The sequence below is a fragment of the Coregonus clupeaformis genome, chromosome 3 (genome assembly GCF_020615455.1).
Source record: "Coregonus clupeaformis isolate EN_2021a chromosome 3, ASM2061545v1, whole genome shotgun sequence".
Classification (NCBI taxonomy): domain Eukaryota; kingdom Metazoa; phylum Chordata; class Actinopteri; order Salmoniformes; family Salmonidae; genus Coregonus; species Coregonus clupeaformis.
Genome location: NC_059194.1, coordinates 29,726,928 through 29,871,106, shown reverse-complemented (window position 1 = coordinate 29,871,106; position 144,179 = coordinate 29,726,928). Strand labels below are relative to the sequence as shown.

The window sequence follows — 144,179 nt, the reverse complement described above, 5'->3', positions numbered from 1 at the left end:
TGGTGCTAAACCGTGTTGTTGGAGTCCGGCATGCTAGCTGGCTGTGTCGTCTTATGACTAGGTGCCCTGGACGATTTTCACGGAACAATACTGTACCTAGTTAGCTAGCTGAATAAACTAAGTTAGTATATTCCTAGAAAACATTGAACCGATGTAGTTTAAAACAATTATAGTTTCTGAGGTGGAAGTTGGGAGAGTTATATTTGTGTGTTGTGGTGAGGGAGGCCCCGCTCTCTCCTTTCCCAGATGTTTAGTTCATTTCATTCCGATCTCCTTTGCATTATTGTAGCCATTTTCTCCAGCCTGTCAACTATGCCTCTGTCTATCCCTGTTCTCTCCTCTCCGCACAGGCTATACAAACGCCTCACACCGCATGGCTGCTGCCTCTCTAACCTGGTGGTCCCTGCACGCACCACCCACGTGGAGTTCCAGGTCTCAGGCAGCCTCTGGAACTGCCGTTCTGCTGCCAACAAGGCAGAGTTCATCTCAGCCTATGCTACCCTCCAGTCCCTCGACTTCTTGGCGCTGACGGAAACATGGATTACCACTGAAAACACTGCTACTCCTACTGCTCTCTCCTCGTCTGACCATGTGTTCTCGCATACCCTGAGAGCATCTGGTCAGCAGGGGGGTGGCACAGGAATCCTCATCTCTCCCAAGTGGACATTCTCTATTTTTCCCCTGACCCATCTGTCTATCTCCTCATTTGAATTCCATGCTGTCACAGTCACTAGCCCATTTAAGCTTAATATCCTTGTCATTTATCGCCCTCCAGGTTCCCTTGGAGAGTTCATCAATGAGCTTGACGCCTTGATAAATTCCTTTCCTGAGGATGGCTCACCCCTCACAGTTCTGGGGGACTTCAACCTCCCTACGTCTACCTTTGACTAATTTCTCTCTGCCTCCTTCTTTCCACTCCTTTCCTCTTTTGACCTCACCCTCTCACCGTCCCCCCCTACTCACAAGGCAGGCAATACGCTTGACCTCATCTTTACTGGATGCTGTTCTTCTACTAATCTCACTGTAACTCCCCTCCATGTCTCCGACCACTACTTTGTATCCTTTTCTCTCTCGCTCTCCTCCAACACTACTCACTCTGCCCCTACTCAGATGGTAATGCGCCGTCGCAACCTTCGCTCTCTCTCTCCCGCTACTCTCTCCTCTTCCATCCTATCATCTCTTCCCTCTGCTCAATCCTTCTCCCTCCAATCTCCTGATTCTGCCTCCTCAACCCTCCTCTCCTCCCTTTCTGCATCCTTTGACTCTCTATGTCCCCTATCCTCTCGGCCTGCTCGGTCCTCCCCTCCAGCTCCGTGGCTTGATGACTCATTGCGAGCTCACAGAACAGGGCTCCGGGCAGCCGAGCGGAAATGGAGGAAAACTAGACTCCCTGCGGACCTGGCATCTTTTCACTCCCTCCTCTCTACATTTTCTTCATCTGTTCTGCTGCTAAGGCCACTTTCTACCACTCTAAATTCCAAGCATCTGCCTCTAACCCTAGGAAGCTCTTTGCCACCTTCTCCTCCCTGCTGAATCCTCCTCCCCCTCCCCCCCCTCCTCCCTCTCTGTGGATGACTTCGTCAACCATTTTGAAAAGAAGGTTGACGACATCCGATCCTCGTTTGTTAAGTCAAATGACACTGCTGGTCCTGCTCACACTGCCCTACCCTATACTTTGACTTCTTTCTCCCCTCTCTCTCCAGATAAAATATTGCGAGTTGTGATGGCCGGCCGCCCAACAACCTGCCCGCTTGACCCTATCCCCTCCTCTCTTCTCCAGACCATCTCCGGTGACCTTCTCCCTTACCTCACCTCGCTGATCAACTCATCCTTGACCGCTGGCTATGTCCCTTCCGTCTTCAAGAGAGCGAGAGTTGCACCCCTTCTCAAAAAACCAACACTCGATCCCTCTGATGTCAACAACTACAGACCAGTATCCCTTCTTTCTTTTCTCTCCAAAACTATTGAGCGTGCCGTCTTTAGCCAACTCTCTTCCTATCTCTCTCAGAATGACCTTCTTGATCCAAACCAGTCAGGTTTCAAGACTGGTCATTCAACTGAGACTGCTCTTCTCTGTGTCACGGAGGCTCTCCGCACTGCTAAAGCTAACTCTCTCTCCTCTGCTCTTGTCCTTCTAGACCTGTCTGCTGCCTTTGATACTGTGAACTATCAGATTCTCCTCTCCACCTTCTCCGAGCTGGGCATCTCCGGCGCGGCTCACTCTTGGATTGCGTCCTACCTGACCGGTCGCTCCTACCAAGTGGCGTGGCGAGAAGCTGTCTCCGCACCACGTGCTCTCACCACTGGTGTCCCCCAGGGCTCAGTTCTAGGCCCTCTCCTATTCTCGCTATACACCAAGTCACTTGGCTCTGTCATATCCTCACATGGCCTCTCCTATCATTGCTACGCAGACGACACACAACTAATCTTCTCCTTTCCCCCTTCTGATAACCAGGTGGCGAATCGCATCTCTGCATGTCTGGCAGACATATCAGTATGGATGACGGATCACCACCTCAAACTGAACCTTGGTAAGACGGAGCTGCTCTTCCTCCCGGGGAAGGACTGCCCGTTCCATGATCTCGCCATCACGGTTGACAACTCCGTTGTGTCCTCCTCCCAGAGTGCGAAGAGCCTTGGCGTGACCCTGGACAACACCCTGTCGTTCTCCGCTAACATCAAGGCGGTGACCCGATCCTGTAGGTTCATGCTCTACAACATTTGGAGAGTACGACCCTGCCTTACACAGGAAGCGGCACAGGTCCTAATCCAGGCACTTGTCATCTCCCGTCTGGATTACTGCACCTCGCTGTTGGCTGGGCTCCCTGCCTGTGCCATTAAACCCCTACAACTCATCCAGAATGCTGCAGCCCGTCTGGTGTTCAACCTTCCCAAGTTATCTCACGTCACCCCGCTCCTCCACACACTCCACTGGCTTCCAGTTGAAGCTCGCATCTGCTACAAGACCATGGTGCTTGCCTACGGAGCTGTGAGGGGAACGGCACCTCCGTACCTTCAGGCTCTGATCAGTCCCTACACCCAAACGAGGGCATTGCGTTCATCCACCTCTGGCCTGCTGGCTCCCTACCTCTGCGGAAGCACAGTTCCCGCTCAGCCCAGTCAAAACTGTTCGCTGCTCTGGCACCCCAATGGTGGAACAAGCTCCCTCACGACGCCAGGACAGCGGAGTCACTCACCACCTTCCGGAGACATTTGAAACCCACCTCTTTAAGGAATACCTGGGATAGGATAAAGTAATCCTTCTACCCCACCCCACCCCCAAAAAAAAAAAAAAAAAAAACATTGTAAAGTGGTTATCCCACTGGCTATAAGGTGAATGTACCAATTTGTAAGTCGCTCTGGATAAGAGCGTCTGCTAAATGACGTAAATGGAAATGGAAATGTAAGAAAAGCCACAGTATGTTGGTTTTAGCCAATCAGTCTGTCCATCACCTCTGGCTGAGGGGATTCTCGACTGGAAATCATGTGACTGAAACAGGAAATGCATCAGCAACTTTAACCCCCTAAAACCAGAGATGTGGAAAGGTTCAGGGGAAGATGAATATATTCTGATGGTGTGAAAAGATATGGCCATGTATCTCAGAAACAATGTTACAACATTAGCTTATTATTGCACTAGCTCAAAAAATAAATAACAATCGCAAAAAATAAAATATTCTGTTATTTGCTGTACAGGTACTGTGTGCTGTATAAAGATTATCATGAACTATCTAAGATATCAGAAATGAATGTACATACTGTATGTGTGTGGATGCCAGGATGATTTTCCTCGTAGACAAACAGCAAATAAGATCATATTATATTTTTTGCAATATCTCAAGATGTGCCGATGAGGAGATGGACTGCAAGCTTTAAATTATTTATTTAAGGTATTGGAAATTAGTAAGTAAGAACAATATAATATCTGAAAAATTTATGTTATACAATTATCAAAATCAAAAATTCTTTAAACATTATTTAAAATAGCTATATAATTACTTCTAACATGCAGCAAATACTTGCAAAGTTTTGTGACATATTACACAACTGAAACAAGGAATATTTGAACACCACACAACCATGTGGTAAAACAGTTTTCCAAAGGAAAGAAAAACAGAAATGATGTATCCAATTCTTGGAAACAGACAGTATGTACTAACTCTAAAGTATGAACATGCAAAAACAAAGCTGTAACTGTAACTAAGACAACATGATTCAACATGGCTGTCGTCTGTATCAACTCTGGGCCACTCAGGGGTTGCATCCCAATAATCTCTCCTTCCTGAAGTGTGCAATCGTTCACTACCCCCCACAAAATGTGTCTGTGATATGTGCAGTCAACTAGTATAGTTAGTGTTTGTAAAGTAAATATGGTGATTATTATTAAGGTTCTGGTCTTCTGAGATACAAACAAGTATACAACAAACCAGATAACTATACTATTGTGCCTTCAGAAAGTATTCATACCCCTTGACTTATTCCACAGTTTGTTGTGTGTAGATTGTCTCTCACCAATCTACACACAATAATACCTCATAATGACAAAGTGAAAACATGTTTTTAAAAATTGTTGCAAATTTCTTGAAAATGAAATACAGAAATATCGAATGTATTATTCACACCCCTGTATTCACACCCCTGAGTCAATTCATGTTAGAATAACTAGGCCACTCAGGAACATTCAATGTCGTCTTGGTAAGAAACACCAGTGTATATTTGGCCTAGTGTTTTAGCTTATTGTCCTGCTGAAAGGTGAATTTCCTCCAGGTTTTCCTCTAGGATTTTGCCTGTGCTTAGCTCTATTACATTTATTTTTATCATTAAAAAAACTCTGTAGTCCTTGCAGATGACAAACATACCCATAACACGATGCAGCCACTACCATGCTTGAAAATATAAAGAGCGGTACTAAGTGATGTGTTGTGTTGGATTTGCCCCAAACATAACGCTTTGTATTCAGGATATAAAGTTAATTTTTTTGCCACTTTTCCTGCTGTTTTTCTTTAGTGCCTTTTTGAAAACAGGATTAATGTTTTTATTCTGTACAGGCTTCTTTCTTTTCACTGCTATTTACAGTACCAGTCAAAAGTTTGGACAAACCTACTAATTCAAGTATTATTATTTTTTTACTATTTTCTACATTGTAGAATAATAGTGAAGACATCAAAACTATGAAATAACACATATGGAATCATGTATTAACCAAAAAAGTGTTAAACAAATCAAAATATATTTTATATTTGAGATTCTTCAAATAGCCACCCTTTGCCTTGATGACAGCTTTGCACACTCTTGGCATTCTCTCAACCAGCTTCATGAGGTAGTCACCTGAAATGCATTTCATTTAACAGGTATGCCTTCTTAAAAGTTATTTGTGGAATTTATTTCCTTCTTAATGCGTTTGAGCCAATCAGTTGTATTGTGACAAGGTAGGGGTGGTATACAGAAGACAGCCCTATTTGGTTAAAGACCAAGTCCATATTATGGCAAGAACAGCTCAAATAAGCAAAGAGAAACGATTAGTTACCGGAGTGTAACTCCAGTTCTATGAGTGGAGCGGAGCCCCATAGGGGAGCTCTGCTCCTAGTGGTTTACCCTCTGCCCTAAGGCAGCATCAGCCTGAGACAAAATTATGCACACACCTGCAGCCAATAGGAGTACAGGTGTCCCTATAAGAGGGGATGCCTCCCCTCAATCAGCCTCCCGAGATATTTATCTTCAGCGAGACTAGAGAGGGTCGGCAGGGCCTTAAGTCCTATGGGGCTCCGCTCCACTCATAGAACTGGAGTTACACTCCGGTAACTAATCGTTCTATATCGTGGAGCTCCGCCCCATAGGGGAGCTCTGCTCCTAGTGGTTTAAGGCGGAGCGTAGCGCTCCAAAATGTACTCCCTGCCGAGCCTAACACTTCCCATTAAAAAATGAAAAGGTCAAGCCTAGCAATGGCTGCAACCAATTCCCGCAGTACTGCAACTAAGAACCCATACGGGCGTCACAATATACCGCGTCATCGGTTAAAGACCCGCCCCACCTAGTTTAATGGCAATGCCAATGACTAGTGGGCAGATCACCAGAATAGAAGCCTTACTAATCTGTACTAGCAGATAGATGTGCCTCAATATCCTGTGAAAACACTACCGACCACTAATGGAATGACACCAAGTGTCACTCTACATTGTGTACACGGTAGACCGCCTCACTCACTCAATGGAATCCCGGAGATTAGTGGGCAGGAACAAAACATGGGTCATACTAAACTGAACAATCAGATAGATGACCTCACATTCTGTCAAATCAATACATGCCTCTACTGTACTGAACCTGTCAGTCAGGAGTCATGCCACAAGATATGCTTTCCTATCCAAAGCGGACCTGATGGAAACCCGTGTCCATCGTCCTGCTTTTTCCCTCTCCTTCTAGCTCAAGATTACCCTTCAGCTAAGCTGAGTACAAATCGAGCCAAAGAGATAGAAAGCCTATCTATCAAAAAACATGTTTTCCTAACCAAAGCGGACCTGATGGAAACCTGTGTCCACAGTCCTGCTTTTTTCTCTTTTCCTGGCTCAAAATCTCCTTTCAGCTTTGCTGAGTACAGACCGAGCCAAAGAGTTAGAAAACATATCTATCAAAAACACGTCTTCCTAACCAAAGCGGACCTGATGGAAACCTACGTCCACAGCCCTGCTTTTCTCTCTTTCTTGCTCAAGATCTCCCTTCAGCCACACTGAGTACAGATCGAGCCAAAGAGTTAGAAGACATATCTAAGAGATAGAAACGGATAAATGGAGACGGTGTCGACCATGACGCTGCTCTACAAATATCCTCTACCCCTGTTCCTCTGAAAAGGGCAGTAGAAGCTGCTACTCCACGAGTGGAGTGAGCTCTGATACCCTGAGGCAATTGTCGCCCCGCTGCCTCGTAAGCTGTCTCAATGCCTTCACAAAGCCAATGAGACAATCGCTGTTTTGAAAGTGGTCTACCTAATGCAGCCACACCGTGACACACAAACAACTGAGGCGATGACCTAATCGCTGCTGTGCGCTCAACGTAACACGCCAAAGCGCGCACTGGGCACAGACAATGAAGCTTTTCCTCACTCCTCTCCCCATGAGGAGGGGGAGAAAAAGCCCACAACTCCACGGTCTGTGATCTATATGCACTGCTAATAACCTTCGGCACAAACGCCGGGTTAGGACGTAACACCGCTCTGCTCAGATCGCCATTAATGGCAAGGCAGTCGGGTCTCGTCGACAGAGCACACAAATCACTGACACGCTTAGCGGTAGTCAAAGCGAGCAACAGTGCCGTCTTGATAGACAGCATCTTGAGGGGTATTTGATTCAATGGCTCGAACGGCGACTTACATAGCGCTTCGAGTACCAAAGCCAAATCCCACTGGGGCAGCGTGGCTCTAGGCATTGGCCTAAGCCGCCTCGTTCCCAATAAGAAACGTTTCACTAGAGGGTGGCTGAACACATTCGTTCCGCCAAACCCCTCATGACCAGCTGAAATCGCCGCTGCAAACACTCTAATGGTGGAGGGCGATTTCTGCTTATCAAACATAAGCTGTAGGAAAGAGAGAATACTCTCAACCTGACAGCTCATGGGGTCTACACCTTGTGTGACACACCATTGTGAAAACACGTTCCATCTACTGTATACATCTTAGAAGTGGAACTGGCACGTGAACCCTGTATGGTCCTGATCACCGTATCAGATAACCCACGGCGCTCTAGCCTGTCCCTCTCAGCAGCCGGGCCTTCAGTGGTTGGCCGATTATGGGCAACTGCCCTATCGTGCCCCCGCCTGAGACAACGCGTCCCCGTCGATGTGGAATTGGCCAAGGTGGCGCAATCAACATCTGACTCGCATGTGCAGGAGTCCCAGCGGAACCACAGAGTGGGCTGACGACATGAGACCCAAGAGTGACATGATCGACAGCGCCGTCACCGTGTGATTCGGACGACACTTCCTCAGGGCTAGCAACAAGGCTACCCTTCGGGGGTCCGAAATTCGAGCCCTCATCATTACAGTGTCTAGCTGTATCCCCAGGTAGACAATCTGATGACTGGGCCAGGGCGCGCTCTTTTTCCAATTCACAGCGAACCCCAGACGTGTGAGATGAATCACTGTCTGTGTTGTGTGAGTGATCGCCAGCTCTGCTGACGGGCGAGAACCAGTAGGTCGTCTAGGTAGGCTAGTAGCCGTATTCCCTGACGACGCAACGGTTCCAATGCCGCCTCCACACACTTGGAAAACGTGCGAGGTGCCAGGGCGTACCCAATGGCATCCTCGTGTATTCGTACGCCACCCCTTGAAAGGTGAATCGCAGAAACTTCCTGTGACGCGGCTGTACCGGCACATGAAAGTACGCGTCCTTTAGGTCTATGCTCGTACAAAAGTCTCCTTTCTGGACACATTCCAGCAGACGTTTTGCCGTTAGCAATCGAAAGGGCCGTTTGGTTACGCTCTCGTTGAGAATGCGTAAATCCAATATTGGCCTCATTCCCCCGTCTTTTTGGGCACCAGGAAGTAGGGCAAATATAGCCCCTTGTTCCTTTGCTCCTAGGGAACCACTGTGACCGCCTCCTTCGCCAAAAGTTCCGTAATCTCTGAAACCAGAGCGGCCACTTTTTCTGGCGTTTTCATCACCGTCTCCACCACTCCCCTGAATGGGGGTGGGGTCCGATGGAATTGGAGAGCATAACCCTTCTGTAACATCTGTTCTAGCCAGCGTGAGAGGGTGCAGCTTCGCTGCCACTGCCAGCAATACAGAGAAAGCGGCCGAGCGCGAAGCTGTGGTACATTCAGTAGGAAGGACCTGTATTCCTCTATGGCCCTTGCCGCCGCTGTTCCCCAACACTGAGGTGATGGAACAGCCCAAGGCGGGCCTCCCATGAAAGGGAGAGGAAACATTAGTGCGTTCTGAACCAGAAGGAGGGGCAGAGACGTCAGTTAAACCCGTAACCGTCGTATTCCTGCCCTCCGTGAACGCAGCGCGGGTCTGAATTGCACTGACCGAGGCACAGCCTGCGACAGGGCACCATCCCCAGCAAGCGATTGCGTCATCGTAGATGACTGCAATTCGCTATTAGAGCCCCTCACTCCAATACTCCTAGGAGTCTGTAATATGAGGTCTCTATGAGGTAACACAAGGCGGCGCCTTGATACCTTCTTAACCTTCACCTTCTGTGTGTGTTCAACTCTGCACCTCTGGTGGGTTGAGTCACGCTCAATGTGGTGAGTATTAGCACGTTCTGTGAGAGGTGGGGGCGCCGATACGTTGGTTATTCCCGTAACCTTAGTAATCCGGCCCTCCGTGAACGCAGCATGGGTCTGAATCGCACTAACCGAGACCTTAGTCTGCGATAGTGCGCCATCCCCAAATAGCGGCTGCGTCATCATGTCTCCTGACTGAGACTGCAGCCTGCTATGAGAGGCACTCACTACAGTACTCCTTGGAGTCTGTAATGTGAGGTCTCTTTGAGATAAACCAAGACGGCGTCTTGGTATCTTTCCTCCTTTCACCTCCTGTGTGCGTTCAGCTCTGCACCTCTGGTGGGCTGATCTACACTCAGTGTGGTGAGCATTGGCGCGTTCAGAAAGAAGTGGGGGCGCCGATACACTGGGCACCTTCGTGACCGTGGTAATCGGGCCCTCCATGAACGCAGCATGGGTCTGAATCGCACTAACCGAGAACTTAGTCTGCGATAGTGCGCCATCCCCAAATAGCGGCTGCGTCATCATGTCTCCTGACTGAGACTGCAGCCTGCTATGAGAGGCACTCACTACAGTACTCCTTGGAGTCTGTAATGTGAGGTCTCTTTGAGATAACCTAAGACGGTGCCTTGGTATCTTTTTTCCCTTTCACCTCCTGTGTGTGCTCAGCTCTGCACCTTGGTGGGCTGAATTACACTCAGTGTGGTGAGCATTGGCGCGTTCTAAGAGAGGTGGGGGCGCCGATATGTTGGTTACTTTCGTGACCGTGGTAATCGGGCCCTCCGTGAACGCAGCATGGGTCTGAATCGCACTAACAGAGACCTTAGTCTGCGATAGTGCGCCATCCCCAATAGCGGCTGTGTCATCATGTCAGTGTCTGACCGAGACTGCAGCCTGCTATGTGAGACACTCACTACAGCACTCCTAGGAGTCTGTAATGTGAGGTTTCTATGAGGTAACACAAGGCGACGCCTTGATACCTTCTTAACATTCACCTCCTGTGTGTGTTCAGCTCTGCACCCCTGGTGGGCTGAGCTACACTCAGTGTGGTGAACATCAGCGCATTCTGAGAGAAAACGGGGCCGCTGATATGTTGGTTAAACCCGTAACCGTAGTATTCCGGCCCTCCTTGAATGCAGCACGGGGTCTGAACTGCACTGACAGAGGCCTTAGCCTGAGACAGTGCGCCATCCCCGATTAGCGGTTGCATCATCCTGTCACTATCTGACTGAGACTGCAGCCTGCTATGTGAGACACTCACTACAGCACTCCTAGGAGTCTGTAATGTGAGGTCTCTATGAGGTAACACAAGGCGGCGCCTTGATACCCTATTTAACATTCACCTCCTGTGTGTGCTCAGCTCTGCACCCCTGGTGGACTGAGCTACACTCAGTGTGGTGAGCATCAGCGCGTTCTGAGAGAAACGGGGGCACCGATACGTTGGTTAACTCGTAACCATCGTATTCCGGCCCTCCGTGAACGCAGCGCGGGTCTGAATTGCACTGACCGAGGCCACAGCCTGCGACAGGGCACCATCCCCAGCAAGCGATTGCGTCATCGTAGATGACTGCAATTCGCTATTAGAGCCCCTCACTCCAACACTCCAATATGAGGTCTCTATGAGGTAACACAAGGCGGCGTCTTGATACCTTCTTAACCTTCACCTTCTGTGTGTGTTCAACTCTGCACCTCTAGTGGGTTGAGTCACGCTCAGTGTGGTGAGTATTAGCACGTTCTGTGAGAGGTGGGGGCGCCGATACGTTGGTTATTCCCGTAACCTTAGTAATCCGGCCCTCCGTGAACGCAGCATGGGTCTGAATCGCACTAACCGAGACCTTAGTCTGCGATAGTGCGCCATCCCCAAATAGCGGCTGCGTCATCATGTCTCCTGACTGAGACTGCAGCCTGCTATGAGAGGCACTCACTACAGTACTCCTTGGAGTCTGTAATGTGAGGTCTCTTTGAGATAAACCAAGACGGCGTCTTGGTATCTTTCCTCCTTTCACCTCCTGTGTGCGTTCAGCTCTGCACCTCTGGTGGGCTGATCTACACTCAGTGTGGTGAGCATTGGCGCGTTCAGAAAGAAGTGGGGGCGCCGATACACTGGGCACCTTCGTGACCGTGGTAATCGGGCCCTCCGTGAACGCAGCATGGGTCTGAATCGCACTAACCAAGAACTTAGTCTGCGATAGTGCGCCATCCCCAAATAGCGGCTGCGTCATCATGTCTCCTGACTGAGACTGCAGCCTGCTATGAGAGGCACTCACTACAGTACTCCTTGGAGTCTGTAATGTGAGGTCTCTTTGAGATAACCTAAGACGGTGCCTTGGTATCTTTTTTCCCTTTCACCTCCTGTGTGTGCTCAGCTCTGCACCTTGGTGGGCTGAATTACACTCAGTGTGGTGAGCATTGGCGCGTTCTAAGAGAGGTGGGGGCGCCGATACGTTGGTTACTTTCGTGACCGTGGTAATCGGGCCCTCCGTGAACGCAGCATGGGTCTGAATCGCACTAACAGAGACCTTAGTCTGCGATAGTGCGCCATCCCCAATAGCGGCTGTGTCATCATGTCAGTGTCTGACCGAGACTGCAGCCTGCTATGTGAGACACTCACTACAGCACTCCTATGAGTCTGTAATGTGAGGTTTCTATGAGGTAACACAAGGCGACGCCTTGATACCTTCTTAACATTCACCTCCTGTGTGTGTTCAGCTCTGCACCCCTGGTGGGCTGAGCTACACTCAGTGTGGTGAACATCAGCGCATTCTGAGAGAAAACGGGGCCGCTGATATGTTGGTTAAACCCGTAACCGTAGTATTCCGGCCCTCCTTGAATGCAGCACGGGTCTGAACTGCACTGACAGAGGCCTTAGCCTGAGACAGTGCGCCATCCCCGATTAGCGGTTGCATCATCCTGTCACTATCTGACTGAGACTGCAGCCTGCTATGTGAGACACTCACTACAGCACTCCTAGGAGTCTGTAATGTGAGGTCTCTATGAGGTAACACAAGGCGGCGCCTTGATACCCTATTTAACATTCACCTCCTGTGTGTGCTCAGCTCTGCACCCCTGGTGGACTGAGCTACACTCAGTGTGGTGAGCATCAGCGCGTTCTGAGAGAAACGGGGGCGCCGATACGTTGGTTAACTCGTAACCATCGTATTCCGGCCCTCCGTGAACGCAGCATGGGTCTGAACTGCACTGACTGAGGCGTTAGCCTGAGACAGAGCGCTGTCCCGAATAGCGGTCGCGTCATCATGCCATTATCTGGCTGAGACTGCAGCCTGCTATGTAAGACACTCACTACAGCACTCCTAGGAGTCTGTAAAGTGAGGTCTTTATAAGGTAACACCTTAAACTTATTACCTTTTATATACCTACCTTTTGTGTGCGCTCAGCAACGCACCATGGTGGGCTGAGCTGCACTCGAGTGGTAAGAGAGAGAGCAAGAGTGAGGAAGGTCGAACGCTCTCGGATGTATTATGGAAAAGGGGCTCTTTTTTTGACAAAGTCAGGTAGAGCCAACTCTTTATTACACACATCAACAAAAAACATTCTCCTCCATACCCTCAACGGTAGGGTGGGGGGGGGCAGTGGGCTCGGTCACAGCAGGCGCTGCGCCGTCTTCTGTTCTCTCCCCCTCGCCGTGTCATAAACGGGATCTCTTCTGGCCGCCCTTCGGGTGATGCCAGGATGACGCTTTAATGACCTCTCTCGCCGGCACCTCTGGCGCTGCAGGGGGGAGGGGCGAGGCCCGCTCCCTTGCTGCTGGAGGCCGCCGTCTGACGCCAAGCTGTAGCGAGAGTAACGGCCGCCCTCCATCATATCCACTTCCGGGTTGGAGGGAATGGGGGGCAGCTTAATCTCCCGCTGTTTAGCAGCCCACTCAATGAGACCTGAAAATTCAGAGCACAGAGAGGCTGTGGCGTCATCATCCAGGGATGTAAATGACCTCACACTTTCCTGAGGGAAAAGGGGTGTTAAACATCTGGGTCAGTGTAATGAATTGTTCCAATAGAATATTCATTTCTTCCCCAATAGCCCTGTCATCTCCTGAGTCAGCGCCTTCAGATGATGCCTCAGAAGCTGAGGCTAACACTGATAGCACATCCTCAAGAGGAATATCCTCCCTAAAAATGCCCAACGCTGCTTCCTCTCCTTCAAAAAAGGAGGGCGCAGCTGGCGCATAGTGGGGGATTAATGAGGCTGTCCCTGGCGTGCTGTGTCCCTCAACCCACGAGACATATGTCGGGGGGGGTGACAGCCGCCAAGGGGAACAGCGACATTGAGCTCTGAAAATAGCTTTTGTTAAAATACTTACCCTATGGATAAGCTTGATGTGCTCATTGTAGGACGACGTCGATGAACTGGAAAATCGACGGCGTTTTCTTCGTCCTGAGTCTTCTCTTCGTCTCTTCTTGGCTTCTTCAGTCTAGTCCAGTCGCTGAAGATAAAGGGAGGCTGATTGAGGGGAGGCATCCCCTCTTATAGGGACACCTGTACTCATATTGGCTGCAGGTGTGTGCATAATTTTGTCTCAGGCTGATGCTGCCTTAGGGCAGAGGGTAAACCACTAGGAGCAGAGCTCCCCTATGGGGCGGAGCTCCACGATATAGAACGACAGTCCATCATTACTTTAAGACATGAAGGTCAGTCAATACGGAACATTTCAAGAATATTGAACATTTCTTCAAGTGCAGTCGCGAAAACCATCAAGTGCTATGAAGAAACTGGCTCTCATGAGGACCGCCACAGGAAAGGAAGACCAAGAGTTACCCCAGCTGCAGAGGATAAGTTCATTAGAGTTCACCATACCTCAGATTGCAGCCAAAATAAATGCTTCACATAGTTGAAGTAACAGACACATCTTAACATCAACTGGTCAGAGTAGACTGCGTGAATCAGGCCTTCATGGTCGAATTGCTGCAAAGAAACCAACACTAAAGTACACCAATAAGAAGAAGAGACTTGCTTGGGCCAAGAAGAAAAAGCAATGGAACGGTGGAAATCTTTCCTTTGGTCTGATGAGTCCAAATTTGAGATTTTTGGTTCCAAACGCTGTCTTTGTGAGACGCAGAGTAGGTGAACGGATGATCTCCGCATGTGTGGTTCCCACCATCAAGCATGGAGGAGGAGGTGTGATGGTGTGGGGGTGCTTTTCTGGTGACACTATCTGTGATTTATTTAGAATTCAAGGCACACTTAACCATCATGGCTACCACAGCATTCTGCAGCGAAACGCCATCCCATTTGGTTTGTGCTTAGTGGGACTATCATTTGTTTTTCAATAGGACAATGACCCAAAACACACCTCCAGGCCATGTAAGGGCTATTTGACCAAGGAGAGTGATGGAGTGCTGCATCAGATGAACTGGCCTCCACAATCCCCCGATTGGAATGAGTTGGACCGCAGAGGGATGGAAAAGCAGCCAACAAGTGCCAGCATATGTGGGAACTCCTTCAAGACTGTTGGAAAAGCATTCGTCATGAAGCTGGTTGAGAGAATGCCAAAAGTGTGCAAAGCTGTCATCAAGGCAAAGGGTGGCTACTTTAAACATTCTCCATAGACAAACATTGGCAGTAGAATGGCCTTATTGTAGAGCTCAGTGACTTTCAACGTGGCACTGTCGTAGGAGGCCACCTTTCCAACAACTCAGTTCATCAAATTTCTGCCCTGTTAGAGCTGCCCCGGTAAACTGTAAGTGCTGTTATTGTGAAGTGGAAACGTCTAGGAACACCAACTGCTCAGACACGAAGTGGTAGGCCACACAAGCTCACAGAACGGAACCGCCCAGTGCTGAAGCGCGTAGCGCGAAAAAACTGTCTGTCCTTGTCACGGATTCTGCCGAGGCTGCTCCTCCTAGTTCGGGCAGGCTTCGGCGTTCGTCGTCCCCGGAGTACTAGCTGCCACCGTTGAATGTTTCTATGTGTGATTGCTTTTGTCTGTCTGTCACACCTGTGTCCGTTTGTGTCTGATTACGTGTTCTATAAGTTGCCTGTGTTGTATTGGTTAGGTTGTGTGTTGTTTTTCGCCTGTCCGTAGTGCTGCGTGTTTTTCTCTGTTTTGTTGTTTTACGCATAGTTGCGTAATTGCTCGCCTCTGTCGTTTTGAGGCCGTTCTTTGTATCTTTGCCTTGTGGTTCACAAGTAAACTTTGTTGGACTAAGCTTCGGTGTCCTGCGCCTGACTCCCACACCACATACACCTCAGCCTTGACAGTCCTCGGTTGCAACACTCACTATCAAGTTCCAAACTGCCTCTGGAAGCAACGTCAGCACAATAACTTTTCGTCGGCAGCTTCATGAAATGGGTTTCCATTGCTGGATTGGTGTAAAGCTTGCCACCATTGGAATCAGGAGCAGCGGAAAGGCATTTTCTAGAGTGAAGAATCATGCGTCACCAGTCTGATCGACGAGTATTGGTTTGGCAGATTCCAGGGAAACGCTACCTGCCCCAATGCATAGTGACAAATGTAAAGTTTGGTGGAGGAGGAATAATGGTCTGGGGCTGTTTGTCATGGTTTGGATTAGGCCCCTTACTTCCAGAGAAGGGAACTCTTAATGCTAAAGCATACAATGAAATTCTAGACAATTCTGTGCTTCCAACTTTGTGGCAACAGTTTGGGGAAGGCCCGTTCCTGTTTCAGCATTACAATGCCCCTCTGCACAAAGTGAGGTGCATAGAGAAATTGTTACTCTACATAGGCATGGAAGAACTTGACTGGCCTGCAAACAGCCCTGACCTCAACCCCATCTAACTCCTTTGGGATGAATTGGATAGCCGACTGCGAGCCAGGCCTAATCGCCCAGCATCAGTGCCCGACATCACTAATGCTCTTGTCGCTGAATGAAAGCAAGTCCCCGAAGCGATTTTAGATTTTAAAAGCAGAGAAGTAGATTAAGATTTCATAGGTTTTAAATGTTTGTCTAAGTTGTTGTGAAAGTGGTCAAAATGTCAGTTGTTTGTAAAAGTTCACACGAAAAGTAGTTGATGCGGTTAATAAAACAGATGTCACTTTTGATTGGCAGAAGACCATTCTGTTCTAATTTCAGATTTGAATAGCAGAGAAATAGACCAAGATGTCATACCTTCTAAGTTATTGGCTAACTTGTCGGTAAAGTGGTCAACATGTATTTTGTTGGCAAAAGTTGACAGAAAATGTAGTTGATGCGATTACAAAAACAGCTCTGTCGTTGAACGGTAGAAGATAATTCTGTTCTGATTTCAGATTTCAGATTTGAATAGCAGAGAAGGAGACGGAGATGTCATATGCTCTACGTTTTTGTCTAACTTGATGGAAAAGTTGTCAAAATGTAAGTTGTTTGTAAAAGCTGAGAGGAAATGTAGTTGATGCAGTTACTAAAACAGCTGTGTTGATTCATCGGTTGAAGGTAATTCTGTTCTGATTTCAGATTTGAATAGCAGAGAAGCAAACTTAGATTTCGTATGCTGTCTAAGTTGTCTAAGTTGTTGGGAAAGTGGTCAAAGTAGCTGATTTACATCAAAAGTTACATTGTTTAGAGTGAATAGAATAGAATTTTAGAAGTCATGATATCACAATGGGCCCTTTAGAATGTTGAGGAAATCCCATTAAAGTGGCTGGAGGACAATAAGAAGGACAAAAAGTTTCAAAAGTATAACATACAATATATATATATATATATAGTAAGGGGACCCGTTCTTCCTGTCTCCCAACAGGAGTGTGTGAATGGTACTTTGGCTCCTTATGAAGGGCACTAGGTCTCTGTGAAGGGCACTAGGTCTCTGTGAAGGGCACTAGGCTTCTATGAAGTGTACTGGGCTTTGGTCAGAAGGGAATAGGATGCTATTTGGGATGCAGTAGAGGACTGCTCCTCAGTCCCCAAGTCCCCCGATGCTTTTTAAAAGTTAATATATGAAGAAAATAGGTTTCAGAGAAGAGTTGGGTTTGTTTCTGGCAACTCTGCTCCCAGCACTGCAGGAGAAAGATGCACTCTTAATACAACGGGGAAGAAACTGATGCATGACTTCTTGCACACATACTCATCTTAGTCATTTGTTGTTGATGCAATCATCAAAGGTTTGTCCGCCCACATGGGAATGATTTGTCAGCCAGATGTTAGACATGATTATTAGTGCGGGCTTTTTTCCTTATGACTAAAATGAGTCTGCATCCCCTTTCTAAATAATCACACTAAAAGTACCTAGAAGACGTGTAGAGACAGAGAGAGAGCCATGGCCTCTGTGTGTGCCTGGCATATTAAACACTAAACAGGTTTCGGTAGAGTCAGCTAGGAAGTTCCCCAAGGCGCAGTCACCTTGCCCTTTAGGCAAAAGGTGTACACAGCGACAGTGCCTTCAGAAAGTATTCACACCCCTTGACTTATTCCACATTTTGTTCTGTTACAGCCTGAATTAAAAAATTATTAAATTGATGTTTTTCTCTCACCCATCTACACACAATATCCCATAATGACAGTGAAAATATGTTTTTAGAAATTCTTGCAAATGTATTGAAAATGAAATACGTAACCCCTGAGTCAATACATGTCAGAATCACCTTTGGCAGTGATTACAGCTGTGAATTCTGGGTAAGTCTCTAAGAGCTTTCCACACCTGGATTGTACAATATTTGCCCATTATTATTTTCAAAATTCTTCAAGCTCTGTCAAATTCGATCATTGCTAGACAACCATTTTCAGGTCTTGCCATAGATTTTCAAGTAGATTTAAGTCAAAACATTTACATTTACATTACATTTTAGTCATTTAGCAGACGCTCTTATCCAGAGCGACTTACAGGAGCAATTAGGGTTGAGTGCCTTGCTCAAGGGCACATTTACGTCATTTAGCAGACGCTCTTATCCAGAGCGACTCACAAATTGGTGCATTCACCCTATAGCCAGTGGGATAACCACTTTACAATTTTTTTTTTTTTGGGGGGTTAGAAGGATTACTTTATCCTATCCCAGGTATTCCTTAAAGAGGTGGGGTTTCAAATGTCTCCGGAAGGTGGTGAGTGACTCCGCTGTCCTGGCGTCGTGAGGGAGCTTGTTCCACCATTGGGGTGCCAGAGCAGCGAACAGTTTTGACTGGGCTGAGCGGGAACTATGCTTCCGCAGAGGAAGGGAGCCAGCAGGCCAGAGGTGGATGAACGCAATGCCCTCGTTTGGGTGTAGGGACTGATCAGAGCCCGAAGGTACAGAGGTGCCGTTCCCCTCACTGCTCCATAGGCAAGCACCATGGTCTTGTAACGGATGCGAGCTTCAACTGGAAGACAGTGGAGTGTGCGGAGGAGGGGGGTGACGTGAGAGAACTTGGGAAGGTTGAACACCAGACGGGCTGCGGCGTTCTGGATGAGTTGTAGGGGTTTAATGGCACAGGCAGGGAGGCCAGCCAACAGCGAGTTGCAGTTATCCAGACGGGAGATGACAAGTGCCTGGATTAGGACCTGTGCCGCTTCCTGTGTAAGGCAGGGTCGTACTCTCCGAATGTTGTAGAGCATGAACCTGCAGGAGCGGGTCACCGCCTTGATGTTAGCGGAGAACGACAGGGTGTTGTCCAGGGTCACGCCAAGGCTCTTCGCACTCTGGGAGGAGGACACAACGGAGTTGTCAACCGTGATGGCGAGATCATGGAACGGGCAGTCCTTCCCCGGGAGGAAGAGCAGCTCCGTCTTGCCAGGGTTCAGCTTGAGGTGGTGATCCGTCATCCATACTGATATGTCTGCCAGACATGCAGAGATGCGATTCGCCACCTGGTTATCAGAAGGGGGAAAGGAGAAGATTAGTTGTGTATCGTCAGCGTAGCAATGATAGGAGAGGCCATGTGAGGATATGACAGAGCCAAGTGACTTGGTGTATAGGGAGAAAAGGAGAGGGCCTAGAACTGAGCCCTGGGGACACCGGTGGTGAGAGCACGTGGTGCGGAGACAGCTTCTCGCCACGCCACTTGGTAGGAGCGACCGGTCAGGTAGGACGCAATCCAGGAGTGAGCCGCGCCGGAGATGCCCAGCTCGGAGAGGGTGGAGAGGGAGGATCTGATGGTTCACAGTATCAAAGGCAGCAGACAGGTCTAGAAGGACAAGAGCAGAGGAGAGAGAGTTAGCTTTAGCAGTGCGGAGAGCCTCCGTGACACAGAGAAGAGCAGTCTCAGTTGAATGACCAGTCCTGAAACCTGACTGGTTTGGATCAAGAAGGTCATTCTGAGAGAGATAGCAAGAGAGTTGGCTAAAGACGGCACGCTCAATAGTTTTGGAAAGAAAAGAAAGAAGGGATACTGGTCTGTAGTTGTTGACATCAGTGGGATCGAGTGTTGGTTTTTTGAGAAGGGGAGCAACTCTCGCTCTCTTGAAGACGGAAGGGAAAACTGTAACTCGGCCACTCAGGAACATTAACTGTCTTCTTGGTAAGCAACTCCAGTGTAGGTTTGCCCTTGTGTTTTAGGTTATTGTCCTGCTGAAAGGGGAATTAATTTCCCAGTGTCTGGTGGAAAGCAGACAACCAGGTTTTTGTCTAGGATTTTGCTAGTGCTTAGCTCCATTCCGTTTCTTTTTTATCCTGAAAAACTCCCCAAAACCTTAATGATTACAAGCGTAACAATTACCATAACATGATGTAGCCACCACTTTGCCTGAAAATATGGAGAGTGCTACTCAGTAATATGTTGAAATGTTTGGGGCAAATCCAAAACACGTTGTGTTCAGGACAAAAAGTGAATTGCTTTGCCACATTTTTGGCAGTATTATTTTACTGCGTTGTTGCAAACAGGATGCATGTTTTGGAATATTTTTTATTCTGTACAGGCTTTCTTTTCACTCTGTCAAATAGGTTAGTATTGTGGAGTCAAATAGGTTAATGTTGATCCATCCTCAGTTTTCTCCTATCACAGCCATTAAACTCGAACTGTTTTAAAGTCACCATTGGCCTCATGTTGAAATCCCTGAGCAGTTTCCTTCCTCTCCGGCAACTGAGTTAGGAAGGACGCCTGTATCTTTGTAGTGACTGGGTTTATTCATACACCATCCAAAGTGTAACTCATAACTTCACTATGCTCAAAGGAATATTCATTGTCTGCTTCGTTTATTTTAACCCATCTACCAATAGGTGCCCTTCTTTGCGAGGCATTGGAAACCTCCCTGGTCTTTGTGGTTGAATCTGTGTTTGGAATTCATTGCTCGACTGAGCGACCTTACAGATAATTGCATGTGTGGGCTACAGAGATGAGGTAGTCATTCAAAAATCATGTTAAACACTATTATTACACACATAGTCCATGCAACTTAGTTTAGGCTTGCCATAACAAAGGGGTTGAATACTTATTGACTCAAGACATTTCAGCTTTTCATTTTTAATTCATTTGTAAACATTTAGAAAAACATAATTCCACTTTGACATTATGGGGTATTGTATGTAGGTCAGTGACAACAAGATCTAAATTTAGACCACTTAAAATTCGGTCTGTAACACAACAAAATGTGGAAAAAGTCAAGGGGTATGAATACTTCCTGAAGGCACTGTTCGCGTCAGAATGATCGTTCACACACAATCCTCAAAGTATGACTGTATTTATTGGGACCTCCTGATACTCTGTAATACACTGCTATAATAGTATAGCTAGTGCCTTGACAGTTTTTCTTGGTCATGTGACCTGATCAGGAAAAACTCTGGGCCCTGTGTATAACCTTGTAGCCTTGGTGCTCTTTAAATTAGATGTTGGATTCTAATGGTGATGCACTGTACATTATTGTGTGTGTGTGTGTGTGTGTGTGTTAGGGCTTGGCGATATGGCCTAAAAATCATATTTAAAAAAAAAAGTATTATTATTATTATTATGTGCGGTTCACGATATACACTGAGGACACCCGCTCTTTCCATGAAATAGACTGACCAGGTGAATCCAGGTGAAAGCTATGATCCCTTATTGATGTCACTTGTTAAATACATTTCAATCAGTGTAGATAAAGGGGAGGAGACAGGTTAAAGAAAGATGTTAAAGCCTTGAGACAATTGAGACATAGATTTTGTATGTTGTCATTCAGAGGGTGAATGGGCAAGACAAAAGATTGAGTGCCTTTGAACAAGGTATGGTAGTAGGTGCCAGGCGCACCGGTTTAAGAACTGCAACGCTGCTGTGTTTTTCATGTTCAACAGTTTCCTGTGTGTCTCAAGGATGGTCCACCACCCAAAGGACATCCAGCCAACTTGACACAACTGTGGGAAGCATTGGAGTCAACATGGGCCAGCATCCCTGTGGATCGCTTTCGACACCTTGTAGAGAGTCCATGCCCCGATGAATTGTTGCTGTCCTGAGGGTGGTGCTACTCAATATTAGGAAGGTGTTCTTAATGTTTTTTACACTCAGTGTAGTTTAACCTGCTTTTTTCCAATAATCACTGTCCTGGCTTGTCTGTCTATGAAAATGCCCTTTTGGTTACATATCTGGGTGCAGTTTGAGGAGTTGAAAGGTTAACTTCTCCTCTATTACAGTAAAATAATGTCTCAATGCGTTTTCGGTGTCCATATGACCGGTTCTGTTGGACCAACCCTAAAATGCAAATAGCGAGTTGAAACTGCTTGTTGTCAGATAGGAGGAAGTGATCTCTAGTCTTTGTTGTTGTGAGTGGGAGGGGCTTGGTGCACAGTGCACACAGCACTGAAGGAGACAAGACCATAAAGCAGTGCAGTTTGAGGAGTTGAAAGGTTAGCTTCTCCATTACAGTAAAATAATGTCTCAATGCCAAACTGGAGATGTAGTTTTTTTTTTTACCTCGATTCTTGCCATACAGGCATTTGGAACATCGCACTAAAACATACCTTTAAATGAGTTTGATATATCGCCCATCCCTAGTGTGTGTGTGTGTGTGTGTGTGTGTGTGTGTACCTGTGTGTGTGTGTGTGTGTGCGTGCGTGCGTCCACTGTCCATGTGCTGCTTAATGTAGCTGGTTATATCAAGCGCTTAGGATTGGCTTGTGGGCTGGTTGCTCTCCAGGTTTGTTGCTCTTTCTCTATGACCCCATCCACCCCATCTCGCTCTCTCTGTGGTCGGCGTGTCCCTGGAGCCTCTCTCTCTTTCTCCTCTCTCCGTATCTTGTCACTCCCTCCCTCTCCCCATCCTTCCATCAGCCCCCCTGTCCTCTCGCCATCTCTGTCTGTGTTTGACGTGTCCCTGTTGAGTGTCTACTCTACTCTGTGTTGCAGGCAGTAGCTCCAGTAGCTCAGACTGCTCTGTAGCAGCACAGACCACTGAGGAGAAACCCAAGGCTCAGACTAGTGAGTGGGAGCAGCTTTCTGTCTGCACTACCAACCCTACCACCCCTACCACCAAATGCTAGTTAATATGGTCCAGGGACCGTATTCACAAAGCATCTCAGAGTTGGGAGTGCTGATTATAGGATCTGTTTTGCCTTTTAGGCCTATCATAATGATGTTATGGACAAGGGGACCTGATCCTAGGTCAGCACTCTTACTCTAAGAAGTTTGATAGGCCCAAGCCTACATACTGGCTCTGATCTGTAGGTGCTTTGGCTAACTCCTCAGAATATTGTTGACAGGTGTTGTCTAAAGCATGTATACCTCAGGACCAGGCTAACCAACCATCCCCTCCTAATGTTAACCTGCCCTGCCTGCCTGCCCTGCCTGCCTGCCAGTCCTATAGATATAAGGTACACAGTCTCCCCCTGCCAGTCCTATAGATATAAGGTACACAGTCTCCCCCTGCCAGTCCTATAGATATAAGGTACACAGTCTCCCCCTGCCAGTCCTATAGATATAAGGTACACAGTCTCCCCCTGCCAGTCCTATAGATATAAGGTACACAGTCTCCCCCTGCCAGTCCTATAGATATAAGGTACACAGTCTCCCCCTGCCAGTCCTATAGATATAAGGTACACAGCCTTCCCCTGCCAGTCCTATAGATATAAGGTACACAGTCTCCCCCTGCCAGTCATGTAGATATAAGGTACACAGTCCAAATGCCCCTATAAACAGCAATACAAACTGCTTTCTACAATCTTCATTGTGGGGGATAGAGTTGAACCCAAGAAGGATGATGTCTCAGCTGACTGGGGGGATAGAGTTGAACCCAAGGATGATGTCTCAGCTGACTGGAGGGATAGAGTTGAACCCAAGAAGGATGATGTTTCAGCGTACTGGGGGGATAGAGTTGAACCCAAGGATGATGTCTCAGCTGACTGGAGGGATAGAGTTGAACCCAAGAAGGATGATGTCTCAGCGTACTGGGGGGATAGAGTTGAACCCAAGAAGGATGATGTCTCAGCTGACTGGGGGGATAGAGTTGAACCCAAGAAGGATGATGTCTCAGCTGACTGGGGGGATAGAGTTGAACCCAAGAAGGATGATGTCTCAGCGTACTGGGGGGATAGAGTTGAACCCAAGAAGGATGATGTCTCAGCTGACTGGAGGGATAGAGTTGAACCCAAGAAGGATGATGTCTCAGCGTACTGGGGGGATAGAGTTGAACCCAAGAAGGATGATGTCTCAGCTGACTGGGGGGATAGAGTTGAACCCAAGGATGATGTCTCAGCTGACTGGAGGGATAGAGTTGAACCCAAGAAGGATGATGTCTCAGCGTACTGGGGGGATAGAGTTGAACCCAAGAAGGATGATGTCTCAGCATACTGGGGGGATAGAGTTGAACCCAAGAAGGATGATGTCTCAGCTGACTGGGGGGATAGAGTTGAACCCAAGAAGGATGATGTCTCAACGTACTGGGGGGATAGAGTTGAACCCAAGAAGGATGATGTCTCAGCGTACTGGGGGGATAGAGTTGAACCCAAGAAGGATGATGTCTCAGCTGACTGGGGGGATAGAGTTGAACCCAAGAAGTATGATGTCTCAGCGTACTGGGGGGATAGAGTTGAACCCAAGAAGGATGATGTCTCAGCTGACTGGGGGGATAGAGTTGAACCCAAGAAGGATGATGTCTCAGCTGACTGGGGGGATAGAGTTGAACCCAAGAAGGATGATGTCTCAGCTGACTGGGGGGATAGAGTTGAACCCAAGAAGGATGATGTCTCAGCGTACTGGGGGGATAGAGTTGAACCCAAGAAGGATGATGTCTCAGCTGACTGGGGGGATAGAGTTGAACCCAAGAAGGATGATGTCTCAGCTGACTGGGGGGATAGAGTTGAAGCCAAGAAGGATGATGTCTCAGTTGACTGGGGGGATAGAGTTGAACCCAAGAAGGATGATGTCTCAGTTGACTGGGGGGATAGAGTTGAACCCAAGAAGGATGATGTCTCAGCTGACTGGGGGGATAGAGTTGAACCCAAGAAGGATGATGTCTCAGCTGACTGGGGGGATAGAGTTGAACCCAAGAAGGATGATGTCTCAGCGTACTGGGGGGATAGAGTTGAACCCAAGAAGGATGATGTCTCAGCTGACTGGGGGGATAGAGTTGAACCCAAGAAGGATGATGTCTCAACGTACTGGGGGGATAGAGTTGAACCCAAGAAGGATGATGTCTCAGCGTACTGGGGGGATAGAGTTGAAGCCAAGAAGGATGATGTCTCAGTTGACTGGGGGGATAGAGTTGAACCCAAGAAGGATGATGTCTCAGTTGACTGGGGGGATAGAGTTGAACCCAAGAAGGATGATGTCTCAGCGTACTGGGGGGATAGAGTTGAACCCAAGAAGGATGATGCCTCAGCGTACTAGGGGGATAGAGTTGAACCCAAGAAGGATGATGTCTCAGCTGACTGGGGGGATAGGGTTGAACCCAAGAAGGATGATGTCTCAGCGTACTGGGGGGACAGAGTTGAACCCAAGAAGGATGATGTCTCAGCTGACTGGGGGGATAGAGTTGAACCCAAGAAGGATGATGTCTCAGCTGTGAAGGGAATTCCTAAACTATACTGAACGAAAATGTAAACGCAACATGTAAAGTGTTGGTCCCATGTTTCATGAGCTGCGATGGAATATCCCATAAATACACACAAAAAAGCTTATTTCTCTCAAATCTTGTGCACAAATTTGTTTATATCCCTGTAAGTGTGCATTTAACCTTTGCTTTATGACAGGTGTGGCATATCAAGAAGCAGATTAAACAGCATGATCATTACACAGGTGCACCTTTTGCTGGGGACAATAAAAGGCCACTCTAAAATGATTCAGAAATGCCACAGAAGTCTCAAGTTTTGTCTCAAGTTTTGAGGGAGCGTGCAATTGGCATGCTGACTGCAGGAATGTCCACCAGATAATTGAATGTTAATTTCTCTACCATAAGCCTCCTCCAACGTCGTTTTAGAGAATTTGGCAGTACGTCCAACTGGCCACTTAACCGCAGACCACGTGTATGGTGTCGTGTGGGCGAGTGGTTTGCTGATGTCAATGTTGTGAACAGAGTGCCCCATGGTGACGGTGGGGTTATGGTATGGGCAGGCATAAACTACGGACAACAAACACAATTGCATTTTATCAATGGCAATTTCAATGCACAGAGATACCATGACAAGATCCTGAAGCCCATTGTCGTGCCATTCATCCGCCGCCATCACCACATGTTTCAGCATAATAATGCATGGCCCAATGTAGCAAGGATCTGTACAATGGCCGGCAGGGATGTAGCTCAGTTGATAGAGAATGGCGTTTGCAACGCCAGGGTTGTGGGTTCGATTCCCACGGGGGGCCAGTATAAAAATAAAAAAATAAAATAAAATGTATTCACTAAACTGTAAGTCGCTCTGGAAAAGAGCGTCTGCTAAATGACTAAAATGTAAATGTAAATATATATATAAAGGTTGTATACAAGCACACTATTCCAGACTGATCTGTACGTTTTAAAGTTTGAATGGCATTTCTAGCTTGAACAGTGTACGAAAAATAGTATTCCAAAGAATTATAATAAGTCAGAAGTATGACAAAGATTTAGAGTGGGACGATTTAGAGTGGAGGTCACTAGGGTTTCAAACCCCTTACATGTGGTTGCCTCTGTTTGACTGGTGGAGGCCTTTATCACAGTTGTGGGTGCCACTGCTGTAGGCTCAATTCACAAGGTGTTACCAACGGCAATCACCCACTCTGATATCTTTGTCCCGTTGGAAGTGTAGTTAACATGCATAAGCCCTCCAAAATAAACAGGAATCATATATGTATCTGAATTTAATACTGGCAAGTGGGTAGTGCTTTCTAAACAGGTCCATTGATAAAGATTGACCATCATTATAATCATCATCATTATGTTTAACAAAATTCATTAAGCAGTAGCTTACCCTCACAGGGGGAGATTATTTTGCTCACAGTAACACTGCTGATGTTGTTTTTCACGGTACAAGTGAGATCTCCAGACAGGCCTTTCTTCAGTGTGATGGTGTTTGTCTCGTCACCAGGAGAGGCCTCAGTGTCTCTCAGTGGGTGTTCGTCCAGAGTCCATCTGTACTGAGGACCGTCCCCCTCAGAGGAGCAGGTCACCCTCATCTCTCCATGGGTCAGACACTGAGAGGACAGCTGAAGAGAGGACACTGGGGCTGAGGAGGAAGAAGAATAGACATTGTCGTATCGAGTGAGTGGTGGCAATTATTGCTGATGAACAAAGGAGTCCGCTCATACTGAACGTTGATCATAAGGTTTATTCAGATCACAAGCTTCAGCATAAGTGACAGGTGACATGACACCCGGAGAACGGCGCCTCAGATTGGAATGGCCGTTCTGCCCTTTCTGTAGTCTAGCCCCTATTTATAAACAATACAAAAAGATGGGTGGCTCCCTCTTCTGGCCAATCACCAGTCTCCCCTGGGACGTCACCCTCCAAACGGCTACATTTGACCTAACATAAACAACATTCCATTTCTTCAAGAAAAACATTTAACAAAGGCATAATCCCAATACACGACAACATCTGTAGACATTTGCAGACATTCACAACAACACATTAGAAAACAACACTTCTTCTAGAATTAGAAGGCCACAGAGGCTTCTGTAGTCAAGTTATGGTTAGTAATAAGGATTTGTCAAGATGAGAATTTTAAAGGGTTAGCTAATTACTGTACCTTCAATAAACAGCTGCAGTCCTCTGGTCCCTAATGTTTCCCCATCTGAATTAAATGTTTCTAGTCTATATTCAGCAGAATCACTTCTTTCTGTGTTATCTATCCTAAATGTCCCGTTGTTGATAAAGAAGTGTGCTCTGGTTTCAATGGATTTGTGGATTTTCATTTTTTTCATTTTGTTTGTAATTTGGAGTATAATTTTTGCAGCATCAGTGGAGTTGGTTTTTAATAATATGTCAGGGACTTTACTGTCAATGATCATCAGCTGTAGAGAGACAGTTCCTCCCAGAGCTCCATAACACTGAGCTCCATCCAGTGTAGCATCACATGGGGTCTCCATTCCTGAAAATCAAGAGGAATATAGATACTGTAGTGACTATCACTGTCCTAGTTTTGAGGTATAATTGTATGGATGAGAATACAAGCAAGCAACAGTATAACCAAACCAAACCAATGACATCAGGATATTAGGCAACATAACAGTACCTCAGGCAGTTATAATTATCACAAGACTATGAATAACGAGACAACTGTCTTTTTCAGTCATTTGAATATTGTCGCTGTATCTATCATTAGTCATTATGAGAGGTATTAATTTGACAAAAGTGATTCTGGGTAGCCTATAGTATACCACAAAGAGCTTTGATCAGGTGGTTCACTTTCTATATGATATAAACTAGGCTCCTTACTGTATATCATGCGTAAAACAAGAGGGGAAATCGACACATAAAGAAACTTTAACTCTACCCACATGTGCCCCCGCACATTGACTCTGCACCGGTACCCCCCTGCATATAGCCTCCCTACTGTTATTTTATTTTACTGCTGCTCTTTAGTTATTTGCTTTTATTTTTTTACTCAACACTTTTTTTATTTAACTTTAAATACAATTAAATAAAATATTTAAAAAATTGCTTTGTTTTTTCGAAAAGTGATGTCAGCATATTCCAGTTCTGGACTCTCATCAGCATCTGTGTGGAGATGTTGACATGAGTGTTTGGGGAAAAAATGGTAGGCTACTGCACACACCATTTATTGACATTTAACATTTGAAGTATGTAAGCAGCCTACATAAGCTCTAATTATTATTATTATTATTATTATTATTATTATTATTATTATTATGTTGATTTTCAGAGTTAGAAATAGCATCCATTCACCTCCTTCACGTGCACTTGGCCAAACTGTAGATCTGGAAATAGGCCTATCGAAATGTATCTAGGCCTACACTAATGCAAAGTCAAAACCACAACATAAAAAACATCTAAAGTGAGCTACAACACTGAAGCAACAGTCACATGAGCTGACTGAGTGTTGTTACCATCGGTGTTGATAGCCATCTTTGACATTTTTAGACATATGTTAGATTGTTAGACTGTCACATTACTGACCTGGTGACTGTGGAGGTGTCCTTCTCTTGTGAATACAGTAAACTCCCACCACCACTGCAAGGACCAGGACCACAGCTACTAGTGAGCCTATGAAAGACCCATAGGATCCTCCTGCATGATATGGTGAGGATTACTGTATGTAAGCCTTCAAAGGTGCGTTTAACCCCTGTTGTGTCGAGTAAATGTTGCTAGTCATTGCTGATAAACAAAGGAGTCCGCTCATACTGAACCTTTGATCATAAGTTTTATTCATATCACAAGATTTCAGCATAAGTGACGGATGTCATGACCACCCGGAGAGCAGTGTCCTCGAATTGTAATGGCTGCTCTAACCTCTTCTTCGTTTTTCCCCAGTATATATAATCTCCCCAAGATATGGGTGGCTCCCTCTACTGTCCAATCCCCTGTCTACAACACACACTTCCTGTCTGTTGTATGTGGCGTTACACTAAAACATTCCCTCTTGACACTAAAATAAACATCCTCAAAGGTTCCACTTAAAACCATTAAGAAAGTCATAATCTTAATACACTACATATCCCCCCTTCGAGACTAACTAAAAGTCTCGAAAACAAACAGAATAGGATTATGACAAGTAACAATTTATCTTATTGAGTATCTTTAACATTAAACCAAAACCATTTCCCTCTAGAGTGTAAATACCTTTCTATGAAATATGAACAAATCTTTATGAAGTGTGAATACATTACTATGAAATATGAACAAATCTTTATGGAGTGTGAGAGCGAAAAACTGTCTGGCAGCCTTCGTTCCAAATATGCATCCATCAATCAAGACAGTAAAATTCTCTCACGGTCCCTCTGCCCCAGGCAACCACCTAGGTACTCCCGATGAATTCATAAATCTTTATCAATGCATTTGAAACTATGATGCAATTAAATACACATGAAAGCCCCAGCAAACAAAATACTATCCAAAAAATATCCACACCAAGGCTGGTCGACCCATCGGACCCTACCGTGGACCTCTATCCCTGCCTAGACTCCCTGTCCCTAAGCATTCACGAAATAAACAAAAACATCTAAGATCCCCACATGTATCCAATAACATCAAATATCATTCTACAAAAATTAATACCTAAGAATATGACACATTATGTATTACACATGCAAATATATCTATATTTCATTGCAGACACTGGAATGTAGTCCACTACACTTCATCTCCTCCGTAGTCTCCTCTTCCAATGCATTGTTGATGATGGAATCGGAACCTTTCCACCCCTTCCTTGTTCCATCTCCTCCAGTCATTGTCCTTTCATATTGTCCTTGTTTGCGTTTTTCAATCTCTACATATTCCCCCATATGCTTCTGGAAGAAAAGAAAAGACCAAACAGTATCTCTTGCAAAACAACACTTTCAAATTAAACATCAATATCAACTAAGAATATAAAAATTATATATAAATGATGTATGAATCAATATAAATGATAGAATAATGAAATAGGATAGTGTGATTCATTCATACACTTCCCCCCTTTGATTCATAACATCATACTAAAATCACACTAATATTGAAAAAAAAATTGAAAAATGATCAAATAATCAAAAAGGATATTTATCATCAATAATACTCCATCCAGTCCCCCTTGTCCATCTTCATCCAGATCAGGAACAGTCAACAACGGCATCTGAGCGTTGTCTCCAGGCATCACAACTCCAACCCATCTTAATATCATAGCTTTCGCAAAGGTCAGTAACAAATTACAAACATCACACACAGTGCTATCAAAACTGCCATTAAATCTAATCCATCACTGCTCCCACTGGCCTAACTGATCTTGCAACCAAGTCTTTGCTGACCATCCAGCTCCTTCAGATCTACCAAACGCATCCCTTATATATTTCAATGCATTTATAACTATCTGGAATCAAAGTATAGGTAATATTATCAATATGATCTGCCAAAAATGTTACACCATACCATGGAAAAAGTCCCCCCTTCTCTCTTAGACTTATCCTCCAATGATAGGCTTCAAAACTATGAAATGTCGCCATGTCTCTTTTCACCCTATTTCCAAACCTAGATTCAGATTTATCTGTGTCCGGTGCTACCCCTCTTTTAATGGTAAAAACCTCATATGGAAGCTTCAACGTTGACATGTAACAACATCCTGTCCATCCATAGGGTAAGAATATATACGCTTTATCACCACAAACCCTCTTTCCCTTCATATTGTTGTACAAAATATACTTCCTTTGACTAGGTTCAACAGCTTCTACATCTGGTCCTGATAACAATACTTCTTCTCCATAATTATCTCTCCATGTGGGAGGAACGTCCCCATCCTAACCCTAATAACAGTCTTTTTCTCCCTAAAATTGGTGCTGGAGCTATTGGTTCCCTTATAATCAAATGCGATATATTTATGGCTTTAATAACTATCAATGTTGAAAGAGTTAAATTGCTTCTCACTGTTGTTTTAATATGCTGAAGTGTTAATGTCATTGTTGTTACTTCATCTATTTTCCCTAAGACTTTTAACTCCTTACTTGTATTTCCCTCTATCACCACTAGTGTCACTTTTTTTTTTACTCTCAGTCCTACCTCTAATCCCTGACTTTCAAACTTGATTATAAAAAATACACCTACAATTACCTTGATCTTCCTGCTGGGAATTGTAAATATAGATACTCGATCACCCTCAATCTTCTCTTATCATTCTGCAACGCATACTTTCTCAATGCATCTGCTCCTAACAGATCTAAACTCCTACCATATCTATCTTCCCACTAAACTCTAAAATGTCCTTCACCACTGTTCTCTCTCTCTTACTACTAACTTTGAAACTTAGCTTACTGTCTTAGAGTTCCTTCAACCCTAGTTCTCCTAACTTTTTTTAATCTAATCTTTTCTCCTAACTTTTAAACCTTTTCCACTGATTTATTCACAAAATCCCTTTACCACCAATTTTTAGAATATGTGATTGGGAATTCCCCACCTGCTTCTGACTTCTTTACACACAGACTTGGCAAACGACTAAACATCTTTTAGCCTAGTTTGAAATCCCTTGGTGTAGGAATGTAACCAAGAATAACAGTCACCCCTTTTAACTTCATTTTTCAGACAGATTGTCTAATAGGCAGTCTAATAGATTCCCAAAAACCCTATTCTTTTAAAATCTTCTACCAGACAGTCGTCTAGTGTACATCTTATTGTACAGTTCAATTTACACAATGCATCTCTTCCCAACAATGCAATAGGTACAGTGGGGAAAAAAAGTATTTAGTCAGCCACCAATTGAGCAAGTTCTCCCACTTAAAAAGATGAGAGAGGCCTGTAATTTTCATCATAGGTACACGTCAACTATGACAGACAAATTGAGAAAAAAAATCCAGAAAATCACATTGTAGGATTTTTTATGAATTTATTTGCAAATTATGGTGGAAAATAAGTATTTGGTCACCTACAAACAAGCAAGATTTCTGGCTCTCACAGACCTGTAACTTCTTCTTTAAGAGGCTCCTCTGTCCTCCACTCGTTACCTGTATTAATGGAAGCCATGTTTGAACTTGTTATCAGTATAAAAGACACCTCTCCACAACCTCAAACAGTCACACTCCAAACTCCACTATGGCCAAGACCAAAGAGCTGTCAAAGGACACCAGAAACAAAATTGTAGACCTGCACCAGGCTGGGAAGACTGAATCTGCAATAGGTAAGCAGCTTGGTTTGAAGAAATCAACTGTGGGAGCAATTATTAGGAAACGGAAGACATACAAGACCACTGATAATCTCCCTCGATCTGGGGCTCCACGCAAGATCTCACCCCGTGGGGTCAAAATGATCACAAGAACGGTGAGCAAAAATCCCAGAACCACACGGGGGGGCCTAGTGAATGACCTGCAGAGAGCTGGGACCAAAGTAACAAAGCCTACCATTAGTAACACACTACGCCGCCAGGGACTCAAATCCTGCAGTGCCAGACGTGTCCCCCTGCTTAAGCCAGTACATGTCCAGGCCCGTCTGAAGTTTGCTAGAGTGCATTTGGATGATCCAGAAGAGGATTGGGAGAATGTCATATGGTCAGATGAAACCAAAATATAACTTTTTGGTAAAAACTCAACTCGTCGTGTTTGGAGGACAAAGAATGCTGAGTTGCATCCAAAGAACACCATACCTACTGTGAAGCATGGGGGTGGAAACATCATGCTTTGGGGCTGTTTTTCTGCAAAGGGAACAGGACGGCTGATCCGTGTAAAGGAAAGAATGAATGGGGCCATGTTTCGTGAGATTTTGAGTGAAAACCTCCTTCCATCAGCAAGGGCATTGAAGATGAAACATGGCTGGGTCTTTCAGCATGACAATGATCCCAAACACACCGCCCGGGCAACGAAGGAGTGGCTTCGTAAGAAGCATTTCAAGGTCCTGGAGTGGCCTAGCCAGTCTCCAGATCTCATCCCCATAGAAAATCTTTGGAGGGAGTTGAAAGTCCGTGTTGCCCAGCGACAGCCCCAAAACATCACTGCTCTAGAGGAGATCTGCATGGAGGAATGGGCCAAAATACCAGCAACAGTGTGTGAAAACCTTGTGAAGACTTACAGAAAACGTTTGACCTGTGTCATTGCCAACAAAGGGTATATAACAAAGTATTGAGAAACTTTAGTTATTGACCAAATACTTATTTTCCACCATAATTTGCAAATAAATTCATTAAAAATCCTACAATGTGATTTTCTGGATTTTTTTTTCTCATTTTGTCTGTCATAGTTGACGTGTACCTATGATGAAAATTACAGGCCTCTCTTATCTTTTTAAGTGGGAGAACTTGCACAATTGGTGGCTGACTAAATACTTTTTTTCCCCACTGTATATGTTCTAATATTAGTATGTCTATTTTAATTTCTCTTTGATTTTTTATAGAAGAACTCAATTGGTTCCTTAAGAGTGATCAACTGTTTTACTACCTCAAATCCCTATCCTAATTAGTTAATTTTACATAGTGAGATGTTTAACCTCTTTAGGCTCAACACAGATAAAAGCTATTCCACTATTCACCATCACTTCTCATAGTCCTTTGTTCACTTCAATTGTTAGATACTTTTCTTCTTCTCCCTAATCAGTGCTATCAGCTGACATCCCCCTTCGTATCTTCTAGGCACTCTAGAATCCTTTAAGGGCTCACCTAGAGAACAGGTGATCTTCACTTGCTCCTTTATCTTCCTCAGAAATTTCCTCTGTTGTTTCTTCCTGGCGCATTTCACTCACAGGTAAAGTGACCAATCTATCCACAATTATAACACACATCTTAAAGTTGCTGGAAGTGTGGCTGAAATCTTCCTCCTCCTTCTAAGCCTTCTCGTCCTCTTCCTCTCCAATTCTGTGTCTGTCCAGAAACTGGCTGTGGATATGAAACAACTGGTACCGCCCTTGGTGGCTTGTACAATTGCAGTTGGAACTGGTCCTGTTGAAGCTGTGGCAGTGATTGTTGATTTGGTGCACTCTGATTCTTCATAACCAAAGCTTCTCTTCTCCTTCTTCTTCTCCACCAGTTGTAAGTTGTATTTGATTGAGTTTTCTGAGAGTTTCTTGATCCTGTTCTTTCTTGTTGTTGACATATCAGGATTCTTCAACAGCTTATATTCTAAGTTCTGTCCCCGAAATATCATCTTCCATCATCTTCTTACTAGTGGCCTTTTTCCTTGGCCTCAATGTATTCTTCGGATTCTTTTCTCAGCAGTTTTTCTTCTCTTCTGTATCTTCATCTTTCCGAACCTCATTCTTCTCTTAGTTTCCAGACATCTCGTTTTTTTCTTACTTCTGGAGTTTTGGATTCATTTTTATTGTCGTTTCTGCTTGTCCTCTATTATTCAATCATCTTCATCTCTGATGCAATAATCACCCTCCTGGATGATCACTGGAAGCTGAGGATAAACATCCCTAAGCTCTACTTCCTTCTCATAAGGTGGGGGTCTTTTTGCTGAATCCGTATGTGAGAAAGGTGTACTAACTTCTGCCATTAGTTTTTCTGTCGCCTTTCCTTGTTTCACAATTTTCTCTATACCTTTGTTTATCTTATCGCTGGAATCTTTTATCAGTTTTTGTTTGAGAATGAAGGACAACTTAAGAACACCCAGCTCTCTGTCTCTTTTCTTTACGTAGTTCCCTTTTTTCGATCTGCTTTATGAATTGACAGAAGCACTTCCATTATGTTGATGACGTCAGGGTTAAGATTCCCTCTACTAGCTATGGTTTGTTCAATGTCAGGCCAACTTTGGTTTCATTTGCCGGATAACCTAGCAATACTTTAGTTAAAGGATTACTATTTTGTACTATATCAACAGGTGTAATTACCTTCATAGTCCTGATATCTTTTTCCCATTGTACCAACTCTTTTATATTCCTTTATTGTGAATTATTTTATTTCAGACTATATAGCCTATGGCTTCCCCCCTTTAATTATTAATATAAACTAAACAAATCAATCAATCAACAAAAATATGAATATAAAAAAATTCTATTAAAAAAATTTATTCGAAAAAATATCTTTAATTAAAATTTAAAAAATCAATAAAAAACCACAACCCATCCGGAAAGTAAATGCAAGTAGTCAACTTCAGAGCAATCCCAAAAACCAAAGACTTCTAATCCTACAACACTACAATTCCCATAAACCCCCTTGTTTTATTAGCACCCAATTATCTTAATTTTACAGAATAATGTCAGTACTCGATTTCCAACAGAACTCTAATCAACCCAAATGATGCACAGAAACTCAAAAATGCAAATTTTTAATGAATCAGTATTTGCCAAGCCTCTGTGAAATTGTCATAACATCAAATATCCTGTAGGGGAAGATTCTGTAAACAGAACAGCACCAAAGAAACCTTTTGACTCGATCCTCTGTCGCGTCACGTGATGTATACGTCAGCACTTCCTGTATCTCTTCCTCTTACCGTCTCTCATATGACAGAATAACAAAAGACAAACAAAAATTTAGTATTTTATGCACACACCGAGTTTATGTCAAACATTCAATACTCCTCCGTTCACATTTGCGCTAAGAAATAAGCAAAAACTTACTTCAGGAATATTATAAGTAACTCAATAACATTTTATTTTATTTATTTTAATCCGTCAACATATATCTAATTTATCAATTCAATAGGTCTCAAAAAACAGTTTCATCTTCAAACAGACAACGTAACAACTAGAATACACCATTAGACTCTAAATGTCTAATTCTTTGTTCCTCCATCTGTGTCTGTGTCTGTTTCTCCCTGCAGCACAGTCTAACAGAAGTATGACCCATTTACCCAAAATCCCCCGTTTTGTAGTTTTAGTAAACAACGTGTTGTAGTCTAGTGCCGTAAAACAAACGTGTCGTAATCTAGTGCAGTAAAATCAAACGTGTTGTAGTTTAGTAAAATCACACGCATGCGCATTACATTTAACCATACGATTTCACCATGGAAGCAGCTCCAGACAACAGAACGTTAGCATTCCGCTATAGCTCCTCTCTTTTACCCCTTATAGACAAACAATAACACTTAACAGTTCACAAGACACCAGGCACCAAGCCCAAGCTAACTAAACACATTTCTGATGGCTCGTCCCATTCCTATGGACCACCAAGGAAGAAATATTAATCATAACCCGCATCAAAAATTGGCATGTAGCATGATTAGCATTAGCATTTAGCATTACCATGTAGCATGAAGCATAATTAGCAGGCCACGTTAGCATTTCTCCCTCCGCCGTGCCGTAAAATACCATTTGTTAGCTAAATTTATGCTACCACGAGATCTGTGGAATCGACACGAGAGATTGCATCAAACAAGCCGTTCGTCAACCGCCAGCTGAGGGGCAATATACATCATCAATATACCACGGTCTCCAGCCCATAGGGCTAACCTAAAACACATCTAACACGTTATCAGGATTTTCTGGCCCACCCTTAATAGGTCGCCTGTCTACCAGGGCTTTTCCGTTGATTCACAGCGGCTCTAAGTTACATACACATCTGCCTAGGCATTCCTTATTCCACTTAATCGATTGTTCTTGAACTATTATTCAAGCAAATATCTCTATAGACCCTTTATAGGCTCTCTCCCCCCTTTTGTTCTGGTTACCAGTGCAAAGAAATTTAGAATGTTTAGTCCAGACCCCTTATAGTCAACAGCAAGACAAGCAACAGAAAGCACACATAAGTTCTCCAACGGTACGTCTCCCCAGCGAACATACCCAGAAGCAGACGAAGTAAACACACACACAAGACCGTGAGAAATCTCACCTTATGCCGGCGCCTTGAGCGAGAGTCACGTCGTTGCTCATGAATATAACACTGAAGAGACGCAGACCGTCCCTTTTCGTGACGCCATTCTGTTGTGTCGAGTAAATGTTGCTAGTCATTGCTGATAAACAAAGGAGTCCGCTCATACTGAACCTTTGATCATAAGTTTTATTCATATCACAAGATTTCAGCATAAGTGACGGATGTCATGACCACCCGGAGAGCAGTGTCCTCGAATTGTAATGGCTGCTCTAACTTCTTCGTTTTTCCCCAGTATATATAATCTCCCCAAGATATGGGTGGCTCCCTCTACTGTCCAATCCCCTGTCTACAACACACACATCCTGTCTGTTGTATGTGGCGTTACACTAAAACATTCCCTCTTGACACTAAAATAAACATCCTCAAAGGTTCCACTTAAAACCATTAAGAAAGTCATAATCTTAATACACTACACCCCCAATTTAAAAAATAATAACATTCATAATTAATCCATGTTTGACACAGTCCATCACAAGTCATGCATGACAACATTCAAGCTTTCAAGATAAATTGCCTTTGGCTTCTTTGGAATAATCTTATTTGGCAAATAGATAGATGTGATTTTTTTAGCTCCTCACCTCCAATGATCAGTTGTACTCCTCTGGTCTCCAAGTACATTCCATCTGAATTCAAGGTTTCTAAATAATATTTAGCAGAATCACTCCTCTCTGTGTTATTTATTTTAAATGTCCCATTATTGATAAAGAACTCTGATCTGGCTTTAATTAATTTATGGTTCGACTTTGTTGTTTATTATTTTGTATATCTCTGTATTAGCACCAGTGGGGTCTTTTTTTAATTTGAGTTTGGATCCTGTGCATCAGTCATCAGCTGGACATAGACCGTTCCTCCCAGAGCTCTGTAACACGACATGTTCTATCTAGCATCACAGGAGGTCTCCATGCCTGAGGATAGAAAAAAATTGCTGTTTTGTTGATAGTGATAATAAGTGTAAATCCTTTGCTAAAACATTTTTAATGCCATTTCACTTTGTGAAATTACGATTGCCCAAACTGATCTTTTGACAAGTAAATCATTTTCAATTAGCTTGTTTTTTAAAGTAATTAAGCCCTCAAACTACTGAACAACATGCAAACATTTAAAAGATTGTACTGAGTTACAGTTCATATAAGGAAATCAGTCAATTGAAATAAATTCATAAGGCCCTAATCTATGGATTTCACATGACTGGGCAGGGGCGCAGCCATGGGTGGGCCTGGAAGGGCATAGGGCCACTCACTTGGGAGCCAGGTCTACCCACTGGGAAGCCAGGCCCAGCCAATCAGCATACGCTATCCCCACAAAAGGGCTTTATTACAGACAGATATACTCCTGAGCACCCCCTCATCATTACACACCATTTATAACACTGGGTTGTTGTTATCTCCATAGACCAGTGGTGGAAAAAGTACTCAATTGTCATACTTGAGTAAAAGTAAAGATACCTTAATAGAAAATGACTCAAGTAAAAGTGAAATTCACCCAGTAAAATACTGCTTGAGTAAAAGTCTAAAAGTATTTGGATTTAATATACTTAAATATCAAAAGTAAATGGAATTGCTCAAATGTACTTAAGTATCAAAAGTACAAGTAAAAGTATAAATAATTTCAAATTCCTTATAATAAGTAGACCAGACTGCACAATTTTCTCTTTTTTTATTTTTATTGACGGATAGCAGGGGCACACTCCAATACTCAGACATAATTTACAAACAAAGCATTTGTGTTTTGTAAGGCGCCGCCAGATCAGAGGCAGTAGGAATGACCAGGGATGTTCTCTTGATAAGTATGTGAATTGGACCATTTCCTGTCAAAATGTGACGAGTACTTTTGGTTGTCATGGAAAATGAATGGAGTAAAAAGTACATTATTTTCTTTAGAAATATAGTGAAGTAAAAGTAAAAGTTGGCAAAAATATAAATAATAAAGTAAAATATAGATACCCCAAAAAACGACTTAAGTAGTACTTTAAAGTATTTTTACACCACTGTACACCACTGCCATAGACAAACAGATATGTATATCAGTATAGAAAAAACTGTAGCCTCTTACCATTAGACGGTCCTACTGACATCACCAGATGTCCAAACATCTGGCCACCCCTCAGAGCCTGGTTCCTCTTGTCACGACTTCAGCCGAGGCTGCCTCCCCTCCTTGTTCGGGCAGGTTTCGGCGTTCGGCGTCACCGGCTTACTAGCTACTGCCGATCCATTTTTCATCACTCTATTTGTCTTGTCTTCAATCACACACACCTGGTCCTTATTCCATTTACATTTTAGTCATTTAGCAGACGCTCTTATCCAGAGCGACTTACAGTTAGTGAGTGCATACATATTTTTTGTTTAATTTTTTTCATACTGGTCCCCCGCGGGAATCGAACCCACAACCCTGGCGTTGCAAACGCCATGCTCTACCAACATCCCTGCCGGCCATTCCCTCCCCTACCCTGGACGACGCTGGGCCAATTGTGCGCCGCCCCATGGGTCTCCTGGTCACGGCCGGCTACGACAGAGCCTGGATTCAAACCAGGATCTCTAGTGGCACAGCGATGCAGTGCCTTAGACCACTGCGCCACTCGGGAGACTCATTGTATAAGTGTTCCCTCTGCTTCCTTGTCTGTGTGGGTGATTGTTTATTGTGGAGGTTAGTGAAGCTCGGTGGAGCTTGTGTATTTTGTATCGACGGGAATATTTTCCCGTGTGCCTTGTATTTTCCAGTGCGCCTGTTTTGTGCCCTGGAGTGTGTTTTGCGGATTAAAGCCTGTTATTCTGTGATTTACCCTCCTGCGCCTGACTCCTTCAACACCACCTCATCACACCTCTCTAGGTTTCTTCCTAGGTTCCTGCTTTTCTAGGGATAGTTTCCAACCACCGTGCTTCTACATCTGCATTGCTTGCTGTTTGGGGTTTTAGGCTGGGTTTCTGTATAGTACTTTGTGACATCTGCTGACGTAAAAAGAGCTTTATAAATACATTTGATTGATTGATTGTTAAACATGTTTCCTTTACAATGTCCATCTACTGATATGTCTTGGCAACTGTAGTCCCAAACTCGGATTACAAAGAAAAATCTACCTGCCACAATATAAGTCGGAATGTCACTAGGCTATTTGATTAAAACACGCAAATGATTGTGTTATTTCAGAGATGTGAAAGGAAGTGTTTGAACACACTCTTGATCTCACTTCTTCATTTCACAGACCAATGCATACAAATTGTCGTATAGGATAAGGCATTATATAAGATATAATATATACAGTATGTGACGCACACAGATATCTATGGTCATATGTATGTATTTTTGTTTTGTTTGTTATTTTATGGAGCCATATCATTTTCTAGGCCTCTCACGTATTTGCATTTAAAGTAATATATATGATTACTGCCACTAGGGGGAGCTGTGACCTCAATGGAGAGCGTTAGTGGGATCGTGAGGTCTTGGAAGGTTCTTCTTCAATCTTGGAGAATGCTTACTACTGAACATTACTAAAGTTTCGGCGTCTCATCATTTTACCCTGTTAATTCAGGTATTTAATGTGCAAAAGTACAATATGACTCTTAAAATATTGAGATAACATGGTTTACTATGTAGTCCATGAGTTTGATGAGGTTTGAAGGCAATTTAAGGACGTTTTAACCGAGTGAAATACTGGTTGGTATTTTCCCCATTGTAAGTAATGGAGTTTGGCTACGTTGCTAATGGTTTACATTAAGAGAGGGATTAAGATGGCTTCTGAACCTTTTGTACTTTTTTTTCAACAATATTTTACATCCTATTTGTTTTATTTTCTATGAACGAAGGCACAGTTTAGTTCAAGTAATATATAAATATGTGTTGGCATGATAAAATGTGTTAAAGTGTTAATATTTGTACGAAAATAGTGTTTTACAGTTCGCTAGCTTCATGCTAACCAAATGTAGCTTTGCTAAGCGCTAGATAGCTCTAGGCTAATGGGTTTCAGCTATTGTTAGCTTACGTGTTAATGGTTTAGAAGATAATGGTTGTAGAATTGTTGAGCACAGGCCTCCAGTAATTTATAGCTTTTTCAAAATAGACACTGATAGTACAGTGAGTTATATACATATAATGTGAATGTGTAGATATATTGTCGTAGTTTTTTGAAAGTGAGACCTATTTATATTTGATACAGTAATATGGAATGTGAAGATTTAATACTACAATAAAGTTGTAATGTATATTGATTTTGACAACAAAAAAGATGAACAAAAGAGAACAATATTTTAATAAATCAAGGAGAATGCCTACTGCTGAACACTACTAACGTTTCTCCGTCTCATCATTTTACCCTATTAATTCAGGTTTATTATCTGCTAACCACGTCTCAGTCCGAGGAGTGTAACACAAACAGTGCTTTCGGAAAGTACTCAGACCCCTTGACTTTTTACACATTTTGTTACGTTACAGCCTTATTCTAAAAAATGATTTAATTGTTTTTTTTACTCATCAATCTACAAACAATACGCCATAATGACAAAAAAATTAAATAAGGAAATATCACATTTACATAAGTATTCAGACCCTTTTTCAATACTTTGTTGAAGCACCTTTGGCAGCAATTACAACCTTGAGTCGTCTTGGGTATGACGCTACAAGCTTGGCACACCTCTATTTGGGAAGTTTCTCCCATTAATCTCTGCAGATCCTCTCAATCAATCAATCAAACGTATGTATAAAGCCCTTTTTACATTAGCAGATGTCACAAAGTGCTAAACAGAAACCCAACCTAAAACCCCAAATATCAAGCAATGGAGATGTAGTAGCACAGTGGCTAGGAAAAACTCCCTAGAAAATCAGGAACCTGGGAAGAAACCTAGAAAGGAACCAGGCTCTGAGGGGTAGCCAGTCCTCTTCTGGCTGTGCCGGGTGGAGATTGTAACATTAATGCCAGATTGTTCTCCAAGATGTTCAAACTTTCATAGATGACCAACAGGGTCAAATAATAATCACAGTGGTTGTAAAGGGTGCAACAGGTCAGAACATCAGGAGTAAATGTAATTTGGCTTTTCATACCCGGGCATTCAGGGGTCGAAACAGCAGGTGCGGTAGAGAGAGAGTTGAAAACAGCAGGTCTGGGACATGATAGCACATCCGGTGAACAGGTCAGGTTTCCATAGCCGCAATCAGAACAGCTGAAACTGGAGCAGCAGCATGACCAGGTGGACTGGGGACAGCAAGGAGTCATCAGGCCAGGTAGTCCTTTGGCATGGTCCTCGGGCTCAGGTCCTCCGGGAGGGGGGAACAGAGGGAGAAAGAGAGAATTAGAGGGACCATACTTAAATTCACACAGGACACCGGATAAGATTAGACAGTAGATTTACACCAGATATAACAGACTGACCCTAGCCCCCTGGCACATAGACTATTGCAGCATAAATACTGGAGGCTGAGACAGGGGGGGGGGGGGTCGGGAGACACTGTGGCCCCGTCCGACAATACCCCCGGATAAGGCCAACCAGGCAGGATATAACCCCACCCACTTTGCCAAAGCACAGCCCCCACACCACTAGAGGTATTTCAACAGACCACCAACTTACTACCCTGACAAGGCTGAGTATAGTCCACGAAGATCTCCTCCACCGCACGAGCCCGAGGGGGCGCCAAACCCGACAGGAAGATCACGTCAGTGACTCAACCCACTCAAGTGACGCACCCCTCCTAGGGACGGCATGGAAGAGCACTAGTAAGCCAGTGACTAAGCCCCCATAATAGGATCAGAGGCAGAGAATCCCAATGGAGAGAGTGGAACCGGCCAGGCAGAGACAGCAAGGGCGGTTCGTCGCTCCAGTGCCTTTCCATTCACCTTCGCACCCCTGGGCCAGACCACACTTGAAATCAGCCCTAGCCTTAACAGGAAGCCAGAGGCTAGCACAGGAGTAATACGATCACATTTTTTGGTTCTAGTCAAGATTCTAGCAGCTGTGTTTAGCACTAACTGAATAATTGCAATGTTACGAAAATGGAAAAAAGCTGTCCTTGCTATGTTCGTCAAAAGACAGATCAGGGTCCAGAGTAACGCCGATGTCCTTATTTGAGATGACTGTACAACCTCTCAAGCTCTGTCAGTTTGGATGGGGAGAGTCGCTGCACAGCTTTTTTCAGGTCTCTCCAGAGATGTTCAATCGGGTTCAAGTCCGGGCTCTGGCTGGGCGCCTCACGGACATTCAGAGACTTGTCCCGAAGCCACTCCTGCGTAGTCTTGGCTGTGTGCTTAGGGTTTTTGTCCTGTTGGAAGGTGAACCTTCGCCCCAGTCTGAGATCCTGAGCGCTGCCACCACCATGCTTCACCATAGGGATGATGCAATGTTTCCTCTAGAAGTGATGCTTGGCATTCAGGCCAAAGAGTTCAATCTTGGTTTCATCAGACCAGGGAATCTTGTTTCTCATGGTCTGAGAGTCTTTAGGTGCCTTTTGGCAAACTCCAATAGGCTGTCATGTGCTTTTTACTGAGGAGTGGCTTCAGTCTCGCCACTCTACCATAAAGGCCTGATTGGTGGAGCGCTGCAGAGATGGTACATACCATTTATAACACTGGGTTGTTATCTCCATATATGTATCTTAGTATAGAAAAAAACATTAGCCTCTTACCATTAGATGGTTCTGCTGACATCATCAGAAGTCCAAACATCATAAACATGTTCCTTTAAAATGACCATCTACTGATGTGGCAACTGTAGATTCACTATTGAAGTCCCAAACTTGGATTACAAACAACAATCTACCTGCCACAATATTTTAGAAAGTCACTAGACTGTTTGATTAAACCATGCAAATGATAGTGTCATTTCAGGGATGGGAAATCAAGTGTTTGAACACACCCATGATTTCACTTCTTCCTTTCACAGACCAATGCATAAACATTTTAATATACTATAAGGCATTACATAAGATACGATATACTCTGTACCTAAGCGAACAAGAGATCTTGAGCTGCCCAGTGACACAAGCCTACCAGACGAGCTAAACCACTTCTATGCTCGCTTCGAGGCAAGCAACACTGAAGCATGCATGAGAGCACCAGCTGTTCCGGATGACTATGTGATCACGCTCTCCATAGCCGATGTGAGTAAGACTTTTAAGCAGGTCAACATTCACAAGGCCGCAGGGCCAGACGGATTACCAGGACGTGTACTCCGAGCATGTGCTGACCAACTGGCAAGTGTCTTCACTGACATTTTCAACATGTCCCTGACTGAGTCTGTAATACCAACATGTTTCAAGCAGACCACTATAGTCCCCATGCCCAAGGACTCTAAGATAACCTGCCTAAATGACTACCGACCCGTCGCACTGACGTCTGTAGCCATGAAGTGCTTTGAAAGGCTGGTCATGGCTCACATCAACACCATTATCCCAGAAACCCTAGACCCACTCCAATTTGCATACCGCCCCAACAGATCCACAGATTATGCAATCTCTATTGCACTCCGCACTGCCCTTTCCCACCTGGACAAGAGGAACACCTACGTGAGAATGCTATTCATTGACTACAGCTCAGCATTCAACACCATAGTGCCCTCTAAGCTCATCACTAAGCTAAGGATCCTGGGACTAAACACCTCCCTCTGCAACTGGATCCTGGACTTCCTGACGGGCCGCCCCCAGGTGGTAAGGGTAGGTAACAACACATCTGCCACACTGATCCTCAACACGGGGGCCCCTCAGGGGTGCGTGCTCAGTCCCCTCCTGTACTCTCTGTTCACCCATGACTGCATGGCCAGGCACGACTCCAACACCATCATTAAGTTTGCCGATGACACAACAGTGGTAGGCCTGATCACCGACAACGATGAGACAGCCTATAGGGAGGAGGTCAGAGACCTGGCCATGTGGTGCCAGGACAACAACCTCTCCCTCAACGTGACCAAGACAAAGGAGATGATTGTGGACTACAGGAAAAAAAAGAGGACTGAGCACGCCCCCATTCTAATCGACGGGGCTGTAGTGGAACAGGTTGAGAGCTTCAAGTTCCTTGGTGTCCACATCACCAACGAACTATCATGGTCCAAACACACCAAGACAGTCGTGAAGAGGGCACGACAAAGCCTATTCCCCCTCAGGAGACTGAACAGATTTGGCATGGGTCCTCAGATCCTCAAAAAATTATACAGCTGCACCATCGAGAGCATCCTGACTGGTTGCATCACCGCCTGGTATGGCAACTGCTTGGCCTCCGACCGCAAGGCACTACAGAGGGTAGTGCGTACGGCCCAGTACATCACTGGGGCCAAGCTTCCTGCCATCCAGGACCTCTATACCAGGCGGTGTCAGAGGAAGGCCCTCAAAATTGTCAAAGACTCCAGCCACCCTAGTCATAGACTGTTCTCTCTGCTACCGCACGGCAAGCGGTACCGGAGTGCCAAGTCTAGGTCCAAAAGACTTCTCAACAGCTTCTACCCCCAAGCCATAAGACTCCTGAACAGCTAATCATGGCTACCCGGACTATTTGCACTGCCCCCCCACCCCATCCTTTTTACGCTGCTGCTACTCTGTTAATTATTTATGCATAGTCACTTTAACTCTACCCACATGTACATATTACCTCAACTACCTCAACTAGCCGGTGCCCCCGCACATTGACTCTGCAACGGTACCCCCCTGTATATATAGCCTCCCTACTGTCACTTTATTTTACTTCTGCTCTTTTTTCTCTCAACACTTTTTTTGTTGTTGTTTTATTTTTACTTTTTTTGTAAATAATAAATGCACTGTTGGTTAAGGGCTGTAAGTAAGCATTTCACTGTAATGTCTGCACCTGTTGTATTCGGCGCATGTGACCAATAACATTTGATTTGATTTGATTTGAGACTGGATTTGCATTAGGGCTATAAGAGGAAATGTGATACAAAATAAATTGTCACTCCAGATTTACACTGTGAGAATGTTGTATCAGACAGGGTGATCAACCTTATACTGGATGGTCAACTTTATACTTTACTTTCTCTGACACAAACTCAGTCAGTTGTCAAGTGCTAGTTTTAATATAGGCACTCCTCCCAGAAGGAAGGACCATCCCTGGTGCAAGAAAGGTTGAGAAACACTGCTACCCCACACAGGCCGTGTGGGGAGTGAATGTTTTACATTGAAAATCAAGGTGAGTGTATTGTAATAGACCTTTTGTTTATGAAATGTTGTGAAGCGTTTCATTCCAAAACACTATATATTCATTTTCAGAAATGTTGGTAAATTAGCTTTTATTGTTTAAAGAACTTATGAGAGAGATTAGTGTGTTTTTTCACTATCTAATCATGGCATGCATGTGGTTTTTCAATGACAGACATTTCAGAGAGACAAATAATCATGTTATATTGCAAAATGTTAAATATCCACTCTCAGATAAATAAGTGGTACTGCTATGTTTTACACAGTCAAATGCAACAAAAACTAATTTTATTTGATTTGAATAAATACATTTTTAATAAAGAACTGTACAAATTATACATTTGTGACATCAAAAAAAAATATCCAGAGTGACTTACAGTAATCCAGTGCAATTTACAGTAAGTGCATTCATCTTATGATAGCTAGGTGAGACAACCACATATCACAGTCAAATATATAGGATACGAAGATTCCATTCCAGCAAAACAAAGGATACAGTATATAAAGTAAAAAATAAAATAAAAACATTTTATGAAATCTATGAATAAAAAAATCTGAGAAGAGTAATATTTTACACGCACTTGAAGGTACCCATAAGAAATCATTTCTGATGAAAAAACACACGTGACAATTTGGTGGATATATCATTTTTGAAGAAAGAAATTTTTTTCAATTAATGATAACGGCCACAGAAAATGTTGGTGGCAGGTCAGATATGTTCCTCTAGATGCTATTGCTAAAGGAGGGATTATGCCTCTACATCAGGGGTGTCAAACTCATTGTAGCTCAGGGGCCACATGGAGGAAAATCTATTCCCAAGTGGGCCGGACCGGTAAAATCATGGTATATATAACTTAAAAACAACAACTTCAGATTGTTTTCTTTGTTTTAATCCGATCAACATAAAACATAAAGCTGGAGCCTGAGGACAGTGTGTCCAAAATAGTACAAGCACAACATCACTATTAATCATAAAACACCTCAAGTTTATTTGAAAATTCTGAAGAAAAAGAACACACAAACATACAATGCCTCAGTGATTCACAGAACTGTTTCACAGATCACAGAACTATATCAGGGTGTCATTTCTCAGGCAGAAATGTAGATAAAAATAATGAAATCCTGTTCCCCAAACAAGTGCAAGAACCACAGAGTCAAGAATAGGTTAAATATACAAATAAAATAAAATCAATTAAAAACAATAGCACATCAACATAAAAACATATAAACATAAAGCTGGAGCCTGAGGACAGTGTGTCCAAAAGCACAACATCACTTTTAATCATAAAACACCTCAAGTTAATTGAAAATTCTGAGGACAAAGAACACACAAACACACAATGCCTCAGTGATTCACAGAAGTATATCACAGATCACAGAACTATATCAGGGTGTCTCATAACAGCACTTTAAGTGGGGTTGCATAGTTTATTTGACTCCTGATACCTGGCATCTTTTAGCTTTCACCAGCTCATCAATATCAGGCGTCACATCCTGAGTGGCAGCCAACTTCAGGATGTGATTCAAGTGCTTGTGCGTGAGCCTTGAGCGCAGCTTTGTTTTATTTATGCTCATTACAGAGAAAACTTGCTCACAAAGATATGTGGTTCCAAACATGCACAACAGTTTTGCAGCGAGGGCTGTCAAGTTGGGGTAACCTGGCAAGAGATTCTGATAAAATGTGTCCAAGCCAGCTGCAGCAAATTTGCCCTTCAAATCCGAGTCACACTGCAAATCTTTTATTTCAAGTTGGATGCTGACGGGCAGATCAGAGGGATTCACGGTGAATGGCGAGCAAAAAACTTTGAAGTCTTTCTCTAGTTCACCAAACATCTGAAAGTGTTGCTCAAACTCCGGTAACAGTCCCGTTATTTTATCTTTGAACCGCTTCATGTCTGCCACATGTTGGGTCGCGCACACATTTTTCAGACAGGGGAAGTGAGCTGCATCACCACCGGCGAGTTGCGTCTCCCACAATGACAGCTTCAACTTGAAAGAACATATGCTGTCATAATACTGCGTGACAACTTTGTTGCGCCCTTGCAGCTGTTTGTTCAAGTTATTCAGGTGCTCTGTAACATCAACATAAATGCAAGGTCCTGCATCCATTCTGCGGAATGAAATTCTAACACTGGTTTGCGCTTTTCTTCCATGAACTGTTCAATTTCTTCTCGTAAATCAAAGAAACGCCTCAGCACAGCACCTCGGCTTAACCATCTTACCTCAGTGTGGTATGGCAGGCCATAGATGTGGTCTTTCTCTCTGAGAAGGCTGTCAAACTGACGGTGATTCAGGCTTCTGGATCGGATGAAATTAACAGTTTGGATGACCACCTTCATGACGTCATCCATATTTAATGACTTGCAACACAAAGCCTCCTGGTGCAAAACAGTGAAAAGTCCAAAAATCACGTCCTCCATTTGCAGATTGCACTTTCTCTCTGAACTTTGTCACAACGCCTGCTTTTTTCCCAATCATTGAGGGCGCACCATCTGTAGCCAGGCTGACAGCGCGGGACCAGTCCACTCCGACCCTGTCCAGCGCGCCGACGAGTGCGGTGAAAATATCAGCTGCTGTCGTTGTATCTGTCATCGGCACCAACTCCACTAACTCCTCGGTGACGGTCAATGTGTCATCAACTCCGCGGATGAAAATGGCCAGTTGTGCAACATCTGTAATGTCTGTGCTTTCATCAATTGCAACCGAAAACGCAATAAATGACTTTACTTTTTGCTTCAACTGGCTGTCCAAATCCACTGAAAGATCGGAAATCCTGTCTGCAACTGTGTTTCTTGTCAGGCTGATATTTGCAAAAGCCTGGCGCTTTTCAGGGCACACAATCGCCGCTGCCTTCATCATGTTTTTACAAATTCACCCTCACTAAATGGTTTTGAAGCCACTGCGATTTCATTAGCAATGAGGTAGCTAGCTTTCACTGCAGCGTCACTGATGTCTCGGCTGTGAGTAAACACAGACTGCTGTTTCTTCAGACCCGCCAACAGTTCATTCACCTTCTCTCTTCTCCGCTGTCCTTGAAAGTTGTCATATATGTCGGCATGAAGACTCACATAGTGGCGACGAAGGTTATATTCTTTCAGCACTGCAACATGCTGTGAACACACCAAACATACAGCTTTCCCATTCAATTCCGTGAATAAATAGGAGGATGACAAATTTTCTTGGAACACTCTGCGTCCACTTTTAAATTTTTTGACAGAGACATATTGTGGCAATGAGGGTGCCAAAGCACATAATGTTAAAAGTAGAAGCCGTAATAAATATCGCGGGCAAAACAAAGTAGCTCATCCGGACTGGCTGCACTTGCTTGACCTACTTGCTCTGCCCCGGTATAAACAGTTTGCTTGCTTAACACAATTGCTATTGCCATCCAGTGGACGCAATTGGAACAGCAGTTTCTTTTATTGAAAAATTGCAGCCCATTTTTATACTTTACAAAATCATCTCGCGGGCCGGATTAAACCCGTTTGCGGCCTGCGGGACGGACGTTTGACACCCCTGCTCTACATGCTAGCCTGGTCCCATACTAAATGTTTTTTACATTTTAGTAATTTAGCAGATGCTCTTATCCAGAGCGACTTACAGTAGTGAGTGCATATATTTTAGTACTGGTCCCCCTTGGGAATTGAACCCACAACCTAGGTGTTGCAAGTGCCATGCTCTACCGACTGAGCCACACTGAGCCAAACATGAGATGTTTGTCATGACAATGAACAAACACAGAGATGAGTTGGCTACACGGCACTAACAGACTGGACCACTATCTGTAGGCCACTAGAGGGGAATCTTCCTCTAAATACCAAAAATACAATAATGAGTATTGTACTGTGTCAGTTAAATAGAATGTTTACCACCAGACAAACGACAGTAGCCTACTTTCAGTTGCATTTGTCATCTGAACATGTATTTATTTAGGTGAAAAAGCAATTATCATTTCCAATACAGTACTCTATTCTGGATAGAAAACATGCGCACACAAAAAACAAATAAAAAACTCAAACAAAATAATTATTAAATATTTGATGAATTAAGACAAGATAAAATTACAGAGTTTGTCCAATAGTAGTACACAGTTGTTTGAAATACAATTAAGAACAATATCGAAAAGCCAATTTACACACATTAAGCTTCCTGTATTTCACAGCCTGGCCTCCTCTGAGTCCACTGGTACCCTGGACTGAGAGAGATTTCCTCTGAGATGTTTGCATGATTGCCTTGCGGATGTGGTCTTCCAGTTGTGATCATTCAGTCTGATATCTTTGTCCCACTGGGAAAGGTGCATGTTTCATATTTTAGACCGGTAAGCAATTCAAAAACATTAAAGAAAGGAATCATACAGTATCTGAGATGAAATCTGGCAAATGACAACATCTACAGTTTGCTAAACGATGATGACATGTTGTTTGGATGATGATGATGAGATCATTATGATTATGGCAGTTATCATTATTGTCATCAATATAATTCATTTTCTAAATAAATTATAATACAGATAGTAGGCCTATTGACAACATGGCAGAAGGGTAATGCTTGAAAAAGAAAAGGAGAGCTGCACACTAGGAGCTCAGATGCAATAATTGAATAACCTAATAACCAATGTTTCGACAGACAAGCTGTCTTCATCAGGGTATAATGACAAACTCCACTGGTCACTAGTTTATATAGTGTCAAAGGACACACACAGGTGTCTGTAACAATGGCCGGGTGTGGCTTGATATCATTGGTTAATTTACAGATCTAACTAGAACATATAAAAAAACATAAATGGATAGCATACGATCATAGATACAATTTGGCAACATAGGGTACGTCGAGTTTTTGCCCTAATGGTGCTATGATAATCCGAGATTCGTACTTTTAATTTGCGCTTAGTTTTACCCACATCATTTTACCACAAGGACAAGTTATAAGATAAATAACTGCCTTAGTGGAGCATGTGATAACACTTTTGATTGGGAGCTGTTTCCATGTTTGGGGGTGTTTGAAGGATCTACATTTGTAAGTGCCATTGCATTGAGCGCAGCCATTACATCTGTAGTTTCCATCCGGTAGAGGCGCAAATAGACGTTGTGCAGGGGGTAATGCTTACCTGGACAAGGTGATATGTCTTGCTGATTGCAAAACTACTGATGTCATTTCTTACGGTGCAGATGAGATCTCCAGACAGGCCTTTCTTCAGAGTAATGGTGTTTGTGTTTGTGTAGTAACTAGGAGAGGCCGCTCTCAGTGGATGTCCGTCAAGAGTCCAGCTGTACTGGTGGGGCCTTGCCCCTCAGAGGTGCAGGACACCCTCATCTCTGACACTGAGAGGACAGCTTAGGAGAGGACAATGGGGCTGTGGGGGAATAAGAGTAGAAAACTATTAGATAACAAGAAATGCCAGTATATGAGTAGACTTCTTCTGTGATGTTTGCATGTTTGCCTTGACGTGGTCTTCCAGTGGTGATCACCAAGTCTGGTTTTGGTGTGGTGCATGGCTTGTCTTTGAGGCCTGTAAGCATTTAAAACTAGTTGCCCTGGCTGTGTGTTTTGGGTCGTTGTCATGCTGGAAGACCCAGCCACGACCCATCTTCAATGCTCTTACTGAGGGAAGGAGGTTGTTGGCCAAGATCTCGTGATACATGGCCCCATCCATCCTTCCCTCAATACGGTGCAGTCGTCCTGCCATTTCTTAATTTTTTATTCAATGCGTTTATATGGGATTTGGTACTATTTATCAAATTGTTTTTGTATATATTTGTTATACCCAAAGGGGTCCTAAAACTCTAAATCAAATAGCTAAATGATCCATATGTCCGTTTATGTCCCCCCCACTACATCTTAGACTTTTTATAGATTCCCTCTTATCTTCCCTGAATTTATCTTCCCTCAATCTATTTTGTCTGAATCTATTTTCTTGATCTTCCCTCATTCTGTTGTGTGTAATTCCCTCAATGTATCTGGCCTCAGTCTATTTTCTTTATCTTCCCAAAATCTATCTTCCCTCAATTTATCCTCCATCAGTTTATGTTCCCTGGGACTAGTTTTCAGATGGACAAGGAAAGTTCCTCCCAGAGTTCTGTAACATGGAGCTCCAGTGTAGCTTTACAGTAGGTCTCCATGCCTGAGGATTGAGACAAAAATATGTATCCATCACAATGCTGACTTTTGCTGACTTTACACTTGCCTATTGATCAAGCAATGCATGAGAAACTAAGAGTTGGCCCAGTCTTTATATAGGGAAGCCAAATGGGTTTTCCTGTTTGTGTAAAAAACCTCAGTAAATATTCAGCTAATAAAAAATGTGTGTGCCCTGTGATAAAAGAAGCCATGACACAAGTGTAATGTCTAACTTCTTATTTAAAAGGTGTTACAGTTATTTTTCTTGGGAAGAAGTCCTCAATACACTTCAGGGAAATGTATTCATGCAGAGGTCAATATGATGCCATGCCACATCCAATCACCAGCTCTGCCTATCCATGCCATTTTTGATACCCAGCCAGAGGGCTACAACTGTTTAAGCAGGATGATCATGGCCCACTGGCTGGACTTTTTTACGGGGACACCAGAGTTACTAGGTGCTGTTACATTTTCATTTACATTTTAGTCATTCACAGTTAGTGCATTCATCTTCAGATAGCTAGGTGAGAGAACCACATACAGTGGGTAAAAAAAGTATTTAGTCAGCCACCAATTGTGCAAGTTCTCCCACTTAAAAAGATGAGAGAGGCCTGTAATTTTCATCATAGGTACACGTCAACTATGACAGACAAAATGAGAAAACAAATTCCAGAAAATCACATTGTAGGATTTTTAGTAAATTTATTTGCAAATTATGGTGGAAAATAAGTATTTGGTCAATAACAAAAGTTTCTCAATACTTTGTTATATACCCTTTGCTGGCAATGACACAGGTCAAACGTTTTCTGTAAGTCTTTTTAAACTCAAAAGGAATAAAGAAGACTTTTACAACGCTGTCACCAAGCGGTTCACCCTGAAGGAGAGACGAATGGACTTAATTTACAAGTAAAGGTTTTTTTGTTTTTTTTTTGGTTTGTGGGTTAGGCTACTGTTGAATGAACATGAGAATAGTGCTGCTGTCCATTCAGCACTACAGAGTTAACCTGTAGGCCAGGGTTCCCCAACTGGTGGCCCACAGGATTGGACAAGGTTTTCACACACTGTTGCTGGTATTTGGGCCCAAATACTTTTTTCCCTCACTGTATATGTATATACAGTTGAAGTTGGAAGTTCACATACGCTCAATTAGTATTTGGTAGCATTGCCTTTAAATTGGTTAACTTGGGTCAAATGTTTCGGGTAGCCTTCCACAAGCTTCCCACAATAAGATGGGTGAATTTTGGCCCATTCCTCCTGACAGAGCTTGTGTAACTGAGTCAGGTTTGTAGGCCTCCTTGCTCGCACACGCTTTTTCAGTTCTGCTCACACATTTTCTATAGGATTGAGGTCAGGGCCTTGTGATGGCCACTCCAATACCATGACTTTGTTGTCTTTAAGCAATTTTGCCACAACTTTGGAAGTATGCTTGGGGTCATTGTCCATTTGGAAGACCCATTTGCGACCAAGCTTTAACTTCCTGACTGATGTCTTGAGATGTTGCTTCAATACAGTGGGGGAAAAAAGTATTTAGTCAGCCACCAATTGTGCAAGTTCTCCCACTTAAAAAGATGAGAGAGGCCTGTAATTTTCATCAGAGGTACACGTCAACTATGACAGACAAAATGAGAAAATAAATTCCAGAAAATCACATTGTAGGATTTTTAATGAATTTATTTGCTAATTATGGTGGAAAATAAGTATTTGGTCAATAACAAAAGTTTCTCAATACTTTGTTATATACCCTTTGTTGGCAATGACACCAGTCAAACGTTTTCTGTAAGTCTTCACAAGGTTTTCACACACTGTTGCTGGTATTTTGGCCCATTCCTCCATGCAGATCTCCTCTAGAGCAGGAAAACAGGAAACATCCGCACTGAGCAAAAGGGTAGAGCTGCCGCTTTCAAGGAGCGGGACTCTAACCCGGACGCTTATAAGAAATCCCGCTATGCCCTCCGACGAACCATCAAACAGGCAAAGAGTCAATACAGGACTAAGATTGAATCGTACTACACCGGCTCTGACGTTCGTCGGATGTGGCAGGGCTTGAAAACTATTACACACTACAAAGGGAAGCACAGCCGCGAGCTTCCCAGTGACACAAGCCTACCAGACGAGCTAAACCACTTCCATGCTCGCTTCGAGGCAAGCAACACTGAAGCAGGCATGAGAGCACCAGCTGTTCCGGATGACTATGTGAGTAAGACTTTTAAGCAGGTCAACATTCACAAGGCCGCAGGGCCAGACGGATTACCAGGACGTGTACTCCGAGCATGTGCTGACCAACTGGCAAGTGTCTTCACTGACATTTTCAACATGTCCCTGACTGAATCTGTAATACCAACATGTTTCAAGCAGACCACCATAGTCCCCGTGCCCAAGGACACTAAGATAACCTGCCTAAATGACTACCGACCCGTAGCACTGATGTCTGTAGCCATGAAGTGCTTTGAAAGGCTGGTCATGGCTCACATCAACACCATTATCCCAGAAACCCTAGACCCACTCCAATTTGCATACCGCCCCAACAGATCCACAGATAATGCAATCTCTATTGCACTCCACACTGCCCTTTCCCACCTGGACAAGAGGAACACCTACATGAGAATGCTATTCATTGACTACAGCTCAGCATTCAACACCATAGTGCCCTCAAAGCTCATCACTAAGCTAAGGATCCTGGGACTAAACACCTCCCTCTGCAACTGGATCCTGGACATCCTGACGGGCCGCCCCCAGGTGGTAAGGGTAGGTAACAACACATCTGCCACACTGATCCTCAACACGGGGGCCCCTCAGGGGTGCGTGCTCAGTCCCCTCCTGTACTCCCTGTTCACCCATGACTGTATTGCCAGGCACGACTCCAACACCATCATTAAGTTTGCCGACGACACAACAGTGGTAGGCCTGATCACCGACAACGATGAGACAGCCTATAGGGAGGAGGTCAGAGACCTGGCCGTGTGGTGCCAGGATAACAACCTCTCCCTCAACGTGACCAAGACAAAGGAGATGATTGTGGACTACAAGAAAAAAAAAGAGGACTGAGCACGCCCCCATTCTCATCGAGAATGGAACAGGTTGAGAGCTTCAAGTTCCTTGGTGTCCACATCACCAACGAACTATCATGGTCCAAACACACCAAGACAATCGTGAAGAGGGTACGACAAAGCCTATTCCCCCTCAGGAGACTGAAAAGATTTGGCATGGGTCCTCAGATCCTCAAAAAATTATACAGCTGCACCATCGAGAGCATCCTGACTGGTTGCATCACCGCCTGGTATGGCAACTGCTTGGCCTCCGACCGCAAGGCACTACAGAGGGTAGTGCGTACGGCCCAGTACATCACTGGGGCCAAGCTTCCTGCCGTCCAGGACCTCTATACCAGGCGGTGTCAGAGGAAGGCCCTCAAAATTGTCAAAGACTCCAGCCACCCTAGTCATAGACTGTTCTCTCTGCTACCGCACGGCAAGCGGTACTGGAGTGCCAAGTCTAGGTCCAAAAGACTTCTCAACAGCTTCTACCCCCAAGCCATAAGACTCCTGAACAGCTAATCATGGCTACCACTTGAAAAGATGAGAGAGGCCTGTAATTTTCATCATAGGTACACGTCAACTATGACAGACAAATTGAGGAAAAAAATTCCAGAAAATCACATTGTAGGATTTTTTATGAATTTATTTGCAAATTATGGTGGAAAATAAGTATTTGGTCACCTACAAACAAGCAAGATTCCTGGCTCTCACAGACCTGTAACTTCTTTTTTAAGAGGCTCCTCTGTCCTCCACTCGTTACCTGTATTAATGGCACCTGTTTGAACTTGTTATCAGTATAAAAGACACCTGTCCACAACCTCAAACAGTCACACTCCAAACTCCACTATGGCCAAGACCAAAGAGCTGTCAAAGGACACCAGAAACAAAATTGTAGACCTGCACCAGGCTGGGAAGACTGAATCTGCAATAGGTATGCAGCTTGGTTTGAAGAAATCAACTGTGGGAGCAATTATTAGGAAATGGAAGACATACAAGACCACTGATAATCTCCCTCGATCTGGGGCTCCACGCAAGATCTCACCCCGTGGGGTCAAAATGATCACAAGAACGGTGAGCAGAAATCCCAGAACCACACGGGGGGACCTAGTGAATGACCTGCAGAGAGCTGGGACCAAAGTAACAAAGCCTACCATCAGTAACACACTGCGCCGCCAGGGACTCAAATCCTGCAGTGCCAGATGTGTCCCCCTGCTTAAGCCAGTACATGTCCAGGCCCATCTGAAGTTTGCTAGAGTGCATTTGGATGATCCAGAAGAGGATTGGGAGAATGTCATATGGTCAGATGAAACCAAAATATAACTTTTTGGTAAAAACTCAACTCGTCGTGTTTGGAGGACAAAGAATGCTGAGTTGCATCCAAAGAACACCATACCTACTGTGAAGCATGGGGGTGGAAACATCATGCTTTGGGGCTGTTTTTCTGCAAAGGGACCAGGACGACTGATCCGTGTAAAGGAAAGAATGAATGGGGCCATGTATCGTGAGATTTTGAGTGAAAACCTCCTTCCATCAGCAAGGGCATTGAAGATGAAACGTGGCTGGGTCTTTCAGCATGACAATGATCCCAAACACACCGCCCGGGCAACGAAGGAGTGGCCTAGCCAGTCTCCAGATCTCAACCCCATAGAAAATCTTTGGAGGGAGTTGAAAGTCCGTGTTGCCCAGCGACAGCCCCAAAACATCTTTGCTCTAGAGGAGATCTGCATGGAGGAATGGGCCAAAATACCAGCAACAGTGTGTGAAAACCTTGTGAAGACTTACAGAAAACGTTTGACCGGTGTCATTGCCAACAAAGGGTATATAACAAAGTATTGAGAAACTTTTGTTATTGACCAAATACTTATTTTCCACCATAATTAGCAAATAAATTCATTAAAAATCCTACAATGTGATTTTCTGGAATTTATTTTCTCATTTTGTCTGTCATAGTTGACGTGTACCTATGATGAAAATTACAGGCCTCTCTCATCTTTTTAAGTGGGAGAACTTGCACAATTGGTGGCTGACTAAATACTTTTTTTCCCCACTGTATTGAAGCAACATCTCAAGACATCAGTCAGGAAGATAAAGCTTGGTCGCAAATGGGTCTTCCAAATGGACAATGACCCCAAGCATACTTCCAAAGTTGTGGCAAAATTGCTTAAAGACAACAAAGTCATGGTATTGGAGTGGCCATCACAAGGCCCTGACCTCAATCCTATAGAAAATGTGTGAGCAGAACTGAAAAAGCGTATGCGAGCAAGGAGGCCTACAAACCTGACTCAGTTACACAAGCTCTGTCAGGAGCTTGTGGAAGGCTACCCGAAACATTTGACCCAAGTTAACCAATTTAAAGGCAATGCTACCAAATACTAATTGAGCGTATGTGAACTTCCGACTTCAACTGTATATACATATACAGTGAGGGAAAAAAGTATTTGATCCCCTGCTGATTTTGTATGTTTGCCCACTGACAAAGAAATGATCAGTCTCTAATTTTAATGGTAGGTTTATTTGAACAGTGAGAGACAGAATAACAACAACAAAATCCAGAAAAACGAATGTAAAAAATGTTAGAAATTGATTTTGCATTTTAATGAGGGAAATAAGTATTTGACCCCCTCTCAATCAGAAAGATTTCTGGCTCCCAGGTGTCTTTTATACAGGTAACGAGCTGAGACTAGGAGCACACTCTTAAAGGGAGTGCTCCTAATCTCAGCTTGTTACCTGTATAAAAGACACCTGTCCACAGAAGCAATCAATCAATCAGATTCCAAACTCTCCACCATGGCCAAGACCAAAGAGCTCTCGAAGGATATCAGGGACAAGATTGTAGACCTACATAAGGCTGGAATGGGCTACAAGACCATCGCCAAGCAGCTTGGTGAGAAGGTGACAACAGTTGGTGCGATTATTCGCAAATGGAAGAAACACAAAAGAACTGTCAATTTCCCTCGGCCTGGGACTCCATGCAAGATCTCATCTCGTGGAGTTGCAATGATCATGAGAACGGTGAGGAATCAGCCCAGAACTACACGGGAGGATCTTGTCAATGATTTCAAGGCAGCTGGGACCATAGTCACCAAGAAAATAATTGGTAACACACTACGCCGTGAAGGACTGAAATCCTGCAGCGCCCGCAACGTCCCCCTCCTCACGAAAGCACATATACAGGGCCGTCTGAAGTTTGCCAATGAACATCTGAATGATTCAGAAGAGAAATGGGGGAAAGTGTTGTGGTCAGATGAGACCAAAATCGAGCTCTTTGGCATCAACTCAACTCGTCGTGTTTGGAGGAGGATGAATGCTGCCTATGACCCCAAGAACACCATCCCCACCGTCAAACATGGAGGTGGGAACATTATGCTTTGGGGGTGTTTTTCTGCTAAGGGGACAGGACAACTTCACCGCATCAAAGGGATGATGGACGGGGCCATGTACCGTCAAATCTTGGGTGAGAACCTACTTCCCTCAGCCAGGGCATTGAAAATGGGTTGTGGATGGGTATTCCAGCATGACAATGACCCAAAACACACGGCCAAGGCAACAAAGGAGTGGCTCAAGAAGAAGCACATTAAGGTCCTGGAGTGGCCTAGCCAGTCTCCAGACCTTAATCCCATAGAAAATCTGTGGAGGGAGCTGAAGGTTCGAGTTGCCAAACGTCAGCCTCGAAACCTTAATGACTTGGAGAAGATCTGCAAAGAGGAGTGGAACAAAATCCCTCCTGAGATGTGTGCAAACCTGGGGGCCAACTACAAGAAACGTCTGACCTCTGTGATTGCCAACAAGGGTTTTGCCACCAAGTACTAAGTCATGTTTTTCAGAGGGGTCAAATAATGATTTCCCTCATTAAAATGCAAATCAATTTATAACATTTTTGACATGCGTTTTTCTGGATTTTGTTGTTGTTATTCTGTCTCTCACTGTTCAAATAAACCTACCATTAAAATTAGACTGATCATGTCTTTGTCAGTGGGCAAACGTACAAAATCAGCAGGGGATCAAATACTTTTTTCCCCTCACTGTAAGAGTCAGGATAATTCTGAAACTTCCACCTCATATTCTTCTTGAACCCTCTCACTTTGATGAACTGCAAAGGCTCAAGGTGGAAACAAGAATCACCCAGTTTAAGTTGGGGCTTGCCAACAACATTATTTCAGCCATATAAATGACACCAATCAGTATTCCACCAGAGGGAACTCTATTAACGTTGTTCCCTGTAGATCCATGGGAAAACACAATTTCCTGTATTCTGCTGCAGTTCTGTGGAACAGTTTACCAAGCTACCTGAAAACTCTGTCATCATAGAGTTGCTTTAAGGTGTCACTAAAAGCATACCTGAGAAATAACATGTCAGTTTGATTTGGGGTATTCTTTCACGAGGTGACTCAAACGGGACCTCTATGCTGTTGATATTGTTCTAAATTGTTTTAAATGGATATTGTTCTAAATTGTTGTAAATGGCTACTGTTGTTAAGTGTCAGTCTTGCCCACCTGCCATCTCACTGCCAGAAGACCCCAATGGAAATAAGACTCCGGGCTTTATTGTGTTTTTATCCTCGATAATGTTTTAATGTATGTAATGTTGTCTCTGGCTGGATTAGCTTAATTATCTAATACATTCATTCAATACATCAATCAATATGTTCTCTCCATTCGAGTTTCTAATCAATAAGCACTCTCCGCTACAGTAGGTCTACTAATGACTCCACAACAGTGGAGGCTGCTGAGGGGAGGACGGCTCATAGTAATGGCTGGAACGGAGTCAATGGAATGGTATCAAACATGTGGTTTCCATGTGGTTGATACCATTCCATTAACTCCATTCCAGCCATTACTATGAGCCGTCCTCCCCTCAGCAGCCTCCACTGCTCCTCAACCTCTATCTCCTCTCTATTACAGGTTTTCATAGGTTTGATTGTCTCTTTCATCATTCTGAAGGCTGAAGTCCTTTGAGTTCTGCATCTGAAAATGTGAGATGACGGTGAAATCAGTGATTTGATGACACAGTTTAATCTTAGGTATTGGTGACACACACCTGTGCTGTGCTGTAGCCCTCATTGATAAACCTATGGTAACATTATGGGTGAGGTGCTTGCTGTGTTCTAACCTGTGGTGTTGAAATTCTCCTTCTCCTCCCAATACAGCAGGCTACCAACATCACTGCTAGGAGGACGACACCAGCTGACCCTGACCCTAAAATGAGCACCATGGGTAGACATAGTCCTGGGTAGAAGAGAGGTAACATGGTGTAAAGGTTATGAGCATTAATGGTAATACACTCAACACAACATGTATTATAGCTGATGAGGACCCCTGACAGAATTCAGACCACGGTTACCAAGCAACAACACTAATCTACTGAAAGTGGCAACTGCAGAAGCACATACACTACCGGTCAAAAGTTTTAGAACACCTACTCATTCAAGGGTCTTTCTTTATTTTTACTAATGGAAGTGAGTTGGATGCTGAATCAAAATGTTATATAGGGTATATCCTGTAGCTCAGTTGGTAGAGCATGGCGCTTGCAACGCCAGGGTTGTGGGTTCGATTCCCACAGGGGGCCAGTATGAAAAATGTATGCACTCACTAACTGTAAGTCGCTCTGGATAAGAGTGTCTGCTAAATGACTAAAATGTAAAAAAATGTAAATGTAATACTATTTTCTACATTGTAGAAAAATAGTGAAGACATCAAAACTATGAAATAACACAATCATGTAGTAACCAAAAAAGTGTTAAAGAAATCAAAATACATTTTAAATTTGAGATTCTTCAAATAGCCACCCTTTGCTTTGATGACAGCTTTGCACATTCTTGCATTCTCTCAACCAGCTTCATGAGGTAGTCACCTGGAATGCATTTCAATAAACAGGTGTGCCTTGTTAAAAGTTAATTTGTGGAATTTCTTTACTTCTTAATGTGTGGGAGCCAATCAATTGTGTTGTGTTGTGACAGAAGACAGCCCTATTTGATAAAATACCAAGTCCATATTATGGCAAGAACAGTTCAAATAAGCAAAGGGAAATGATAGTCCATCATTACTTTAAGACATGAAGGTCAGTCAATACGGAAAATATCAAGAATTTAAAGTTTCTTTAAGTGCAGTCGCAAAAACCATCAAGCACTATGATGAAACTGGCTCTCATGAGGACCGCCACATCAATGGGCGACCCAGAGTTACCTCTGCTGCATAGGATACGTTCATTAGAGTTACCAGCCTCAGAAATTGCAGCCCAAATAAATGCTTCACAGAGTTCCAGTAACAGACACATCTCAACATCGACTGTTCAGAGGAGACTGTGTGAATCAGGCCTTCATGGTTGAATTGCTGCAAAGAAACAACTACTAAAAGGGCACCAATAAGAAGAAGAGACTTGCTTGGACCAAGATACACGAGCAATGGACATTAGACCGGTGGAAATTTGTCCTTTGGTCTGGAGTCCAAATTTGAGATTTTTGGTTCCAACCGCAGTGGCTTTGAGAGACGCGGTGTGGGTGAACGGATGATCTCCGTATGTGTATTTCCCACCATAAAGCATGGAGGGGGAGGTATTATGGTGTGGGGGTGCTTTGCTGGTGACGCTGTATGTGATTTATTTAGAATTCAAGGCACACTTAACCAGCATGGCTACCACAGAATTCTGCAGCGATATGCCATCCCATCTGGTTTGGGCTTAGTGGGACTATCATTTGTTTTTCAACAGCACAATGACCCAACACACCTCCAGGCTGTGTAAGGACTATTTTACCAAGAATAAGAGTAATGGAGTGCTGCATCAGATGACCTGGCCTCCACAATCCCCCGACCTCAACCAAATTGAGATGGTTTGGGATGAGTTGGACCGCAGAGTGAAGGAAAAGCAGCCAACAAGTGCTCAGCATATGTGGGAACTCCTTCAAGACTGTTGTAAAAGCATTCCAGGTGAAGCTGGTTGAGAGAATGCCAAGCGTGTGCAAAGCTGCCATCAAGGCAAAGGGTGGCTATTTGAAGAATCTCAAATATAAAATATATATGTTTAACACTTTTTTGGTTACTACATGATTCCATATGTATTATTTCATAGTTTTGATGTCTTCACTATTATTCTACAATGTAGAAAATAGTAAAAATAAAGAAAATCCCTTGAATGAGTAGGTGTTCTAATAACTTCTGAACGGTAGTGTACAGTACATACATACAAGGCTTACAACTTCCTTTATGAGAACATCTCCCTAATTCTACAATCCCAAACTGGTGTAAATTATTATTTAAATGAAATGCAGTAATCATTGTTTGCATTCAATGATTCCATGACTTTTAAGCCGCTTGTACACATAGGACTACATGTGCAGAACCTTAAATGTTAAGGGTTGCCACACATGCTGTGTCTAAGTATATTGTAACCACCTATATTACACAATTTGCTTCAATCTGACTGTATTTCCAAACATTTAAGGAAACGGTTACTAGGTCTAAGGAAGTAGTCACTACCGGTGTAACTGATGTGTTTTTGGTTTTATTGGGCAGTATGGCTACTTTGTTCTGCTTCCACCTTATTCCATTTGTTTTGTATTTGGTCATTTAGATAGATAGGGTATGAATGAAATTGTCTTATGATGTTACTTGCCTTCAATGTCCAGTTGTACTCGTCTGGTTCCCAAACGTGCCCCTCCGGAATTGTAGATCTCCAAGAAGTATTTCCCAGAATCAGCCCTCTCTACGTTGGTTAACCTAAAGGTCCCGTTATTCATAAAGAACTTTAATCTGCCTTCAGTGGGTCTCTTGAAGGTCACCTTGTTTCTTTTCAGTGAGAATATCAGTGTGGGACCAGCGGTGAGGTTCTTTTTAAACAGCAGTTCACATCCACTAGCATTGGTCAGCAGCTGGAGATCCAGAGTTCCACACAGAGCCACAGAACACTGGGATGAGTTCTGAGTAGCAGTACAGGTGGTCATGTCTGTAGCTGAGAGAGACAGAGCGAGAGGGAGAGAGAGAGAGAGAACAATGTTATGATAATATTTTCTGTAAATTTTTGATAGAATTGATAGTGTTTTGCCATGAAGGCAGTGGGATGCACAACAATAAATTGAAATTACACTGTGGCAATGAGCAACGGTGGCACTGATCTAATGCATGATGCAGTATGTGCATTCAACTCAATAACCATTTATATCTCAACAAAACACTAAAAACATGTAGAAAATGCAGAAATATATAATACATCTTACCATGAGCCACTGCTGCTAACACCACCAACACTAGTACAAACACAGCCTCCATGTCTCTTCACACAACAATCTTCTAACTCCAGTTACTGTAAAACCTTGAACCTTGTTTAGATAATCTCATTAAATAAGAGTTAAGTGATCCTTAAAGCCAGAAACGTATTGATTATTGATTAACCTAGTTGTCAGACGAAGTAGTGATGAGGTGTGAGAGTCAGGAAACCAAGTGATGGTGTTGCCTCTGAGCCAGGGAGTTGTTGAACACAAGGGTCATCTCTCACTTCTACATTCCACTGACAAAGTCTGGCATGCCGATATCATACTGCTCTCAAATGAAAAATATACTTATGCACACAGTTCAACAAAAAAAAAAAACACTGATATGTTTCTTTCTCAACCCAATCTCCAAATAAAATGGCAAACCGTGGCGTAACTGCAGTAACAGAATTATGCCATGGCTTAACGTTTTAATTAAGCTATGTGGTGTCGTATCTTAGCTGTCAGTCAAACTTTACAAAGGTGAAACGAAAACTTACGTTTAGGCATTAATTCCAAATGGTTAGGGTTAAAATTAATTTTAGGTATTAATTCCGAGTGGTTAAATTCAGGATTAAGGTTTGGGAAAGGCTTAAAACAAAAAAAAACACTAACATTTAGTGCCTACGACTGAACACGCGACCGTCGGAGCTGGAGCGGTTTAAACGCCGATCCACCATCCCTCATTCACAATGCCTTAGCAAGCCGCATGCCTACTAGAAGGTAATAAGCGCTCACATTGCCCCTAGTGCATGTAATAGTTTCCACAATTCGCCAGATCCAACCATAATCTGGTACCTTCAGAATCGACACCTCCTGACATATTCCATAAGACTCGGTATAGGTTAGAGTGGGTTCTCTTTACTTCTAATCGACTGGAATTTTTAAAAGAGAAGTGAGTGAAGAGGCTACAGGAGATATAGTATGGTGGCATAAAAACTGAGCTTTTCCTAACTTCCATCAGAGGGCAATGTTACCTCAATCATCACATTGATGTGTCCAGACTACAAAGTTCAATGTGATGAGATGAGGGGGCATTGGTCTGACCTACTGGATCAACCTCAGAAAAGGCATTTGAAGAAGAGTGGAAATCTTGGACTTTTTCATATTTATTACTATTCCTATTTAGTCACTCTCAAGAGATTATCCAACAGAAACAGAAAAGTATACAGTATCTTTGACATAACCCATGTTTGAATGGGGTATCTTGAATATCAACAACTATCCTACAGTATAATGGAGAAAGGATAAATCATCCATAGGTCTATGTGGTGCTGAATCTTCATTTTATCAGCAGAAAACACACAGCAACAGCAAGAGCTACTGTCACAGGTGTGTGTAGTTGGACTCAACTCAAACTCTTCTTAGCTCTGCCCAGAGTACAGAATGTGATTCCATAGTCAACCTTATTCTGATCACAAATCAGATAGCCACTGTTTACAAAAGAAAACTTACAGAAACATAAAGCTTGTGTAAACAAGTAATTGCTTTAAAAGTCTGGTTCCACATCATCCCTATAGGGAGGTTTAAGACTAAAGCAGCTCCTATATCCGGTTGGACATGATTCTAGTGTTAAATCTCCTGAAGAAGGATTTGGTTTTGGACAGCTTGTACTTCTTCCCATCCTTGGTCTTTTTGTGGTAAACCCCGTTCCAGTGGTCCTCCTCCTCGTCCCCCACCCACGGTCCCCACGCACCCCCGTTCAGGTCCGGGTCGCCTCTGGGGTCCTCAGAGGGGTACCGCACCGGGACAGAGGTCCGGTTGTAGAACACCAACCGCGCCAGGAGCTCTTTGACCACATCCGGTCGCTGCTCGGCCAGGTCGTAGCGTTCATACGGGTCTCCGCTGATGTTAAAGAGCCATACTGACTTCTGAGGTTCCAGGTGGCGTTCCAGGTTCCACCAGCCGGCGGGAAAGCCGGGGAGCATCTGGGGCGGGGTCCAGTCTCCGTATCCGGGGTCTCCGGTCAGGAGCTTCCAGTCGCCTGCCCGGATGGAGGCCTGGATGGCTGTGTTCCAGATGCCATAGCCACTCTGCAGGGAGCCGCTCCGGGCCGGGTTGTAGAGAGGGTCGATGTTATGGAGGATCTCCAGTCGGGGGGACTCCTTCTCCTCACTGATGGCCCCCCACACGTCATACCCATCTAGCCCCTCGGTCAGTGACGCGTTTCCCCCAGCCAGCCCAACCAGCGTGGGGTACCAGTCGGTGATGTGCACCAGGGCCTTACTCACCCTCCTCTTGCGCCTCAGCAGGGGGCTATGGACGAAGCCCAGTCCCCTGACGCCCCCCTCCCAGTAGGTGCCCTTACGCCCCCTCAGAGGCCAGTTGCTGCCCCCGGAGAAGGGCTGGCCTCCGTTGTCGGTGGAGAATATGATGACACTGTTCTGGTAGTAGCCGTACTTGCGGAGGGCATAGGTCACATTCCTCACCGCCTCGTCTACAGCCGACACCATGGCTGCATATTTCCTCCTGGCCACGTTGCCCAGGCCGCGATATGGGTAGATGTACTCCCGCGGGGACTGGAGAGGTGTGTGCACCGCCTGGAAGGAGAGGTATATAAACAGAGGCTGGGCCTGAGGGTCGTGGGCAGCTAAGATCTTCCTCACCCTCTGGGTGTACAGTTGGGTGGAGTACTTCCCCCCCTGACCCCATGCCACCGTCTCCCCCTCGTGGAGGTCAAAACCACACATCCCTGGGCCGTCACACGACTTGTAGGTGTAGTAATCCACGCTGCCTGTCAAAGAGCCGAAGTAGGAGTCGAAACCCCGGCGGGTAGGCAGGCACTCCTTCTTGTAGAAGCCCAGGTGCCACTTGCCCACCATATGGGTGGAGTAGCCAGCCTCCTGCAGTCTCTGGGGCAGGGTGACCTGGTCAAAGGGAAGGCAGTTGGGCTGACGGGGTCGGATGATGGAGTGCTGCAGGCCAGTGTGGATCTGATACCTAGGTAGATGGACACAAAGGCATAAAATGTCTGGTCACTCAAGTAATTGACTAATAATGAAAGTAGCCTAAATCAATGTATCAAATATGAATGATCAAAAATCTAAGTAGAAAACAGACAGATATATGGATCAAACAATACTGAGTTTGAACAGGATCCAGTGGCATCATTAGGCCTGGGCTTCTGTATATACAGTGCCTTCAGAAAGTATTCACACCCCTTGACTTTTTCCACATTTTGTTGTGTTACAGCCTGAATTTAAAATGTATTAAATTGTGGGGGGTTTTGTCACTGGCCTACACACAATCTTAACAAGTCACATAATACATTGCATGGACTCACTATGTGTGCAATAATAGTGTTTAACATGATTTTTGAATGACTACCTCATTTCTGTACCCCACACATACAATTATCTGTAAGGTCCCTCAGTCGAGCAGTGAATTTCAAACACAGATTAAACCACAAAGACCCAGGAGGTTTTCCAATGCCTCGCAAAGAAGGGCACCTATTGGTATATGGCTAAAAATAAGAAAAGCAGACATTGAATATGGGTATGCTTGTAATCGTTAAGGACTGTGGAGTTTTTCAGGATAAAAAATAAATGGAATGGAGCTAAGCACAGGCAAAATCCTAGAGGAAAACCTGGTTCAGTCTGCTTTCCACCAGACACTGGGAGATTAATTCACCTTTCAGCAGGACAATAACCTAAAACACAAGGCCAAATCTACACTGGAGTTGCTTACCAAGAAGACAGTGAATGTTCCTGGCTGAGTTACAGTTTTGACTTAAATCGTCTTGAAAATCTATCGCAAGACCTGAAAATACTGCTCTAATTATGTTGGTAACCATTTTATAATAGCAATAAGGCACCTCGGGGGTTTGTGGTATATGGCCAATATACCACGGCTAAGGGCTGTGTCCAGGCACTCCGCGATGCGTCGTGCATAAGAACAGCCCTTAGCCATGGTATATTGGTCATATACCATACCCCCTCGTGCCTTATTGCTTAACCTCTTTTTTCAATTTTCGCCTAAAATGACATACCCTAATTGAACTGCCTGTAGCTCAGGACCTGAAGCAAGGATATGCATATTCTTGATACCATTTGAAAGGAAACACTTTGAAGTTTGTGGAAATGTGAAATTAATGCAGGAGAATATAACACATTAGATCTGGTAAAAGATAATACCAACAAAAAAAACATGCGTTTTCTTTTTTTTTTTTTGTTCCATCGTCTTTGAAATGCAAGAGAAAGGCCACAATATAATATTGCAGTTTAGGTGCAATTTTGATTAAGGTTGGGTTTGTTTCAATCCTGCCCACAGCTGGCAGCTACACGCGACCCGAACTTAATGACTGTAGTAAATTTGGGTTGACTTTGGATATCCCTATGGGGTTAGGGACCATCGGTAAATTACACAATGTACATGGGACAGTATGTTAAAATTCCAATAGCTCCAAATTTCAATGACTTAAAAACCTCAAACCAACTATAAATTGTAGAAATTCTTATACAAATATTTAAAGCATTTAATGAGAATGACAATATTGTCCCATTTACATTGTGTAATTTATTGACGGTCCCTAACTAGCCCCAGAACTAGGCTATCCAAAGTCAATGTCAGGTTACACACCAGCCGGCTGCAGCTAATTGGCTAAATCATATGGCTAACTTTTCCCACCTGTGAACACACATGAGACACCCACATCAAACCACACTCCAAAACCAACTCACATTTGAATTGAGTCATGGCCGCAAGCATTTCTTAATGAACCAAATAAAATGAGGCAAAATCAGGAAGTGCAGTTGCCCTTTAAAACAAACTAATGACATGTTGTACCACTACCGTGCTACCTTGCAGATGAGCCAAGGAAGAGGACAGATGAGAACAGCAGGCCAGTGGAGCACTTAGCACAGCAGCAGCCAGGGGCAACTGGTAGGGAAGAGGATGATTTAGGTGACCCAGACATAGGCCCAAAACAAGTTAAGCTACCCAATTATCCCCTTGACCATTTATGATTGCAAAACTAAAGAGACACACCAGACAAGAGACAGCAACAGAAGAATAGGTGAAGGAGAGAGACACCAGACAAGACACAGAGACAGCAGCAGAAGAGTAGATGATGGAGAGAGACACACCAGACAAGACACAGATACAGCGAAAGAAGAATAGGACATGATGGAACGAGACCAGTGGAGGCTGGTGGGAGGAGTTATAGGTGGACAGGCTCATTGTAATGGCTGGAATATAATAAATGGAACGGAGTCATACATGTGGTCTCCATATCTTTGATGTGTATGATAACGTTACATCAATTCCATTTCAGCCATTACAATTATTCCGTCCTCCTATAGCTCCTCCCACCAGCCTCCACTGAGAGAGACACAGAGACAGCAACAGAAAAATAGGATATGATGGAGACAGACACCAGTAAAACGGAACAGGCCATAATAGAAGAGGATAGACAAAGGAGACAGTAACAAACAAGAACCTGAGGGATTATTTACTGTGGGATTATTGAATCAATTTGGCTCATTGGACAGGTCCGAGTCTATGTTTGAAGTTGTCGAGTGGTATGGAGGTTTTTGGCAATACACTGTAGATGTCCGTGTTCCAGAGTAGAGAGTAGAGAGTGTTCTAGAATAGAGAGACCCACAGTAGCTACTGCAATTGAGTACTGGCAGTGTCTGCTGTGGCAGGTGGGAAGGTGTAATCTATCTGAAAAATATCTAATCTCTCAGTGTTCTAATCTCTCAATGTTCATCTCAAAGTGCACCAAATTCATGGGGGGCCCCGGACCCCCATAATGCCTTTGGGCTAAACCACCAATGTCTTGGTTGCTACACATCCATCTATAGGGAATAGATCCTACAGATAAAATACAACAATGCCTAGAAAAAAAGACAAAGACAAAAGCATATGTATGAATAAATCATTAATTAGTTGGCTACAATAAAACAACTCTCTAGGCTACTTCAGATCTGGTGATAAAAGATGCACTTACCTGCCGGTGATCAGCTGACTGCGAGATGGCGTGCATATTGGCTGTATGTAATAGTTCTCCAGCTTCACTCCATCCGCGGCCAGTTTATCCAGCGTTGGTGTCTGGATGTCGGAGCCGTGGTAACCGATATCGTTGAATCCCTGGTCGTCCGTCATGATGAAGATGATGTGAGGGGGATGTGGTACCGGCGACCGGTCTCGAAAGTTCGGAACGGACTCGTTCTCCACCTGGTTCGGACTCATCAAGTCCCACGACAGGTAGCCGAGACTAAGCAAACTGACCACGGAGAATCCGGTTAGAGCTGATACTGCCATGGTAACTGCGCGCCTTTAAACGTTTAGGCAATCTATAACTGAAAATATATACCTAATTCGTTGTATAATGTTGTCATAAATGAGAAAAGCATGTTGAAACGATAGGTACAGTATCCCTCTAGCAAAAGTAGCCTACACTTTATAGCCTGCACCTACCAAGCAGGTTTGATATCTCCTCCTGCTATGATGATGATGCCCACGAACCTTGTACGTAATGATCAGAGATATATACTACTACCATCCCTTTTGCTGACGTCTCTTAAAATGTTTAAGACTCCTTAAAAAACATTCCTCTTTCCCCAGTGGTGGTACTAACCCCACCCGAATGAGTTTGCCCTGGCTCATTAAAATAACCCTCTAATAACAGACCAAGACGACATCTTTTGGATGTATTTTTTAGGTCATTTTTGGTTGATTTCAACGTCCAGGTCTGGACCGGGTTTGATTTGGGCCAAACATAGATGTCTATCTTTGGTTTGGATTTGGTTCGGTCCAAACGGGCCTTGATTTGGCCAAAACATGGAAGTCTATGATTGATCCGGACCCGACCAAATCTGAACCAATCATAAATGGAATTAAATGGCTTTGTTCTCTCTCTTATCCTGTATCCAGTCCATGGAGGAAGGTTGTATGATCAATTCTCATTTCCTAGGCCTCTGGCCTAGTAAGCATCTCTTTGTTCATGCTTTGTCTTCTAAGTTAACCTTGGGATCTACACTGAACAAAAATATAGTTCATGTACAGTTCATATAAGGAAATCAGTCAATTTAAATAAATAAATAAGACCCTAATCTATGGATTTCACATGACTGGGAATACAGATATGCATCTGTTGGTCACAGATACCTTAAAAAAAAGGTAGGGGCGTGGATCAGAAAACCAGTCAGAGTCTGATGTGACCATTATTTGCCTCATGCAGCGCAACACATATCCTTCGCATAGTTGCTCAGGCTGTTGATTGTGGCCTTTGGAATGTTGTCCCACTCCTCTACAATGGCTGTGCGAAGTTGCTGGATATTGGCGGGAACTGGAACACGGTGACATTTTCAGCTTCCAGTAATTGTGTACAGATCCTTGCGACATGGGGCCGTGCATTATCATGCTGAAACATGAGGTGATGGCGGCAGATGAATGGCACAACAATGGGCCTCAGGATCTCGTCACGGTATCTCTGTGCATTCAAATTGCCATCGATAAAATGCAATTGTGTTCATTGTCCGTAGCATATGACTGGTCTGTGGTTGTGAGGCCGGTTGGACGTACTGCCAAATTTTGTAAAACGACGTTGGAGGCAGTTTATGGTAGAGAAATTAACATAATATTCTGGTGGACATTCCTGCAGTCAGCATGCTAATTGCAAGCTCCCTCAAAACTTCAGACATCTGTGTCATTGTGTTGTGTGACAAAACTGCACATTGTAGAGTGGCTTTTTCTTGTCCCCAGCACAAGATGCACCTGTGTAATGATCATGCTGTTTAATCAGCTTCTTGATATGCCACACCTGTCAGGTGGATGGATTATCTTGGCAAAGGAGAAATGCTCACTAACAGGCATATAAACACATTTGTGCACAAAATTTGAGAGAAATAAGCTTTTTGTGCGTATGGAAACATTTTGGGATCTTTTATTTCAGCTCATGAAACATGGGACCAACACTATACATGTTGCGTTTATATTTTTGTTCAGTATATATGCCTAGAAGTATGCTTTGTAAAGCTTGTCAATACTTTGTAACTTAAGCTTTATGCCTTGTATGTGAATCCATTCATTGTACAATGTTAATAAAATATCTGCCTTTGATATAGACAATTCTCAGACCAATTCTTTCTAGTCAACGTCAACGCATTGCCTAATACTTACTTGTATATTTAAATGATCTTTATGGAGTCAGATAACGTAACATTTTAATAGGCTAATTGCTTAGTCTTATTACGAGTCACATGTGAGGTATGTATGATAAACTGTATAGACACATATCAAATATTACTGCACACTACAGATTGCGTTCTTAATTTCACCTCTCATATTATTTTACATTATGAAGCTTACACAGGAGGTTGGTGGCACCTTAATTGGGGAGGACGGGCACATGGTAACGGCTGGAGCGGAATTGGTGGAACGGTATCAACAACATCGAACACATGGTTTCCAGGTGTTTGATGCCATTCCATTTGCTCCGTTCCAGCCATTATTTTGAGCTGTCCTCCCCTCAGCAGCCCCAACTAGAAGCTTACCCTAGTTCCCCAGAACAGCTGAGCCAGTCACGTGTTTGTTTGTAAATAGCACAACTGGAGAAAATGTCACATGTTTGTTTGGAAATAGCACAACGGGAGAAAGCAGGAGCTGGTAAGTCCATAGCGTTCTATATCTATCGGCAAGTCTCGGCGCACGAGGTGATGAAGTTATTCAAGTCACTACTAAATGTTTGCCATCAGATATCTTAAAATGGCTTTCTACCAGAAGACAAACAGCTCTGGATGAGTTATCTGTACAGTTGCCATTTTTTCCCTGTGCTTGCGACTTTTTTTTCCTCCTCCTTCCTTCTCCCCTCTGCTCCGTGTTCACATGCTGCTCTTCCTACAGAAAAGCATGCATCACAACTTTGTTCATTTACACAATTTATTTCGTTCACTTTCACTTTTATATGTCCACACTCACTAGCTATGCTATGCTTGTATAACTTTATGAGCTGGATTTGCCTGTCTTTGCAATTAGGTATGTTCGTTTTCGCTCGTTAGCATTTAGCTAACAGCGTCTATGTAATTTTGCTATTAGTTTGTGCAAATGTTGATAGCATTCTGGTAATAGAGGCCCAATGGGCTTCTCTTCCATTTTTAGCGCCCCCTTGTGTGCTATTCCGGTAATACCATAAATCCCAGGATAAGAGAAGGACGGTATGACTATGAAAATCTGGATACCGCCCAAGCCTACAGAGTACAGTACATTATAGTACAGCAAAGAAAAGTAGATTATAGTATTGTACAGTACAATACAATACAATGCAGTGGAGCACAGTAAAGTACAGTAAAGTAGAGCAAAGTATAGTTCAGTAGAGTATAGTACTGTATAATGTACTGTATTGTACCCTCATTTTCTCTACTGAACTAAACTGTCCTCTACTCTACTGAATTAAACTGTACTGTACTCTACTGAAATATACTCTACTGAACTGTACTCTACTGTACTCTACTGTACTAAATTAAACTCTAGATTTGGTCAAAGTCTTTACTTGTTTGGGGGCGGAGCTCATTAGAATGCCACACGCGCCGAATACAACAGGTGTAGACTTTACCATGAAATGCTTACTTACGAGCCCTTTCCCAACAACGCAGAGTTAAAAAGTAAGAAAAGTTAGCGAAAAAGAAACAAGGAAATAGTAACACAATAAAAGAACAACAACGAGACTATATACAAGGAGTACAGGTACCGAGTCAATGTGCAGGGGTACGAGGTAATTGAGGTAATATATGTACATGTACTGTACGTAGGGGTAAAAGTGACTAGGCAATCAGGATATAATTAACAGAGTAGCAGCAGCGTATGTGAAGCGTGTGAGTGTGTACATGTGTATGTGGCGTTAATATGCGTGTGTGTGTGTGTGTGTGTTATTTGTGTGTGAGCACATATAGTGTGTGTATGTGTATGTTGGGAGTGTCAGTGTAGTATGTGTGAGTGTGGGGGTAGTGTCCAGTGAGTGTGCATACAGCTGGTGCAAGAGAGTCCGTGCAAATAAAAAGGGGTCAATGAAAATAGTCAGGGTGGCCATTTGAATAACTGTTCAGTAGTCTTATGGCTTGGGGGTAGAAGCTGTTCAGGAGCCTTTTGGTCCCAGACTTGGCGCTCCGGTACCGCTTGCGGTGTGATAGCAGAGAGAACTGTCTATGACTTGGGTGGCTGGAGTCTTTGACAATTTTTAGGGCCTTCCTTTGACACCGCCTGGTATAGAGGTCCTGAATTGCAGGGAGCTCAGCCCCAGTGATGTACTGGGCCGTACGCACTACTCTCTGTAGCGCCTTACGGTCGGATGCCAAGCAGTTGCCATACCAAGCGGTGATGCAGCCAGTCAAGATGCTCTCAATGGTGCAGCGGTATAACTCTTTGAGAATCTGAGGACCCATGCCAAATATTTTCAGCCTCTTGAGGGGGAAGAGGCATTGTCATGCCCTCTTCACGACTGTTTGGTGGGTTTGGACCATGATAGGTCCTTAGTGAAGTGGACACCGAGGAACATATCACAGTCATAGCAAGAAACAAATATTTCTGTAACCGTTACTGAGAATGTTATTGTAGTTGAAGTGGTCTGTCTTCTTTGAACATTATCGCTGCCAGATTTGAAGCTTTTGAAAAAGCTAACATAAGTGCATGTGGCAGATGGGAGCAATAATAAATAATCTATGTTGCAATTTTCAGTTGGCTCCTCTTTCCTATATTAAATGGATAAAACAAATGTTATTGTGATATAATGCTTACTTCATTAAGAATGTGCAGTTGAAATTTGATCATAGAATCAATGACCCCAAAATACGTATTTTCAGCATCTGTAAATTATGTATTTTCAACTTTCATTCAGAACCGAAGATTAACTTGATTTCAAAGCCTGGAAAAATACTTATTTTCATAGTGCGGAAAATACGTCTTTTAGACATCTTTTCAACATAATTTTGCTTACTGGGAAGAAGCTGTAGGAGCCCCTAGACCCCCCTCCCCTTCACTCACACACACACACACACACACACACACACACACAACACACACACAACTCTGCCACGTGGCTCTGGCATGCTGTTCAGTGTGATTGAAATAATACTGTAGAATGACTCTGGAAATCTCCCACTGGGCAAAAACTGGTTGAATCAATATCTATGTGATAACATTGAATCAACGTGTAAAACTGATTGGATTTAGAAAAAGTCATCAACGTAAGGGCATTTCGTATTTCTTTCACCAAACTTTTAACTTAAATGTTTGGTTGATTTCACGTTGAATTCACGTTAGTTGACAACTCAACCAAATATAAATCAAAACTAGATATTGAACTGACGTCTATGCCCGGTGGGCTGGATCCTACCAGCTCACAGTCATTAAAGCCATAGTAACACTCCACAGGAAGACATTTCCATCAAATCGTGAACTCTTATGCTCTAATAAACTAAATTGTAGCCTGTACTTCAAATATTCCATGGATACTTAAGCTGTATAAACCATACTATTTACTATTGATAAATCAATTAACAGTGTGAAATAATGTAGGCCTGATACATTAGCTACTTATGATAAAACATAATTCTGTTCTAATTCATATGTATGAATTCATGTCAAACATTAAGTCTAATATTTTCTATGAATTATAGACCCAGTCTAAGAATCCTAAACATGAGGAAAACATGGTATGGGCCCGGGTTGTTCTTGGGGAGCTGTGACTGGGCTGGGGCCCCTAAACCCATGACACAATCACAGACAGTGTTCTCCACTCAGCTCCGCTCACAGACCCCCTTTCATTATTATTCCTGCTATTTTACGAGGGCTGCAGAGCTGGGGGAGAAAGAGCAGACTCACAGATCCAGAGTACATACAGCCAACCTGATAACATCTCCTACCAGGCTTCTAAAAGAGCCACTTACAAATCACAGACACCCACCCGGCAGGAAAACATGGAGACTGAAGTTCTGTTCTATGGTCACTTCACCAGTTCTGTAGGTTTGAAGGGGATTTTACAGAGTTCCCTTGACTGAGAGAGACACTGTAGTGCTGCTCACAGATTAACGGTAATAGTAGACGCCGACAGAGAGTTAGATGTGTGAAAAGGTTAGTTTGACTGTAAGCTATTGTAAGCTCTATCATATATTGTGAAATGTGGTCCAATCACTTGTTCCAATCAGACTATGGCCCACAAATGCACAGCAGAACCTGAAATGATAACAGGTCAAAGAGGTCAACATATTTAAGAAAATCAAAACCTATTTTTGAGTTTGGCAATGCAGATGTTGATAGTGGTTTGAAGAGAGAAATGTGGGCACGTCGGCCAATGGTTAGCCCGGGGGATGTGTAAGACCCCCTTAAAGGGTATGAAATTGAAGCAGGGGAAGTTTACTTAGCAGAAAATATGTTTTACTCTGCAGTCAGAGCTGGCCTGGTCTGAGGGTGAGTTTAAGGCAGGTCAAGGCAGGAAAAAGTGAGAGAAAAAAGAAGAGAGGTGTACCTGAGGTTTACACTTCCTTGTTTATTTATGTATAACTTTCCTAGAGGGACTGGGAGAGGCTTGGAATGCCGGTAAAGAGGGTCATCTTAGCAAACCGCACCAAAACCAAAGACCTGCTACCCAATCAGAATCTCTACAGGCATCAGGGGATCGAGAGAGTACAGTGACCCGTAGAGCCACACAGTACATCTCATCCTTTAAATGACATTGTACATTTAGCTGTAACTGAAAATGAAAGAGTAGGCTCAGATAAATAGATTAACACAGAAAGAAAGAGAGACAGATTCATGGAGAAAGTGTTTGTCTCTGTGGGATCACTGTGGAGGGTAAGAAGATGTGGGGGTCACACTGTAATATAGCAACACACATGCCCCGCCCACCTTTGGATCTCTCCTTTTCAGTAATCTATTTCCTGTGTTTGAGGGGTGCAGTATCCACTCGTTACTGAAATCTTGCTAGATTGATTGATTTCATTTTATTCTGGTGACCCTTTCCCACTCTTGTGCTGTGTTTTAGTGGTAGAGGTTCTTAAACATCCCCCGGGCTAACCATTGGCCGACGTGCCAACATTTCTCTCTTCAAACCACTATCAACATCTGCATTGCCAAACTCAAAAATAGGTTTTTCTTTAAAATGTTGACCTCTTTGGCCTGTTATCATTTCAGGTTCTGCTGTGCATTTGTGGGCCATAATCTGATTGGAACAAGTGATTGGACCACATTTCACAATATACTGTATGATAGAGCTTACAATAGTTTACAGTCAAACTATCCTTTTCACACATCTAACTCTCCGTCAGAACAGCCTCAATTCGTCGGGGGATGGACTCTACAAGGTGTCGAAAGTGTTCCACAGGTATGCTGGCCCGTGTTGACTCCAATGGTTCCCACAGTTGTGTAAAGTTGGCTGGATGTTCTTTGGGTGGTGGACCATTCTTGACACACATGGGAAACTATTGAGTGTGACACAAACTGGTGTGCCTGGCACCTACTACCATACCCCGTTCAAAGCCCCTTAAATATTTTGTCTTGCCCATTCACCCTCTGAATGGCACACATATACAATCCATGTCTCAGTTGTCTCAAGACTTTAAAATCCTTCTTTAACATGTCTCCTCCCTTCATCTACACAAATGACATCAATAAGGGATCATAGCTTTCACATTGATTCTCCTGGTGAGTCTATGTCATGGAAAGAGCATGTGTCCTTAATGTTTTGTATACTCAGTGTATATGCAAATAAGGCACATACAATGTTCTTTATTTTATTACAAAGTATTTTAAAAATACCTGATATACTAAGAAAATGTATATATGAATGCGTTATAAGAAAACGAATGTGAAATTGTACAATAAATTGAATACCTGAATTCCCACCAAAATACCATCCATTGTACAACTGTTGCATTTATTAGAATTGCTTTTAAACCTTTTAACAATTTCGATGATCGTTCCTACAGTAATATGCCAGGAAAATGATCTGCTCCACATGCTGGAACAATATCCCATCAGCACGCGCATGCACACACACACACACACACACACACACACACACACACACAGGGAGCTGTGGAATGCTCTGAGAGTAAACAACAACATCACCAGAATCAACATCAGTCCTCCAACCCCCCAACCTCAGCCGCAACCCCACCCAAAGACAACTGATGCCCAAAGAGCCAGGGTGAGGATGAGGAGGAGATGTCAGGTTTACATCATGATAATAATAATAATATGCCATTTAGCAGACGCTTTTATCCAAAGCGACTTACAGTCATGCGTGCATACATTTTTGTGTATGGGTGGTCCCAGGGATCGAACCCACTACCTTGGCGTTACAAGCACCGTGCTCTACCAGCTGAGCTACAGAGGACCACATGATGAAGGCTAATTCCATCATGGCCTTTAAAATCGTCCAACTGCCAACAATATTTCCACTGAGAATTCTACCATATCTGTGGAAACAAAGAGTAACTATGTTTGAGGACAGTATGATAGATACCTTACAATGCACCCGAAAACAACTTTACTCGACCCCAGACGCTTGAGTAAATAGAGTATCTGGTTTCTGAGAGGTATTTTAATGTATTTGTTTGCTATATTTTCATCATGTCTAACTGTGTTCTTACACAATACCGAAATATAAGAGACAAATATAGAGGTTTATAAATAATACTTGCAAACAACAGGCAAGTAGGCTACCACATATAGCATGATTCATGTCAGTAGCTTGGTTTCCATCCAATTGGCGACAGATTTTTATGCAAATATTCTCAAATCTGCATAAAGAAATATGCAAATGTTCCAAGCAGTGATGTGTTTCCACCAAACATGACTTGTTGCCGATAAAAAGCAGTGCGTGTTGACGTAATGCACATAAAAGGTACTTTTTCGATTTAAGTTATCTAAAGTTAAATGTGCTCCCATTTCATTTTCAACTCTACCAATGGTTTTGTCAAAAACTGTTGCATTAAATAGAAAAGATGTCCACTCTGGTCTTGGAACGTGCGCTCTAGCCAACAGCTTGCAGATACAGTGCGCGTATGCTAGCCTACATGATGAGATTATTAGGGATAAGATTATTTTTATTTGTCAAACGACAGCCAAACATCGATCATAATGTCACCAGAATAAGACCCTCAATATTTAATGGAAAGGAGCATCAAGCTCATCACTGCACTTTCACCACCCTGTGAAGTTCATCATAATTGATTTAATCTGTAGCCTAATAAACTGCGTGCTTTCCCGATCCCACCATGTAAAAACTAACAAATTGTCTGTTGACATTTATGAAATTGGACTGACATTTCCATCAGCCCGGTCGTTACTTTTTTAATGCGTCAGGTAATTCATCAGCATGAAATGGTTGGAAGGAAACCTGGTTAGTGGTGTTCATGGGAGAGGTACCTTTCCAGGATAAAAAGGACATCAGATTGCTTTAAATTACTAGTTTGGTTGAACAGGAGGTGATTCAGTGGAACATTAGCTATATGGATAAAGCAGATCACATTCTCAGACACTGAATGGATGGAACAACCCAATGACCCTATTGTAGGGGCCGATCCGGAGGTCAAGACGACAACACAGATGTCATATCCTCACATATTTTACAATCATAATCTGCTTAACCTGCTTAATTGCTTACACATAATTTAAAAAGTATACAAGTGTTTTTCCATCACACTGTGACCCTTTGACACTCGTGACAATCCAAGCTTGAACTTGCCAAACTGCTGAATTTCACTTTCTGTCCCAGGAAACATGACAGTAGCCGATGTCTCACTGTTATCGTTGTTCAATTGAAAGTTGTTTCATATCAACCATCTGTAATGATGCATGTACACGTAATTCAGAATTACTATATAATCTTGAGACTCAGAAGAATAATTTGCGCATTTAGCCATGCTTTCTAGCCTCCATGCTATTGTCCTGTGCTCTTTAGCCATGCTTTCTAGCCTCTATGCTATTGTCCTGTGCTCTTTAGCCATGCTTTCTAGCCTCTATGCTATTGTCCTGTGCTCTTTAGCCATGCTTTCTAGCCTCCATGCTATTGTCCTGTGCTCTTTAGCCATGCTTTCTAGCCTCTATGCTATTGTCCTGTGCTCTTTAGCCATGCTTTCTAGCCTCTATGCTATTGTCCTGTGCTCTTTAGCCATGCTTTCTAGCCTCCATGCTATTGTCCTGTGCTCTTTAGCCATGCTTTCTAGCCTCCATGCTATTGTCCTGTGCTCTTTAGCCATGCTTTCTAGCCTCTATGCTATTGTCCTGTGCTCTTTAGCCATGCTTTCTAGCCTCCATGCTAATGTCCTGTGCTCTTTAGCCATGCTTTCTAGCCTCTATGCTATTGTCCTGTGCTCTTTAGCCACTATGCTTTTAGCCATTGTTAGCCTCTTCTAGGGATATTATAGCATCCTTTTTTATCAACAACGGCTATTAGCTGTTGCATTTTTACATGACTACCTGTGCCCTGAAAGCTCTGTATTAAAACGTTTACTTCGACTGGATCGTGGAAGTCAAGTCTCCTCTTTTGCCTTTACAAAGTCAACTTGCTACTACAAATGACCGTCTTCATTAATGGTGTCAGAAGTGGAATCTGAACCCACACCAAACACTGTACAGTATTCATCATGCACTTATTCCATCTCATCCACTTCATGTTTGTCTTGGTCTCTACAATCAGCAGACCAGTGTGAACTGCTTCGCTCATAGATACGAGATTTGTAAAGATGGCCCCGTGAGACTAATTAGGCCAATACTTCAAAACAGGGCCAAACAGCCAAGAGAGAAGGATTTACTATAGATGTAAAAAACACAGTTTAATTGGTTTCAATGGGAAATTGAGGATTAGAGTGGTATCAATAAAGAAGAAATTAGTTCTAGCGCTTGATGTTAAAAATGGTTATTGATGTCATAAACATTAAGAACATCAACGTTTCACTTTCTATTTGTTTGTTTATTGGCACGTCAACTTGTGTATTTCCGGAGTTAAATGAACAAGATCCTTTATATCTTTATAATATGAAAAGTTTCCCATTGCTACTTTCAAATGAACAAAGGATATAAACAGAGAATATGAGCCTATTTCATTTAAAAGATAACTCATAAATGGAAAATAAAAAGTCAAACACTTTCTTGACACAAATAGGCCCACCACAGTTAGTGACATACGGCTTGCTTCTGCCCGCTCTGACAAAGGTCTTACTGGAAGACATACTGCATTGACATGAATTTCTATCCCATTTTACCTGGTAACATTTTATTTTGAACTCTTAGAGCAAATAAGCCGCAAGAAAAGAGAACATGACCTTGTGTGGGTTGGTTTCTTAATGAGGACAGGAGTTTGAGGTACGACAGACTCATCAAAGATCCTTTAGTTTACTGTTACCTGTCTCACACATATCCCTCTATCACTTTCCTACCAGGTAGCAGTTTTCATTCCTTTACTTTCTAAGAAAACGTGGGGACATGAAAGGAAATAATTAGATGAAAAGGTAGTAGGGAGCTGTGCTGCTCTGTGTTGGTAGCCACCAGATGTAGCGTTTGGCAGAGGGAGAGACGCTGTTATTAAATACAGCTGCGCCCTCACTACGAACACTACCCCCTTTCTAATCAACGCAGCACTGCCAGTAAACCTGCACATTGCTCTCTCTCTCTCTCTCTCTCTCTCTCTCTCTCTCTCTCTCTCTCTCTCTCTCTCTCTCTCTCTCTCTCTTTCCCCCTTTCAACCTTTTTTCTTTCCTCATTTTTTTGGGAAGGTTCTGAAATGACTGGATAGAAATTTGTTCTCGGCCTTTCTTCACACCTACCTCCAGCCAAGCGTTTTTCTTGGATGTTGTTTTCCTCCATTGTTATATGCATCTAACGACAGTCACTTTGTCAGTCAGGTAACCATGGATCCTGGCTGATACCTACTATGGAATGGTGTTAAGCAAGGAGAGATATCTGGTTGTCAACATTACTTTATCAAATGTGAGGAGGGAATGGATCAGGATTAAGGATTTAGGGCTGTTTGGACATGACGTTCAAAGAAGGGAATGTTAATCTCTCTCTCTCTCTCTCTCTCTCTCTCTCTCTCTCTCTCTCTCTCTCTCTCGTGTCTTTCTAGAGCTATATATACAAAAGTATGTGGACACCCCTTCAAATTAGCGGATTCGGCTATTTCAGCCACACCCATTGCTGACAGGTGTATAACATCGAGCACACAGCCATGTAATCTCCATAGACAAACATTGGCAGTAGAATGGCCTCACTGAAGAGCTCAGTGACTTTCAATGTGGCACCGTCATAGGATGCCACCTTTCCAACAAGTCAGTTCATAAAATTTCTGCCCTGCTAGAGCTGCCCCGGTCAACTGTAAGTGCTGTTATTGTGAAGTGGAAACGTCTAGGAGCAACAACGGGACCGGCGAGTACTGAAGCGCATAACGCATAACAATTGTCTGTCCTCGGTTGCAACACTCACTACCGAGTTCCAAACTGCCTCTGGAAGCAACGTCAGCACAAGAACTGTTCGTCGGGAGCTTCATGAAATGGGTTTCCATGGCCAAGCAGCCGCACACAAGTCTAAGATCACCATGCGCAATGCTAAGCGTCGGCTGGAGTGGTGTAAAGCTCGCCGCCATTGGACTCTGGAGCAGTGGAAACGCGTTCTCTGGAGTGATGATTCACGCTTCACCATCTGGCAGTCCGACGGACTAATCTGGGTTTGGTGGATGCCAGGAGAACACTACCTGCCCGAATGCATGTTGCCAAATGTAAAGTTTGGTGGAGGAGGAACAATGGTCTGGGGCTGTTTTTCATGGTTTGGGCTAGACTCCTTAGTTCCAGTGAAGGGAAATCTTAACGCTGCAGCATACAATGACATTCTAGACAATTCTGTCCTTCCAACTTTGTGGCAACAGTTTGGGGAAGGCCCTATCCTGTTTCAGCATGACAATGCCCCCGTGCACAAAGCAAGGTCCATACAGGAATGGTTTGTCGAGATCGGTGTGGAAGAACTTAACTGGCCTGCACAGAGCCCTGACCTCAACCCCATCGAACACTTTTGGGATGAATTGGAATGCCGACTGCGAGCCAGGCCTAATTGCCCAACATCAGTGCCCAACCTCACTAATGCTCATGGCTGAAAGGAAGCAAGTCCCTGCAGCAATGTTCCAACATCTAGTCGAAAGCCTTCCTAGAAGAGTGGAGGCTGTTATAGCAGCAAAGGGGGGACCAACTCCATATTAATGCCCATGATAATGGAATGAGATGTTCGATGAGCAGCTGTCCACATACTTCTGGTCATGTAGTGTATCTAATGCTGGCCTGGGGGCAATTTACTATCTAATGCTAACTCCCCACCAATTGCTATTGTCTTTCCCTGTTGATTCATGATCCAACACTTCTTGATCCAATCCTCCCCCAGCCTGTTTAGTGCTCATTATTTACACCATGGTCTCCAGAAGGGACCTCCCAGGTGATCCGGGGCTGGTCCCAGACCCACTGCCTGTTTAAATTGGCAGCACAAAGCAGCGGTTCTCTCTCTACACAGCACCTGGCCACCTGGGACAGACACAACAGCTCATTAGGACCCCTGAACAGTGAGCAGGCATCTGGATGGACATCTACAGAGGCCATGGCTGCTGAACATGAGGGACTATGAACAATCTATTGATAAATAATCTATGAATAATCTATCTGATTTATCAAAAAGATCAAATAAACACAACATTCAGTATTCTAAGTACAGTTTCTGTTTTACAGTAAGACTGTATAGTAAAGACAGCCTGTGGCTGTGACCATGAGAACTCACTATAGCAAAAATAAACCCTGGGACTGACTGCGGTTAATTACCTGTAGAAAGCAAGAGCGGTAGCCGGGACTTGAGTGGCTGAAATCTAGGAATGTATTTACTTCTGTCAAACAGACGTCCATTTAGAAGGGTAACCTGAATGAACAAGCTCAGTCCCTCAGTGTGTTTCATACAATCACAGCAAGTGGGAACGCTCCCCCAGGTCTCCAGTCTCATTCTGTGTCTACCACTCAGGAACTATGTGTAGGAGTGTATAAACAGCATAAGGCACTCTATATCACACACCATATGCATACACACCTATGTATAGGAGGTGGAATGGGGGGAATGAGCAAAGGAAATGTTCAATTTCTAGTTTTAACACAATTTATTCTTCCATAAAACTTTAGTGGCCTAACCAATCAACACTGCGAAAATGGAAGCTGAGTTCGCATTGTAGTTCTCCATAACCAACCATTTCATCTCTCCATAACGTACGTACGTACGTACGTACGTACGTACGTACGTGTGTGTGTGTGTGTGTGTGTGTGTGTGTGTGTGTGTGTGTGTGTGTGTGTGTGTGTGTGTGTGTGTGTGTGTGTGTGTGTGTGTGTGTGTGTGTGGAGGAGAGGGCTGGAACGGAGAGGTGGTGGAATCAAGCTGGTTGAGACCTACTGTCAGGTTTGGAATACACACTGCTTTCCATTTCTGGTTTCACCTCCATCCTCCATGAATGGGTTTCTTTCAGCTCCCTGCTCCCACTGACCCCCTGCTTAAGCAATGCTCTCCCCCAGATTGACCCAAACAAAATGCCCCACCACCACCACTGCCTTTCAGACTCACATCCAGGTGGTATGTTGGAACACACCCTCTACACCGCTCCACCCATGGCCCAAACCTTATCCACACACACCTGCTCCAATCAGATCTGACCACATTGGCAGATTTTGAAGAAGTTGTTTTAATTTGTGTATTTGATTTGTCTCAGGATGGTTTGTGGAGCATCTGGTCTGGCGCTGCCCAATGGCCTGGCTGGCCCAGGGATGTTATTCCTGTTGTGAAACAGCTTACATGTCCTCTTGGACCACCATGAAGAACCAGGAGAAACCACAATACTAATATTCTAACTCTTATAATATAAAGAACCCATGACAACCAAGTCCACTACAACCTTGCCATTGCAGGTCTCCAAGCTATCAGATAATTATCGAGTCCTTCTCAACCCCTACCACTAAAACACTGCACAGGTGAGATCAGTCCAAATCCCATGGTTCTGAGGGGAACGGAGTGCTCTAAAGTCAGCCATTCTTCAGACGTTTGTTTTTATTTTCAAGACAGGATGTCTGATTGGGCAAAAATTAATTGAAATCATAGGAAAATGATGACGGGAAAGGAAGAAACAGGAAGAGAGGGAAAGAGAGAGGGGCCTTTGTACAGGTGTGCCTGGGTAAACTTGAGGCCCTCACACTAGTTCATTCAGGATCATAATGACCAGGCAATTATGTGAGAACAGAACACAGCTATTAAACAACAGAATCTGCCAAAGACAGATGGCTGTGCTCAGCCCCAGGTCATAATATCAGGTAATAACAGGTGGCTGAAGGAAATCACAGTTTTACATCTAAAAAATATAAAATATTGAACTTAAGATTTCTAAATTCTGACAGTCAAGAGGAGCCTACTGGTATGCCAAAGTTATGTGAAATCTCTCAAGGTTTAAAATACATTAATTGTGCAACATTACCGGGTTTTTTCAATCACTTTGGCAAATGTTTCAGATGTAAGTAGTATATTTTCAAAACTCTAAGTACAAAACTCTAAACTGATAGCACTTGTAATGTCCCCTCTCTTACGTTCAGAACCTTTGATTGTTCCTTTGATTCATTGGGGGTTCACACATCTTTTTCCCCTGAGTCATTCATTTTACGTGAAATACCATTAGCACATTTTGTTTAGCCACCAATACATCAGATAATTATAGGCTCACCATTTAGTCATTTTAACTACCATTTAATCCAATAGCAAAAATACAAGATACACATTTCAAAACTGTTATTTTTGTAGTGCTGAATAGAAAGAATAGTAGATCACCTTTTCTACATGACTTGTCAACTGATACAGCATCGCCTGTCTCTCTGCTTGGAATTCATCAGCTTACAGTGTATCAATGTACAGTAATTCAGATAATTAGTGGAATATATTGTTATATACAATCCAGGTATTTCAGCAGTGTATTGTACACTACACTATAATTCCAAATAGTCGCATATAGAGTGACTTTTTCCACTTTGTCCTATTGCAGCACACAGGCTGATGGGAAATGATGTAGTATTTACAGCCACATCCATATATGATTTGGTTTTACCTTCTAAACTAAATTGATGTCAAATTGATACATTTATGAGGTAAAAATGTTTTTTAAAATACAGTGTTCAGCAGTTATCAAACTATAAATGTTAACTAGGCACTATATCATTTTGGTTCAGTAGTTATCAGTTTTGAGCAGTTTGATTAAGTGATAGTCAATTGTATTGTTAAGAAATGACAACAAAATCATAGCAAAAGTCAAGTGAATATTGCATTTTGAAAAGCAGATGCTTGTTCCTAATTGAAAGAGTGATTTGGTGCAGTGAACAAGTTACTTTGTGAATGTGTTTGTTGTACTCAGTCAATTAAAAATGTGCTTAGAGTTTTAAAACACAAGCCATTTTGATCATCTGTTCAGATTTTGGTGCTTAAAATGGACCACATACTTGTGAAAATTGCACCACAGTGACTAACAGCGGAGGGATGCTTTTTATTGTAAAAGATAAGCCTTATCATATGTAGGCCGCTAGGAGGACTCGTCTAGGAATAAAGCGTGAGTATAGTATTTGCCGCCGCACTACAATTCCCGTTATGCACACCGACTTCACCGGAAAGACAGGCATGGGTCAAAGTTGAACGCTTACCATGCACGATGTGAAGAACGAAAGCATGCACACCGATGTGGCCAAGTTTATTCAATTCGTTAAAACGTAATGTTATGTAATTGTTGTGTTAGTCTTCACGTCGGAATATGTCTTCAAAGAAGAAGCATGGATCAAATCATCAATTGACCCATTTGATATACCGGCATTTGAAGGAGAACGGCTTCCAAAAAGCTGCAGAAGAACTCAAAGAGCATGTGAAGAAGGTCGCTATATCTATCCGTTTCATACTTCATACATTGTAACATGTATCACTCCATTAAGGGAAACTTTGCAACATATTGTGAGATTTGTACTTCCAGAACGGTGTCGTTGTTACAATGTAATAACATAGTTGTAACAGTGTAGTTAGCTAGCGTGAGGAACAGCCGGAGCAGCGCTTGAACAAGAGTCTACCTATGGGCTCTACACTACTGTGCCAGTACCATGAAGGCCCAGACCTCTTGGTAGAGACTGTAGACTGTACTTGGAGACTACACTAATAGATTGAACTTTGCTGTGTTGGCTGTCTTGTGTTTATTATGTAGCCAGCTAGCTAGATTTCCCTGTGTCTGATTTAGTTTCTCTTAATATTTTGTCTAGGGCAGAGAACCAGAAGCTTTGTCAACTTCACTACTGGACATCTACAATAAATGGTTTGGAGAGTGAGTAGCTAGCCTATAGGTTCTCTCAAAATACAAGCCATTCTTTTGTCTGATTAACTGACCTCATTGCATTGGGTTGATTTTGACATTCAACTGTGTTCTTCAGTGCTTCCAAGAGCACAAAGACGGGAACAGAACCAGATTCTTCTGAGTTAAAAAAGGACCGTCAAGCAGACCCTGAAAGCAGCACAGAGATCTCGAGTTCAGAAGAGACAACACCTGTTAAAGGTACAGGCTTTTTTCAGTAGACGTGTAGGTGACCATTGTAAACAACAACTAAGAAGTTAGTAGATTGCTCCTCAACATTCTCATGTGGTTTAAGTCTGAAGATCATGTATGTATTTCTTGTTCCTTGCTTTTGTCTTTCCAGCCTCCCAGACCCCAAAGCCTCAGAGCCCAGCTAAGGCCAGCCCAGCTAAGGCCAAGACTGCAGTGCAGAGAACTCTTGGAGGGAAGGGGATAGTAGTCGAGGAGAGCACTGGGACAGACAGCTCAGAGGACTCTGAGAGTGAAGAGACACCGCCACAGGTAAGCAAGCACAGACGTAAACACACTGGTAAGCACACAGGTGAATACCAATAGAGGGACATGATGACAAATCAAATATAAACTCTTCTTCTCCCTGTTGTTACTGATGGAGTCCTCTCTTCCTCTCCTCTGCTGTTTACAGAAAAGCCCTGCTGCGCCCAAAGCCAATCATGTTCCAGCTGCAAAGGTCAAGGCCAGGTCAGAGGTCACACCATCGACCCCAACCAAGGCCAAGCTAACAACCACTTCCACGCCTAAGTCTGGGGCCTCCATCTATACCACTGATACGTCTTCAGACAGTGAAGAGGAAACAACAGTGGTGAGTTAATCTATTCCTTTGTAGCATATTCTAAACCTTTCTTTAGATTCACAAATAAAACCGTTTGTGTAAAGATTGTGTCACATCTCTAATTGTCTCAACATTGATTCAGAAAACACCCTTGACGCCAACGGCAACACCAGTGACACCAACCAGTAAACCAACATCAACAGCCAAGACGAAAGCTACTCCAGCTAAAGCAGTGGTTGTTGCTACTCCAAGCAAGGCCAAGGCAACAACTACTGCCACACCTAAATCTACAGCACCCGAGTCATCCAGTTGCAGTAGTGAATCGTCAGATAGCGATGAGGAGAGTCCAGCAGTGGTGAGTTTACCACTCTGGAGTGTTGATATATTACATTCACTAATTAAACCCTGAATGAAATGTTTTAATTCGCCTTTTTTTTTTACACCGATTTAGAAAACACCCACAACACCAAAAGGAACACCTGCAAAACCAGTAACACCAATTAGTAAAACAACATCAACGGCCAAGCCAACAACCAAATCGAAGACTACAGCGCCAGAGTCTTCCAGTGACAGCAGTGATTTATCATCAGACAGCGAAGAGGAGAGTCCAGCAACGGTGAGTTGGTATTAGTCTATTCCTGTGCAGTATGGAATAATCTGTATGTTTTCTTCAGATATTTCATCATTAATATCTGTCTTAACACTGATACAGACAACAGCTGCCACTCTGAAAACTACATCAGTGACGCAACAGAAAGCAACATCAACAGCCAAGACGAAAGCCCCTCCGGCTACCCCGGTTAAACCAGTGATTGCTGCCACTCCAAGCAAGACCCCAGCTAGTAAGGAGTCCAGTGACAGCAGTGATTTATCAGACAGCGATGAGGAGAGTCCAGCAGTGGTGAGTTTACCACTCTGGAGTGTTGATATATTACATTCACTAATTAAACCCTGAATGAAATGTTTTAATTCGCCTTTTTTTTTTACACCGATTTAGAAAACACCCACAACACCAAAAGGAACACCTGCAAAACCAGTAACACCAATTAGTAAAACAACATCAACGGCCAAGCCAACAACCAAATCGAAGACTACAGCGCCAGAGTCTTCCAGTGACAGCAGTGATTTATCATCAGACAGCGAAGAGGAAAGTCCAGCAACGGTGAGTTTTTTAAAACCAAAACATGTTTTTTTGTCCTGTAGAATTATCTTATATTTTCTTACCCTCTCAAATGAAACAATGGTTTGAATATTATCTTCATATCAAACTGATTCAGAAAACAACCACAACACAGGCGAAACCCACTAAACCTGCTAGCCCAGCTAAAGCAGCGACTGTTGCCCCTCCAAGCAAGGCCAAGGCAACAGCCACTGTCACAGCCAAGACTACAACAGCAGAGTCATCTAGTGACAGCAGTGACTCGTCAGACAGCGAAGAGGAGAGTCCAGCAGTGGTGAGTTTACCACTCTGGAGTGTTGATACATTTTAATGATATATTACATTCACTAATTAAACCCTGAATGAAATGTTTTAATTCGCCTTTTTTTTTACACCGATTTAGAAAACACCCACAACACCAAAAGGAACACCTGCAAAACCAGTAACACCAATTAGTAAAACAACATCAACGGCCAAGCCAACAACCAAATCGAAGACTACAGCGCCAGAGTCTTCCAGTGACGGCTGTGATTCATCATCAGACAATGAAGAGGAAGGTCCAACAGTGGTGAGTTTTTTTAAAAGACTTGAAAAAACCAAAATCATTTCTGTATAATTATCTGTATGTGTTCTTAGTCTCGCATGATAAACATAGGTTTAAACATTTTCTTCATATTACACAATTTAGAAAACACAGACGGCGCCAGTGAAGCAACAGACAGCAACATCAACAGCCAAGATGAAAGCCACCCCAGTTAAACCAGTGGTTGCTGCTACCCAAAACAAGACCCCAGTTAGGAAAAAGTCCAGTGACAGCAGTGATTCATCATCAGACAGCGAAGAGGAGAGTCCAGCAACGGTGAGTTGGTATTAGTCTATTCCTGTGCAGTATGGAATAATCTGTATGTTTTCTTCAGATATTTCATCATTAATATCTGTCTTAACACTGATTCAGACAACAGCTGCCACTCTGAAAACTACATCAGTGATGCAACAGAAAGCAACATCAACAGCCAAGACGAAAGCCCATCCGGCTACCCCGGTTAAACCAGTGATTGCTGCCACTCCAAGCAAGACCCCAGCTAGTAAGGAGTCCAGTGACAGCAGTGATTTATCAGACAGCGAAGAGGAAAGTCCAGCAACGGTGAGTTTTTTAAAACCAAAACATGTTTTTTTGTCCTGTAGAATTATCTTATATTTTCTTACCCTCTCAAATGAAACAATGGTTTGAATAGTATCTTCATATCAAACTGATTCAGAAAACAACCACAACACAGGCGAAACCCACTAAACCTGCTAGCCCAGCTAAAGCAGCGACTGTTGCCCCTCCAAGCAAGGCCAAGGCAACAGCCACTGTCACAGCCAAGACTACAACAACAGAGTCATCTAGTGACAGCAGTGACTCGTCAGACAGCGAAGAGGAGAGTCCAGCAGTGGTACGTTTTGAAGAGTTCATATATCCCTGTGTAGTGTGAAATAATCTTCATAATTTTCTTTACACATTTCTTCACTGTTGTATCTGTCTTTACAATGATTCAGACAACAGCTGCCACACCAAAAGCTACACCAGTGAAGCAATCAAAACCAACATCAACAGCCAGGACGAAAGCCCCTCCGGCTACCCCAGTTAAACCAGTGGTTGCTGCTACTCCAAGCAAGACCCCAGCTAGTAAGAAGTCCAGTGAAAGCATTGATGCGTCATCAGACAGTGAAGAAGAGGGACCAGCAGCAGTGAGTTTTAAAGAGTTAATCAGATCCTGGCTGTATAATAATCTATCCTTTATATATCTATGAATAATATCTATGAACGTTTGTGTCTCATTTTCATCATCGTCACACTGTTGTGGACCACAATCTCAACACCAAAAGCCATACCAGTGATTCCAGCGAGTCCAGCAATAGGAGGACTCTGGAATGAAATTAAACACTGGGTTGAATATTTTCTTTATATTACATTGATTCAGAAAAAAGCCGCGACAGCAGCCCCTCCTGCTAACCCAGCTAAAGCATCGACTGTTGCCCCTCCAAGCAAGGCCAAGGCAACAGCCACTGTCACAGCCAAGACTACAACAGCAGAGTCATCTAGTGACAGCAGTGACTCGTCAGACAGCGAAGAGGAGAGTCCAGTAACGGTGAGTTGGTATTAGTCTATTCCTGTGCAGTATGGAATAATCTGTATATTTTCTTCAGATATTTCATCATAAATATCTGTCTTAACACTGATTCAGACAACAGCTGCAACCCCGAAAGCTACACCATTGAAGCAACAGAAAGCAACATCAACAGCCAAGTCAAAAGCCCCTCCGGCTACCCCGGTTAAACCAGTGATTGCTGCCACTCCAAGCAAGACCCCAGCTAGTAAGGAGTCCAGTGACAGTAGTGATTCATTATCAGACAGCGAGGAGGAAGGTCCAGCAATGGTGAGTTTTAAAAGTGAATATATTGCTGGTATATATAATAGTCCGTCGCTAATATTTTCCTGAATACTGTCTATGAACGTTTGTGTCTTATTTGATTCATCTTCACACTGCTGTAGACAACAACCTCAAAACCAAAAGCAACACCAGTGACACCAGCGAAACAAGCAAAACTGAAAGTCACTCCTGCTACTCCAGCTAAGCCAGTTGTTGCTGCTACACCAAGCAAGGCCCAGGCAACACCCACTGTCACACCTACAAGGACAGCACCAGAGTCGTCCAGTGACAGCAGTGACTCACCATCAGACATCCCAGATGAAGCCCCAGCGAAGCAGGCTGAGGTTGAACTTAAGACCCCTGCTTCAGCCAAGAAGGCCCAGAGTGGGGGGAAGGGAAAGAAAACGGCTTCTAAGGACCTACTCCTACTGCTGAACAGTCTGTCTGTAAGATCAATATACCTCTTCCTGTTCAAACCAGGAGCTATGAGATGTAGATGATAATTAGCCTTATTCTAACCTTTTGATATTCCTTCACCAGTCACCCACAGCTAAAGCCACTGAGAAGAAGCGTGGCAGAAGTGGAGACTCCTCAGTTGAGGAAACTCCAGCTGTTACAGTAACCCCTGCTGGTATGTACTGGTGTTATGGTGCAGGGTTTTTGTGCCAACTCCTCTGTGGCCCTATGTGTGTTCTGCATTGATGGTCTTCATTACTGTATGTTTTTTGTCTCTTTTTCTTGTATGTAGTTGCTCCAGCCACATCTAAAGGAAAGAAGGTGGCCGCAAAAGACAAGAAAGCAACCTCATCGAAAAAATCACAAGTACAGATACTAACTCACTGTATTAAATTGCATTGACTTATTTTCTTATCTGTATATGCTCATTGGGAACCATATCCTCAAGTGCTTGTTAGCTAGATCATTCTGTGTAACTGAATTCTTCTTACCAACCCTTGTTTCAGGCCTCAGCTCCATCAGCCAAGAGGAAAAGAGGGGAAGACAAACCAGGGGACACGCCCGTTAAAGGCAAAAAGAAGAAGCCCTCCCCTGAGACTGTCATGGCTGCCCTGCCTCTGACCCTTCTTGGTCCTCCTCCTACAGGGGGAGACGACTCTAGCTCGGACTCTGACACCGATCTGGACGTGGAGAAGTGGAAGAGACTGGCACTGGAACTGTCAGGTGAGAGAGAGGGAAAAACTGTGGAAAAGGAGGAGGGCGAGTGAGGGTCAGGCGAAAGAGAGGGAAGGGGGAGGGAGACCGAGGAAGAGAGCAGGAGGAAGATTAGTGGACAAAGAGGGGTTGTGAGTCAGAGAGCGGGGGAGGATTCAAAAGCGTCATAACAGCCAGAAGACACACAGCATCACCCTTTAATAACTTAATTATGGAATAATTTTGTGAGTCAATATAAACAGAACTGTATGATGTCTTTTATGTAAAGTACAGGTGTTGACAGTTGAGAGTTCAGAGTAGGTCTCCAAGGTAGCCATGTTGTTTATTTACTGTCTACCCACCTCTCTGTCCACAGACACTGACATCGGCAAAATGGACACCTTCACTGCGCTGAACGCTCCACCTGCTCCTGCCTCAGCAGCGAAGAAAACAAGAGCCCCGAGGAAGCCCAGGACTAAAGCTGCACCGAAAACGCCCCCCAAACCCAGGGCTAAAGCTGCACCGAAGACACCTAAACCCAAGGCTGGCGCTGCAGTGAAAAAGGCTAGTCCTGCTAAAAAGGTCAAGACTACAGCTGAAAAGGAAGATGGGGCTGAGGGGAAAGGGAAGACCAAGACACCAGCAAAAGCCAGTAAAGCCAAGTCCAGTCAGGCTAAGAAGGCAGCACTTCCCACCCTATCAGTCAAAACACCTCCCACCCCATCCCCTGAAGGCCAAGCAGAGGAGATCAACAATAATAATGCCGACCTTACGACTGTGGCAGACAAACAGCCACCCTCCACGCCTGCTACCACAACACCTAATGGAAAACTATCAGCCAAGAAAGGGAAGAGGAAAAATGGGAACAACAATGAGACTAAAGCAGATGAGAATCCACCAGAACCCAAAAAGAAGAAGAAAAGGGAGACCGGCGAAGAGAAGACTGATGAAAAGAAAACTGAGACTGTAGAAGAGAAGGAACCAGAGAAGGAAAAGAAGAAAAAGAAGAAGACGACTAAGGAGAATGGGGCAGGAAAGGAGAAGAAGGAAAAGAAGAAGAAACAGGAGAAGATGAGAAAGGAGAATGAGACTAAGATGGAACCGGAAAAGGAAAAGAAGAAGAAGAAAACTAATGAGAACTGTGTTGACAAGGACCCACCACCTCCATCCACCACAGTAACACCTGATCCTCCAACAAAGAAGAAAAGTGAGTGACTCTTCCTTTAAAAACCTTGTTTCAGAGAGTGAAAAAAATATGATTCTATATTATTCTATACTGAAAGTGATTGTGTAATAAAATGTATATAAATAAAAACTCTACAGAGAAGAAAAAGCTTAAACTCTCAGAGACTGCAGTGGCTGAGATGCCAGTCACCCCTGCCCAAGACTCCATCCCTGTACAGCATCCTCCAGCACCCACAGAGACCCCTCCTAAAAAGGTAAGGAAGTTCACCTCATCTTCATCATCAAGGCGCAGAAGTTATAGCTAGACAGACACACATGCTTTTTCTTGACCTTCCATTCCAGCATGCTTATACTACTCACTGCATGCCTCAGCTCAATACCTATAACTGGCAAAAATAACAGAGCCCTAAATGTTTTGGGTTTTATTCTCCTCAGAAAAATAAATAATCTAAGAGTAAGTAAGGCCTTTAAAGATGAAGACCATCTACAAGGGGTTTTCTCAAGTGTGTGGACCTGGACCCGTTCTACCTAAATGGTAGTGGAGCAGTAACGGGTGAAGACTGTCCGTCCACACAATGGTGTCCCTAGACCAGATCAACTGGGGATTTGTTCTTTTTTTTTTTACAACATTGTATACTGTAACAAATGAACACTTTTCCTGTTTTGCTAAAGTTGAAACAGTGTTTTTTAGCCTATTTGTTTATCAAATGTTTTAACTGTACAGTTTCAAACTGTAGTTTCCTATTTGAAGATGGCATACTATGTGATGTACTGCAGCTGTTTTTATGTGTTTTCTTGCATGTTCTTGTGACAGCGATAAACAGAATGATTCATGGAAATGTTAAGTTTATGACAGCATCTGCTGCTTTGTCTCACATGGTGGATAAGGCCGATCCTAAATGGAGGGAATGATCATGAACCTCAATACAGTAATGAAACCCAGAGCCATTGCTTAACCCCAACACCCTAGTAATGAATACATAATATGAATGGTATTGCTTAAACCCAACATTGCTTAACCCCAACACCCTAGTAATGAATACATAATATGAATGGTAAGAGAATAAGATCGAAAATATATGAGAGATACTAACTACTAGGGAAAATGTTTTTTTTTAAGTTTCATGGTCAGATGTGTTTACTGTATCTTTTTCATGGAATTAAAAGTCATATTTTTCCACAGTTTGTGTTTTTTGTGTCCATTTTGTTACAGTGGGTTTGAGGTGCCAAAAACTTGTCTTTAAACACTTTCTCTTTCTGGTGTTGGTGTCTTGGAGTCTTCTTCAGTGCTTTGAAGAATTGCGTTCCTGAAGATGGACCATGCCATGCCTGTCCGATAGGTGGCAATACGCACATTGTGTAATAACATTACTGTATCCGATTTTCCGACAAAGAAGATTATGTCAACAACTCTTGGCTTGCCTGACAAGATCAAATTCTAGCTCATATGGCCTATTAACGTAGCTATTTAACTTATTAAAACTGATAAGTTGGTCGATAGATGAAATGTGGAGGTTGAACGTAGTCCGCCACAAAGCTGGAAGTCATGGCAGCGACTTGGAGGAGTTCAAGTTCAAGAGGCGAGCACATGAAAAAGGTGAGCTAGCTGAACGTTAGCTAGCTACCTTGCCAGCTGTGGTTAGACTTGACAAGCTACGCTCTCTATATATTCCCTCTATAACATTGCTGTATCTTATTGTGAAATTAATACAAAACTTTAGAAACACTTGTTCTTTATAAACTGATGTAATATTTATTCAAAGTAACCGGAGCCGTACAAATCGTGCATGGTGGTGGAATTTCCTGGCCTCCAAGTAGTGATGTCATGTGCGCGGGATGCGTGTTAACATTATCACATTACATACTAACCGTTCACCCGTAGTCATTACATATACCATATAACTTATATATAACTTATATGTATATGATATAAGTATTGTGCAGCTACGGTTGTCATTGCTCTAAGTTGATTTGCTGGGTCTCTCACTGTAGAGTTAAGACGGGCCCGGAAGGACAGACAGCTGGTCAGCAAGAGACTCCTGCTGAATGATGATGAGGAGGAGGATGGCACCATGGACACACTGGCCAATGATCAGGTATTGGGCTCTTGTATAACAACCACTGTCAGAGATGAAGATTCTAGTCAGCAACCCAGCAGAGAAGCACAACAACTGTTAATTGAAGGGTACTACTGAGTATCACACATGTTCTTTCCTGGTTTTCTTTCTCTCCCTAGGTGGTAGAGTTGTTCAAGATGGTTCACCATGGCAGGGACTTGGTGAAGAAAGAGGCTGACCTAAGAGCTCTGAGGAAAGCCCTCCGCAGCCCCTCAGCCCACCTCATCTTCATCAAGTATGAAGGTCTTGTTCTCTCTCTCTCTCTCGCTCTCTCTCTCTCTCTCTCTCTCTCTCTCTCTCTCTCTCTCTGTGTGTGTGTGGGTACATGTACAGTGTCTTGCAAAAGTATTCAGACCCCTTGGATTTCTTCACATTTGATTGTGTTACAAAGTGGGATTAAAATGTATTTAACTGTAATTTCTTTGGTCAACAATCTACACAAAATACTCTAATGTCAAATTGGAAGAAAAATTCATAATAAAAAAAAAAAAGATTTACAAAAATTCTGTAACTAGAGAGCTGCCAACTCTCACGCATTGGCCTTGAGACACACATTTTACCCTCTTCTCACGCTCTCACGGTACACCTCTTAAATCTCACGCATTGAAAAGTACTGCTTTAATTTTTCTAATTCGTCCATTGTATTGTCAGCGCGTTAACTTTTCAACTGTGCTCCAACTCGTTTTGAAATTGGAGCATCTGCGCCTGCAATTTAACATCACGAGCGGAACCTGTATCATTGTCCTGCCTTGCCACAGCACTGTGAACGCGTAACATTATGTAAGGGATCAAGAGGATTGGATGCATGTTTTAAAGAAACGCCCCTCAAGATTAGAGTGGAGCTGAATGGAGAGAGAGAAGGTTCTCCACTGAGTTTATAAAACTGTAAAAAGAGTAGCACTGTTTTATGTACAGTGTTGTCAACAAAATTAGGTTGCTTTTACTCCCGTCTCTATTGCAGAATGCAGCTTTTTGACAGCATGTACTAAAGTCGATTTAATCCTCATTTGCACTAGTCCCCTCGTTTGGTGATTGCCATTTAGGCTGTGACAACAAAAAGGCAGCAGACAGACCTACAGTATGTTTTAGCAGGGACATTTGGTGACCTGATTTGTAACTATGAAAATAATTTTGTCAAACAGATTGTGAACCCAAAAGTTTAAGTTTGATTCTAGAGGGGAGACAATAAATATAAAAATTATTTGGTTAGGGTGTAGGGGCAAATTTATATAATCTTGTCTTCAGGAGATTATTAGGGTAATTACTGTGCTTGTCAGAAAGAACACTACTGTTTTCCCCACACTTAGTGTATTACTCCATTTCTTCCACATGTTGCTTGTGTAAACACATATTTGAACCTATATGCCTACTTGTCTTTCAAAATGAATTATGAGGCTATGTATTTTTGCAGCCATTCATGGACAGTCTTGAATAAGTCATACAAATAATAATAATAATAATAATAATAATAATAATTAGTCATTTAGCAGACGCTCTTATCCAGAGCGACTTACAGGAGCAATTAGGGTTAAGTGCCTTGCTCAAGGGCACATCGACAGATTTTTCACCTAGTCGGCTCGGGGATTAGAACCAGCGACCTTTCGGTTACTGGCACAACGCTCTTAACCACTAAGCTACCTGCCGCCCATATAAGCGTTGGATATTAAATGCTCCAGGAATCTAAAATAATTTGACATTTTAGTATTGTGCACATGCTAGGCAACTCATAAACACATCATATTGTGTCTATGTAGAGTAAGATGATGGCAGGGATCTTCAACTAGTAGGTATAAACCACCTGAATATTGATATTCATTTGGTTTTTCATGAAGGTTTGGTGATTTTGAGAAATTAAGTGTTATAACAACAACATTTTCAAACACCCAGCACTTGGGAAACATAAATCAGGGGTGGCCAACCCTCCTGGCGAGCAAGCAGGATTTTCTTCCTGCCCTATTTTAAAGAGAGAGTTCACCCAAATGACAAAATACAAAATGTTTGTGTCCTTACCTTGAAAGCAGTCTATGGACAAGGAGACTGCAATCTATGAATAGGTTAACCACTGCCATCGACCATTACTATTTTCTGTGCAGAGCCTTGGTGTAGTGGTAACACTGAGAACAGGGATCAATCCCTGCTTCTAACCTTCCCACTGTTTCTAGTATTTGCCTGTCTCCCTATCTAATTTAATTAGTCTGAATAAAGTGTCAAACCACCTAAAAAAATATTAGCATAGTTTACATTTCAATGTCGTCCAATGTAGAAATGAATGAGTAGGTGTGTCCAAACCTTTGACTGGTACTGTATATTTTTTCCGCTTTGACATTACAGTATTTTGTGTAGATTGTTGACAAAAAATGACAATTAAATCAATTTTAATCCCACTTTGTAAAACAATAAAAAGTGAAGAAATCTAAGAGGTTTTTTGAGAGGGACTGTATATATGTGTATATATCAGTATGGGCCTTCATTTCTCGTCTCTGTCTGTCCGTCCCATCTGTGCTCAGGCAGCAGAGCAGTATTGCGATCCTGGTGACTAACCTCAGTGGCCCCAACCCTCAGTGTCGTCTGGAGGCTGCCCGCTGTCTCCACGAGCTGTCCCACTCCCCCCACCACGAGGTGGACTCCTGGAGGCTCCGACAGGCCACACCCTACCTGATCACCTTCCTCTCTGGACAGAGCCCCAAGTTCACTGTCAGTCCCACAGCTCGTACACAGCACCTTACAACAGTCTTTTCAAACAGCCTAGTGAAGTATTACAGTATATGTTTTTCTCACTTTTGTATGTTGTGTGGGTGTGTGTTTCTCTACAGGAGCTGTGTCTGTACACCCTGGGTAACATGTGTCCAGACAGTGAGAATGTGAGAGATATGCTTCTAGCTCAGGGCATCATACCTGCATTGACCAGCTGCATCCAGGTCAGCTACAAACCTCTGTACTGTCTGCCAATGGACCAACCTGCAATTGACTCCTTATAGCACACTATATTTGTGTTTGTGTGTGTGTAGATCCACAGGACAAACCTGGCAGTGGTTGAAGCAGTGGGGTTCACCCTCTCCCAGCTCATCTCAGCGAACCACGTCACAGGGAGAATCATCCCGTAAGTTAACATCATGGTTGTAGCTAAACTGAGGGATAATATTATACTATACTATAGAAACTTCATCAGACACCATTCAGAGACGCCATTGAGTGATCCCTTCATAGTCAGGGCTATGCTCTCCTCTCCTGTCCGTTTGTCTGTAGGGCAGTCTTGGCGTCTGGTTTGATCCCTCACCTCCTCTCAGTGTTGACCCCTGACTCTCAGTTTGGCCTGGGACCAGCCATTGAGTGTGCCTGGTGCCTGCACTACCTGGCCTGCAGGTCAGACACTTCACCTTAGAATCAGGGTTCGTCCCAAATGACACCCTATTCCCTATATAGTGCACTACTTTTGACCAGAGCCTAATGGCCCTGGTCAAAAGTAGGGCACTTTGTAGGGAATAGGTTGCCATTTCGGATGCACACTATATCCCCTTAACCTGGGTGTAACGTGTCACCCAGGAGGACCAGTTACTCTGTCTGTCTGTTGTTGCCATGGATTTAGTACTGATTCCTTTGTCTGATGATTGCTCTCTTGTCTAAAGCAACGTGGACAATGGGGCACTGGTGGCCCAAGGGACTCTTCTACAGTGCACTTCCCTCCTGGTGACACTTGGTGGTGCTGTTGCTAAAGGAAGTACAGAGGAGGGAATGGAGCTGGTGAGTAGTCGCTGAATCCAAACTCTTTTTCGAAGTTACTCTTCCAAACAATACAAGTACATGTGTTGTAACTGTGTGGCTGATAGACACCAACTGCACCAGAAGGCAAGGAATCCATTTGATGAGATGAATAGATATGTAGATAACCTAGGCTACTGTCATAATCTACATCCCCGCCCTCCTTTCTCGCTCTCTCCTCTCCAGTTGATCTGGCCCCTGCTGCGCTGCGTGGGGAACCTGCTGTTATCTGGGCCCCTGGGGGCCCTGCAGCCCCAGCTAAACGATAGCCGTCTCCTGGCTGCTCTGTGTGCGTTTTCTCAGGCCTTCCTCCAGACCCACCCAGCCCTGGCCAGAGAGAGCATCTGGGTCCTTAACAACCTCACAGGTGAGACAAGGCTGTGTGTGTGTGAGAGAGTGAATTGACTCATGCATCTGTTTGTGTTATAAATCTGTATAGATAACTGCTTGTCATATAAAGTGACCATATTTTCAGCAGCGGTAATACATCACTCCCTTCACACTCTGGAGCTCGGCCATATTGAATGCTTGTGTTATATCCATCATATCATAAATGTCAACTCATTCAAACATGATTGATTTAACTCCTTTGACGGGACACATTTATCATTTGACCTGGCCAGGAAAAGTTACAGCATTACTGTAACTGGTCAGGTTTTTCCTGGTCTGGTCACGTAGGCGGCGGCAGGTAGCTTAGTGGGTAAGAGCGTTGTGCCAGTAACCAAAAGGTCGCTGGTTCTAATCCCAGAGCCGACTAGGTGAAAAATCTGTCGATGTGCCCTTAAGCAAGGCACTTAACCCTAATTGCTCCTGTAAGTCGCTCTGGATAAGAGCGTCTGCTAAATGACTAAAATGTAAATGTAAATGTAGTCAGGGCAGTAGCGGTGCGTGGGTAAAATGACTGGGGAAGCCAAGCCAGGGGAAAAAAGCCATATTACAACCTATGTGTTGTAATAATTGCGTTGTTTGCTCTATAACCTGTTAGTTCAAATTCAACCACACCTTTGTTTCAATGCCGTCCTCCTCTCTTTCATGTTGCCGAAACGGTCTATGACTTTGTCATACAGTACATGCTTTTAATTGTTGTCCTAGGCTACCTGGCTAAAATGCTTACTCGCTAGCCTAACTTCATTTCATGGGCAACGATTAGCCGGCTAGTTCAAATTAGCCTACTACGTCTAGCTACATATTTAACTTCCATCCTCTCAGGCCAGTCAGGAATCTCTCTCCTCTCTACCTTCTGCTCTCTCTCGCTCTCTCTCTCTTTCTCTTTCTCTCTGTGTGTGTTTTCAAAGCTTCTGACAAGAAGGATCAAAGTGAGCAAATCAGAGAATAAAGTAGAAAAGGTACATTTCGTGAAGAAAATGTGTGTGCTTGCTTCAGCTGACTTTTTCATAGTGGAAGTCTCCGTCTCTCTCTCTCTATCCGCTGCTGCAGACTTCAGTGGGTTCTGCCCTGCTCTATCTGATTGTGTACTGTAACTGGTCAGGTGTTTCCTGGTCAGGTCACGTAGTCAGGGCAAAAAAAACATGCCCCTAAGTATGTCATTATTGTGTCTTACTCTGTGGTACTGTTTCCTTGATCTGATTTTTAATCTCCAGTTTACATAATATAATAATAATAATAATATGCCATTTAGCAGACGCTTTTATCCAAAGCGACTTACAGTCGTGAGTGCATACATTTTTTTTTTGTGTATGGGTGGTCCCGGGGATCGAACCCACTACCTTGGCGTTACAAGCGCCGTGCTCTACCAGCTGAGCTACAGAGGACCACATGATGTCCTTATGTACAGTGTACATAATGTCACATAAAGTTCAGCTTTTTTCAGCTGAACTTTATGTGACCTCTGATAACCGGTCAGGAATCTCTCTCCTCTCTACCGTCTGCTCTCCCTCTCCTATTCCATCTCTCTCGCACTCTCTCTCTCTCCCCCCCTTCCCCTCCATCAGCTGCTGCAGACTCCAGTGTGTTCTGTTCTGCCCTGTTCTATCTGAATCTGGTTCCTACTCTGATCCAGCTCCTGCCCTTCTCCCACGGCATCAACATCATGGTCAGTGCACTGACGCTTCTGTTCATAGTAGTAACATTGTTATCAAGCCAACACTTCCCTGAAAGGTGACTTACAACTTACTGTTAATACACATTTTTCCCAGTATTATTTGGCCCATTCAACCTTTATGTGGGCAGCATTATGCTTCTACATCCACTGCTCCAATCCACTGAGCCATACACTATAGACATCAGCAGTTTTACTCGGGTTAGGGAAAGGATGTGACATTTAGATTGAATTAAAATCTTTCTCCCTCCTCACCCCCAACCCTTTCAGGTGCTAAGGGTTCTGGCTAACATTGCCCATCAGGGGAGAGAGTACTGTCTCCACCTGGCTCAAGCTGGCCTGCTGCCTGCTCTCTGTGCCACACTCAAGATGGCCGACTCCGAGGTGGTGACCTTCAGCCTGGAGGTGCTGGGCCAGCTGGTGGCCAGTGACCCACAGGTAGGGAAGGCTCCCAACACCCCGCCACACTAAAGATGGCTGCCTGCCATGCAGATGTCATAGTTTGTTGTTAGCCATAAACAATGTTTAATATGCTGTCTTAGTCTTGCATTGTTTATATGCTGTCTTTAATGTATGGAAAAAGGGGGCTGTAAATGTGATATCTGGCAGAAACAGACTAGCACAGGCAGCTAGAGGATGACTTCGATGAAGCAGTGGTTCTTCTTCTCAGCTGGCAGAGGAGTTTGTGAGGCAGAGTGGACTCCCGGTGCTGGAAGCCATCCAGTATAGCAACCAGGAGACCATCCGTCTCAGAGCAACCCACCTGCTGGAACATCACCTGCCCCCACACTGCACGGTGAGGACTCTGCCCTGACACAGGCCGGGTGTGTGTACATCTGTACGTGGGTATACATATACACTGAGTGTGCAAAACATTAAGGACACCTTCCTAATATTGAGTTGCATTCCCCCCCTTGCCCTCAGAACAACCTCAATTTGTCGGGGCATGGACTCTAGAAGGTGTCAAGCGTTCCACAAGGATGCTGGCCCATGTTGACTCCAATGCTCCCCACAGTTGTGTCAAGTTCGCTGGATGTCCTTTGGGTGGTGGACCATTCTTGATACACACGGGAAACTGTTGCGCGTGAAAAACCCAGCCACGTTGCAGTTCTTGACACAAACCGGTGCACCTGGCACTCAGTGTATGTGTTTTAGAGTACAGACATTTATTAATGCTTTGTTTTGTTGTTAAAGGTGGATACCTCTGCATCCCCATGAGGAGCCTACTGAACGGGATAGCCACAAACCCAAGACTTCCAAATGTTTTAAACAGGTCTACTCAGAAAACCTACTAGTACATTTCAAACGTTTTTATACAATTATGTGAAGATGTTCAAATGTAAATATGTGCTGGATATCAATAGGATGTTATTTTTACACTGCTTTAATAAAATGCCAAATTAAACCAACAGAATATGATATATTTGGAGCCTCTTGTTTTTGTTCGATTAGTACAGCAGGTGTGAGTGACTCAGTAACCTTGTCCCCAAGCTAATTGCGCATAGCGAGGAAGTGTCCAGTGAACAAGGTTAGTGACTCAACAGTAAACATACACACCTGTTCGCATCAATCATTAGGTTGATAACTGTTGATTACTTCTGATTAAATTACTTTTGTCTGTGTTGTGTGTTTCAGACGTCTAAAAGCCCTTGACTATCCCAGTGGTCAGATAGCCAAGGAGGCCGGCGGTTAGAGCCTGTGTGAAGGAGCGAGACGTACCGATAGTGTCGGACTGTACCTTTCTCCTCCATCCCTGTCCCTACACCTCCATGGCACCTGATAAGGTAGGGGATCGTCCCTTTTAGTCGACACTCACCTGTACAGGGCTGGCAGAGGTGGAACAGAGGTACAGCCTGGCTCCTCCCCTGCCAATCAACGTCTGTCCTGGACGCCCGCAATCTCCTCAGTCTGTTTACATTGGCAAGCTTCATACAGAGTGGTTGACTTAAAGGGCAACAATAACCAGGGTTAGGGCCGTTACGGTGATGTATTACCACAACACCGGCAGTCACGAGTCATGACCTCAGTCAAATTCCACGTGACCAGTAGCCTACCAAACTTGCTAATAGCCAGTCGCTAATGGCCTGGTAATCAGCGCTCTATTCTCTTTCAAATCATGCTGACATCAATGCAAATGAAATCGAAAATCAAATTAAATATTTAATGAAAGCCCTGGCAATCAGCGTTTGAGTGGAATAGGATCGAGAGCCAGCTCCTCATAGCTGGTTGATGCATGGAATGAAATGTGTTCCTATAAGCCCATGTTGCATATAAGCCCAACATTTCTATAGGCTATTCTATGCAATTGCGCGAGAAAATAGTTTTGATGGCCTCTTATTAAAAAGAGGAGGATCCCATCAGCTTTCTATAGGCTAGGCCTACTATATTTATTTATTGACTTTCCATATATTAAGCACATTGCTTCGCTTTACAACCGGTGTAGCCTACCTAGCTAGCATGAAAATGAACAGTGGGAAAAGCGTCCGCTATTCAAGTGCATACGGATGATGTCTTTTTTTTCTGTTCTGACAGGTGCATGATAGTGGTCCATTCTAAATCAAAACTAATTTCACACATATATGATTTAGTATATGCAAAGACAAGATTAAATTGAGAATAGTCTGATGGGTGAGAATATTATTCCTTGTGAATGATGCCCAGCGTGTGCAGTCTAAGGCAAGAAGAGGCATAATGTAGCCTAGCCCATAGGCCTATTTTGATAAGGTTTGTATATCACAACTGAAGTGGCCAAATAACTCTAAGGGCAGCCTATAGGCCAAAGACCCCTGGAACAGGGTTGGAAAGCCCATAGCCTACAGAGCCTAGTGAAACGTGTTCTTATAAGCCCAGTCATTGTGCAATCGTTCTACGGATTACATGTTTTTTAAATAAAAAATAATTCCACACATACAGTGCCTTCAGACAGTATTCATACCCTTTGACTTATTCCACATTTTGTTGTTGCAGCCTGAATTCAAAATAGACTAAATTATTTTTTTAGTACGGAAATATCTCATTTACATAAGTATTCACACCCCTGAGTCAATACAGGTTAGAATCACCTTTGGCCGCGATTACAGCTGTGAGTCTTAAGAGCTTTGCACACCTGGATTGTACAATATTTGCACATAATTATTTTTTTAATTCTTCAAGCTCTGTCACATTGGTTGTTGATCATTGCTAGACAGCCATTTTCAAGTCTTGCCATAGATATTCAAGCCAATTTAAGTCAAAACTGTAAATAGGCCACTCAACTGTCTTCTTGGTTAGCAACTCCAGTGTATATTTGGCCTTGTGTTTTAGGTTATTGTCCTGCTGGAAGGTGAATTTGCCTCCCAGTGTCTGTTGGAAAGCAGACTGAACCAGGTTTTCCTCTAGGATTTTGCCTGTGCTTAGCTCTATTCCATTTATTTTTATCCCCCAAAACACTTGGTGGTACTCAGTGATGTGTTGTGTTGGATTTGCCCCAAACATAACACTTTGTATTCAGGACATTAAGTTAATTTCTTTGCCACATTTTTTGCAGTTTTACTTTAGTGCCTTATTGCAAACAGGATGCATGTTTTGGAATATTATAAATTTGTACAGTAGGGGTTTCAAACTCATTCCATGGAGGGCCTAGAGTCTGCTGGTTTTTGGTTTTTCCTTTCAATTAAGCCCTAGACAACCAGGGGAAGGGAGTTCCTTACTAATTAGTGACCTTAATTCATCAATCAAGGATAAGGGAGGATCGAAAACCCGGAGACACTCGGCCCTCCGTGGAATGAGTTTGACACGTGTGCTGTACAAGCTTCCTTCTTTTCACGCTGTCATATAGGTTAGTATTGTGGAGTAACTACAATGTTGTTGATCCATCCTCAGTTTTCTCCTATCACAGCCATTAAACTCTAACTGTTTTAAAGTCACCATTGACCTCATGGTGAAATCCCTGAGCGATTTCCTTCCTCTCCGGCAACTGAGTTAGGAAGGACACCTGTATCTTTGTAGTGACTGCGTGTATTGATACACCATCCAAAGTGTAATTAAAAACATCACCATGCTCAAAGGGATATTCAATGTATGTTTTTTTATATTTTTAACCCATCTACCAATAGGTGCCCTTCTTTGCGAGGCATTAGAAAACCTACCTGGTCTTTGCGGTTGAATCTGTGTTGGAAATTCACTGCTCAACTGATCAAATCAAATCAAATTTTATTGGTCACATGCGCCGAATACAACAGGTGCAGACATTACAGTGAAATGCTTACTTACAGCCCTTAACCAACAGTGCATTTATTTTTAACAAAAAAATTAAAAATAAAACAACAAAAAAAAAAGTGTTGAGAAAAAAAAGAGCAGAAGTAAAAAATAAAGTGACAGTAGGGAGGCTATATATACAGGGGGGTACCGTTGCAGAGTCAATGTGCGGGGGCACCGGCTAGTTGAGGTAATATGTACATGTGGGTAGAGTTAAAGTGACTATGCATAAATAATTAACAGAGTAGCAGCAGCGTAAAAAGGATGGGGTGGGGGGGCAGTGCAAATAGTCTGGGTAGCCATGATTAGCTGTTCAGGAGTCTTATGGCTTGGGGGTAGAAGCTGTTGAGAAATCTTTTGGACCTAGACTTGGCACTCCGGTACCGCTTGCCGTGCGGTAGCAGAGAGAACAGTCTATGACTAGGGTGGCTGGAGTCTTTGACAATTTTGAGGGCCTTCCTCTGACACCGCCTGGTATAGAGGTCCTGGATGGCAGGAAGCTTGGCCCCAGTGATGTACTGGGCCGTACGCACTACCCTCTGTAGTGCCTTGCGGTCGGAGGCCAAGCAGTTGCCATACCAGGCGGTGGTGCAACCAGTCAGGATGCTCTCGATGGTGCAGCTGTATAATTTTTTGAGGATCTGAGGACCCATGCCAAATCTTTTCAGTCTCCTGAGGGGGAATAGGCTTTGTCGTGCCCTCTTCACGACTGTCTTGGTGTGTTTGGACCATGATAGTTCGTTGGTGATGTGGACACCAAGGAACTTGAAGCTCTCAACCTGTTCCACTACAGCCCCGTCGATGAGAATGGGGGCGTGCTCAGTCCTCTTTTTTTTCCTGTAGACCACAATCATCTCCTTTGTCTTGGTCACGTTGAGGGAGAGGTTGTTGTCCTGGCACCACACGGCCAGGTCTCTGACCTCCTCCCTATAGGCTGTCTCATCGTTGTCGGTGATCAGGCCTACCACTGTTGTGTCGTCGGCAAACTTAATGATGGTGTTGGAGTCGTGCCTGGCCATGCAGTCATGGGTGAACAGAGAGTACAGGAGGGGACTGAGCACGCACCCCTGAGGGGCCCCCGTGTTGAGGATCAGTGTGGCAGATGTGTTGTTACCTACCCTTACCACCTGGGGGCGGCCCGTCAGGAAGTCCAGGATCCAGTTGCAGAGGGAGGTGTTTAGTCCCAGGATCCTTAGCTTAGTGATGAGCTTAGAGGGCACTATGGTGTTGAATGCTGAGCTGTAGTCAATGAATAGCATTCTCACGTAGGTGTTCCTCTTGTCCAGGTGGGAAAGGGCAGTGTGGAGTGCGATAGAGATTGCATCATCTGTGGATCTGTTGGGGCGGTATGCAAATTGGAGTGGGTCTAGGGTTTCTGGGATAATGCTGTTGATGTGAGCCATGACCAGCCTTTCAAAGCACTTCATGGCTACAGACGTCAGTGCTACGGGTCGGTAGTCATTTAGGCAGGTTATCTTAGAGTCCTTGGGCACGGGGACTATCGACCTTACAGTTAATTTTATGTGTGGGGTACAGAGATGAGGTAGTCATTCAAAAATCATGTTAAACACTATTGCACACAGTGAGTCCATGCAACTTATGTGACTTGTTAAGCACATTTTTACTCCTGAACTTATTTAGGCGTCATAACAAAGGGGTTGAATACTTATTGACTCAAGACCAGTGGAGGCTGCTGAGGCCGGAACAGAGCAAATGGAATGGCATCAAACAGCTGGAAACCATGTGTTTGATGTATTTGATACCATTCCACTGATTCCGCTCCAGTCATTACCACGAGCCCATCCTCCCCAATTAAGGTGCCACCAACCTCCTGTGCTCAAGACATTTCAGCTTTTCATTTTGAGTGAATTTGTAAAAAAAATAAAATTAAAAACATAATTCTACTTTGACATTATGGGGTATTGTGTGTAGTGAAACAATCTTAATTTAATTCATATAAAATTCAGGCTGTAACACAACAAAATGTGGAAAAAGTCAAGGGGTATGAATACTTTCGGAAGGCACTGTATATTAGTAGGCTATATGTAAAGACCAGATTAAATTGAGAATAGTCTGATGGATGAGAATATTTTCAAGTGCCTGTCAAATTGTGAATGAGAGGCTGATGAAGTGTGTGCAGCCTGCGTACGAAACAGAGCAGAGCACATGCCTTTCATGCAAAAATTTTCAAATCATCATTAGAGTCGCATCATGCAGCCTTCGATTGTACTAGAAATCAAAACATATAGCATAAGGTTTGTATCACAACTAAAGTTGCATAAATAACTCTAAATTAAAGGAACATTTCACAATTTTGAAACCTTATATTCATCATCTCCAGCACCACCCCAACATCAACATATGTGAAAATGGCACGTTTCTATGTTTTTTAGTGAAAAGGATAGAGGAAAATAAGTTTCCAATGACATCATTGGTATGCATCATGTGATTTTAACCAATTATGAGTAGGCAATGCCCACTAATTGTCTACTACGCTGAACAAAAATATAAACGCAACATGCAATAACTTCAAAGATTTTACTGAGTTACAGTTCATATAAGGAAATAAATTCATTAGGCCCTAATATATGGATTTCACATGACTGGGAATACAGATATGCATCTCTTGGTCACAGATACCTTAAAAAAAAAAGTAGGGGCGTGGATCTGAAAACCAGTCAGTATCTGGTGTGACCACCATTTGCCTCATGCAGCGCGACTCATCTCCTTCGCAAAGAGTTGATCAGGCTGTTGATTGTCGAATGTTGTCCCATGCCTTTTCAATGGTGGACATTCCTGCAGTCAGCATGCTAATTGCACGCTCCCTCAACTTAACACATCTGGCATTGTGTGACAAAACTGCACATTTTAGAGTGGCCTTTTATTGTCCCCAGAACAAGGTGCCCCTGTGTAATGATTATGCTGTTTAATCAGCTTCTTGATATGCCACACCTATCAGGTGGATGGATTTATCTTGGCAAAGGAGAAATGCTAACTAACAGGGATGTAAACAAATTTGTGCAAAAAATCAGAGCGAAATACGCTTTTTGTGCATATAGAACATTTCTGGGATCTTTTATTTCAACTCATGAAACATGGGACTAACACTTGACATGTTGCGTTTATATTTTTGTTCAGTATAATTAGTTGATGATGTCATTGGAAACACTCATCTTCCTCTATCTTTTTTTGTACAAAACATAGAAACACACCATTTTCACATACTGTATGTTGATGTTGGGGTGGTGCTGGAGATGAATATGAAGCTGACATTTTTTTTACATTTCCATTTAAGCATATAGGAGGACCTGTTTCAAATAATCACTTGGTTAACTGCTCAACACAGAATAGCTGCATGTGCGCACTCCCTCTGAAATCGTTTGGGGAAAAATACCCTTTCTATTTTATTCAGCTACAGTATGTTCAATTGTATCCTTCTTACTAGAAAATAATATAAAATAATGCCACGGGAATTATAAGCTAATCTTGTCTGCTAAATGAACTGGTATAGCCATATGGCATAGCCAGATCAGTGCCTAACATAAGGACGACTCAGAATATGCTATTCTGTTCTTCTGAAATAGGCTACATTTTCTTCATATCATAATATTTCTTTAGACCTGCCTAAAATAAATAATGGATTTATTGTGATGGAGTAGGCTATATTAAATGGAATTATAAGACTTTTTCAAATGTAAATGTTCAAAAATTCTGCATCAGTGGCTTGTAGGCGATGCGTGGAAGCCGGGAGATGCTAAATATGTTTATGTTCATTAACAGTCAATTACCGTGAGACCGACAGTTATTTGCATGATGGTTACCGGCTGACACAATTTCATGACCGCCACAGCCCTAACCAGGGTTGAAAAAAGGGTAGCCTATAATGTCTGTGTAATGTGTTGGTGTACAAGTGATTTACCATTGTTCTTTCAGAGAGTTAGGTTGTATTGCCTTTCTTCAATTACAGAAAGGGATTAAACGATGGAAAACGGTAAACCAAGTGATCTTGCCCATTTAAGTTGCAGACTACGCCAATAAGTATTTACATGTAAGGAATTGGGGACGTAACATCCGTAGCATCATTTGCATGGCAGGGTGTCACAACCGACCAACAGGTTGGCATTCCTGTGATCTCCGAGGTCTATGGAAGTGCCTTGGCTCTCACAATGTGTTTGTGTTTATAAATAGTCTATAGGTCAGCGTACTAATAATACTGCCACTTAGATTTATTAGGCTCACATGGGCTTTTTACAATATATTACATAAGAAAACAGAGACAAGTTTAATAGCATGTCACCTGTTATGTTTTTACTTCTTCTCAGCTTTCAGTATGCTCCACATTTCCTATTTCTGCCCCCTCCCTCCTCTGACCCTTTCCAGCTTGCTCCCTTCCTACCTCCCTCCCTCCCTCCCTCCCTTTCTTACCTTACCCTCTCACTTTCTTCCTCTTTCTGTCATTTCCAGGTTGCCACTTGGTCACTGCAGACATAATGGTGAGTTGAATAAGAGAGTTGGGTAGCATGAACGTTGATGTAAGCTTATATCTGCAGGTTTTCAACATTTCTATTTGAAGTAAGCGTTCTTTAGCTTTTCTGCAAAGTTTTTCCTATAATTGTGTGATAGTTGTTGTATGTTAATGCATGATAAGTCTTCAAAGGTTTGCTTGGTCTTGCTCTGCATTTTATTACATTTGATAAATTGACTGAATCGTTTTTTTCAGTATTTGGCAATCAAATGCAATTGAGTGCAACATGCTTGTTGAAATACAAGTGATAGACGTGAGGAATGAAAGAGAGCCCAAGACAGGGTGGCAGAGACTGAAGGACGAGGTGGAATGGAGTGAGACTGCTGAGCGATTGCTGTAGAGAGGAATGGGGAGAGATTGGAGGGAAAGCAGCTGCGACTGTTCATCGCGGAACCTTTACAGTTCTGCTTGTTGTCTGTGAGAGAGAAAAGTGTCAGAGGGTCTGTGCGTATCGTGTTAAATTTAGTGTCAAGTGTGATTTACATAGGTTACAGTGCAAGTAATGCTGAGCGAGAGGTGGGGCTGTGTTTTCTGCGGTGCCAATAAGTATTTATAGTTTCATTGAATGTCTTATACAGGCAGCAAACTACTGGAGCTCTACAAGTACATGGTGGTGGGAATTAAACAGTAGAGTAAAACCCTTCAGCTGTGTAGGTCATTAGAAGAGAAGGTAAATAAACATATCTGGTGATGATGGGCAAATAGAGGGAGAGAGGGGTGAAGGAGGAAAGAGGCGAAGAGAGGGTGACGAGAGTTGAAGGAGAACAAGTGGACCGTGTGTATTGTTCTCACGTGATTGCACACCAAACAATGCCGTTGCTGTGTAGGTGATCGTTTTGCATAACAATGCATGTGGTTTGTTTGTGTGTATCGTATATAATCTGAGCGCCCACACAACCTGCTACTGAAGTAGAGAGAGCCACGGAGAATTTAACAATGCAAGTTCAATGATTTAAACAGCTAACTCGTAAATATTCTAAGATATAATTTTCTGTAAAAAAATTAAATAAAAAAAGATAACTTCAAACATTGTTTTTTCCCTCAAGGATACAACTGATTTGATTATCTTAATACCCATATAAACCAGAAGATAGATATCTTAGTAGTTAACCTCTACGGGATCGGTGTCCCTTATACGGGACGGTTGAGCTAATGTGCGCTAATGTGATTAGCATGACTGTTGTAAGTAACAGCAAACTTTTCAGGACATAGACATGTCTTATATGGGCAGAAAGCTTAAATTCTTGTTAATCTAACTGCACTGTCCAATTTACAGTAGCTATTACAGTGAAAAAAGACCATGCTATTGTTTGAGGAGAGTGCACAACAACAACAAAACTTATCACGACAACTGGTTTGATACATTCACCTCTGAAGGTAAATAATGTACTTACATTCAGTAATCTTGCTCTGATTTATCATCCTAAGGGTCTCAGAGATCAAATGTAGCATAGTTTTGTTTGATAAAATCCATTTTTATATTCAAATGTAGGAACTGGGTTCTACAGTTTGAACCCCTGCTGTCTCTGGCTCCACACCCACCCCGTCCGGCCATCTAGATGTGTGAAAGTTAGTGTATAAGCTAATGATCCATCATGTATGACATTCCTGGGAGTGTGTAAACTTACATTTTGTATAATCATATCATGTTTGTATGTTCTCTATAGTTATGTACTTGAACATTTATAAATTGTCCAATTCGGCACATTTGGGCAGACTTGATACAAAATAGTCCAGTATTGCAATGCTTCACTGGATCAATCTGAAACTTTGCACACACGCTGCTATCTAAATTGCGCCTAAACTGCAATATTATATTGTGGCCTTTCTCTTGCATTTCAAAGATGAATACGCATGTTTTTTTGTTTGTATTATATTTTACCAGATCTAATGTGTTATATTCTCCTACATTAATTTAACATTTCCACAAACTTCAAAGTGTTTCCTTTCAAACGGTATCAAGAATATGCATATACTTGCTTCAGGTCCTGACCTACAGGCAGTTCGATTTGGGTATGTCATTTTAGGCGAAAATTGAAAAAAAGGGTCCGATCGTTAAGAGGTTAACCAAGTTTGCTGGCCAACATATCAATCAATGCTTTGTTGTAATAAATTCCAGTGTTTAAAAAAGTCCATATCTCTGTGTGTGTGTGTGTGTGTGTGTGTGTGTGTGTGTGTGTGTGTGTGTGTGTGTTAATGAATGGGTGTGTTTACTACGTGGGCGGGATGTACACGCACAGCTGTCAGTGGCATGTGTTTAACAGTATCGGTGGCACTCTGACATTCATGTTCCTCTCAGACAGTGTTTGGTAACACTTTTCCTTGAGGGAAAAAACATTTACATCAAGGAAAAACAGTTAATGGAGGGTTTGTAAATGGTTTATAAGTTGTTACAGACTATTAATTATTTGTAGATAGTTTATAAATCAGTAGTAACCTGTAATGGCTCATTGTTCTGGCTCATGGTCACCATTTTATCCTCTTTTCTCCCTGAACATCCATCTGTAAAGTCATTTTACAACCCCTTCTCTTTCTCCTTCTCTCAACATGTATAATTTCAACATTGTTATTATGTCTCTCACACTCACCCTGTCCCCCACAGCTCTCTCTCAGCTCTCTCCCCAGCACCGTTGTCCCCAGCCTCCCCTCCTCTCCAGGGGGCTGTGCTACTGGGGGACCAAGGGTATGGTCCTCCAGCCAGGAGGTGGCGCTGTTCCAGACCCTGCAAGAGGCTCTGAGGGAGATCGACCTGCCTGAAACACAGGACCTGCCACAGGGTGAGACCCGGGCTACGATCACCCGGCTGAAACGTACAGGATGATGCAGATAGAAATGTACCAGGCTAGAAAGACACCGGACGCTGTTTATTACAATCCCTATGACATGGGAATTGTGGCTGCTCTATGACCTTACCTTTCTATCTGCAATGCTCTGAATGTTTGAACACCTGAGTTAAACCTATCACAAACACTGGATCTTAACCTGCACAGAGTCACCCAGACCAAGTGAGTTTAGTACTATATGTCAATGGGCTACTAGGTGAACAGGTGTGTTTCCGTTTACTCTCACCTGGTCCAAAAACAACCCCTAGGCAAGATCCTAGCCACTTCCCCTAGCACCTACCCATTTAATGTTTGCAGACGGGAAAGGGCCAGAGGGCTGTGGGGGTGTAAGCAATAAGGTTGTGTGTCCTTCAATGAGCAATGATGACCTTCTGCCATATTTGCTGGCCCCTATATAGTTGTTTTTGGACCTAACTTTTGTATTGGCTAACATTCATTAACTACTTTCTATTACATAGTGAAGGGCTGCACTGATGCATGGGGAATTTGACCTTGTCACTAATGGCTGTTGTACTGTTTTCCTTCTCTTCTAGGTATGAGTCACTCTGAGCTGTGTGTCTGCGTTTTGGGATCCCCCCTCCCCTACCTCTCTCTGCTGTTGGAGGTAGGCCAACGGAGCCCAGGTACGCTAGCAGAACACAGCCAGACAGGAAATACAACCGATATGTAAATCACTCCACTTTATTTATACTTTGGTACTTTATACCAACCAGTACCAGCATTTGCTAACCTGTAGAAATCTGACAGTGAATCAATGTAAAACCCTATTTGGCCAGAGCATCAGTCAAAACATACACCCTTCCTTTCAAAGTAGGTGCCAAAGTGTTTTCCAAGAGGTCTTCCAAGTGTTCCTTAGTGATTCCAATAATGGTGTTAGCTAGTACATGGCTTTCTTCACCATCTATGGACCTCAAAACTTTGCCTTGCCAGATCGCCGGCAAAATATATGTTGGAACGGTATTCCTTTTATGGGATTCATTGGTGTCATTATCAAATAACATAATCGCCCCCTAGAGAGAAAAGCTCTGAGTCTAACAGTAATAGCTCTAATTTTAGCCTGATGGCCAAAAGGTTGAGGGGAAAGATCACTAGTGCAGGTTGACATTTAATGAGATTGTCACTGCCCTTCCTGACTCTATTTATACATAAATAGTAATTCTATTTCCTGCTTTGTCTCTCTGTTATGACCAATACCAGATTAAAACACTTTACTTCAGTGGTGGAGAGGGGGAAAAAATGAAAAAATAGTTCAGTTTACAGGTGAAACGATCGCCTCTATGACTTTTGACCTTTTTCTATGGAAATGTTTATATGTCAATGATATTTCCAATTTCCAGTTTTCTAGGTACGTCAACCCCCCTATATTTTCATGGAAAGCTGTGACCGGTCAATAATCTTTCTCTCTCTCTCTTACCCCCATCCAATTTCTCTCTACTTGACTTTCCACATCACCCACTCCTTCTGTCCCTCCCTCTTTCTCTCTCTCGTTTACCTCCCTCGGTCTCTCTCTACCCCAACCATTTACTCTTCTCTCTAGGAGATGCTCTCCTGTGTCTATCTCCGTCCTGGCTCTCTCACTCCTCCCCCTCCCTCCTGGTCCACAAGGCTGTCACCTTTGACCTGGGAGGCCGTACTTTCCTCTCCAACTTTAACCCCCCTCGCAGGGTCACCTACTTCCTGTCATGTGACCCTTGGGCTGAGGAGGAAGTGACCCGGGAGACGGACTGCCCAAGCGGAGGTTCCGGTGCACTGGGTCGGTTCTGGGGGGATGTTCTAACCACCAGGGTTCTACTGCAGAAGGCCAAGATCCACTGCCCCCCGACGCTGGCCCTACTGTTGCCCCCGGGGCAGATGGGACTGGAGGAGGGCAGGACAGGAGGGGTGGAGGTGGTGCACCTGGAAATGGGGGCAGAGGGAGGGATGAACTCCGTCCGAAACAAGGTGGACTCTTTCCTGGAGTCTGAGGATATGAAGGGATCTGAAAGTGTATGTCCTGTTTGTTAGAGGATATTTTAGTCAGCATTTGTGTAAATGTACACATATCCTCAAGCTTTCCTTTTACTTTGTGTATAGGTGGTGCTCAGGTGCAGTGGTGGAAGGTTCGTGGGCGAGGCAACCTCACCCCCTGTCTACCTGTCCAGGAACAATAGGGATGAGGTCTGGGCCAAGGTAGGTTATCTCCTGCCCCAGCTCCTCCCTGGAGAGGCAGTACTGCTGGAGGTCTACTGCTCCCCACTGAAGCCTGGGCCGCGGGTAGAGGACCGCACCTGGGAACGGTACACCGGTGAGGGCTTTGAGTCTGGGACAGATGGGGGTAGTTCGAGGTTTAAGGACCTTATTTTCATGATTATTTGAATGTGTTCCTCACATGATATTGAACTTGTAAGGACTCTAGTACAACGTAATGTACTACGGCCGTTACCATAGATGATCCTCCTGGTGTTTTCATAGTGAAGTAGTAGATGTTGTGTGTGTGTCAGACTGCAGGCCTCAGGTTCCAGACCTGTCCTTCAGACTGTGTGCCATCGTAAGTCGCTCACCTCTGGACCTGCCTCTCCTCTACAAGGTGAGCGAAAGAGAGAGAGAGAACGAGAGAGAACGAGGTAGGAGAGAGAAATGAAATGTTGACTGTGCATCACAATTTGTATTGACCCTCAATACTGTAAACCTATAGCATGTATATATATAGCTCTGTAAATGTATTTAACTCGGGAATGTGAGACAAATTCCTGTAAAAGACCAAATACAGTGGCTTGCGAATATATTCACCCCCTTTGGCATTTTTCCTATTTTGTTGCCTTACAACCTGGAATTAAAATTGTATCATTTGATTTACACAATATGCCTACCACTTTGAAGATGCAAAATATTTTTCATTGTGAAACAAACAAGAAATAAGACAGAAAAACAGAAAACTTGAGCGTGCATAAATATTCACCCCCCCCCCCCCAAAGTCAATAATTTTTAGAGCCACCTTTTTCAGCAATTACAGCTGCAAGTCTCTTGGGGTATGTCTCTATAAGCTTGGCACATCTAGCCACTGGGATTTCTGCCCATTCTTCAAGGCAAAACTGCTCCAGCTCCTTCAAGTTGGATGGGTTCCGCTGGTGTACAGCAATCTTTAAGTCATACCACAGATTCTCAATTGGATTGAGGTCTGGGCTTTGACTAGGCCATTCCAAGACATTTCAATGTTTCCCCTTAAACCACTTGAGTGTTGCTTTAGTAGTATGCTTAGGATCATTGTCCTTCTGGAAGGTGAACCTCCATCCCAGTCTCAAATCTCTGGAAGACTGAAACAGGTTTCCCTCAAGAATTTCCCTGTATTTAGCACCATCCATCATTCCTTCAATTCTGACCAGTTTCCCAGTCCCTGCCGATGAAAAACATCCCCACAGCATGATGCTGCCACCACCATGCTTCACTGTGGGGATGGTGTTCTCGGGGTGATGAGAGGTGTTGGGTTTGAGCCAGACATAGCGTTTTCCTTGATGGCCAAAAAGCTCAATTTTAGCCTCATTTGACCAGAGTACCTTCTTCCATATGTTTGGGGAGTCTCCCACATGCCTTTTGGCGAACACCAAACGTGTTAGCTTATTTTTTCCTTTAAGCAATGGCTTTTTTCTGGCCACTCTTCTTTAAAGCCCAGCTCTGTGGAGTGTACGGCTTAAAGTGGTCCTATGGACAGATACTTAAATCTCTGCTGTGGAGCTTTGCAGCTCCTTCAGGGTTATCTTTGGTCTCTTTGTTGCCTCTCTGATTAATGCCCTCCTTGCCTGGTCCGTGAGTTTTGGTGGGCGGCCCTCTCTTGGCAGGTTTGTTGTGGTGCCATATTATTTCAATTTTTTTATAATGGATTTAATGGTGCTCCGTGGGATGTTCAAAGTTTCTGATTTATTTTTTATTACCCAACCCTGATCTGTACTTCTACACAACTTTGTCCCTGACCTGCTTGGAGAGCTCCTTGGTCTTCATGGTGCCGCTTGCTTGGTGGTGCCCCTTGCTTAATGGTGTTGCAGACTCTGGGGCCTTTCAGAACAGGTGTATATATACTGAGATCATGTGACAGATCATGTGACACTTAGATTGCACACAGGTGGACTTTATTTAACTAATTATGTGACTTCTGAAGGTAATTGGTTGCACCAGATCTTATTTAGGGGCTTCATAGCAAAGGAGGTGAATACATATGCACGCACCACTTTTCCATTAAGTAATTTTTTTCATTTCACTTCACCAATTTTGACTATTTTGTGTATGTCCATTACATGAAATCCAAATAAAAATCCATTTAAATTACAGGTTGTAATGCAACAAAATAGGAAAAGCGCCAAGGGGGATGAGTACTTTTGCTAGGCACTGTACATGAACTGAAATGTTTGTTTGAAATCAATGACCTTTTCACTGACTTCTCTCTTCTTTCCCTCCCTCTCACGTTCTATCCCCCTCCCTCAGTTGGTGTGTAGAGTGGGTGTGTCCGACGCCCCTCTCTCTCACAGCCACTCCCTCTCTCAGTCCTTGGAGATCACCCTATTAGAGTGCGGTTTCACTGACCCTACCATGGCGACCTCTCTCCGTCGCCTAGCAACGGACACCGCCCTGTCCTGCCTCTGTGTTGTCATGGAAACAGAGTCAAGCATGTCTGCGGAACTGCGCGGTGGAGCGGGCGCCCAGACCGACATGATAGGTGTGTGTTGGCTCACTGCCAAAGTTTTCCCTCTAAGGTAGCATGAAGCCATCTGAGTTGATCTATAACTTGATAAGGATTACTGCAGATCGATGTCGAAGCCTCTCTGAAAGCATGGGTATACTTATGGCATCATAAGTTTCACCCTCTGTCAGCACTCCTTTGTCTCACTGAGCTACTGTCTGACCCTTCCACTCCCTCTGTATCTCTCTACCTCCATTCTACTCCCTCTCTCCTAGGCGTAGACCTCCTCTTCACCATGGATGGTTACATCATCAGCCCTGTTGTTCTTGGCCTCCACCCCTCCCTCTGTCTCCGCTCCTCCTTCTCGGACCGAGGGATGGGGATGGAGATGGAGGGATGTGACAGTGGGATAGAGGGGTGGAGTAGGGGCACCCTCCTCCTCACCCCCCTCACCCGCTCCCAGTACTACCTGATGCAGGGGAAGACTGTGCTGGTGGTGGGAGCTGGAGGACACAGCAAGAAGTTCATTTGGGGAGCAGCCAAAAAGTACAAACTCAAGGTGAATGTCTACATTGGGAATTAACTAGTGAAAGTGAATAGATCGCCTCAACAGACTTTTCAGCCATTTTAGAAGTGCATTTTACTGCATTGCAAGTCCGATCAAATGACACATTAATGGTTACTGGTTAGCTAGTTATGCTAATGTGCTGAACTGAACTCACCAACTCCCTCCCCTCCAATCAGATCCTGCTGGTGGACTGTGACCCCGCCCACTTCGCCTCCCAGTTGGTCGACCACTTCCTGCCCCTGCCAGACCTGCCCGACCACCGCCGTGACGACCAGCACTGCTCCCGCATCTGTGATTGGCTGTTGTCCTCCGGGCTCCGCCCTGATGGCTGCGTGTGCTTCTGGGATGACTGCGTGGTGCTAACGTCTCTGGTCTGTGATAGGCTGGGGCTCAGGGGACCTCCCCCCGAGGCCATCCGCATCGCAAAGGAGAAGAGCCGCACCCACAGGCACCTCCAGGGCCTACTAAAGTCTACTGGGACTAACTTGATCAGTGTTGAGCAACCCTCCGGTCAGGCGGATGGCCTGGTTGAGTTTAGAGAAGGTGAGAGGAGAGGAAGACAACAGAACGGTGTGGTCAACGGCATGGTCAACATGGAAGGAGATAGCATGAGAGCTATGGCCGATTTTGACAGGGGGGATCTCTTCAATGAGGCAATGGGCAAACCCGACACTACCACCTCTACCTCTTCATCCGCCTCAGCCTCCTCTTCCTTCTCACAGTCCTTCGGCACTTTCCGGCCCTCCGCTCCCCTCCTTTCTCCCTCCCCTTCTTCCTATGCTGTTCCCTGTATCCATGTGGAGAGCGCCCTGGATCTGGAGAAGGCAGCCAGTGGTGGGGTGGGGGGGCTTGGTGGGGCCAGTGTAGGGGTGGTGAGGTTCCCTGCCATCATGAAGCTGGAGTACGGGGCCGGGGCGGTGGGCGTGAGGAAGGTGGGCTCTCTGGAGGAAAGCCTGGCACACTTTGAGAGGATTGGAGGGGACCTCCGCGAGGAGACAGACTACCCTGGCATTGGCCTGGGATGGGGCAACGCCATGACCCTCATGGAGTACGTGGGAGGCACAGAGCACGATGTGGACGTGGTCCTGTTTGAGGGGCGACTGGAGGGCGCCTTCGTGTCCGACAATGGCCCCACCCGTGCCCCGGCCTTCACCGAGACGGCCTCCCAGATGCCCTCTGGGCTGGCGCCGGAGAAGCGTGCTCAGCTGATCCGCGCGGCGCACCACGCCTGCCTGGGATGCGGCCTGCAAGATGGCGTGTTCAACGTTGAGATGAAGATGACGGAGGTGGGCCCGAGGCTCATCGAGATCAATGCCCGCATGGGCGGCTTCTACCTGCGCGACTGGATCCGGCAGCTGTATGGCGTGGACATCCTGATGGCCGCCTTCATGGTGTCCTGCGGGCTGCGTCCGTGCCTGCCCTCGGCCACAGCGCTCCCAGCCAGAGGCCACTTTGCTGGGGTGATGGTGGTGGTGTCACAGCACCTCCAGGCCCTGAGAAGCACAGCCAGCCCTGAGCGCCTGAGAGGGCTGCACCAGGAGGGGGCTCTATGGCTGAACGAGCTGGCTGAGGAGGATGAATTGATCTCTGGGGAGTACGAGGAGCCCTTCTGTAATGTCGGGGTGAGAGACGCCCACAATGCCGCCAACGCTCGCCAGCGCCTCCTCGCCCTCTGCCAGGGGCTGGGCCTGCACTGTCCTCCACGCTACGACCTGGGGTACTTCCTGTCCCACTTCAACTAGACAGGAAGTCAGGGGGGAGAAGCACCTGGGGTTTGTTCAGGAGGGTGCAATGTTTAGATTTTAGTCACAGATCAAAGTAATAAAAAAATTGATTCCCTATTCTGCATGACAGAGAAGCATATGTGTTTTAGTCCTGCCTAAGTGTTTGTTCCTAACATTGGACCCTTCTGAATAGAACCCATGTTTAGCACGGGTATGCTGTGTGCGGGTGTGTATTTTTGTACTGGGGTAAGGGTTAGTTTAGTTAGTTTAAAAGGTACATCACAGGAAGAAAAAACACTCCTGTTATATCAAAACATATCTCACAACCTTTGCATTTTTCTCACTTAAATTTTAGGGACCATCTCAGGAATAAAATAGGTATCATCTTCAGTGATTTGGAGAGAATAGGATATGGGTGTCTTATCTATCTACCATGGTTCAGGAAGTGATTTCAATATCAAATAAAAAAATTGAAAAACCTTTTTAAATAAATAGCTTCTACTTTTCAGTCATTACGAAAATAGAGGCCCTTTGTCCAATTATTGAATTTGAATTTTGGTTAACTTCCTGAATTGACAGCGTTCAATTCGAATTGACCGCGCCCCTGCTATCAATTAGGTTGTGGCATCAGCAGTCTGGGTCGTTCAACAAAATGAGTGCCTTTTGCGTCCCTTTGATATTTTAAGTAGAAATTGTGCACAAATATTGCATTTTAAAAGCTTGTTATATTAAATGAAGTGCCCTTTAATATAGACCACATGGACAATTCAATCAATCAGATTTTACTATGAATAAAAACTTGCTAAAGTGCTAAAATTCATCATTTTTACATGTCCCTCTGTGCATCCTCTGTGACTTCTAGGAAGTTTTAACCCACTTAACCCCAATTTATCTCCCAAGTTTTCACCATCATTGTAAAGCCCTAGTTATTTTGTTGCTTTGACAAAGTCATTTCTGAAGATTGTTATTAGTAATTAATTTGAAGTAAAAAATAAAAAAAAGGCCTTGCCTGGCTACCCATACTTGGCTTTGATACTCTGATTGGTTAGCGACAATCCAAACGCTGATGACTTTGTTTTGTACAACGCCCCTCGTCACCACAAACGACTTCAGTGATGGCAGTCTCAGACTAAAGCATGTAGCGAACGACAGAGCAGAGGAATAAATTAATGTGGGTCGTCAGACTACAAAAAACCCTGTCCCTCATTTTAAGGTCAACCCTGTTACGTGAACTGAACACATTTTAATTGGTGAAACTATTACTTTTTAAATATGTAAAGCAGATGAGCTGGTTCTACTCATTTTTGCAATTTTCTGGTGTTTTGTGGTGGTGGCGTTTCTTTCTTTCTGGTCCTGATGAGAAAGAAACTGTTGGGGGAGGTCCTCTTTGCACTGTTGAACAAATCCAGTAAATGTGGGGGAGGAGTTAAGATGGAGTGTTGCCTTGTTTACGTCCAAAAGTGGAAGCCGCGACACAGGCTCTCTTTCCATTTACCCTGAAAAACAGATGCATCCATTGAATCCACCCCGCTGAGGGTGCCCATAGAGATACAGTTTAGACATTTTTTTACAATTGCATTCAATTACCCCTCCCTGTTGTACACAACAAGCTTCCATTCCCCCTGTCACAAGGAGATTTATGGCTGATTTTAAAATGAAGTCGTCAACCCTGTTAATGTATTTGGCATTAAATAGGCACTTACTATAGTCATTTTTTTCTTTAACCTCTTGAGATGGGGGGAGTGTTTTTCATTAAGTTGAACATGTGCTCTTCATGACAATGTTAAAATGAGATGAAATGTGTTTTTTCTCTCCAAGTTACACTACTCAAAAGGGACCTAATTGGTGGAATGACCCTACTACATTATAATCCAGCCATAGCAGTTGATTAATAGCCTGCACACTGTGAACACATAGCAGTGCAGGGTTGGAGGGGGAGTTATATTACACATACAGTAGGTCAGAGTTTCGTTAGCTAAATAGTTATATGAAGGAAGAGCAGAAGAAGATGGCAGATTTTGAGGAAGGGGGTTTGAGGAGAGCGCTGGAACAGGTGGACAGGGGTGGCGATTGCAGAACCTTCTAACTCTTGGCTCCGAGGTGATGTCTGCGGGGTCGGCGCGTTTGAACTACTGGGAAAATGTGGAATTCTGGAACTCTGCCTCCCTCATTCTTAGAGTACATGTGAAGTTAGAGGTTGTGTGAAAGTTCATGTCTAAATTAACAAGGTTGAGGTGAAAGGTTGTTCCCCCCAAAATAAGTAACTAAAAGGGTACAGAAATGGAGATTGAATTCTTCCACATACTCACACACATTTTCCCTTGAGGCGGTTTAACCCATAAAAAGCTGTGTGTTATTTTGTTATGGGAGTCATTTGAGGCAGTTTCACCATTGCAAATGCGTTGACCCCGGAACAAGACCTCATCTTGGCAGTTAGTGTCTGTGGTGTGGCATTTGCGGTCTGGTGTCAGGTGTACTCAGTAGGCTGGGTGAAACTGAGATGCCACATGTCCTGGCCACCCCTCAGTACCCCCCATACAAGGGTTACAGTAGTCAAAAGGTTAAGGAGTTCCTGCTTCTTCTGTTTCTGATTGTTTATGTATTTCTGAGGTAATATTTGGGAATTGTATAGTAGCAGACACTTTTCTTCAAAAGGAGGTGTGACAGGAAAGCTAAAGAATAAAACAACCGAGCAAGATTACATCACTAAAACCAAAACATATTTGAAGAAATCCCCAAATCCAAACTTTTGTATTAACTTAATATGTAATATGTGTTCATGTTGTCATGTTTTGTTAATTGCTTTATTTGTGAAGTTTCAATGCATCTGATTATGAATGTGTTATTGATATGTAACATCATAGATATAAATGTAATGTTTAGATTGACAAATTGTTTTACAAATACAGTGGGGAGAACAAGTATTTGATACACTGCCGATTTTGCAGGTTTTCCTACTTACAAAGCATGTAGAGGTCTGTAATTATTATTCTAGGTACACTTCAACTGTGAGAGACGGAATCTAAAACAAAAATCCAGAAAATCACATTTGTATGATTTTTAAGTAATTAATTTGCATTTTATTGCATGACATGAGTATTTGATCACCTACCAACCAGTAAGAATTCCGGCTCTCACAGACCTGTTAGTTTTTCTTTAAGAAGCCCGCCTGTTCTCCACTCATTACCTGTATTAACTGCACCTGTTTGAACTCGTTACCTGTATAAAAGACACCTGTCCACACACTCAATCAAACAGACTCCAACCTCTCCACAATGGCCAAGACCAGAGAGCTGTGTAAGGACATCAGGGATACAATTGTAGACCTGCACAAGGCTGGGATGGGCTACAGGACAATAGGCAAGCAGCTTGGTGAGAAGGCAACAACTGTTGGCGCAATTATTAGAAAATGGAAGAAGTTCAAGATGACGGTCAATCACCCTCGGTCTGGGGCTCCATGCAAGATCTCACCTCGTGGGGAATCAATGATAATGAGGAAGGTGAGGGATCAGCCCAGAACTACACGGCAGGACCTGGTCAATGACCTGAAGAGAGCTGGGACCACAGTCTCAAAGAAAACCATTAGTAACACACTATGCCGTCATGGATTAAAATCCTGCAGCGCACGCAAGGTCACCCTGCTCAAGCCAGAGCATGTCCAGGCCCGTCTGAAGTTTGCCAATGACCATCTGGATGATCCAGAGGAGGAATGGGAGAAGGTCATGTGGTCTGATGAGACAAAAATAGAGCTTTTTGGTCTAAACTCCACTCGCCGTGTTTGGAGGAAGAAGAAGGATGAGTACAACCCCAAGAACACCATCCCAACCGTGAAGCATGGAGGTGGAAACATCATTCTTTGGGGATGCTTTTCTGCAAAGGGGACAGGACGACTGCACCGTATTGAGGGGAGGATGGATGGGGCCATGTATCGCGAGATCTTGGCCAACAACCTCCTTCTCTCAGTAAGAGCATTGAAGATGGGTCGTGGCTGGGTCTTCCAGCATGACAACGACCCGAAACACACAGCCAGGGCAACTAAGGAGTGGCTCCGTAAGAAGCATCTCAAGGTCCTGGAGTGGCCTAGCCAGTCTCCAGACCTGAACCCAATAGAAAATCTTTGGAGGGAGCTGAAAGTCTGTATTTCCCAGCGACAGCCCCGAAACCTGAAGGATCTGGAGAAGGTCTGTATGGAGGAGTGGGCCAAAATCCCTGCTGCAGTGTGTGCAAACCTGGTCAAGACCTACAGGAAACGTATGATCTCTGTAATTGCAAACAAAGGTTTCTGTACCAAATATTAAGTTCTGCTTTTCTGATGTATCAAATACTTATGTCATGCAATAAAATGCAAATTAATTACTTAAAAATCATACAATGTGATTTTCTGTAGACCTCTACATGCTTTGTAAGTAGGAAAACCTGCAAAATCGGCAGTGTATCAAATACTTGTTCTCCCCACTGTATATGCGTCATAAATAATTTCACCACATGAGCAATGGAGAACAAAGCCTTATAATTAACACAGATCTAAAGTGATTTTTCTGTTCCTTAATTATGTTGACAATAAACAATAACTGGTGTGGAAATTACTTTTTCTTTAACAAAGTTTTGAATCAATAAAAAGATAACCAATATCATGCTCAAGATCAAATGTTTTGATTCAGCTACTGTTCTGATTCAAATGATCAATTTACATTTCCTGTGTTATGTAAAATACAATAAACATTCAGATCTACAGACTCTTAACTTTTCTGTGTTTGTTTTATTGACACATTGTTTTAATTATATTTATTAATTAAATAGATCTGAAAGCAGAGCTCCAAAGTCTCTCTTTCACACTGTGTAGATGGGGTGATTATAAATGTAAGTGAATCCGAGTTATTTTACTAAGTGAAAGAGAGACTTTTCTATAGCCTGGCACAGGTTTGCCAAAAACCGTTTTTCCCGACTTCTCCCTCTTTCTCTCTCTTTGTTGTGCTTGTTTTGAGTCTTAGATGCAGTCCAATGCTGTTGCTAGTAGTGACTGTCGGAACTGCTTCAGTTCAGTTACACCTCAAACAAATCACACCGGTGGTGAAACTTAGAACAACAAACACAACCTGATCCATTTGCTTGACTTTTTCTCTCACTCTTTCTCAGTTCTCCACTTCTCTCCATCTTCCCCATCTGTCTTCCTCCCTATACCCCGACTTCTCCCTCTTTCTCTCTCTTTGTTGTGCTTGTTTTCAGTCTTAGATGCAGTCCAGTCCTGTTGCTAGTAGTGACTGTCGGAACTGCTTCTGTTCACAAATCACTTCAGCGCTGAACCTTAGTTTTACATTTGTTTGAGTTTTTCTCTCACACACACCCCTCCCTCTCTCTTGCTCTCTTTTCAGGAAAAAAAAATCGGAAGTAATTCAATCCTTTAATGCGCCCCCCCCCCCGAATTCCCTCTTCTGTTGTCCTCCCTCCTATTTTCCCGTCTGTCACCACGCATGCTGTCCCCTCTTTTTATTTCACACTTTGTTTATCTCTAAGCTGGAAAAGGGTGAATTACATTTTGTTTGATTTGTATATCTGATCCCCTCTCTCAAACTTTTCAGTTTAGCTTTGCATGTTATGCTCTGAGCAGTAGTGTAGTAATAGTGAGCGTTTTGTTTTTATCAGTGTTTTTCTAGGGTCTCAAAACAAGCCTGCCAAAATGAACTGCGCAGCTGCATGTCATCAGTTGGTCAGACTTAATACGATTATTATCTGCTATAACCATCTTTAGTAACACTTTCCATTACAGCAGTAACCCTAACCCTAAGTACAGGGTGAGTACAGTGAAACAATGCAGGAATAACTAACTACACAGGAATAAGGACACTGTAATGTAAAGTGTAACCCTTTCTATCATTCCCCTCAGTCACAGCCAGGTGAACTCAAGATCAGCACCTTTGAGAATGGACATTCCCATGACGATGGGTGGAGAGAGGGATGGAGGGAAGGATGGGGGATAAAGGTGTTTAGCGGGGTTATAGGACAGAAGACTCTCCATCAGAGGAGAGCCACAATGCCTCGGGGTAAGAACCGACATTAGACGTATTAGTTATGAGACAGTAATAACCACTAGTTTACTAGGAGGGGTGTTGGTGGTGGCTGATATAGCAGAGTTACTCATGATGACAAAGTAAAAATGTCACAGTATTGATCTGTTCATGGTGTGCATGTAAACATGACCCTAACATAAATGTCCCAACACAGATCAATCTGGTGATAATGGGCTACTTCTCTGCTTTCAAGTTGTGGCAGTAGTCAATAGTTAATGTATCACCAAGACAGGGAGCAAAGAGACCACACATTTACAGTATACTTGAGAGATACTTTTCATTCATGTTTGCTCTTACACACACTATGTATCGATTTCTAACTAAACTTGAGAGATACACTACCGGTCAAAGGTTTTTCTTTATTTTTACTATTTTCTACATTGTCGAATAATAGTGAAGACATCAAAACTATGAGATAACACATATGGAATCATGTAGTAACCAAAAAAGTGTTAAACAAATCAAAATATATTTTATATTTGAGATTCTTCAAATAGCCACCCTTTGCCTTGATGACAGCTTTGCACAATCTTGGCATTCTCTCAACCAGCTTCACCTGGAATGCTTTTCCAACAGTCTTGAAGGAGTTCCCACATATGCTGAGCACTTGTTGGCTGCTTTTCCTTCACTCTGCCGTCCGACTCATCCCAAACCATCTCAATTTGGTTGAGGTTGGGGGATTGTGGAGGCCAGGTCATCTGATGCAGCACTCCATCACTCTCCTTCTTGGTAAAATAGCCCTTACACAGCCTGGAGGTGTGTTGGGTCATTGTCCTGTTGAAAAACAAATGATAGTCCCACTAAGCCCAAACCAGATGGGCACAATACCCGATAATGAAAAAGTTTTTCAACATTTTGGCACATTTATTGCAAATGAAATACAGAAATATCTAATTTACATACGTATTCGCACCCCTGAGTCAATACATGTTAGAATCATCTTTGGCAGCGATTACAGCTGTGAGTCTTTCTGGGTAAGTCTCTAAGAGCTTTGCACACCTGGATTGTACAATATTTGGTCATTATTCTTTAAAAAATTATTCAAGCTCTGTCAAGTTGGCTGTTGATCATTGCTAGACAGCAATGTTCAAGTCTTGCCATATATTTTCAAGCCGGTTTAAGTGAAACTGTAACTAGGCCACTCAGGAACATTCAATGTTGTCTTGGTAAGATACTCCAGTGTATATTTGGCCTTGTGTTTTAGGTTGCTGTCCTGCTGAAAGGTGAATTTGTCTCCCAGTGTCTGTTGGAATGTAGACTGAAACAGGTTTTCCACTAGGATTTTGCCTGTGCTTAGCTCTATTCCGTTTTGTTTTTTAAATCCCTAGTCCTTGCCGATGACAAGCATATCCATAACATCATGCAGCCACCTGTCACGGATTTAGCCGAGGCTGCTCCTCCTCCTTGCTCGGGCAGGCTTCGGCGTTCGTCGTCCCCGGAGTACTAGCTGCCACCGATCTAGGTTTCAGCAATCATCTAGATTGGTCTGCTTTGTGTACACCTGTTTCCCATTAGTGTTGATGGTTTCCCTTTATAACCCCTGTCTGTCATTCGTTTGTTGTGTGTGATTGTTCTCCGTTTGTTTTCGGCAGGACTGTGTATTGCGATTATTGTTCCTCCCTGTTTTGGAGGTTTTGTTGTTTTGTACTTTTCATTATGTTTATTAGTAAAGTACATCTGCCAGTCTCTCGGTGTCCTGCGCTTGACTTCGTTCACCGCATACACGTTTATCCTGACACCACCACCGTGCTTGAAAATATGAAGAGTGATACTCTGTGATGTGTTGTGTTGGAGTTGCCCCAAACATAACAGTTTGTATTCAGGACATAAAGTAAATTTCTTTGCCACATTTTTTGCAGTTTTACTTTTGTGCCTTATTCCAAACAGGATGCATGTTTTGGAATATTTGTAATTCTGTACAAGCTTCCTTCTTTTCACTCTGTCATTTAGGTTAGTATTGTGAATTAACTACAATGTTGTTGATCCATCCTCAGTTTTCTCCTATCACAGCCATTAAACTCTGTAACTGTTTTAAAGTCACCATTGGCCTCATGGTGAAATCCCTGAGTGGTTTCCTTCCTCTCTGACAACTGAGTTAGGAAGGACGCCTGTATCTTTGTAGTGACTGGGTGTATTGATACACCATCCAAAGTTAATTAATTAATAACTTCACCATGTTCAAAAGGATATTCAATTTCTGCTTTCTTTATATTGACCCATCTACCAATAGGTGCCTTCTTTGCGAGGCATTGGAAAACCTCCCTGGTCTTTGTGGTTGAATCTGTGTTTGATATTCACTGCTCGACTGAGGGACCTTACAGATAATTGTATGAGTGGGGTACATCATGTTAAACACTATTATTGCACACAGTCCATGCAACTTATGATGTGACTTGTTAAGCACATGTTTACTCCTGAACTTATTTAGGGTTGCCATAGAAAAAAAGAGTTGAATACTTATTGACTCAAGACATTTCAGCTTTTCATTTTTTATTAATTTGTACAAATGTCTAAAAACATAATTCCGTTATTGTGTGTAGGACAGTGTGTCACGAACGTTGACTGATGACTCGTGGAACCAAGGCGCAGCGTGATAAGCGTACATTTTATTTAGTACACAACACACGAACAAAACAACAAAACGAACGATACGTGAAGTCCTGAGGTTACAACAACACAAACCTTTACGGAACAAGATCCCACAAACTAACTGGTGCCAACAGGCTGCCTAAGTATGGTCCCCAATCAGAGACAACGAGCTACAGCTGCCTCTGATTGGGAACCACCCTGGCCAACATAGAACTAAACGATCTAGAACAAAAAACATAGAAAACTAAACATAGAAAATCCACACCCTGGCTCAACATTTAAGAGTCCCCAGAGCCAGGGCGTGACAGTACCCCCCCAAAGGTGTGGACTGCGACCGCGCCACACAAACACAAGAGGGTAGGGGCCGGGTGGGCATTCCGCCTCGGAGGCGGATCCGGCTCCGTGCGTGACCACCACCTTTTCTCCACCTCCCCGTTGCGCCCATGGTCTGGTCCCGCTGACTGGAGCTGGACCCGACGACGGTGGACCAGACCTTACCGGCTCCGGACTGGAGCCACTGGCCGGAGCTGGACTGGACACCGGTGGAGCGGATTGCTCTGGCTCCGGAGTGGATCCGCTGACTGGAGTTGGACCGGACCCCGGTGGAGCGGATTGCTCTGACTCCGGAGTGGAGCAGCTGACCGGTGCCGGACCAGGCACCGGTGGAACAGGCACGGGCCGTGCCGGACTGGACACACGCACCACTGGCTTGGTGCGGGGAGCCAGGGCGTGACACAGTGACACAAAATCTCAATTTAATCCATTTTAGAGAGAGAGAGGGAGAGAGAGCAAGAGAGAGAGAGAAAAAAGAAAGAAAAAAAAAGGTCAACAAATGGATAAGATTGTATTTGTTGTTCTTAGGTAACACTAAAGTTCAGCACTGAAGTGATTTGTTTCAGATGTAACTGAAATATAAACCCTAGATGGCTGACAGGGGACACGCTATTTTGAAGCTGCTCCGCCATTTTTATACTAATGTAGTATTAGAGAACAAAAAACCCAACCTGATCCATTTGTTTTAGCTTCTCTTACCCACTTTTCTCAGTTCTGCCTTGCTCTGTCTCTCTCCCCATCTCCCATGTACAGCCTTGTGTTGTATAAGTGACCTTTCAACCTAAGTATTGTTTAATGATGTCCTTCCTGCCATGGTAGATGGGTGAGAATGACTGTCAACCTGTAGACAAAAAGGACAGACCAAGACATTAACCTAATCTACATAGCCTATAAACAAAGTAGTACCAGTTTACTGAGTGACTGCTTCAGAGTACAGACATATGTATGGAAGCCCATTACTGCCACAATTATTTTGTTGTTGTCAATACTCTCTCAAAATTTCAAGATGCATAAGATACTAACAACATTTTGAGATAGTAGAACATACATATAGGATATGTTTCTTCATTTGTAGCATTATGTGGCGATTTCCATCTATTCATGTTGCAGAGATCAGCACACTAGGGCAGCCGGAAAACGTGTGGCGAGCTGGCATATGCCCCAACACTTTTGATTTGGTTAGGGTACTGTTGTTTAGACTGATTTGCCTCTAGATTTGTCAACTCGCACACAATTAATCTGTGCTTCAGTCTGATCAACTGTAGCCTACTGATAACAACCACAACTGCAGGTTGCCTAGAGAAGCCTATGCGCTCTGATCCCCTCTGGCCAAGGGAAACAAAGCAGTAACATCATGCATTTATAGCCTAAGCTATGTATTTATAGCCTAAAATAGGCCTATTTATTTGTTTTAAAAGAATTGTGTTTATATTCAAACTTCAGGTGGCTGGGCTACCTATTAATCAAACACAATAGTGATGACATACTGTGTGAGTAACTTTTTAATTATAGATGCAAAGGCCTACACGATGCAACCCTGCATAAAGCAAACTCAGCCTTATTAGTTCTATTGTCCAATCGCAGTTGTTGTCTATTTTTTTTAACCATATGACCTGATTAGAAAAAATCTGGTCCCATGATGGCCCATATAAAACCGTTTAACAGCTGATTTACTACTATGTCATACCCTCCAACTAGGGTCCGGAGTTTTAACTGGTTAGGTTAGTGGTTCTCAAACCTCTCCTCTGGGACCCTAAACGTTTCACAATTTTCACAGATTAGCCCTGAACTAGTTCACCTGATTCACCAAATCAAGGGTTAGTTGAGAAGTTAAATCAGGTGTGCTACATCACGTGTCAAACTCATTCCACAGAGGGCCGAGTGTCTGCAGGTTTTTACTCCTCCCTTGTACTTGATTGATTAACTAAGGTCACTGATTAGTAAGGAACACCCCTCACCTGGTGGTCTAGGTCTTAATTGAAAGGAAAAACCAAAATCCAGCAGACACTAGGCCCTCCATGGAATGAGTTTCACACCCCTGAAATACATGAACCAGCTGGGGTCCACAAGGACAGGTTTGAGAACGACTGGGTTAGCCAACCAGATTACGAAGAACTGTTTTTACACTTAGCTGACTACCGATAATTATTGATAAGCCATTTAATTCAGCATTGAACAGCAGAGGACTGCTTTTCTTTTATGCTGCTTACCACCTCAAGGTATAGTTGGCCAGATGGTCTCGCGATCAAGTCAAAGGTTGACTGTCAAAGAACGCAGCAGGTGAGTCACACTAGAGCCCCAAAGGCCGTCAGATGGCGATTTTGAGTCGTTTAAGATCACTATCTGCCGGCCTTTGGGCTACACTAGCTAGAAAGTGCAAGAATTTTGTTTATGTCCAATTTGAGTCTTAAATGGCTAGCTATTTGAGATATTACTATACGGAAATACCTTGACAATTAGCTAGCTACTTCACTTTCTACTTAGATTTACAATGTTTGAGAATGAGTTAAAGGAGAGTCTAAGTTACAGTGGGGGAAAAAAGTATTTAGTCAGCCACCAATTGTGCAAGTTCTCCCACTTAAAAAGATGAGAGAGGCCTGTACTTTTCATCATAGGTACACGTCAACTATGACAGACAAATTGAGAAAAATATATACAGAAAATCACATTGTAGGATTTTTTATGAATTTATTTGCAAATTATGGTGGAAAATAAGTATTTGGTCACCTACAAACAAGCAAAATTTCTAGCTCTCACAGACCTGTAACTTCTTCTTTAAGAGGCTCCTCTGTCCTCCACTCGTTACCTGTATTAATGGCACCTGTTTGAACTTGTTATCAGTATAAAAGACACTTGTCCACAACCTCAAACAGTCACACTCCAAACTCCACTATGGCCAAGACCAAAGAGCTGTCAAAGGACACCAGAAACAAAATTGTAGACCTGCACCAGGCTGGGAAGACTGAATCTGCAATAGGTAAGCAGCTTGGTTTGAAGAAATCAACTGTGGGAGCAATTATTAGGAAATGGAAGACATACAAGACCACTGATAATCTCCCTCGATCTGGGGCTCCACGCAAGATCTCACCCGTGGGGTCAAAATGATCACAAGAACGGTGAGCAAAAATCCCAGAACCACACGGGGGACCTAGTGAATGACCTGCAGAGAGCTGGGACCAAAGTAACAAAGCCTACCATCAGTAACACACTACGCCGCCAGGGACTCAAATCCTGCAGTGCCAGACGTGTCCCCCTGCTTAAGCCAGTACATGTCCAGGCCCGTCTGAAGTTTGCTAGAGTGCATTTGGATGATCCAGAAGAGGATTGGGAGAATGTCATATGGTCAGATAAAACCAAAATATAACTTTTTTGTAAAAACTCAACTCGTCGTGTTTGGAGGACAAAGAATGCTGAGTTGCATCCAAAGAACACCATACCTACTGTGAAGCATGGGGGTGGAAACATCATGCTTTGGGGCTGTTTTTCTGCAAAGGGACCAGGACGACTGATCCGTGTAAAGGAAAGAATGAATGTATCGTGAGATTTTGAGTGAAAACCTCCTTCCATCAGCAAGGGCATTGAAGATGAAACGTGGCTGGGTCTTTCAGCATGACAATGATCCCAAACACACCGCCCGGGCAACGAAGGAGTGGCTTCGTAAGAAGCATTTCAAGGTCCTGGAGTGGCCTAGCCAGTCTCCAGATCTCAACCCCATAGAAAATCTTTGGAGGGAGTTGAAAGTAGTAGTTCCAAGATGGCGTAGTAGTGCAGTTGTGTTTTTATCGTCTGTCTGTAAATAGCCTGTAAATACCCTATTTTTCGTACATATTTCCCTATCAGACTTTTCATCCTTCTACAAGATATACTTTCCTGCAACCCGCCTCACTCAATGTGGAACGGATTCTATTATTGACTTACCTTGACTTACCTTTATCTAGAATCTAGAATCTCCAGTTGAAACTAGCTAGCCAGCTAACTAGCTACTTGCTATTTGCTATTAGCCACAGCTAGCGGTGTTTCACCCAGGACATTGGATTTTTTTCTGCGGGATTAATTTTAATCACTGGACATTGATCACCGGATATTCGGCCAGTCTGCACAGCGCGTTATCGACCCAGAACATATCAGTTTTTCCGCCGGAATCACTGAATCACTGGACCTTTAACTCCGGATTTCATCGCTACCAGCTAGCTACCACCAGCCAGCTACAACAAAACGGACGCTGTGGTCTGGCTAATCAAATCATCCTGAAATAGGCCCATCGCCCATCTCCCGGCTATCTACCTCTCTGTCAACCGGACGGGACCACCTAGTGTTGACACGGAGCCCCGCCGATCCTACACGACTGGTCTGCGGACGAAATCGTCTGATGTGGTTACGACGTTAACCACGAAGATTCCATCCATCTGCTAGCCCTGGCCCGCTAGCCGTGGCCTCTTACTAGTGCTTCACCACCGGACCTTATGATAACTCAGCTATACAGCTGATATCTGCTGGACTGTTCCTTTTTACGGTACTACATCCTGTTTATGTTTAGCCTCAGCCCAAACATGGTTAGTTTATTGTTGTTTCGGTTATTTCTAATTGTACTATATCACTGTAGACCCCCCAGCCTAGCTAAACCTGCATTAGATAGCTCCTTTGCACCTCCCCCTATACACGCGGGAGACCGACTCAATTGATGACTCTAGCGATGCTATCTCTTTCATTGTTACCCAACGCTTAGGGTTACCTCCACTTTACTCATATCCTTCCATATCCTTGTCTGTACATAATGCCCTGAATCTTTTCTATAACACCCAGAAATCTGCCCCCTTTATTCTATGTACCCAACGCACTAGAAGACCAGTTCTTAAAGCCTTTAGCCGTATCCTTATTCTAGTCCTCCTCTGTTCCTCTGGTGATGTAGAGGCTAACCCAGGCCCTGCAGTCCTCAGTATCACTCCTACTCCCCAGGCGCTATCATTTGATGACTTCTGTAATCGCAAAAGTCTTGGTTTCTTGCACATAAATATCAGAAGTCTACTTCCTAAGTTTGAGTTATTCACTGCGTTAGCACACTCTGCCAACCCTGATGTTCTAGCAGTGTCTGAATCCTGGCTCAGGAAGGCCACCAAAAATTCTGAAATTTCCATCCCCAACTATAACATTTTCCGTCTAGATAGAACTGCCAAAGGGGGTGGAGTTGCAATCTACTGTAGAGATAGCCTGCAGAGCTCTATCATACTATCCAGGTCTGTGCCCAAACAGTTTGAGCTTCTACTTCTAAAAATCCACCTTTCCAGAAATAAGTCTCTCACTGTTGCCGCTTGCTACAGACCCCCTCAGCCCCCAGCTGTGCCCTGGACACCATATGTGAATTGATTGCCCCCATTTATCCTCAGAGTTTGTACTGCTTGGTGACCTAAATTGGGATATGCTTAATACCCCAGCCATCCTACAATCCAAGCTAGATGCCCTCAACCTCACGCAAATTATCAACGAACCTACCAGGTACAACCCTAAATCCGTAAACATGGGTACCCTCATAGATATCATCCTGACTAACATACCCTCTAAATACACCTCAGCTGTCTTCAACCAGGATCTCAGCGATCACTGCCTTATTGCCTGCGTCCGTAACGGGTCCGCGGTCAAACGACCACCCCTCATCACTGTCAAACGCTCCCTAAAACACTTTAGCGAGGAGGCCTTCCTAATTGACCTGGCCCAGGTATCCTGGATGGATATAGATCTCATTACGTCAGTAGAGGATGCCTGGTTGTTCCTTAAAAGTAATTTCCTCTCAATCTTAAATAAACATGCCCCATTCAAAAAATACAGAACTAAGAACCGATATAGCCCCTGGTTCTCCTCAGACTTGACTGCCCTTGACCAGCACAAAAACATCCTGTGGCGTACAGCATTAGCATCAAATAGCCCCCGCGATATGCAACTTTTCAGGGAAGTTAGGAACCAATATACACAAGCAGTCAGGAAAGCAAAGGCTAACTTTTTCAAACAGAAATTTGCATCCTGTAGCACTAACTCCAAAAAGTTTTGGGACACTGTAAAGTCCATGGAGAATAAGAGCACTTCCTCCCAGCTGCCCACTGCACTGAGGCTAGGAAACACTATCACCACCGATAAATCTACAATAATCGAGAATTTCAACAAGCATTTTGCTACAGCTGGCCATGCTTTCCATCTGGCTACCACTAACCCGGCCACCAACTCTGCACCCTCTGCTGCAACTTGCCCATGCCCCCCGCTTCTCCTTCACACAAATTCAGACAGCTGATGTTTTGAAAGCGCTGCAAAATCTGGACCCCTACAAATCAGCTGGGCTAGACAATCTGGACCCTTTCTTTCTAAAACTAGCCGCCGAAATTGTCGCTACCCCTATTACTAGTCTGTTCAACCTCTCTTTCATAACGTCTGAGATCCCCAGAGATTGGAAAGCTGCCGCGGTCATCCCCCTCTTCAAAGGGGGTGACACTCTAGATCCAAATTGCTACAGACCTATATCCATCCTGCCCTGCCTTTCGAAAGTATTCGAAAGCCAAGTTAACAAACAGATAATTGACCATTTCGAATACCACCGTACCTTCTCCGCTATGCAATCCGGTTTCCGAGCTGGTCACGGGTGCACTTCAGCCACGCTCAAGGTCCTAAACGATATAATAACCGCGATTGATAATAGACAGTACTGTGCAGCCGTCTTCATCGACCTGGCCAAGGCTTTCGACTCTGTCAACCACCGCATTCTTATTGGCAGACTAAATAGCCTTGGTTTCTCAAATGACTGCCTCGCCTGGTTCACCAACTACTTCTCAGATAGAGTTCAGTGTGTCAAATCGGAGGGCCTGTTGTCTGGACCTATGGCAGTCTCTATGGGGGTGCCACAGGGTTCAATTCTTGGGCCGACACTTTTCTCCGTGTATATCAATGATGTCGCTCTTGCTGCTGGTGACTCTCAGATCCACCTCTACGCAGACGACACCATTTTGTATACATCTGGCCCTTCATTGGACACTGTGTTAACAAACCTCCCAACGAGCTTCAATGCCATACAACAATCCTTCAGTAGCCTCCAACTGCTCTTAAACACTAGTAAAACTAAATGCATGCTTTTCAATCGAACGCTGCTGGCACCCGCCCACCCGACTAGAATCACCACTCTCGACGGGTCTGACCTAGAGTATGTGGACAACTACAAATACCTAGGTGTCTGGTTAGACTGTAAACTCAAATTCCAGACTCACATAAAGAATCTCCAATCCAAAGTTAAATCTAGAATCGGCTTCCTATTTCGCAACAAAGCCTCCTTCACTCATGCTGCCAAACATGCCCTCGTAAAACTGACTATCCTACCGATCCTTGACTTCGGCGATGTCATTTACAAAATAGCCTCCAACACTCTACTCAGCAAATTGGATGTAGTCTATCACAGTGCCATCCGTTTTGTCTCCAAAGCCCCATACACTACCCACCACTGTGACCTGTACGCTCTTGTTGGCTGGTCCTCACTACATGTTCGTCGTCAAACCCACTGGCTCCAGGCCATCTATAGATCACTGCTAGGCAAATCCCCGCCTTATCTTAGCTCATTGGTCACCATAGCAGCACCCACCCGTAGTCTGCGCTCCAGCAGGTATATCTCACTGGTCATTCCCAAAGCCAACACCTCCTTTGGCCGCCATTCCTTCCAGTTCTCTGCTGCCAATGATTGGAACGAATTGCAAAAATCTCTGAAGCTGGAGACTCTTATCTCCCTCAATAACTTTAAGCATCAGTTGTCAGAGCACCTTACCGATCACTGCACCTGTACACAGCCCATCTGAAATTAGCCCACCCAACTACCTCATCCCTATATTGTTATTTATTTTGCTCATTTGCACCCCAGTATCTCTATTTGCACATAATCTCTTGCACATCTAGCATTCCAGTGTTAATACTATTGTAATTATTCTTCACTATAGCCTATTTATTGCCTTACCTCCATAACTTGCTACATTTGCACACACTGTATATATATTTTCTGTTGTATTTCTGACTTTATGTTTTTTACCCCATATGTAACTCTGTGTTGTTGTTTTATTGCACTACTATGCTTTATCTTGGCCAGGTCGCAGTTGTAAATGAGAACCTGTTCTCAACTGGCTTACCTGGTTAAATAAAGGTGAAATAAAAAATAAAAACAGCCCCAAAACATCACTGCTCTAGAGGAGATCTGCATGGAGGAATGGGCCAAAATACCAGCAACAGTGTGTGAAAACCTTGTGAAGACTTACAGAAAACGTTTGACCTGTGTCATTGCCAACAAAGGGTATATAACAAAGTATTGAGAAACTTTTGTTATTGACCAAATACTTATTTTCCACCATAATTTGCAAATAAATTCATTAAAAATCCTACAATGTGATTTTCTGGATTTTTTTTGTCATTTTGTCTGTCATAGTTGACGTGTACCTATGATGAAAATTACAGGCCTCTCTCATCTTTTTAAGTGGGAGAACTTGCACAATTGGTGGCTGACTAAATACTTTTTTTCCCCACTGTACATGAAAAAGTTGGCCAACGATAATATTAGCAAGCTAACAGCTAGATAACTTAACTGCTAGCTAGTTAGCTAGCTAACCAAACAAAGCAAAGATTTTAGTACCTCTTTCCGAGAACATCTTCTCTCTTCTTACCTGGGGGATTTTTCTACCATATATATTTTTTAACAATTAGCTAGCTAGCTAGCTAACATTAGCTACTTAAACCAAACGTTTGATCAATCTAGGTTTCATTTCATCATTCAACATCATTGGGTGTAACGTTAGCCTGTTTTATTGGAAACCACTCCCAACCCTCAAACTCATCCTTTTATCAAATCCTCCTTGCCAAGATGGACAGTGGCAGCAAACAGGATAGACCTGATATTGTCACCAAACCCATCATCATTCTGGGCACTGCAATGGGTGGGCCAAGTGCGCAAACTCAAATGGCTGAAGAACAAGAACAAAGTGTGTTACCAAGTAGTATTTCTTATGGTTCATTACTAAGTTATTCTGACCTTTGACCAATAACATGGCTGATGTTCACCCACTTTGATATCCACCATCTTTCTCAGGAGGTCAAGGTGTTGATCGGGGAGCTGCTGCCCTCCTTTGCCTCTGGATGTGTGGAGAACAATGACTTCCTCTCCCTGCAGGAGATTCTGGAGGGTGAGGATTTATTCACCACAGACACACACACACACACCCTTTCACATCTGAGATTAAACTCCTCACACACACACACTCTCCCCCTTCCTCTCCCAGATGGATGTGAACTGTGGGGACTACAACGGCATCACCCCCCTACACAAGGCCTGTGAGAAGGGCGACTGGATAAGGTCATGTACCTGATGAGTAAAGGAGCCAGCACCTAGACCGCTTTGAAACACACCTCTTCACCTGGCCATCAAGAACAGGTGCAGTGTGAATAGTTACAGGATATGCTTTTGTGATTTGAATACCAGCTGAATGACAAATAAGCATACAATTGTATCTAATAATTTCAAAGACGTACCTGGATTGACAAAGTAACCCATTGTAACTGTTCCTTCCATGCACTTTGACATTATCCACGTCTGAAGGGAGTCACTGTCTCTGGAGCCTGTGAGGATCGGGCTGGAGCTGATCAAGTGAGTTCTATCTTCCTATCTACCTCTATCTAGCTAGTGACTCCTACGAACTACAGTTGTGGTCAAAAGTTTTGAGAATGACACAAATATTAATTTTCACAAAGTCTGCTGCCTCAGTTTTTATGATGGAAATTTGCATATACTCCAGAATGTTATGAAGAGTGATCAGATGAATTGCAATTAATTGCAAAGTCCCTCTTAGCCATGAAAATGAACGTAATCCCCCAAAAACATTTCCACTACATTTCAGTCCTGCCACAAAAGGACCAGCAGACATCATGTCAGTGATTCTCTCGTTAACACAGGTGAGAGTGTTGACGAGGACATGGCTGGAGATCACTCTGTCATGCTGATTGAGTTAGAATAACAGACTGGAAGCTTTAAAAGGAGGGTGGTGCTTGAAATCATTGTTCTTCCTCTGTTAACCATGGTTATCTGCAAGGAAACATGTGCCCTAATCATTGCTTTGCACAAAAAGGGCTTCACAGGCAAGGATATTGCTGCTAGTAAGATTGCACCTAAATCAACCATTTATCGGATCATCAAGAACTTCAAGGAGAGAGGTTCAATTGTTGTGAAGAAGGATTCAGGGCGCCCAAGAAAGTCCAGCAAGCACCAGGACCGTCTCCTAAAGTTGATTCAGCTGCGGGATCGGGGCACCACCAGTGCAGAGCTTGCTCAGGAATGGCAGCAGGCAGGTGTGAGTGCATCTGCACGCACAGTGAGGCGAAGACTTTTGGAGGATGGCCTGGTGTCAAGAAGGGCAGCGAGGAAGCCACTTCTCTCCAGGAAAAACATCAGGGACAGACTGATATTCTGCAAAAGGTACAGGGATTGGACTGCTGAGGACTGGGGTAAAGTCCTTTTCTCTGACGAATCCCCTTTCCGATTGTTTGGGGCATCCGGAAAAAAGCTTGTCCGGAGAAGATAAGGTGAGCGCTACCATCAGTCCTGTGTCATGCCAACAGTAAAGCATCCTGAGACCATTCATGTGTGGGGTTGCTTCTCAGCCAAGGGAGTGGGCTCACTCACAATTTTGCCTAAGAACACAGCCATGAATAAAGAATGGTTAAACACATCCTCCGAGAGCAACTTCTCCCAACCATCCAATAACAGTTTGGTGACGAACAATGCCTTTTCCAGCATGATGGAGCACCTTGCCATAAGGCAGAAGTGATAACTAAGTGGCTTGGGGAACAAAACATCGAAATGTTGGTTCCATGGCCAGGAAACTCACCAGACCTTAATCCCATTGAGAACTTGTGGTCAATCCTCAAGAGGCGGGTGGACAAACAGAAACCCACAAATTCTGACAAACTCCAAGCATTGATTATGCAAGAATGGGCTGCCATCAGTCAGGATGTGGCCCAGAAGTTAATTGACAGCATGCCAGGGCGGATTGCAGAGGTCTTGAAAAAGAAGGGTCAACACTGCAAATATTGACTCTTTGCATAAACTTAATGTAAATGGTCAATAAAAGCCTTTGACACTCATGGAATGCTTGTAATTATACTTCAGTATACCATAGTAACATCTGACAAAAATATCTCATAACACTGAAGCAGCGAACTTTGTGAAGACCAATATTTGTGTCATTCTCAAAACTTTTGACCACGACTGTATAATTCACTCTATCGCATTTCCAGTGGGTCAGAAGTTTACATACACTAAGTTGACTGTGCCTTTAAACAACTTGGAAAATTCCAGAAAATGATGTCATGGCTTTAGAAGCTTCTGATAGGCTAATTGACATCATTTTAGTGAATTGGAGGTGTACAATACCGGTCAAACGTTTTAGAACATCTACTCATTAAGGGATTTCTTTATTTTTACTATTTTCTACATTGTAGAATAATAGTGAAGACAAACTATGAAATAACACATATGGAATCATGTAGTAACCAAAAAAGTGTTAAACAAATCAAAATATATTTTATATTTGAGATTCTTCAAATAGCCACCCTTTGCCTTGACAGCTTTGCACACTCTTGGAAGTCTCTCAACCAGCTTCACCTGGAATGCTTTTCCAACAATCTTGAAGGAGTTCCCACATATGCAGTATGAAAAATGTATGCACTCACTAACTGTAAGTCGCTCTGGATAGAAGGTTCTAAAGTCTCCCGAGTGGCGCAGTGGTCTAAGGCACTGCATCGCAGTGCTAGCTGTGCCACTAGAGATCCTGGTTCGAATCCAGGCTCTGTCGTAGCCGGCGCGACCGGGAGACCCATGGGGCGGCGCGCAATTGGCCCAGCGTCGTCCAACAAGAGCACACAGCACAGAGCAGGAGATATGAAGTGCAGAGAACAAACCCTTAAGAGACACCATGGAAACATATTCAACTGGGATGAAAAGAAAGGCGGAGAGAGACGGAGATAATGAGACAAAGGGGAGGGAATGGCCGGCAGGGATGTAGCTCAGTTGATAGAGCATGGCGTTTGTAACGCCAGGGTTGTGGGTTCGATTCCCACAGGGGGTAGGAAATTTTTTTATAAATAATGTATGCATTCACTAACTGTAAGTCACTCTGGATAAGAGCGTCTGCTAAATGACTAAAATGTAAATGTAAAATGATAAGAGCGTCTGCTAAAATGTAAAATGTAAATATGCTGAGCACTTGTTATCTGCTTTTCCTTCAATCTGCGGTCCAACTCATCCCAAACCATCTCAATTTGGTTGAGGTAGGGGGATTGTGGAGGCCAGGTCATCTGATGCAGCACTCCATCACTCTCCTTCTTGGTAAAATAGCCCTTACACAGCCTGGAGGTGTGTTGGGTCATTGTCCTGTTGAAAAACAAATGATAGTCCCACTAAGCCAGTCCTTCTCAAATAGTGGGGCACGCCCCCCTGGGGGGGCTCGGAGCGATGCCAGGGGGGGCGCGTGTGACCCCGGGGAACATGCTTTCTTTTGCCGCAGGGAGTAGGTTTTTTTTGCACCGAACAAGAGCACACAGCACAGAGCAGGAGATATGAAGTGCAGAGAACAAACCCTTAAGAGACACCATGGAAACATATTCAACTGGGATGAAAAGAAAGGCGGAGAGAGACGGAGATAATGAGACAAAGTCTCCCGAAAGCTAAGACGAGGAAATATGACGAAGCGTATGTAGCGCTTGGCTTCACTGTGACTACGGTGGGAGACGAGGAAAGACCGGTATGTTTACTGTGTCTAAAAATGTTGGCAGCGGACAGCATGAAGCCAAATAAATTAAGGCGTCAGTTAAAGACATTACACCCCAATCACGCTGATAAGCCTCTTGAGTTTTTTCAGCGAAAACATGCCAAATATTTCCAACAATCGTCCCGCTTTGTGAATGCTACTTCAGTAAACCAGCGAGCACTGTTAGCATCATATAAGGTGGCGTACCAAATTGCTCAGTGCAGAAAACCCCACTCCATAGCAGAGGAGCTGATACTGCCTGCAGCATTAGACATGGTCTCGGTCATGCTGGATGACGCAAGTGCTGCAAAAATAAAAACTATCCCTCTGTCCAATGACACTGTCACCAATGACACTGTCGCCAGACGTATAGATGACATTGATAACGATCTTAAAGAACAGCTGGTAGATAAACTCAAAGACAAACGTTTTGCCTTACAGTTCGATGAAGCAACTGACAGCAACAAAGACTGTTTGTTTATCGTTTATGTACGTTTTAACATGACAAACTCCCTGTGTGAGGATCTACTTTTTTGTAAATATGTCAGAGACGGAGCCACAGGTGAAGAGCTATTCAAAATGCTGGACTGCTTCCTGACTGAGAATGGGCTAAAGTGGGAGAACTGCATTGGTGTTTGCAGTGATGGTGCACAGACCATGGCAGGGATGAGAAAAGGACTTCGGGCACTCATCAAGAAGGCCTCACCTAATGCTGAGTGGACACACTGTGTTATACACAGAGAAGCACTGGCATCAAGGCACGTTTCCTCTGAATTAAGTGAGGTTATGACTGGCATTGTAGGTGTAGTCAATTTCATAAAGACCAGACCACTAAAAACAAGAGTCTTCTCTGCTATCTGTGAGGAGATGGGAGCTGAACATCAAGCTGTGCTGTTTCACAGTGAAGCAAGGTGGCTGTCATGAGGAAAAGTCTTGTCCCGAGTTTTTGAGCTCAGAGAGCAGATAAGAATGTTTTCGGAGCAGGAGCACAAGTATGACCTCGCAGAAAAATTTATTGATGAGAACTTCCTGGCAAAACTGGCCTACCTGAGTGACATATTTGGAAAGCTAAATGAACTAAATCTACAGCTTCAAGATCAGCTCTTTCACTCAAAAGCTTGCAATGTGGGGCAGGCGACTTGCAATGTGGGGCAGGCAATGTGGGGCAGGCGACCCACTGTGGGGCAGGCGACTTGATGAAGGAAATACTGATTCATTCGAGAACCTGCATGAATTTGTTGACACTACTGACTATGATGCCACCTCAGTGATTTCATATATTAAGGAGCATATTTCATCACTGATGGGATTCTTTAAATAGTACTTCCCTGAAAACAGTTCCCAATATGACTGGGTGAGAGATCATTTCAATGCACCAGCTCCAACTGGTTTCAGCTCTGCAGAGGAGGACCAGTTCATTGATATCACGTCTGACTCCACATTGAGACTGAGGTTCACATCACAGACACTGAGTGAATTCTGGCTGAGTGTAGAGAGGCAGTATCCACTCTTAGGGCAGAGGGCCATGGGCATTCTTCTTCGTTTTGCAACATCTTATCTTTGTGAGACTGGCTTCTCTGCTGTTGCTGCACTGAAGACCAAGTACAGGTCCCAGCTAAACATTGAGCAGGAGCTGAGAGTTGAAGTATCATGCTTCAAACCCCGTTTCGAAAAGCTGTGCACTGCAAAACGTGGTCATTGTAGCCATTAATCCTGACTTCCTCATTTTGATAAAAAAATTAAAATAATCAGCACAAATTGTTTTATTCATTTTTGTTTTATAGGTCAAAGTGTTTCATATATTGTGCTCCTGAGTTAATGTTGCTGATCAATTTGAATTTATTATTATTTATTGATTATATTTAATTTAATTTTTCAGTATCAAATGGTCCAAAAAATTTTACAGTTTAAATAAGGGTTGCATTTTTTTTAAATCTCAGGCAAATTGATGGACTTTAAGTCTTTTCTGTTACAGACTAAAAAACTATGTTAATAAAGTTATTCTTTGTTGTAAGTTGATCTATATTTCTTTCTTTTTTATTTTATTTAATGTTAATAAGGATACAATGTTATGCAGAGGTGTACATATAACAATTTTATAGACAAATGATACTATTTACAGTCGCGGCGGAGAGTTGGGGGGCGCGAAATGTTTACTTCTTCCTAGGGGGGGCGTAACAGAAAATAATTGAGAAGCACTGCACTAAGCCCAAACCAGATGGGATGGTGTATGGCTGCAGAATGCTGTGGTAGCCATGCTGGTTAAGTGTGCCTTGAATTCTAAATACATCACAGACAGTGTCACCGGCAAAGCACCCCCACACCATAACACCTCCTCTTCCATGCTTTACGGTGGGAAATACACATGCAGAGATCATCCGTTCACCCACACCGCGTCTCACAAAGACATGGCGGTTGGAACCAAAAAT

At 43.6% G+C, this 144,179-nt stretch overlaps 4 protein-coding genes across 8 annotated transcripts; 3 read left to right on the top strand and 1 right to left on the bottom strand.

Annotated features, from left to right (window-relative positions):
- Positions 1–64,497: 64,497 nt before the first annotated feature.
- Positions 64,498–70,379, bottom strand: LOC121546763 (arylsulfatase I-like). Its single transcript, XM_041858006.1, has 2 exons — positions 69,352–70,379; positions 64,498–66,341 (listed from the first exon to the last, which is right to left on the bottom strand). The coding sequence occupies exons 1-2, from the start codon at positions 69,663–69,665 to the stop codon at positions 64,946–64,948; spliced, it is 1,710 nt and encodes a 569-aa protein (XP_041713940.1). The 5' UTR covers positions 69,666–70,379; the 3' UTR covers positions 64,498–64,945.
- A 15,686-nt stretch (positions 70,380–86,065) lies between these two features.
- On the top strand, positions 86,066–94,651 carry LOC121544460 (nucleolar protein dao-5). 4 transcript variants are annotated; one of them, XM_041854398.1, is made up of 24 exons: positions 86,066–86,307; positions 86,684–86,745; positions 86,852–86,973; positions 87,116–87,273; positions 87,416–87,592; positions 87,705–87,917; positions 88,014–88,178; positions 88,275–88,463; positions 88,560–88,724; positions 88,858–89,016; positions 89,125–89,289; positions 89,410–89,580; positions 89,677–89,865; positions 89,981–90,157; positions 90,261–90,452; positions 90,686–90,853; positions 90,950–91,141; positions 91,258–91,581; positions 91,676–91,766; positions 91,884–91,957; positions 92,098–92,314; positions 92,661–93,491; positions 93,608–93,723; positions 93,905–94,651. In XM_041854398.1, exons 1-24 carry the CDS (start codon positions 86,191–86,193, stop codon positions 93,914–93,916), a joined length of 4,446 nt encoding a protein of 1,481 aa, XP_041710332.1. In that variant the 5' UTR covers positions 86,066–86,190; the 3' UTR covers positions 93,917–94,651. The 4 variants fall into 4 exon arrangements, with proteins under 4 accessions (XP_041710332.1, XP_041710338.1, XP_041710324.1 ...); XM_041854404.1 differs by having other exon boundaries at positions 88,840–89,016; positions 89,999–90,157; XM_041854390.1 differs by having other exon boundaries at positions 88,840–89,016.
- Positions 94,652–94,867: 216 nt separating this feature from the next.
- On the top strand, positions 94,868–102,823 carry tmco6 (transmembrane and coiled-coil domains 6). Its single transcript, XM_041854374.1, has 13 exons — positions 94,868–95,066; positions 95,462–95,565; positions 95,706–95,821; positions 98,094–98,280; positions 98,400–98,504; positions 98,595–98,686; positions 98,833–98,949; positions 99,213–99,327; positions 99,532–99,712; positions 101,298–101,398; positions 101,675–101,842; positions 102,075–102,200; positions 102,599–102,823. Exons 1-13 carry the CDS (start codon positions 94,976–94,978, stop codon positions 102,620–102,622), a joined length of 1,527 nt encoding a protein of 508 aa, XP_041710308.1. The 5' UTR covers positions 94,868–94,975; the 3' UTR covers positions 102,623–102,823.
- Positions 102,491–120,857, top strand: LOC121544450 (carnosine synthase 1-like). Of its 2 annotated transcripts, XM_045208110.1 has the most exons (12): positions 102,491–102,677; positions 102,862–102,932; positions 103,040–103,188; positions 110,105–110,133; positions 112,768–112,942; positions 113,542–113,631; positions 114,546–114,994; positions 115,082–115,292; positions 115,489–115,574; positions 117,464–117,695; positions 117,935–118,218; positions 118,404–120,857. In XM_045208110.1, exons 4-12 carry the CDS (start codon positions 110,131–110,133, stop codon positions 119,967–119,969), a joined length of 3,096 nt encoding a protein of 1,031 aa, XP_045064045.1. In that variant the 5' UTR covers positions 102,491–102,677; positions 102,862–102,932; positions 103,040–103,188; positions 110,105–110,130; the 3' UTR covers positions 119,970–120,857. The 2 variants fall into 2 exon arrangements, with proteins under 2 accessions (XP_045064045.1, XP_045064047.1); XM_045208112.1 differs by lacking the exons at positions 102,491–102,677; positions 102,862–102,932; positions 103,040–103,188; positions 110,105–110,133; positions 112,768–112,942 and adding an exon at positions 112,949–113,170.
- The last annotated feature ends 23,322 nt before the right edge of the window (positions 120,858–144,179 follow it).

Coding starts and splice junctions, on each gene's coding strand:
- LOC121546763 (XM_041858006.1), bottom strand. CDS start 69,665: ATGGCAGTATCAGCTCTAACCGGATTCTCCGTGGTCAGTTTGCTTAGT. Junction 66,342..69,351: donor AGTCAGCTGATCACCGGCAG/GTAAGTGCATCT, acceptor CCATCTACCTAG/GTATCAGATCCACACTGGCC.
- LOC121544460 (XM_041854390.1), top strand. CDS start 86,191: ATGTCTTCAAAGAAGAAGCATGGATCAAATCATCAATTGACCCATTTG. Junction 90,854..90,949: donor AAGAGGAGAGTCCAGTAACG/GTGAGTTGGTAT, acceptor ACACTGATTCAG/ACAACAGCTGCAACCCCGAA. Junction 93,492..93,607: donor TCCTCCAACAAAGAAGAAAA/GTGAGTGACTCT, acceptor AAAACTCTACAG/AGAAGAAAAAGCTTAAACTC.
- tmco6 (XM_041854374.1), top strand. CDS start 94,976: ATGTGGAGGTTGAACGTAGTCCGCCACAAAGCTGGAAGTCATGGCAGC. Junction 95,566..95,705: donor ACACACTGGCCAATGATCAG/GTATTGGGCTCT, acceptor TTCTCTCCCTAG/GTGGTAGAGTTGTTCAAGAT. Junction 99,713..101,297: donor GGTCCTTAACAACCTCACAG/GTGAGACAAGGC, acceptor CCCCTCCATCAG/CTGCTGCAGACTCCAGTGTG.
- LOC121544450 (XM_045208110.1), top strand. Junction 113,632..114,545: donor GGTAGGCCAACGGAGCCCAG/GTACGCTAGCAG, acceptor TCTTCTCTCTAG/GAGATGCTCTCCTGTGTCTA. Junction 118,219..118,403: donor CCAAAAAGTACAAACTCAAG/GTGAATGTCTAC, acceptor CCCTCCAATCAG/ATCCTGCTGGTGGACTGTGA.